Genomic DNA, 122,786 nt, shown 5'->3' on the forward strand with positions numbered 1-122,786 from the left:
TGAACAAATAGCCCTTTTTTTCGTGCAGCACTGGACTATACTCATTTGTATATCCAGCAAAGGAAATTGTTTGAAATGCACCACAGTTTGCCATTCTAAGAGTAATTAAGCTGCACTATAGGGCCAGATTTAGCCAGAACGGAGGTTGGGAGCCAAAGGTGTTAACACCTGAAGTGCTAAAACACAAAATATTGCAGAGGGCCAAAATCAGCAGACAAACCAATCTCAAATCTCTATCCAGCCCTTAAAAGAAAACAAAATAACCCAACTGATAATGTCCCATTCACACAAGAACTTTTCTGTGTCTAAATACTTTCTGGGTAAGATTCACGCAGTGAACCGAGCGCATCGGGACCTCCTGAGCTACACCAACCAACTAACCAGCTAGTGCCTCCATACTGTAGTGGTTAACATATTTCCCTAACAAGGGGAAAAAATTGGGTTCATCACCCGAGGAGACACAAATCCTTTGGGGCTGCATTACAAAGGGTACCTGGGTAAGCTAAAAGTAGCTTACTATTAAAATAAATATATATATATATATAAAAAGGTTTTACTACAATTAGCTGGATTGTTTTTAACAATAGTCCTTCTCTCTGTAAGTTCTTTGTTTCACATCCCCAAGATGCTTTAATGGACTTAGATCTGGTCAATATGGAGGACATTTGACTGTCATTTTCAAGAAAGCAGCTTTGTGATGTGACAAATGTGATGTGCTGAAATCATCATCATCAGGAGATGGATGAACTGTGGTCATAAAAGGATCGACATGGTCAGCTCAGGTAGGTTGTGGTGTACTAGGTGAATCTAAGCATGCCAGAAAATACCCTCAGATACCAATGCATGCAAGACAGGCTGAATCCAGGGCTTCATACTGTTTACACCAACTTTTCACCGTGCCAATGAAATGTCTCAGCAGAAATGAAGACTCAGAGGAGGCAACATTTTTCCAATCTTCTGATCGTCTTCTGAGAATGTGCAAACAGTAGCATCGGTTCCCTTTTCTTAGCTAGCAGAGTGGCACCCTGTTTCAGTGTATGTGACGTGTTGCACATTTAGACTCATCTCTAGGGTGTAGGTCACCAATTTTTCAAATACTAACCTTTCTTCTGATGCTCAGTCTGAACTTCAGCAGGTTGTCGAGATGCACGAGCTACTGCCATACGACTGGCTGATTACATGTTTGTGCAACCAAAGCAGCAGATGAGTGTTTGATTCAGATTCATGACATTTTACTGGAACTGGCTGGAATTCACCTAGAGAGAGCTCACGTGACAGCCCCTTGTGAACGATGAGTCGATGAAGCTAAATGACTGAAATAATAATTTATTTTTTAATTATTTAATTTTGCAAATATTAGTATTGGTTCAGTGCAGAGTCTTTAAAAAGCTGATTTTGGCCATGAAATGTGGGCATTCAGCGTGATTGCTGAGTGCTGATTGCTGATGTATGACAGGACATTCTCCGTTGACAACACACATTAGGAGTGTGAAGTCAAAACGGGTGAATGCTGTAAAATGTCATTAATACTTGCGGAACAATATTTTATATTTGTATAAAAATATTTTGCCACCAGAGAAACCCAATACTGTACTTACTAAACCTTTCTTCACAGTGCTCTGAGCTGTTTGATGTCAAACATCAGAAAAGTAATTTCCTACATATATATATAAAGATTTATGATTCCACTGTAATGTTTGTCTTTCCTTTCTCATGCACTGCTTGCAGTCATTACTACCAAAAATAATGGACGTGTAATTTTTCTTTCTGTTAATTTCTGGTTTGTGTTATCCGCCCCTAACCATCGTGATGTCAGTCTGATGTCTGAGTTTCTGCCTCAAAGTGACAGCAATGGCTGAGCAGCAGCGTATGGCCGCTTTGGTCGGAAAACAACATGATGTTTCAAAGCGGATGAATGAGTAATTACGACTATATTGTCAGTGCACTGATATCATATAATTTTTTGCGATGATTTAAATTGCGAACGATAACCACATCTGTTTGCAGTTAATGATGGCGAGGTTCTATCTCAGCTTCTATGTTGGAGAAAGAAAATAGAAACATGGAAAATGTGCGCGGCCAAAGATTTCTACTTTTTATGGCATCGCTCGTCTCATTTCTCTCGCTGGAGCTGAACGGTTCGCTCCCACTTTCTCCACCTCTGGTCACCCTCATCTCATCTTTTTGCTACCTCCTTTTCTCCACCACCAATTACTCCTCTGTGCTGTCTGAATGTGCAACAATCAGTGTTGGGACTAACGCGTTATTAAGTAACGCGTTACAGTAACTACGTTATTATTGTGGTAACGAGCACAGTAACTAGTTATTATGCCAAAACCGGGAACGCGTTACTCGTTACTGGGATTTAGATAGGCTCGTTATTCGTTACTTCGTGTGGTGGCTATCGCGGAGCTTCCACAGATTCAATAACATTAGCAAGTGGTGGAAGCCAGCAGGTGGACCAAGGAAAAGGGAGGCAAGAGGAGAGACCCGAAGCGGCCGCTGGTCCGAGAGTGTCAGGTGAACTGAACTTCAGGTAAGAAGTTATAACCTGCAGTCCATCTGGGTCAGATATGAACCAAGTTTAGGTGGAGTTTATTTTCGTTGTGCTGACTTTTTCGTACTGCGTGCTAGCTAGCATGACGGAGTTTCTATACAGCTGGGTGGTGCTATGTTACTGATGTTGAACTTTATTTTGTTCATAAGGTTAATTATTAGAGTTGCCAACCGTCCCGTAAAAAACGGAATCGTCTGGTATTCAGAGAAAATATTACGCGTTTCGTATTTAGGTGAAAAGAAACACAGTTTGTCCAGGACTTCAGCTACAATGAAAAAGACACAAAGCTGGAGTTATTCTGTGTTTACGCTGCACAGCTGCCTCTTCTTCTCTCATCCTCTCACCCTCCCTCTCCTGTTTCTACTTCAGTCATGAAACTGATCAATGATCAGCTGATCGGCTTTTCTCTCTTGTTTGTTTATCGCCCACTTTGCGCCAGAAAGAGGAAACCAGCGGATGTCGCGGTAAACAACAGCAGCATGGTTAAGCTTGATCAGCTGTTGTTAGAATTTATTTAATATTAATTTCTAGTATCAGCTGATGTTTGCTGGAGCCACAGCTGTAAAGCTGCTGGTCATGATATCGGTTTGGTTATGTGGTGAGAGGGAAACATGAAGATGAAACCAGGAGATGTCCTTACTGGATCATCAGAGCTGAACAATGATGGAGAAACAGGTTTACCTTTTAGTTAACATGAATGAGTTGAAGAGAAGTTATGAACTGTTTCTGAGAGACAAATAACACCAGGATCCTTTTTTTACTTAGCTGACAGCTGGTAACTGTGCAGGGGCGGGTCTAGCAAAGTGTTGCCAGGGGTCCATGTAGGGAATTAAAAGGGAAAGGGGGGCACAAGGAAAGACTTTCTTATTCTCATTTAAAATGTCTCACTTTTAAAAAAATAATTATCTGAGTCTTACAACAAACGATTGATAGATTGATACATATATACCATCAGAACAGTGTACATCACTGTCACAACAGTGTTTATTTTCATTCAAAGACTTTATGATTTTTCCTATAATGGCGGCCGGTCTCTAGTCAAAATGCCCGGGACGATTTTTTTGTCCCAGTCCAGCCCTGTAAGCAGCTCATCTGCAGTCTGGTGTTACCTACATCTTCCTATTCAGAAGGCAGAATTTCTGAGTACAATTGAAAGCACCACGACTGCAGTTTTTGTGTTGGATGTAAAAAGCGAGGATAGAATGGCTAGGATAGAATCAGGCGTGGGATTTCTCTCGTGGAAATGTGCACATTATTTTTTCCTTTCTATTGGTAGGTGGCACAGTGCACTTGTGGCAAGTAAGCAAGCTAGAAGACTGGCAATCTTGCTGGGTATCCAGTTACGGAAGCAACACATTAACAAGAGAATTCTGAGTTAAACCAAAGTTACTTTCCCTTGTAACTAGTTACTCTGAAAGTAACGAGTAACTTGAAGTAACTGAGTTACTTTTGATAGAAGTAACTAGTAATGTAACTAAGTTACTAATTTAAAGTAACTTACCCAACACTGGCAACAATCTCTCTCTTTATCGCTGTATATCTTCACCCCCTCTGCAAACTAATGTCCCTAAATCCCAAGCTGGTCAGCCTCTGTGTTCATCTTTTTTTGAGTGTGTGACATGCTCCTTATTGAACAGTGACCCATAAATCTCTGACCTCCTTGCAGCCTCTGAGTAAAGCACTCTGATATTAAATAATGAGACTCAGGGAGGTGATGTGGTCCTCTGTCAGGCCCCCCAGGGATGAGATGTGATATTGTTCCCATATCTGCCTCCAAAGTGGGAATTAACTATAGTCTGGATCCCAGCAGCACACAAGAAGAACACTGTCTCCAATTTGTTTGAGTAACCACTGTAGATAATAAAGCACGATGATCTTTTCTCATGCTGAGTCGTAATATTTGCTTAGACTGAACTACTCTGTGAGAAAACAGTGAGTCAGCATATTCTTAATCTATAGCGATAAGTTGGTTTTTTTCTTAATCTGTTGTGTGGCCTCTGATGAAAGCAAGAGAAATATACCTGAAGAAGAATATAATGTCCTAAAGAATTCGCTGGCTAACTTCTAGGGCTTCTGGTGTAGTCAGATCGTTATTAATGTATTTTTGTTTAGTTTAGTTTAGTTTTTAGACTTTTTCAAAATGCAGATAAATTAAATAAAAATGCAAAGTAAACAGTTTGCTTCAAGTAAATTAAATTAAATTAGATTTAAGACCCATAGGTTAAAAAAAAAACCTAAATGTTTGCCAGATGATAGCTGCTAATCCTTCTTTCTTTTTTTAAAAAACAAAACAAAAAACAAAATCTTGATTAATTGCAACTAAATCTGTTGAAATATTATTGGCCAACAGAACTCATTAAGCAAACGCCATAAAAAGGTCCAGGAAGCAAAAAAATCTTTACCTAGACTACTATTTAAATTCAGTTTTCAGATACTTTAACTTTCAGATACTGGGAACTTCAGTAGATGCTGCCATGTTTTTGGCGAAAAGCTAACAGCTTTTTGGGAACCGCCTTGTTCGTGCAAAAATACTATTTTATGTTTGTTAAACTGTGTTACTTTTGGCACTTTGTGTACATTCCACTGAAGAAGAGAGAACAAATTATTTGTTTTTATGACAAACTGCCTACAAGAAAGTCCCTAAAACTACAATTTAAAATAGTTTCTTTGCCAGCTTTTCTGTTATATGCAGACATGAGACTAAATGAATTCTTCATAGTTAAGAAGTAGTGTAACAACCAGATTACTCCCTTTACAATAGATACAAGATAAGGTCAGGATTAGACTGAAAATGAGAGAAATAAAAATATTTATATAACTGAAGAATTATAAGAAAGTAGAAGCATATATAAAGAAAGGTGAAATGAAAGGTGGATCAAAACTTTTGTACATTATTGTATTTTTAACTCTTATCTATTGAACTGAGGAGTGACAAACTGTCAGCTACAAAGAGAGCTTTTTATGAGAACAGGGCTCAAAGAGTCGACATACTTTTCACAAGCATTTATCGTCAGTTGAATTCGATTAGCTAACAAGCTAGCTAGCATCAGTGTTAATCATCTCCTCAGAACTTTCCTGCCTAATACTTTCATAACCAGTTATTAAAAACAACAAAAACAAACCTCCTTCAACACCCTTAAAGATTTAATAACAGTCCATGATTCATGATATCATGTTTAAATTTTATTGTTATTGTTTAGCTAGGATGCTATTTGAAAATGCTAGCGTGTTAGTCACAGAGCTTTGTTAGTAACTTGGTAAAGATACAGAAACTCAAGGATAAAAAGGGAAATGAAAAAAAAAAGAAAACACAAAAGTAGTCAAAAAATGTAAAATAAAAGCAATTTGATTATTTTACTGGTGACATAACAAAAATGCTTTATTTTATAGGCTAATCCCATTTACTTACCTTATTTGGTTATCACTAATAATTATTGATGAACTCAGCATAGGCTATGTTTTGCTTGTGTTATTGCCTTTTCTTTTTCTCTTTATCACTTCAGTGGTTTTTTTTAGGTTTTTTAAAAAAAAGTATTTTACACTTAAAATTCAAACAAACAATTCAGTGAATCAGTTAATGGATGGCTAAGTTAAAAGACACAAATAAAATAAATATTGTTAGTAAATATATTAATAATCAGTTTTTATTAGACCATGTGTTTCTATTTTTCCACTCTGCATTGTTCCCCAAGCTGCTGAAAGCTGATCACATCCCTAAAGACTTGCTCCATCTTCTCTGTTAGGGTGATAGGAAACTCCATCTGACCTAAGAGAGCTTAAGAGACACTGAGACAGTGTACAAGAGGTGACTTGACTCCCAAGACATCTGTTACTTTGAATGGCATCTAATTTACCTTTTGGTGCAGAGGGAAATATAAAGAAAGGGAGGTTTGTGGGAGGGAAGCATAGAAGTAAGCCTGGAAATGGGAGGTCTGTATGCATGTCTCTGTGTTAGAGTCCTATTCTGCTGCATACGTACCAAAACCCTGTGACCTTTTTCATTTGTATAAATGTAGATTATACCACTCTCTGTCTCTGACTAAAAAGTGTCCAATAAGAAATAATTAAATTTACTGCTGCATAGAAAGGTATAAATAAAAAAGAGGTTATCTCAGTGTGCCTCTGCAGTTTTCCCAACACTTAGTGGAAACACAGGAAATTGAGATTTAGGCATCAGAGGCTTGGATGACTTTTTCACTGTGCAGCAGTGTGTAGATCAACATGATCAGCGCTCGCTGAGATGTAAACTCAAGTGAGACTGTCTGAGCGCAGACTGAGCAAAGGATCTAGAAACAGCTGTTTAACAGCAGGTCGCTCAGGCAGGGTTACACACCATCATAGCAGGCTAAAGACTGACAGAGTAACTCTTTACACTGTACTTAGTTCCTATAGGAAAGAAGAAAAGCAAGCACAGGATGTGAATGGGTGGAGATGTTTTTTAGTGTAATTAAAATGATAAAAGTCTTTTATTTAGCCGTAATGGTCATTTTCATTTTCCTTTGTTATCAATTCGTTTTTTGTTGTTGTTGTTTTGTTTTTTTTGGTAAATTTCACTGTGCATTTTTCTTTTAATGGGAAAGAATTAACTTACTAATGTTATTTTTTTTATTTTCATATAAGTTAATAATACCACCCGAGGGATTAATAAAGTTTCATCTAATCTAATCTAATATTAAAAAATAATATATAATAATAATAATATAACCACAGTTCATGTTAAAACTAAATAATAGTTTATCCCCAGTATGACAACTAGCCTGTCTCTAAGAATTTGCCTGTTTCAGGATCTTGACATACCCTTTCAGGGTCAAAGGTGGCCCATAGATACCCTCTGTGGGATCAATTTCATTAGGTGTCAATGATCCTCTATATCTTGTAACAAGGTTGACAGTTGTTGGCTCTTCTTTCCACTTTTATTTCTAAACTTAGCTTCTTTAATGCATTAAAGCACCACATGTATAGCTTTTGTTATCTATCTTTTCTTTGATTAGTTTCTTTCCAAAATGAGTGAATTACAAAAAACATATCAGATGTGAAAAAAAAAATGAACATATGATGAAATCAATGTGAGAGTCCATTCATTAAACAAACTGTCACCAAGAGGCCATTCCTAAGAAATTTGCCAATGAGAGCATGTAACACAGGGACTTGGTTTTATTCCCAGTGATTAAAAAAACAGCGTATGTGTAAATGTATGTAGTCCATGTTTTTTGTCCGTCCCTTGATCTGCTAATTAGAGAGGAAGCATGGGTGCAGATTTTCTCTGCTTTGCTGCAGGAATGCAGCTTTTGCAGCCACAACTCAAACGTTTGCTCCTAATTTGAAGCTTGCTCGTCAAAGTAGGGAAGACCTCATATTGAACCAATCATGGTCTGTGTAATTTGGCATACATTTAGACAGTTATGATAAACAGATAACAGCAGGAGATGAGGTTTGAATGACACATTTTGATGTTTCTGGCTTTAATTTCAATTTGCTTATGAGATGACCAAGATCTTGTTAGCATGAATGTGAGCGAGTCTCAGTTTCTTAAACTTCCAGTGGAGTACCTCAGAGGTGTATTTTAAATTTTTGGATTAGTTTAAAAACACAATAAGAATTAGGTTTAAAGCCCTGGGTCTTCCTTAGCAAAATGAAAAAGTACATTACTATATCGAGTGTTAACGCTTGGTTTATTTGGCTTGTCCATGTGTAGTGTAGCGATCATCCATAATAAAGGCGTGTAAAAGGGTTCTCCCTGAGCTGTAATGACTAATTTAGTTCAATCATTCACAGTAAATTACTCCATTATTAGAATTGGTTAATAGATTAGTCACTTTCTACTCATCAGTCTCAGAATAACCTTCAGAGCACGGGCTTTAGTTGACCTTAAGTGACCCTGGCGGTGGAATGCATTTTGAACTTTGATCTCAAGGCGGGCCACAGTGCTGATCCTGACCTCCACAGCGAAGAGCACAGTGCAGAGGGGGACCAGAGACCAGTTGCTCAAATGACTTCAAGAGTGAGAGGAGACGTTGTTTTGGTCATTAAAAGGGAATGTGGACAGTAGACGGTGGATATGGCTGTTCTGTGTTGTGGGAACAGAACAAGCTTGTTTTGAGTTCGGTTATTGAAAACAAGCTTAGACATTTTAGCGCTTAATTGCGGAATGCAACGGTGGCACGCTTTGGTCAGCCTACTGAGGATCATGTTTAACCTGCACTGAGAGGTTTTCATAGGAAAAATACTGTCACTCGAGTTCAGCAGGGCTTAGTTGGGCTGTTTGTTGAGAGCAAACAGGAAGCCCAGAAAGACTGCTTGTGGGGTAGTAGAAGGCTTCCCACCAAAACATACAAGTCCTGTCTAGGATTGCAGATTACAGACATTATGTTATTCTTCTTTCTGACTTTTCCTTTTTTATTTTTTATGTTTAGTTAGACTTAGGATTGAATTCTTCTTTGGATATTAAAAAAATGCTGTTAAAAGGGTACCCACTCTGGCTGAACATCAGAATAACTATTTGGAAAGATAAACAATTTGTCACAGCACAATAGGTTTCAAAGAAATGGTATCAGTTCCTTCATCACCCAGAAACTGCCAGCATGCACTTGCTACATGAGGCTGGGGATTGTGGATCAGAACCCAGGACTTGACAATCCAAACATCTCATCCCGATACCTAATAGTAGAGAAAGTCCCGGTGGCTGGCTTGTGAAGGTCCCTACATGAGTATCTCTCCTCAGACCATCACTGACCCACCACCAAACCAGTCAAATTAAACAATGTTACATAATACTGTCCTCAGCTGCTCTAGACCATGTCACGTCTGTCACATGTGCTTAGGGTGAATCTGCTCTCATCTGTAAAAACCACATGGACGCCAGGGTGGGAATGCCAATTCTGGTATTCTTTGGCAAATTCCAGTCAGACTCCACGGTGCCAGGCAGAGCTCTCTAAAAGATGTTGGGCCCTCAGGCCACCCTCATGAAGTCTGTTACTGAATGTTTGGTCAGAGATGTTCACACCACTATCATGGTCATTCTGTAGGGCTCTGGCATTGCTCATCCTCCTCCTCCTTACACCAGTCCTGCTGATGGGCTAAGGCCTTCTACGGGTCTGTCCAGCTCTCCTAGAGTAACTAGAGAGCTGGAATCACCTCCATGCTCTTGAGAGTGTGTTGGGAGACACAGAAAACCTTCTGGTAATGATGCCTATTGATGTGCCAGCCTGGTGGAGTGGGACTACCTGTGCAGCCTCTGTAGAGTCCAGGTATCGCCTCATGCTACAGTAACACTGAGCCCAGCAGCAAAAATGTCAGTGGCTCCACCTGAAAAACCATTCCTGTTTTGGGGGCTGCTCCTCTAGTGCACCTGCTGTTAATTTCATTAACACCAAAGCAGCTGAAACTGATTAACATCCCCCTCTGCTACTTTACTAACCAGATCAATATCCTAAAAGCTTGACTGACTAGATGATATACTCTAAATGAAAAGTATTCCTTTACTTTTTTGTTTGGCATATCAAAATGTGTGGTACAATTTGTCCAGTTGAACTACAAATTAATTCTGAACCAGTCTGTGCGTCTACCCTGCGAGAGTCGGGGTTTCAATTAGCCTCTCTCATCCTTCGGCTGTTGCACGCTTCACCGAACCCATGTGGTGCCCAGTAAGCAGGCTGGCAGAGTGGCAGGCAGTCCTCAAGCAGCCTCCAATCCACCTGAATAAAAACACTTGACCTCCTCAATAAGGGTCACCAGTCACTTTTATTAAGGGTGCAAAGATCTGAAGGGGTGACATTTGCCCATCCATCCCGATATCCGGGTTTTGCCTAATCCATGTGTTATTGGATCCTATGCACAGTCAGTGGAGCCAGACGCTCAAATGGCCCATTGACGGGAGGGGCCATTGTGTCAGCGACAGTGAAATGTATAAGGAAAGAGCAGGGGGTTTTGTTTTTTTTATTTTGGATAAAGGTCTGTTCTGCAGACCTGAAGCTGAACCATCTAGTTTGCATATCAATACCTTCAGGCCTGAATAACTTCAGTCAGCTGATGAATGAGAGATTTGCTGCTATCTCAGGTCTCAGGGCTCTCTGCAGAGAGAGAGACATAAAGGAAACTTTTCAGCAGCGGAGAGCTCAACGACATAGCCCGGTGGTTCCCTTTACGCACTCCTCACCAGTGAATGGGATTGTGTGACTTGAAGATATTCTATAACTAGAGAGTATACACTGGGGAAAGTGAACACCACCCGCCTGTCAAACGTTAGCACGTTTTGGTTTAAAAAAATCTGCTGAGGTAACTGATCGCCTCATAACTCCTCTGAAAATGTTGCTGGCAGTGAAAGTGGCTGCAGAATTCTGAATGAAAAACCATGTGGTCTTGACCTGAAACTGCAACTTGCTCCACTTTCATCCCTGTTTTTTACTTCTTCTTTTTAATCTGTTATAAAAATCTAGCCGTTAAGCTGATAAAATCCAAACGCATGCAGTGAGTTCAAAAGAGAGCTTTGCTTAAAAAACAAGGTACTTAAAGCAACAGAAGCTGTAAAAATGGTAAAAATGTATCAAACCTGAAAGTTGCTCATGAAACTGTGCAGGGATCAGCGAGTGCACAGCGGTAGTTGACAATTCATTATGTGTACGCCAGCTTCAATTTCTGCTGCTAACACAAGTGTCATCCAAGCTTTTTCTATGTTAATGGTAATTGGATTGAACTGATACAACTGCTGATTCAAATCTAATGAAATAAGAATTTAAAATAATGCATAAATTCAAAAATAGATACATTTCTCAGGCTGCGCAGCTCTTGAAGGATTAAAGTCGTAATCAGGTCCAGCATCCTTGTGAGTACCCCCCCCCCCTCCCCCACCCGTGTATTTGTGTTTAGGTGCTTCATCGATTAAAGATGCAGGAAAGATCTATCATTTGATAAATAATATTATACAAATACGATAAGTATGATAGTGACCCATACCTGACCCCAAAGCTAAATCACAACGACGCTGGAACATGGCACCTATAAGCTCATATCTCCACCACCTATAAACTAAAGAGGCAGCTATTGATTGGTAGCATCTCCCCTCAGTGGAGGTCCCAGAGGCTGAGAATGTAATATTAATGGATCAGGAGGGTGTTGCTGTGTGTGTTTATAAGTGTGTGAGTGTGTGCATGCTTCTGCGCTCGTAGTTCAACCTGGGTGACTCCATTAACCAGCATGGCAATAGCGGTCAGCAGTTTATGGTGACCAGGATCACAGGTCAAGGGGGAGAGAAGAGGTCAAAGATTGCCATCCCTAAAAGGTCTCCAATCACCCTGGTGAATTGATTGCTTACACATCAGAAGAGCCACTGTCCTGTGTTAACTTCAAATTTAACCGCAGACGCCTGCAGCTACACGACCCCTACAAAAAAAAAAAAGCCACCCCAACTACAGGGAGTGCAGAATTATTAGGCAAATGAGTATTTTGTCCACATCATCCTCTTCATGCATGTTGTCCTACTCCAAGCTGTATAGGCTCGAAAGCCTACTACCAATTAAGCATATTAGGTGATGTGCATCTCTGTAATGAGAAGGGGTGTGGTCTAATGACATCAACACCCTATATCAGGTGTGCAGAATTATTAGGCAACTTCCTTTCCTTTGGCAAAATGGGTCAAAAGAAGGACTTGACAGGCTCAGAAAAGTCAAAAATAGTGAGATATCTTGCAGAGGGATGCAGCAGTCTCAAAATTGCAAAGCTTCTGAAGCGTGATCATCGAACAATCAAGCGTTTCATTCAAAATAGTCAACAGGGTCGCAAGAAGCGTGTGGAAAAACCAAGGCGCCAAATAACTGCCCATGAACTGAGAAAAGTCAAGCGTGCAGCTGCCAAGATGCCACTTGCCACCAGTTTGGCCATATTTCAGAGCTGCAACATCACTGGAGTGCCCAAAAGCACAAGGTGTGCAATACTCAGAGACATGGCCAAGGTAAGAAAGGCTGAAAGACGACCACCACTGAACAAGACACACAAGCTGAAACGTCAAGACTGGGCCAAGAAATATCTCAAGACTGGTTTTTCTAAGGTTTTATGGACTGATGAAATGAGAGTGAGTCTTGATGGGCCAGATGGATGGGCCCGTGGCTGGATTGGTAAAGGGCAGAGAGCTCCAGTCCGACTCAGACGCCAGCAAGGTGGAGGTGGAGTACTGGTTTGGGCTGGTATCATCAAAGATGAGCTTGTGGGGCCTTTTCGGGTTGAGGATGGAGTCAAGCTCAACTCCCAGTCCTACTGCCAGTTTCTGGAAGACACCTTCTTCAAGCAGTGGTACAGGAAGAAGTCTGCATCCTTCAAGAAAAACATGGTTTTCATGCAGGACAATGCTCCATCACACGCGTCCAAGTACTCCACAGCGTGGCTGGCAAGAAAGGGTATAAAAGAAGAAAAACTAATGACATGGCCACCTTGTTCACCTGATCTGAACCCCATTGAGAACCTGTGGTCCATCATCAAATGTGAGATTTACAAGGAGGGAAAACAGTACACTTCTCTGAACAGTGTCTGGGAGGCTGTGGTTGCTGCTGCACGCAATGTTGATGGTGAACAGATCAAAACACTGACAGAATCCATGGATGGCAGGCTTTTGAGTGTCCTTGCAAAGAAAGGTGGCTATATTGGTCGCTGATTTGTTTTTGTTTTGTTTTTGAATGTCAGAAATGTATATTTGTGAATGTGGAGATGTTATATTGGTTTCACTGGTAAAAATAAATAATTGAAATGGGTATATATTTGTTTTTTGTTAAGTTGCCAAATAATTATGCACAGTAATAGTCACCTGCACACACAGTTATCCCCCTAAAATAGCTAAAACTAAAAACTACTTCCAAAAACATTCAGCTTTGATATTAATGAGTTTTTTGGGTTGATTGAGAACATGGTTGTTGCTCAATAATAAAATTATTCCTCAAAAATACAACTTGCTTAATAATTCTGCACTCCCTGTATATCCAGCTCCAGCCACCAACTTTAGTCAGTTTTTGGCACACACTTAAAACAAGTGTGTGCCAAAAACTGACTGAACATGTGTCTACGTTCAAATGACTACAGCGCATTTAAAACTGCTGAGAGGCTTTCTGCAGTTTTACGCTGTTAGAGCCAGAGTCACTTTGAAGAAAGCATTTTCCATCATGGACAAACGTATAGTTTGACATCCTGGTGAATTATCTTAATGCTGAAAGTTAGATGGGAATATTGATGCCTCTCTCACATCTGTTCACTAAATATGACGCTAAAGTCAGCAGATGGGTAACATAGTTTAAACTCCAGGAACTGACTGACTAACACTCTGGGGGATACAGTCAATTTTTCGGGTCTTTTGTGGCCAGGATGTCCTGATAGTAGATAACAGATATTCAGTTCCAGACTTCCTGTTCCATGTGCCATTTATTCCTTTTGAACAAGGATAAATTCCCCAAAAGCTTATACAGAGCTTAGTCATCAGGTGATGGCTGGTTGTTGATGATTTGTGAGAGAAGGAGAGCCGAACGATTGAAAAAGAAGGTTTACAAGGTGGTGGTGAGACCTGCTATGAAGCACAGGGGGATTGGCTGAGCTGAAGGTGGCCGAGCTGAAAAGTTAATAAGATTTTAATTGGAAATGATCATTGGACAGGATTAGAATTCAATTTATCTAGGAGAGATAATTCAGGCTGAGCAGTAAGATGGTTTGAACATGTGCAGAGGAGGAAAACTGGCTATACTGGACAAAGGATGTTGAATATGGAGCTGCCGGGTAGGAGGAAAAGAAGAGGAGAACTACAGTAATGCAGAGGGTTGATGTGACAGAGTAGGATGGTAGAGATAGGGTTTGATGGAGGCAGATGATTTGCTGTGGCGACCCTTGAAGGGAGCAGTCGAAAGAAGGCGACGGTGATGACTCTGTGATTATCATATTTCATCATATGTGATCTCTTTTCTGATCTCCAAAACGATTGCTTATTTCTATCAAACCAAACCTTTTTCAAATGTGATTTGAGAAGCTTTTGCATAGTTGCACGCATATATCTGTTACTAAAGATGAGCACAGTTTAGACTGAAAACTGGCTTGATTAGTAGGCTTTTTCTAAATTTAACAAATTTAGCCTACCAGCACATTTAAACCGCACTAATTAGACATGACATTACCTTTTCACTCTAACCCTAACATTTTTATTATTAAGTAATGATAATGACGATAATGATCTAAAAAAAACTGCCAGTGCAGTAAAAGCATGCCTGGAAAGAAAAACGCTATCGTAGATTGGCCTCACCAGAGCTTGAACTTCAGCAATGTGGGATCATCTAGATGGAGAACAAAACAAAAGGCCGCCGACATCTAAAGAAAAGCTTTAAATGTCCTTCAAGAAGCCCGGAGAACGATTCCTAAACACTACTTTAAGAAACGACAAAAAAATATTGCCTAAGAGAGATCAAACTGTGTTGAAGAATAAAGATGATCATACTGTTTTTGCCTTGTATAATCTATTTTTGTTTGAATAGGCACAACAAAATGGATAGATGTCTGCCTGGATACTATATTCCCATTTATGTATTCATATATTTCAATAAACAGCTGCACCTATTTCCGTGGTGCAGCTCAAGACTTTTTGCATAGTACTTTACAGTAGCTGTGATGGATGTGGAACAGAGGCTAGCTGTGGTGTGAGATCATGACTGCTGAAGTGCCAATCTCATTTTAAAGCTGCTTTTTCTTTCAGGATGAAATATTAAACAAATAGTCTTTACAATTTCATATGATGTAAAGGAATGGGGTCATTCCTACATCATCTCTTGCAATAACACAACACCGATTAATTACGCGTTCTTTTCTAGTCATCACGAGTCTCGTACATCTTGTCCAGGAACCAGCAAATCATCTGCCCCGCAGATGTATGTTGTAGTCTTGGCAGCAGCAAACTCGGCATGTCTGGAATGAATACAAAGAGTTTGATCCGAATACTTCTCAGAAATAAATTGCAAAAAATGACCCAAATGCTTGTTTCAGAACAAAATATTTAGTCAGAATTTCCAGCAGAATTTCAAATACAAAAGTTTCAGAGAAAACATCTCAACAACACTGTGCCACCTTATAAATTAGACTTTTAGAAATACACAGTTACATGTAAGTACTGTACCATGTGACAGGGTAAGTGTTAATCAAACAAAGTGGAAAAACAGTCACTGGTTTACTGGCTGTAAATGTTCCTCTCCAGTCTTTAACAATGCACTCATTGCATTAATGACATAAATAACTGCAAATTTACAGCTTGTAGTTGACCATGGCTGGTTTCCCTCTCTAACCTTTTTTCATCAGAACCAGCTATATATCATCTTTGCTACATCTTGTATTTAAAAAAATGAAATGATAGTCCATAAAACAAACTTTAGACTTTTTGTAAGTGTATATAACCAGAGTTGAACTGTTATTTATGTTGATTTAGTGTAACTATTTCTGAATGATCAACTTGTGTCTCAAACCATTTGCATTTATTGTGATTGCACCATTGCGTATCAGTTACTGTCGTTTGGTTTCTCATGGCTTTGTTCACCCATCGAATCTCTTTTTCTTTTTGGTTTAACTTTGTGAACATCTCCCATTGTCAGTGTTTTGGATAGCAATGGCAGCTTAACTTGGGGTGTCAAGTGCTTGAAATCCTGATTTAAGTAAATAGGCATTATGCTTTAGTTTGCCTTCTGCTTGTCTGTATGAGCACAAAACAAGCCATTTGCACAAGACTTTGTCGAAAATGCTTGCTCAAGTGCTTCAAAGAATTGAAGTTTTCTAAACGTTGTTAGCATGGTTGTTATAAAGCCAGGTGAAGGCTCCTTTGTGCATTGGCATTCAGGTATCATACTTTAATAAATGAAAAACAAAAGGCAAGTTATACAGAGTAGAACCTTTGGCGACAAAGAACACACAGTATCCCTGCCTGTGTTTAACTGTTGGTGAATAGTGGTGGCAGTTTTTAAGAGCTTTGGTGAGTTGCCATTTGGTCCCAGCCAAAGTCGTGGCCAGTCATTTGGTAAAATTTAAGATTAAAAGGTCTGTAGAAGTCTCTGAGCCTGAGCAGGACTTCAGAGGGTATCTGTGGATGGGGCCTCCCCTTTGACTTCCCCAGGCAGCGAGGCCTGCTGCTCCCCTCAGGCTTCTTTAGGCAGGGGAAACCTTTGGTCTGGTTGAAGTAGAAGTGCTTATCTGTGACCACGCGCTTGAGCCCTAGGAAGTCCTGGACCCGACCCATTTCACCCGCCGGGTCTGTTACAAGGCGTTCGCCGCTGACAAACAGGAAGCGCGACATTGGAAAGTAGCGCAGCCAGTTCTCTAGGTGCTTGGCGTAGATGCCGATGCGTACAGCGCTCCAAGACGTGTCGATGAGGCCTGTGGTGGCGTTACGAAAAGCCAGGTTCTGAAAGGATGGAAGCCCGGGAGATTTGGACAGAGTCTGCGTGTAATCGGAAACAGCGCGCGTCACAGGGTCCCGAACCACCACGATAAGCCTGGTGTGGCGGCTCATGGAGAAGACGCGCCGAGGAGCTTCTTTGGTGATGAAGTAGCTCGGGGTTTTCTCCATGGTTATCTGGCCTTCCAGAGTACGAGGCATCAGGTTCCTGGATGAAAGAGAGAAAGAGAGAAAAAGCCATTTAACACAGTCGAAAAGCCCCCCCAAAAAACCCCACTACACTGTAGTTACTGAGAGCTCACATATTAAGAGTACATATTAGAGAAATGATACATTCCCTTAATATTTCCAGCACATTCCTTTGACGATGCCTCACTTGCCTTCGAGGCTTTTTGATTTCGGTTTGTAATTAGAGGGATAAATCGGTGATTAGAGAGAGATAAACATGGCATTAGCTGCTGGCACTGATGGAGTGACCATGTGAGTTTAGTCTGGGAGGGAGCTACTGAACGGCTACTGTAGGAAAACCGCGAGGCTATGCTAACCTCAGAAAAGTAATTTCCTCATCTCATCCGCGGCCTCCTTCTAAACAAGCTCATAACCGCTGCTCTTGCTCCTGTGTTCCTCGATGATGGGAGAATGTCCGGCTGGCCTGAAGTAATAGCCACACTGCTGTAATACCACTAGCATTTCTTACAGCACTGCTCTCACTGACACCTGGAAATCAAAAGTATAGCAGCTAACTGTTACCTAGCTAACTTTCATTATCTCGTACTGCTTGCTTTGAATTGCAAACACACTGCCAGCTGTCGGTCTACCGGCTGCTGTCGACTAAAACAGCTGCATGCTAACTACAAAAGCTTCCAGCAATCACGAGGAAGTTCCTCCAGAAATTTAGTTTAGATTACTACTTGAGTAAAATGTTATATTTGCAGTTTGGCCATCTTTGCTAATCAAAAACACTGCATTCACTCGCCAAGCGGGCATTTTTCAACAGCAGACACTTTGACCTGTCACATTAGGAAACCACAGGTGTTACTAATTACTGACGGTGCTCTGTTGTGGCTTTTCTCAGCAAGCCGAGACAGGACAGCAGAAAGAGTATCGCGCCGGTACCAGGGCCCCGAAACTGAAGCTGCTAAATGGAATTCAACTGTCATTAATCTTTTATTATTTACATGTGTGCCTTTTCTGCAATGGCTAAATGTTTTTTTTCCAGAAAATGGTCTATTGCTCACATTCGGGAATGTGGGAAGACTCTTAGAAAGAACATGGTCAGATAGTCAAGTTATTTGGACAAACACACACTTTAAGGGTTTAGATAATCTAGAAAAGCTCCAATATGACTCTGCTGTTGGTTTCATGCATATTTAGGCTTTATAGTCAAAGCCAGTCAAAATATGTAATATGAAATATTATTTGAAAGTAATTTGCACCGCTGTGAAATTTAAAACGTCGGCTCACAGTTTAACCCGAGGGTAGAAATGGCATGCGTTTGTTTTTCTCTGACTTGGAATGAAATGCAATGTGATGAAGAAGTTACTGTCAAGAGGCAACAAAATGAAAGTCACAGTAACTCTGCACCGTGCCCACTCTTTGACATTGAAGTACATTATGAAGTATGCTTCAGTTTGTCTCTTTTGCTCCCCATATTTCAGTCCACTCCTCTTTGCTCTCTATTTCCATTATCCCCGCCCGAGTGGACTGACCTCCTGCTCGCCATTGCTGCCACATCTTTATGACGTGACAGTTTATTTTAAAGAAGGATGCTTCAGCAGAACAAAAACTTATGATTAGACTTGCTTTGTGACTTATTTCGGCAGCGTCTAGGCACGGCAACACACTGTCCTCATGCACAGTGTCACGCTGATTTTTAGTTGTAATTTAGGCCCAATCAGCAATCACACAACATGTGTATGCCAATACAGCTGAACCATGCCAGAGCCCACCTCACCTCCAAGCAGGCAGTGGCACAGAAAACTCAACCACGCCTGAACGCAGTCAAAGAAAGTTGACTTTGCAAATGTAGATTGTGTAGAATGAGGTACGAATGAAAAAGTAACTTTAACCCCAGGCCAGTCAACTGATGAGGCTTGGGGCATTGGTGAAATAACCTTTACTATATCCTCTAACTTTAATGTCTAATATTTGTCTTTGCAGGAAGCTTAAAGTAACATTTTAACCCTCCATCACCAAGTATCTCATATTTGATGCATGAATTTCTGACTTTAAAAAAATCTAAATCAATTGCATAAGATGTTGCAAATATGATACAAATTAAAACTAATATATAGAAATTAATATTTGATTAATTTTTGCTTTAAGTTTTTTTAGAATGTTCAAAAAACACAAAAAATTTTTAAAATGTAAAATTTATGGCTAAATTTAATGTTTCAGGATTTACAGGGTTAAAACTGACATGATATGACCACCTTGTGGCCTAAAATAAAATAATTTGTGTTGGTGCAAATGGCTTTTTGGTTCATTACCTTTGCACCAATATGCCTAACAGACGCAAGTCTTTCACAAATTACTGGGAGCTGGATTTGGACAGATTCCTTTTATTTTATCGATCAATCCATGCTATCAAACTCAAGCAAAGTAATAACTAACAAAAATAAGATCCAAACGATAAACTGGGATTGTTATTTAATTTATGGACTATTTGGGCTGTGGTGGTGTAACTGCATTTCTACATTTCAATTATACTACTGCAGCAGTTATACTTGCGGACTGCATACAGCCCAAAGGTATCCTATAATAGGGCTCACCATGTCTTCTGGTCCAATCCTGTTATTGCCTTTGGCTCCCTGCTTGTTATTATCAGTACTTGGGGTATTCTGGGCACACTTTGGCTTTAAAAAAAAAAAAAGGGCTGCCCTCTTCCTCTTGATCTTTACCCCTACTTAGATGACTCAGACTGAGAGGACATACCTCAAAAAGTTCAACAAACCCTGACCGAAGCCTGTGTTTGACTGAGAGTCTCCATAACCTGCCAGAACAGATTGTATATAAATCGGGGGGAAATGGGAGGGAAAGGAAAACCTATTTGTCTCGTATCGTTTACTTCATTCAAATGCTACCGTAACACCAAAATGGAATCTAATAACCTCCGTTGTGAAAAATATTCTGCCAATTTTCCCTCTCCTAAAAAAAACAACAAAACGCACTGGTTTGCAAAGGAGATTCAAATCGCAGGCAGCAGTTTGTGTTATAGAAATCCAAGTGGAGAAGAATGCCAGTGTTGCAACTGTGAAAGATCCCTCAGCTAATTTCCATGCTTCCCCCCTTCCCTCCTCAGCAGGCATGTGGTGGTGGTTGGGTCGGAGTCTTCGTGGTTGGTCTGCAAGTGAGGGGCTTACTGGGGCTCTGGTGTGTGGTGATGGAGACTCCATTTCTCTCTCTCTCCCTCTTTCTCTGATCCAACACACACACTCGGCTCCAACTCCGGCATGTCCCCTGGCATGAAACTCTGAGGGTAACACCAAATACACAACTTATGGCATTCATAAGAAATGTCTGACTCGGATTATGGGGGCTGAGGCAAAACAAATTTGTGAAATGTACAACAAATACCTAAAGGAAAAAAAAACGATGCTGTTCCCATGAGTCCTCTCTCCATTAGGGCGTAGTGTAAGCTACAACCTATAGCTCAGACGTTTCTAAGCATGTCGGTCGCGAGTTTATTTCTGGTGACCACATGATATAAGTGGCAATATAGTTTTTATGGATCTGAGTCCCAGAAAAAAAGAAGCTGAAGACCTCGTTTGTATCCCAGGAAAGTTTAAGAGCTCTGCCTTTCAGAGGAAACTGCACTCTCACATACAGTATGGGCAAAAGTTGTTGAAGCTAGGTTAAGAAGATGCTGAGAGAGCACTACAGATGTGATGTTTGCTTTGAGAGTGTTGATGGGGAAGTATTGAGAAGCTCAGAGTGTTTTTGTAGAATACATGTATGTGAATGAGAGAGAGACAGGTGTAACAGTGACGATCCAATGAGTACAAGTAATGACGGAGGATAATTAAATAATTAAAAATAAAAATAAAAAAAATAATTAAATACTTGGACTCATCCACACAAAGCAATGGACAGAGCAAAAAGTAGGTGATTTGTGACAGAAGGATAGCAGCAGGAGCAACAGGGAAGGTTTACAACATGGTAGTGAGATAGTTTGGAGAAAGGAGCACTGAGAGAAAGACAGAAGTTGAAGAAGACCAGGATGGGACAGATTAGAAATAATTACTTCTGAGGAAATGACTGGAGGAGGAGGGATGGTGGATATACTGGGCAAAGGATGCTGAATGTGGAGCTGAAGAGCAGGAGGAAAAGAAGAAGAACTCTGTAGTGAAAGAGGAGAGGATGTTAGGGATAGAGTGAGATGGACGCAGATGACCCATAAAGGGAGCAGCCGAAAGAAGTGGAAGAAGACGATGCTGTTTTGGTAAATTTACTTCTCCTTATCCATCCTTGCCTACCTGTGTCACCCACTTTTTCCAATATGATTCCTGAAATCCCATCGGAAAAACATGTGCGATCGATTCAGCGAGTATTTCCAGCTGAGAAAAAAGAATAGTCGCATCCTTTAATTATCATATTTTCTGGCCCATTAATATTACTGTCACAGGAATCAGCCTGACACTGGAAAAACTGATATTAACACCATCGATACCCCCTCCCCCTCTTTTTTTAATTGTATTTTTCTGAGTTTCCAGCATGTTTGAACTATTTCGTGAGTGTGCTGCAGCACTAAATGGATGTTTCATTTCAGTCAGGCTAATGAACGCCACAGTAACCTGTTTGAGGCACAGAGGGGCTTCTATTGACGTCGTGTTTACATTTTTAGGCCACACAGTGATGGAACACAGGGTGGGGGGAGGAAAGGGACTGCCGGTAAGGGTGGATTACAGCTGAGAGAAGAAGAAGAGGAAGAAGAAGAAGAAGATCAGCGATTGTGAGTCTAAAAAAACAAAAGGCGAGAGCCACAGATGGAGAGAAGAAAAGCAGCAGCGAGAAAGCACAAAACAGGGGCATCTCATCTAATCTCCCATTATCTCATGAAGATGAGAAGAAAATCAAAATGTTTGTTCTTTTTATCTGGTGCCAGAGAGAGTTTAGGGCGACCTAGCAACCTGATGTTTGTTTTCATCACACCTCTCCCATCAGCATCTGGAGCAGGAATGCGGTTTGGTCCGATAGTATGCTGATGTGCGTTTATCTGTGCATACAAATGCATCCAGGCACACACACTGTCTCTTTCGCACACACACACTCTCTCTTTCGCACACACATTTAGCTTGTGGTCTGTGTGGGTGGGCTGAGGTTTATTAGAGACTGTTTAAATGGCTGCAAACTTGTGGGCTTTTATTTATCAACAGAAAATGAGCACACATCAGTTTAGTAGTTTGTGCTGCCCTCAAAGGCAAGAGAAAAGCAGGGGCTACTTGACAAACAGATTATCTGAAAAAGTATTTTTCAGCCACCCCGATTAATCAGAACAAAATGAATAATTTTGGATTTTGATGAATGGAGGATAAAGTTTTTCTACAGTTTGATCATTACGGAATATAAGGCGGGACTTCTCGTAGCTAACACTACAGAGTTTGATCTTCTTTTATAAAAGCAAAAGGAAAATATCCCATGTACTAAATTGTAGATTAAATTGATACATCTATTTTCTTTCTAATACCCAGCAAAGATTATGCACATTCATACCACTTTTTGCAACCTCAACGCCTTATTTGTTTTTAAAAAAGCGGTTTGGTAAGGTAAGGTACTGTGAATGCTTATTATCACTTTTCCAGTGGTAAGCACATTCCCCGGCCATTTCCATTTCTGTTTGTGCACAACCCATCTTGCTCTGTCTGCCTTCTCCTTACACACACATATATAAACACAGCGCACACATGTGCACACTGTAACCATCTGAACATGCCCTCCACAGGATGGACCCACATCTGGGAGCAATGAAGTTCTTAGTTTGTGTGCGCGTGTTGGATGTGTGTGCGCATGGCGGAGATGAGGGAAGTGTTTCTGGTTTAGGAAGTTTCCCTCTGGTCCCAGGGTTCGGAGCTCTGAAAGCTGTGATCCATACAGGTTCTGCCGGGCCTGAGGCCAGATCCCCGGACCCTCTTAATCCCCACCAGCCTGCGCTGCACGGAAATGGACTCTTCCACCCCGAAGGTCAGGGGCAGATGGTTGCGTTTCACGGAGCGAGACCACCGGGGATCACGGAGATCATGTAATGCAACATGTCATCACGAGCAGACTCTCTCGTATGTGTTGCGTTTTCTTCCTCTATCTCCGACATTTTTTCTCGCCTCACTTCCTTTCTTCCACTCCTGATCCCCCCCCTTTTTTTTTTAACAACTTCAAAGCTTCCCCTCGGCCTCTACTGTATCCTTCAAAGTGAGAATGTTATGAATGCATTTGACATGTGTGAAGGGATTTTAAAACACACTGACATCCTCAAACCACTACAGAGGGACGTCTGAAGACGGATACAGTTAGCCTGCGTGTGTTCAAAGATCCGTAAAAGCTGCTGCGTGGAGGGAGAGGGTTGTCATTACTGTCGGCAAATACAGGGCTGAGAAGTTTCTGTGGGCTGATTAGAAGTCAGCAGGGACTGTAAGCAACTCAATAAAAGGGGAGCTAAAGTAATGCTTCACTTTGTGTCTGTTGGAGTCGGGCCATTGCGTTAGTTGGATGATGTTTTTGGCTGCTTATCTTTATTTAAATGTACCCAGTGCCTTGTATAAATACAAGAAATCTTGCACATCTTCTCCTTTACTTCTTTGGCTGCCAAAAATAGATTTGATCAATAATAATAATAACAAAAGGAAACTGAATGTGGGATTCTTGTGTGTCTAAATGCAATTCAAGAGGCTTTTTTTAATTCAAAGACGACACCCTACAGGGTTTACGCAGCGTTCATTAAAAATGTAAGACCTTTAAAATATTCCAGGCAGTGATATTTAATTTTATATTACATTTTGTTAATACTTCCCAGCAGTATGTAAGAATTCCTAGCATTAAAAATTAATTGACGGGCTGACCGTAATCAGACAATGAGCTTCTAAGTTAAAATAGCTTTAGTATGAAGTATTGGTAAGAAGTGGTCAAAAAGCACTTACAATGCAAAAGTTACTGTCTCTGTTAGGACCTATAAGAATTTACGCCTGCTTACTGGACGCGTATTCAGTGTTTTTAATGCTTCTTGGACATCTGTGCTATGTTATAGGTTGGCACAAGAGTCTTACACAATATCTGTGTGACATAAATCCATCACAGATCATGTTACGCTCCCTTCAGTTGTGTACGTGTGTGTTTTTGCGTGTGTGTGGCAGACTATTACACGCTCTGAAGGTTGCTGTCTGGCTGACGCACCAGGGTGGCGATGAGTATTTTTACCGAGGAGGTTTGCATCACTGGGGTAGGTCGGTAGGAAAGAGCTGAAGAATGCGTCTAGCTGAGGGGAAAAATAGAGGCGTAACAGTTAATAGACACATCTCAAGGCCTGAGAGCGGTGAGTGAGCGAGCGAGCGAGGAGCAGTCAGAGTTTCCCCTGAAAAAAGATCTGAGCAGATAATGAAAGAGGAAGCTCGGCATGGTTTTGTTGTCAAACCTATGTGTGAATTTCAATAAAACCACTAAGCTGTAGCATTCGGTGGAAACCGACTGCACTGAATGAATGTGTTTTATATTGAACTTCTGCCTTTTTATAACACATTATATTTTTGGGGGAGTAGCTTAACATTTTGGAAAATACTACACTCGTAAATCTCTTAAAGAAGACAGAATGAAGATCAGGAAGAAAGGATGTGGTGATAAGATCTTACTGATAACAGAACAGCCCGTAATGACAGAAAGCACTAAATACGGAAACCCTCATGAATGTCTGGGCGTGTGAGTCTACTTTTTTGTGCCCGTACAAGTGAGTTTAAATAACTGTGTGTGTGTTTGCATGTGCATGGCACTTCCCCTGATTGCTCCCACCCTGCTTGACTTATCAAGTGGGAAAATCTACTGTTGTGCTCCTGCCGGGGCCCACAGCGGCCCGCTTGTGGGGCTTTATCTCCGAGCAGCTAGCCAGGGGGCCTTTAAGGGGCCCCGCCCTGCCTTTCCCCATCTCCCGAATGCAGGATGAATACGGCCAGATAGAGTGGGTGGAGAAAGCGAGGGACTCTTCCATTTCCTCCCTTCTCAAATGTAACCCCGGTGATGTCACAATGTCACGATCTCACCGACATCACAGGACGCTGCAGTTGTATAATTAGGCTGGCAGTAAGATGTCAACACTTGGGAATGCATGTGAGCATGAGAGAAGTTTCTTTGGATTAAGCAAATACTCAATGAACTGCCCTAACACCACTTACTCATATGAGAATGTTTGGTACTTTATCAAAGAATATCCAGAGGAAGAGGACACAAACACACGACTCAAGAGCAAGAGCGAACCAAATTGTGTAGAAACATGAGAAAAAAACAAAAGAAGAACGCTACAAGAGGGGAAAAAAAGAAACTGCTGGAAAATTTGAGTGTAATGAGAACCAGATGAGCGAGCAAGTGGGAGGCGGGAACAGGTGTGGTACATTAAACACAGGTGATACTAATGCAACTGAAGGTGGGACAAAAAAATCACAATATAGGGAAGTCAAAGACAGGAAGTAGAAATCACTAATGTACAAAAAAGACCACAAATTACAAAATAAAACAACAACCAAAAAAAAGCAGTTATAATTATGTTATTACTATGTTATCTATACTACGTATATATATTTATATTATTATTTGCTCTTGACTGATGTGCACTGTTTGGCCTATTGACTGAATGACAATAATTCAATCAAACAGTGCACGTCTGCAGTTCATGTATAAGCCTGTTTTGGACATAATAATGAATATGAGCATTTCTAGTCACTATGTTCACTATAAAAATAATGAAAAAATTTGATATAAATATATTAAAACCATACGGCAAAATGTATATCATTTTTACAGCTTGACAAATCTATAATAACAGTAATTATAATTTTATACCACAAATATGACCCATTATAGCAAACAGATAAATTGCTGTTTATTGCCTTTTGACTTGCTGTTAGTTTGCCCTCGGCCCAGTTAGTCCAGTTAAATATTAAACATGTGCAAAGAGGTACATGCTGTAATGTTTACCCTTCCCTTTGACCGTGCACTAGAACCAGGGAACACACGCTTCCACTAATTAAACAGCTCCTCTAAATGAGTACATACACATGTGGGACAAACACACCTCAGCAACGCTATAATTGACTCAATATGGACTTTTGCTTGCCTGGCAACTCCCCAGGTCCCGACCAATAAGATCACTCGATACTGTACGATCGTGGAAACCCACTTCCGAGCAGTTGCAGCCTTCATCCCTGTGGTTTCTCAGCTCATTGTTAGCACTGTCTTAAGCTGAAAAACGGAAATTACTGCTGGCAGAGACTGGGCTTTTACAACTGGAAACCATCCTTGCAGCGGTCTGCCATTAGTAGCATCTATCAGGCTCTTTGCAAGCTTTGGCTACATTTGTCCAGACATCAAACATTCAGGACACAGAAGGCTTTTGGATGAACATGAAGCAGGAGCTGGTGTTGGTTTCCAGATTTCCACCCATCACCGTGTCTTGTTTGATGTTTTGCTTGTCCTCAAATTCAGCTGTAGCTCTCTCTGCCAGAGTTTCAGGCATAATTAACCTAATTTCCTCTCAAAACCCACACAGACATCACTAACAATCAACCAGTTATTCTAAGTTGGTTAGTTCCAGTTTAGGGGAGTTTTCTAGGAAGGTTTTGTAGCAGACAAAGAAAAGTGTGTTTTTCTGTGGCTGCAGGTTCTCACGACCCACCCACCCCCAAGCCCGTCAGGCAGTCAGACATTAAACAGAGATGGACACCAATGAGAGGTCAGCAGCCACACACAAATACACAAACCGTCAATAATTACCTGCCTCTCCAGTGAGAGCATTTGTGGCAAATTTGGTGTGGATTTGTGGATTAATATTAACTATGAATGAAAAGCAGGAAACATCGTAGAGGAAGCAGAATTAAAAGGAGACTTAAATGTCTGAGCTTTTATAGATTGTGGAGCTGACTAAAAATCCCCAGAAGATGGCGAATGTATAAAAGAATATAAAGACATTTTAAATATTTTTCTGTTGTTTTTTACAACAAGCATTTTGAACATTTTGGAATTCAAACTGTTTTACTAACTATTACTATACATTAGGGTTGTTAAACGTAAACGTATAAAATAAAAAAATAATTTAAAAAAAATTATTAAAATAATGAAAATAAATTAAAATAAATACAAAAAAATATATAATTGAAAATATATAAAATTAAAAATATAATAACAAATATGAATATATAAACATTAAATTAAGTTGAAGACATAATTCACCAGTTTGCGGTTAGAAAAACATAATGTTAAATTGAAAAAAAAAAAGATTTATTAATCACGGTTAAATGAATATCAGTGTTGCATCATTAACATGGACGATGTACTGGAGTTAAAAATATTCATTTTAAAGGGATATAAAACAGTACTTATATCCCAGAACTGTACACAGCTTCAAATTTGCTTACCATAGTTCCTCAAATATGAGTAAATATGGCCAAGAGCTACAGATCAAAATGAGCCTATGACTAACTCTGGTATATTTAAAGTAATGTCCACCAATGTAAACTGGGGTTGTTAAAAAACAGTAGACAACATAATGGCCAGAGGTGTGGTCGACATGATCAAATAAAGGTCTCAAATAAGCAATAATAAGCTGTTTGTCTTGTATGTTTACCCTCCTTTTGTTCGTGCAGCGGTCATCAACGTTCACGTTAGATTAGCAAAGCTGTGACACCATGAGTGCAGTGGGTAGCTGCTGGCCTATGAGTGAGTGGAGCATATAAGTATAATAGGTGCTTATTTAAGTGAAATAAATAAAAATGTGTGCTGTATTGTTACTGTAACATGTATATTTTTAAAAAATGTAATGTAAAAACCTTTTAAAAGTAAAAGCCTACATCTAATTTATAAGTATATATATATATATGTGTGTGTGTGTGTGTGTGTGTATTCATATGCACAATATGAAGAGTGTTACCATTATTATATAGTTATTGACTCGTTAGTTTTGTTTCTCTCCTCACACCTCTTTCATTTCCTCTTTTTCATTTATGAGTAAGCTACGTCTGCAGATCTTGCACTATTTTTAAACCCCCCCCCCCCCCCCCCCCCAATCTTTCCTCATGCACGCTCATTTAATATAAAAAGACTAATAACAGTGTAAAGGGGGGAAAAATAAAGCAAGAGGTTTGGTGGAAATGAAGGCAAATGATGTGATGAAAAGAAGGTGAAGGAGGTAGAAATAGGATTATTATTTTGTCATCTGTGGCAGCTCATCAGTCATCCTGATCTCGCAGGTCTCCTGCTGCCTCGTCTGCTCTGTCTGTTTAACGAGGAGAGGCTGATTTCAATGAGTCTGCGACTGAAGAACAAGAGCGACGCCCCCTCTTCTTTGAGTCTTACTAAAAATGCCCATACTCAGCACAGCAGTTTGGAATTAAAACCCCAAACAGAAGAATTAAAAACCAGTCTGAGCGATGAACAACACAAACTTTCTCTTTCTGTAACTGTGATTGAAATGTGGTAAGTTTCATACTTTCCCCAGTGATCCTTTCATTGTTCATCTCTCACCAGTCATCTGTTTCTATTAAATTTGACTGGATGAAAATGGCGTGCTGGCGGGGGGAAAGGTCGAACAGTGACGAGCTGTCAAAAAACTGATGACAGGGCTACATCAGGCCTTTTTTTGACCAAGTAAAAATCCATACCTCCTCCAGAACAAGTCTAGTTTGATTGAGTCACATTTAATTACAGCGCTTAAGCTTTTCCAGCTGAATTTTGTACTCGTTCTGATAATAACATCTCTCTATATATAGGTAAATAATCTCATGTGTGTCAGTTCTGACAGACATGTTGGATGATGCTACTAATGTTAATGGTTTGAACCCACTTGTTTATTCTTGTAGTGATACAGCTTCAAACATCCAAAGCACTGAACCCTGTCTTCCAAGGAAAGCTGCCTTTCTTTCTTTGCATTTCCTATTTTTCTGAATTCTTTATTGAAAGTGTCTCTTTCCCTCCCAGTCCTTGTTTACTCTAAAAAAACACTCCGTAACACGCAGCTTCCAAGAATGTGAGTACTGAGAAATTCAACCAGAGAATCCCATGTGATTGGTAGAGTGCCCTAACAGGAAATACAACCTGGACATTACTGTCTAGGTGGCGCATCTAACCCTCAGCTGAATTATACAACACGCTCCCTTGGTTTTACGACAAGAAAACGAAATGAGTCGATAAGGAAAGAGAAAGAAAAGTAGTGACTGTGAGGAGGCATAAAGAGAACGAGGCTCTAAAAGGAGTGAGAGCGTGTCCAGTGGCTTTACATTACACAGTTTGAGTGACCTGAACAAGCCAATAAATCCACTCCATCAACACTCAGACTGTGGGGCATAAATGTCAGCCGCGGATGGGAGTACGAGCTTCTTGTCAACAAGATGGAATATTCAGAAGTTAATTCATTTCTGCTGCAACAGCGTGATAAAGGCAGAGAGGAGGAAATCGATAGGAAGAACGTATTTTAGGTGATCAATATGGGGAAATGACATTTATATCTGCGAGATATTTATAGCATCAAGAAATGGTGGGGAGAAGAAGAAGAAGAAGAAGAAAGTGGATGGAGATCAGGTATACAGCTGAAGCAGTGTGAATGGATCCAAGCTCACACACATGCTCACACTCACTCATTGCACACCATGGCTGTCTGAACCCCCATTCCCCACCACAAAGCCACAGAATCGTTTCCAGTAGATGGTACAGCCAAGGCTTTTCCACATATAAGCATTTTTTCTGAAACAATTTGCCAAATGCTTCCTTTAAGGATGTCCATGTGTTTTACTTGGTTACCAGCTGAAGACAGGGCCGTGGCTCTCTGAGCTCAAAGACACTTTGAAATGAAGAGCTCTGTCAGAGAATACTAAGTGATACTTTCCAGCACAATTTCAGATGATTTTGTTGGCTTCATATGCTACGGTTCTGTTTCAAATTGATATATTTGAATCACTAGGTACTTAGGCTGTAATTACACTTAATTAGTCATATTTTTTTATTACAAAAATAGATTAGATTTGGAATTATGGAAAAGGCAGAAAAGCAGGAAAATCAAAGGAAGGAGGGAAAAGAAAATATTAGAAGAGTGCGACAAATTTGGCATTTTTGAGACAGATAAATTGCAGATATTTGGCAATTTAAGTATTTGATATTCTGATATATCTGTTAATATTTCCTTTGAAACGTCAAATATAAAAAGATTTCCCAAAGTTTGGTATATGTAAATATTTATTTACTACTGCTATGCTCTGTCCAGCTCTGCTAAGAGCAGCTAGTTGTTGTTTAGGGCGTTCTAAACACAATAGCCATCAAGGAATTTGAAAAGTGCCCTCTGGTGGACAAACTGTACAACGTCAATGCTCAAAACATGGCTGAAGGGTGTTTCTCTAGTCGTTTCCTTACTTATTAAAATGTAATTTAACAGCTGTTATAAAACCAGTTGGCAAATTAGCAAATAGCTAATAATGGCTAATAAGATAAGCTCCAGATACTACAGTAAATGTACTTTTTATACAGACTATAATGTAGCATACAGGGAAAATGTGCTGATGTCAATAAATGGTTACATTATTAAAGTACCTATGCTGTAGATCAGGGGTGTCAAACTGAAATACACAGTGGGCCAAAATTCAAAACTGGAACAAAGTCGCAGGCTAACGTTAATATTTATTGTAATATATTTATTCCTCCAGATATAAGAATGAATCTTTTCTTATGGACTCAAACACGTTTTGCTGAAAAACTGAATATGGAACAAGCAAAACTTAATACTAAACAATATATACATTAGCTGTATAATACCAGTAGGCCAGCTCTAATAGTAATTTGGTATGGCTTCGCGGGCCAAATGTAATTAGTCTGCGGGCCAAATTTGGCCCGCGGGCCAGAGTTTGACACCTATGCTGTAGATAATATTTTCAGAAGGCTATTATGTCTACGATAAAGTTGTGTGTAGTTGCACAAAAAAACTAAAGAAGCTAAGTGATCTCAGTACTTCTGCATAACATAGTTTTTAATAGTTTTTACATTTGGGAAGATATATCCTTAAAATATAAAATAAAATCATTTGACAATACTTTTTTGCACTACTACCACCTGGACTGGCAGAAGGTTTAGCTTAGCTATTTATTTTGTTAGTTTGACTTAGGCTCACTTTTTCAACCATTAGCAAAAACCTTTAGATGCGTTAGTCATTCCATCTGTTTATCCAAAAACTTTAGATATTGTTTATTTACTTATTTCAGTTATTTACTTATTTCTAGTACCAATAAACTTGTATCAGATGTTATGTATTTTTTTTCTTGTATTTTATCATTTTAACGATTTATTTATTTTTTTTACCTGGATATAATAGTTACAATAATTTATCCATTAGTTATCTAGCCTTTTTGCTACTTAGCTAACCTGTATCCAACTTTGCGTGATGTTGTGTAAATAAATTAAAAATAATTTTTCAACCTAATATTAATTTTACTAATATTACTTTTAGCTACTTAGCTTAGCATTACCAATCATCCTTTATTCAGAGGCATTAATCCCACAAAGTTCTGATGCATTATGTAGCATTTATTATATGTGATTCTACTTATTTATTATTTCTACAATGTGTTTAAACCACAATCTTTTTCACCCACCCTCCCCCCCAATACTTGAGTAACTCTATGGTATAACATGTACTCCCTCCAGTTTTAAGTAATGTATGATCTAAGCCTTGTTTGGAGTCACTGGACTACTTCCACTTCCTTTGATCATCTATCTGTCTCACATAAAATAAAAAAGTAGATACATAAGTCAGTGATTGTCTGTAAGCCAGAGGACTACATAGCCCTTGGGCACAATAAGTGTCCCCTGTTGCACTCAGGTGTAGGATGACTGCAGTTCTCATCAAGGATGAGTGCTACGTGGCGAGGCGGTGGCTGGATGGGAGGGGTGTTGACTAATGCTCGATAAGGCCTTGTTTAACTGCAGCTAGGAGCCTAATTCATCTCAGCCCCTTCATATGTCCCTGAGCTGTCCACGTTAATGCCTGACCTGTCATTACACCGGTCCAATTCGCGCAGTGTTGACAAGAGCTGTCAGCGGATTAGGATGGAGCAAAAACACACATTTCATTATATCTTCAAAGGAGAAAAGAAAAGAGAGATAAAAAACAGAGATGTTTTACATCACATCTGTGTTAAAAAGAACAGGGGTAAGGTCACTTTCCTATCAACAGAAAGTATAAAGAACATGTAAAGGTCACTGATCTCTCCACATTTAATCCTGTTAGGTCTTGCTTTGTCATCACTGACACCGGCAAATGGCTTACAAATCGTGACATTTACATTTTCTTTTCTTTCTTTCTTTTTTTTTTTACATCTCTTACGCAGCAATGTGCATTTAAAAATAGGTTCTTAGCAAACAGACTGCAGCCAGTAACACTAAAGAAAGAAGATTTTTTAGAAGATAGTCAGCAAACACAGCATAGCTGTAACGGCAGCACTAATCCACCTGATTAGTCTAGTTTTGCACCTCACTTATCTCATGGCTTTGGTAACATGTGAGAGGGAAAAGATATTAAAAAACAAACAAAAAAGGTTTCACCTTCACCTTTAAATCAAAATGCAAGCTTGAGGTTTTCATCAAGGTTACTGTGTATCTTTATCACTTTAGCAATTAATTAATTGATTTAAAATAAATAGAAAAAACTGAACTGAAATCTGCATTTAATTATAATTTAGAGATTACGGAGGACGGGTGAATAAAACAATTAATTTCAAGCCCAACTTTTGGATTCCAGGAAAAATAAGATGATTAAATAATTGATTACTAAGTAAATATACATATTAACTGAAAATAACAGAAACAGTGTTCCACTGTTAATGAGCTAAAAATTCCAGTTTGTTTCTTTAACAGTTAATTTAGCATTTTTTGTATTACCCATCTATTGCTGACTCTATTCACAGTGATCCCCTGTCTGTGTTTGTGATTCTCAGACATACTTATTACTCTGTCAGCTCTGTCTTTATCTGTTCTCTGTTCGTAATCTAGATTTGTAAGATAGGATCACAGCTGGTATTTAAATTTACAGATACCACCTTTTGCCACCTAACCATTTAACGTGCTTTTTTAATTTATTTTTGGGTGTATGTGAATCTGCTGGACCAGCACCTGACAATTCAAAGACACACCTGTTGGCATGGAGAGCAAATCTGTTTAGATAAAACTGCAATAAAAGCGCAGCTCACTCACTTCTAGATTTTTATTGCACTCTGCCGATAAAAGTGTCCCTTACTCTGGTGTGCGCTGGAATTTTTATTGTCCAATTAAAGGTTTTATGGGATTGAACTAGTCCACTTCTGTGCTGTGCTTTAATCGTCCCAAAGTTCAGCATCACTGATGATAAACCTATCTTCACATCTTAAACTGAAACTGCCCCGAGAAGCATTTCCCACATACAAAACTTCCCCCATCGTTCATCTTTCTCTTTGTTATCATGCATGCACCGTGCATTTAGCAGGAAATCCCCAGCCTCTTCCGCATTCAGTACCACTGTTAAGTGGTAAAAACGCCAGCCTACACTTGTGCATGCATACTTTGATCTCTGATGTCACTCAGCAGTTATTGCACCCTTCCAGCGAACAGCTGATTACCTGTCGTGTATTGACAACACCTGCCACCCCTCCACATTCACCTCTACCCTTTCCACATCTCTTCATCAAACTGTCATTTACTCTGCCGATCCTCTGTAATGGCTCTCATCTTTCCTCCTCCGCACACTAACTCTTGATTTTTTCTGTCTTCTGCAAATTTGAGGTGATCTGTAACGTCCATCTATGTTGTTAAAAGACAGTAAAAAAGATAAATGTTAACATTTTTCTCTGGAGCGTGCTATCATTAAAAAAAAACTGCTTCATTGATTCAGTAGAAAGAGCAACTTGTACCGAAAGAAATATGTCCTTTGAAATCTGGGCCACCATCAGATCAACGACACCACCAGCATCCACAATAACCCTCTCTCTGTGTGATCAGGGGCTGATAGTGACGAAGGCTCTCAGGGGACCAGCATGGACACTTAGCCAGGCGGTGTGTCAGCTCAATAAACAGCAATTTATTGGCAGGGGACTGAATACGCTGCCATCCTTGCAAGCTATCAGCAGAGCATCTTATTGGTGCTGAGAGATATTAATGAAGAGAGAAAAGGTGAGGAAATAGGTTAGAAGAGCTCAGCTCTCCTCAGCTCTCCTCTTTCACTACAGCCTGGACTAAAAGAGACTTTATTTGCACTAATAAGGAGGGAGTGTGTTGAATTTGTTGTGTTATTGTTACATCATGTGCCAGGCAGTCCTATTTCAATATTTAGTGCAACAAGGAAGAGACACAAGAGACACAAACACATATTTTCAGTATGTGAGTCCCCCTTGGGATATATCACCTTTATTTCAAATGTGGCCTCAGCCTGAACACACACACACACACACACACACACACACACACACACACACACACACACACATATATATATATATATATATATATATATATATATAAAAAAAAACACCCAGCACGCCCCTGCGGGCGGTTTATCCTTCAAGCTCGGGTCCTCTACCAGAGGCCTGGGAGCTTGAGGGTCCTGCGCAGTATCTTAGCTGTTCCCAGGACTGCGCTCTTCTGGACAGAGATCTCCGATGTTATTCCCGGGATCTGCTGGAGCCACTCGCCTAGCTTGGGAGTCACCGCACCTAGTGCTCCGATTACCACGGGGACCACCGTTACCTTCACCCTCCACATCCTCTCGAGCTCTTCTCTGAGCCCTTGGTATTTCTCCAGCTTCTCGTGTTCCTTCTTCCTGATATTGCTGTCATTCGGAACCGCTACATCGATCACTACGGCCGTCTTCTTCTGTTTGTCTACCACCACTATGTCCGGTTGGTTAGCCACCACCATTTTGTCCGTCTGTATCTGGAAGTCCCACAGGATCTTAGCTCGGTCATTCTCCACCACCCTTGGGGGCATCTCCCATTTTGACCTCGGGACTTCCAGGTTATACTCGGCACAGATGTTCCTGTACACTATGCCGGCCACTTGGTTATGGCGTTCCATGTATGCCTTGCCTGCTAGCATCTTGCACCCTGCTGTTATGTGCTGGATTGTCTCTGGGGCATCTTTACACAGCCTGCACCTGGGGTCTTGCCTGGTGTGATAGACCCCAGCCTCTATGGATCTTGTACTCAGAGCTTGTTCTTGTGCTGCCATGATTAGTGCCTCTGTGCTGTCTTTCAGTCCAGCTTTGTCCAGCCACTGGTAGGATTTCTGGATATCAGCCACCTCCTCTATCTGCCGGTGGTACATACCGTGCAGGGGCCTGTCCTTCCATGATGGTTCCTCGTCTCCCTCCTCTTTCTTGGGTTTCTGCTGCCTGAGGTATTCACTGAGCACTCGGTCAGTTGGGGCCATCTTCCCAATGTATTCTTGGATGTTCCTTGTCTCATCCTGGACTGTGGTGCTGACACTCACCATATATATATATATATATATATATATATATATATATATATATATATATATATATATATATATAAATTTAAAATCCTCCCACTGAACCAGTTATTGATATTTATTTCTTTGCTGATTGAAGGCAAAACAGATTCCAAAGGAACAATTTTTCCCCCCTTCTTCTTCTTTTGATTTAACATCTGCCTAATCAGGCGTCTGCCACATCAAACTGCTCTGACAAGCTACATTAAAACCGCAGCTACTGAAGATAAAAGCCATATCTGGTTCAAGTTTCCATGACAGAGCAATCCAATATAATCCGGAGGGGAGCACTGATAGTACAGGCCCGTACAGAGGGGCTCGATTTTTAATTCCCGCACATGACCTGTTATGAATACACCACTGTCGTATTTAAATGTCTTTTATGAAGCTGAATATTTCATAAAATACATGTTTGCGTTTTTAAAATGCGAATTCGTGGGGGAAATGTGTCCGTGAACCAACATTATTAACGAAGGATAAATGGGGTATTCACATTTACGTAAAGAAAGAGAAAGCGTGTTTTTAAACTTATATTCCGGAAGTTTGAAGTCACCACAAACAGAAAGACTTCTTGAGTATTTTAAGGTCAGTATCCGTTTGCCCATTTTGCTGTTTGAGGACTGCTGGAACGAAACTCGTGATTTTTATGAAAGATTTCATAAGTCCTTCAATAAAAAAAAAAAAAAAAAAAAAAAAGGAAAACAAAATAAACACGCCTTTACCTGTACCATTCCAGTCCCTTCTCGTAGAAGCGATCGAAGAAGTGCGGCTCAGCGCCCACGGCTCGCACGTCTGGATGGATGCGCAAAAACTCCAGGAGAGCCCGAGTGCCACCTTTCTTCACCCCGATGATGATGGCCTGAGGGAATTTTTTGTTGCCAAAATTATTGGCTATAGAAATATTGTTGGACGGGGGATCACTGTTCGTCAAGTCCGACAGCTGTTCGCGGACAAACGAGACCGGAGACGCGTTATACGCGCCGAGCTGCTCCGTTTCTTGCCCATCTTTAAAGATAATTTTGGTTTGGAGATTACTTCGCTGGTCATACACGGGTCTTGGCAGGGATTCGCAGTAACCGTTGAGGCAGTAAAAGAGGTAAATGAAGAGAATAATCATGGTAAAGAAGACAGGCAGCTTGGAGTGCACCTTCAGGTGTCCAAAGTTGAACGCAGCTCTCCATTTACTACATCCCATGGGTCGCAATCCTGAGCACGGGGACACGACGCAGGAAACATGCCATATCAGGGGGGTTGGATACTAAAGTCAAAGTGACAGCAGCTTAAAAAGCGCCTGTTTTGTGCCACATGTCCAAGTGGCGCAAAACTTGTCCACCGCGCATCCAAAAGCTCCACATGTTCCTTATTATCCCTCTCGCCCCCCGTGACTGTCCCTGAATCCTGCCGTCATCAAAACAAAACAAACAAACAAAACAAAGTTTCTTTAACAACTGGAGCAAAAATCCACAAAATAAAAACGCAGATTCAGCAGGTTGAATCTGCCGCACAGCTCTCCGTGTCTTCTGTGCGCCCCTGCGGCTCCCTGGCAGCGGCTGTGTAGGAAACCCTCAGCGATCCTTTCCGTGTGACTGCCAAATCCACGCCCTGTTTATCAAGCGTACGCCCCCTTCCAATCCTCAGCTCGTGCCACGCTGAAAATACAGCGAAAAATAATTACGCGGGCACGGCGCGTCCCCTCTCCTCTCCGAAGTGACAGAGAGGAGAAAACGCTCATATCGCGTTATTTTGAAAGCAATTTTAGAGAAATATGGTAGTTAGTTTAATTGTATTTAATGCACCGGGAGAGGAGAAAACGTCTGGGAAATGATGAAGAGGGGATATTAGTTTTTTGAAAGCAATTTCCCTTCATTTCCCCTTTAAGTCACCACATCCACTGCTGAACTCTCCGCATACAGGAAAACCACGCACTGAGCTCCAGGTAACCGGTCGCTTTGAGCAGCTCTGTATGGCCAACTAGCGGCCACCTGCTGCCTGCTATAGTTGGGCTGCCGGACCACACACACCAGTCGTGCCAGCCATGACACACACACACACATTTAACCTTGTCACCCCTGGCTAACTGTAACAAACAGGTGTCATCAATTTCTCTGTTTCTTTTCTCCTTGTGAGTGGGTGTGTGTGTGTATATGTGAGACCATACTGGTAAACATGAGATAATTGAGACCACCACCAGTCTGTCCCTTTATTTACTTTCTCCTACAGACAAATGCTAGAAAAAACAAACAAACTTGGAAATATAAAAAAGTCACGTATAGCAGCTCTTCTTTTTATTTCTTTTTGTTGTTGTACATGTTGGTGCAGGTTTAGGATTAGGCATTCATCTCCCCGAGACGTCTACTCATTTGTTCTTGAATCTTGCCAAGAAAGCCCCAGGATGCAGATGATATTTTCAGGAGTGACACAGACAGATAAAAAGTCCACATCGCTTCTTCCCTTCCTCCCAGTGATATTCATGAGGTGTACCGCTACACTGAAAAAACACCCAAGAGTCCCGGCTTGACCTCTGTAACCTGAGGATGCTGGCTGACACTCATCACGGCTACAGCTGAAGTGGCTTCAAAACCTGCTAAACACACTAAAGGATATACTATGGTTACTATGTTTGTGTGTGTGTGTTTGTTTGTATGATCCCAAAGGTATTCCAGCATTAAGCAGTTAGAACGCTGATAACTTTATTGGCACACTTATGATGTCTGTGCCTTTTAAAGCAATGCATTGTACTGCTGGATATAACTAACAAGTTCTCATATGTTATTACAGCTGTTTCAAACAAATCATTCTCTGGGTTTGAACACTGAGCGCCGACGGATTGTCATTTATGCCAACTAATATAAACTGAAAAAAGGAGCAGGTTCGGAGAGGAATAATCCACATCTGCAGTTCTCTTATCGGCCTCTGTGGACCTTTGCTGACTCTGGGTCTGAGTCTGGCTGCCTCGAAGTCATCCTTATATGGACCAGATGTCAGGTATGTTGTGACGTTTGGGGCACATCTGGCCCCTAAAACATATGTCAGTGATCTAACGGAGCTCTAAGTGCCAAAAGTAGCTCAGATTAGGCTGAAAAGTGTCCACTATCTGGGGTAGAGGTTACAATCTGCCTGCTTCAGAGCACGTAAGGGCAATTCCAAGCACTTCTATGGCCTTTTTTCTACAAGTCAGTATGAAATCTATGAATAACTGCCCAACATGACATTACGTTAAATTAAAGGCTTGTAATCTGGAGAGTAATGAGAAACACGAGCGACACACCAGTGTTAAAATGAGATTTTTTAGTGTCCGGTGTACTCCAAAATCAAGGAATCGAGGATTGAAAGTGTTTATTTATGCACCGCAAACTGATGAGTATGCAGGAAGGATTTCACAGGGAAAGATTCATCACATAAGACTCAAACAGAGAGACTAAAACAACAACAAAAAAACAAGACACTCAACAGCAACACAGCTCCAGTTTTAAAAGTTTCATCTGCTGATTTGGCCTGAATTCTCTAAATCTCCAAATGCCAACCATCCAGTGTCAGAGAGAGTGCTCTGACACGGGATACTAAATCCCTTTACCTAAAATGGTGCAATCTAAATTGAAGAATATCGGCACCTTCGCCTTATATGTCGAAATATAAGTGAGGGTACATGGCAGCACGCTCTTGTGGATGATAAATCTGAAGGGGATGACAATATCTATCGACACAGGCATCCTCCAGTCCAGCAGTATGTCAATTTCTCAGTCTCTAAACAGAGAAGACATCATTTACTCTTCTCCGCTGCTGGAGCACTCCTCCGTATTGATCTGCCGTGATGTTGAAAAACAATCGGAGATGTGCCTTTCTCTCTCGTCAAAGTGATCGATACCGCTGGTTAGCCTTGTGTTGTTTAATGTTTAAGACCGAGTTTAGCTCTTTTCTCTTTTCTTAAACTGGTTGGCGACAGCTTGGCAAAGTGCGCGCACATTCAAAGGAAGTTAAAGTGAAAATCTTGAAATTACTAATGCTCTTTCAGCTTTCTTGTCCATTACGACAAGTTTGTTACTATATGTGAGTGTGCGTTTTATCTCTCTGTGTGTCCGTTTATCACATTAGGAGAGTGGAGAGGATGACACATAGCTAAATGTCCATCTTGGAATTAAATCAGTCTACTGTAAGGACTCCCGTCTGAAAATCAATATGTTGGCATATTCATATTAAAGTATTTAGTGCACTTAAATTCACTCACCGGCCGTTTTATTAGGCGGTGGGTTGGACCCGTCCCACCTTTTGTCTTCAGAACTGCACTAATTCTTCATGGCACAGATTCAACAATGTGCTGGGAACAGAGATTTCTGAGAGATCGTGGCCTGCTGTAGCCGTTCTGCTTTAAGGGCTGACATGCTGTGCGTTCAGAGATGCTCTTCTGCAGGTGTTATTTCAGTTATTGTTGCCTTCCTATCAGATTTTAAGGAGTCTTTTCATTTCCCTCTCCTCTCCAGCATAAACAAGGCTTTTTCACCCGGAGAACTGCCACTCACTGGATACTCAGATATTTCAGAGATTGATTGCAAACCATCTACAATATTTGGGCTCCAGTTCTCAATTTTGTTAAACACGAAACTTTCTTTCTTTCACTCTATAATCTGCAAATACAAATGGGAACACGGTATATAAGAGACTATACGATTCTAATGAGCTTCGGAGTCAATATTTACCTTTATTCTTCAACACAGTCTGAACTCTGAGGCAGCTTGTTGTAGCTTATTTCTGTAGTTTTTAGGAATAGTTCTTCAGTCTTCCTGAAGGACATTCAAAGCTCTTCTTTGGACGTTGGCTGTCAACAGGATCCCACACTGCTTCACTAATGTTGTGGTCTGGCTAATAGCTGCTAATTTTGGCTAATAGCTCTTTGTGAATCACATTTTTGTGCACAAACACTATTTCATGCCTGTCAAACTGTGTTATCTTTGGCATTTTTCATAGATTCAATTAAAGGAATGGGAACAACCTAGGTGCGGGTGTAACAGGCTGCTGGCAACAAAGTTCCTAAAGACACCATTTAAAACTGGTTCTTTGCCATTTTTCTGTTATGTGTAAACGCGAGACTGGGTCCTCCTTTGAGTTATGAGCCTTTTTTTATTCTCCGGTGATTCATAGGTCAGAGCTATGTTGCCAAACAAGCAAGCAAACTAACAAACATTCCTCTGAAAACAGTCAGGTACAACTAGTAGACTAAAGATGAGAGAAAGAATTTCATTTAAACAAAGTCTCCTCAGAAGCCAAATATAAAGAAATGAGGGGAGGCTTTAGACTATTGCTTCTTGAGAAAAACATGTAATTACTGCACAGATAAAATGTGGCAATAAAAATGTCATGTTGTTATTGTATTGCATTGTATTTGAAGGCCATCAGCACAATTACAGTACATGATATGCAGTATAAATAGGCCACTACGGGGCCTGTGTACTATAGCTGTGTAATCATGAATGACAGTGTACTGTATGGGAACTTTGCTCAGTTTACAGGGACACACCTGAACTAAGGTATTAACACTCTTTCACATAGGCCCTTGTCTGAGTGGCATCCTGTGGGTTGAATTCCTGCACACCTCTGTACAGTCTGAGGCAGTGGGAACACAGACAGCTGTACAAAGTCCCTCAAATGACCTGTGGCGGCTGCTTCAAAGACAGGATCTGTTTCACATCCCCCTGCTCCTGAGACTTAGGCGATCTTTCTTTATTATCAAATGAAACCAAATGACGTCTTGCCAAATATAAAACATCGTTTTTAGACAAACAATATGACCTGAAATGCATCTTAGATCTGAAACCACTGACGTCATATCAGCGATTTCACTGAGACATACACCAGACTTACCCCGATGTCGTGCTTTGTGATTCTTTTTAATGCTTCCAGTTTTGTGTTTCTCACAATAGAAAATCTGTTACTGTTTCCTCTCAGAGTGAATACACCATCATTACTTCTCAAGCTGTCCAGAAGGGCGTTGTAGTCATTGTCCCCCGGGAGAATACCGAGCATTGTACCTGTATTGTGCTGCCTCTCTGAAGAGACAATGGATGCGACCGGCAACTGAAGAGCTGTTAAGTCACCTGGATGGAATGTGTCTCGCTCTGAGCCTGGGACAAACACACACACAAAGAAATGTATCACCAAACCACACCAGACACCATCATTAAACAGGACTGTGGATTAAAGGATGAGTTTCATGCAGAGCTTCTTGGGTTTTTTTTTTAAGATAGTCTGACTGATTCAACCCAGAGTTCAGGGAACACTTTTGGAGTTTTTGTTTGACCTTAAAGGAATACTTCAGGAGTTTAGGGACCTTTAACACACACCTTCCTGATATTCCTCTGATTTTATATTTGGTTTGGCAGAATGTCAAAAAAAGCCTCATATATAGCATCTAAGAATATTTTTATTTTTTATAATATGCTGCACACTGTTGTCCATTTGACCTCAAGATGGCACTGGTGTGTCACTGTTACTTTTAATAAATGTAGACCAAATGATACAAATTCTCATTTTTAAACTTTTTTATTTATTACTTTTTATTGTTTTATTGATAATACGCAGCTCTACAAACTAGTAGGATACAGTGAGGGTGCCAGTGGCATCCTCCACCAACATCTGCCACCAAAGCTCATGCCAAAACCCCAGCCTATCTTGAAGTTTTAAAGAATTTCCTCCCTTGTCAATGCTCTGTGTCACAATCAGGTTCCATTAAACCCGTTAAATTTGCTTAGTTTTGCTGATGAGCAATGATTGGTGCAATGATTTTTTTAAGGTGTTCCTGTTGCAGGAAGACACTGGGAAAGCTCTATTCAAATAGGCTTATTGGTCAATCCCAGATATGAAAACCAGATAAGATTTTTAAATCCATAATTAATTCTGTTTTGAGCAGGAATAACAAGTTAATGTTTCAACTCATTGTAGGATGGTTTCCTCTCTCTTGTGGTCACGTTTATAGAATTATTACCAACATAGGACAGTTTTTCCAGGGGTGCAATGGAGGAAACCACCAGCAATTTTTTTTTTTTTTTTGGGGGGGGGGGGGGGGGGGGGTGTCCAGTACCCCGTGGCCCCCCCTTGGTGGCGCCTCTGGCTTTAGCCAGTGAGCTCCTACAAAGACAGAGGTGAATTTTTATGTATTTATTTATTATCTATGACTACTCAACAAAGAATCCAAAGTGCCTGAATTGAGGGCAAGTCAGACACCAATAGAGATAGATTGATACATAGATATTCACAGGTGAAAATGCTTTACTAGATTTTACTAGAAAACAAGTGGTTAATAATAATTAAGATTCATTCTCTATAAAATATGCACAGTTTCAATAGTTTCACAGTAATTTATAGAGAGAGTGCATTTTGAGCACCAGAGACTTTTTGTTCCACTCACACAATCGGCCCTGCTGATTTTTTGGGTGTTTAGTTGTCCTAATATACGTCACTGTATCCCCTATTGTTACTCTTCAATGTTTTGAGAGATAGAAAAATAGACCAATCTGGACACACTCTTTACCCAGTCAACAAAACATTTAAGGGGGGAAAAAGCTACACCAGGCAAAAACTTTGAATGACAGCGTCTCCCATTCAGCAAAGAAAACACTGCAGGAATTTGTACTCTATACAATAGCTGTCACCAGGAAAACTTCAGACACAAACAAAGCACAGGCATCAGCCAATGGGAGAGTCCATAGAGTCTTCACATCTACGCACACAGAGAGCCAGTGGCAAGGCCATATTCTCAGCCATAACTGCAGGGCAGAGCTCTGCGGCGAGCTGAGTAAGTATAGGGCACAGCAGCACTGTACATTATCACATGGGTGTGGCTATGAGCTTGCTACTTGAAAAATGTTTTCAATAGAGAAGGCACGTCAAGTGCCAGGCATGCCTGCACACGATTGTTGCCTCACTATGCAACCTGGGGAAATCAGAGGGCAGTTATGAAAACTGTTTACCAGTTTAAAGCTTTGCAGAGAGAAAAGCGAGAGCAGGAATTACACTCACCAAATGACCGGCTGTCTTCTCATATTTAGACTTTTACAACACTACATTGCAAGCAACCGATCATTATCTAAAATAAAAAACAAAAGAAAGCTGTTTTGGGGGGGGGGGGGGGGGGGGGGGAGCGCTCTTTTGTTTATTTCTCGTCTAATTGCTTCTCGATTTTTTTCTGATTTCATAAAGCAGAAAAAAGAAAAGGCCTCCAAATTTGAGAGAAAAACCGGAGGGGAACAAATGAATTTCAGATGTTTCCCTCTCAGTGGAAACATTCTTCTTTAACACTAAGGCAAATATTTTGATTCTCGTTCAGTCATTATGAATGCACTCCCTGTGTAATAGGATTGGGGAAATGCCATAATGATGTGTTGAGCTGTGCTGACAGCATGTTGACCAGTGACACACCGCCAGCATTTTGGACCTCCCCCTCCAGCCAGTGGAGTAACAACACAGGATGAGATAAGGCTTCAGGTGCTCCACGCAGGGCTGAGATTCAGACACAACAATGCAGACAGGATCGGCTCATCTACTGCTGACGTCTTCTAACATTTTTGTTGCTTAAAGAATGAGAGGGGAACGAGCCCCCCCCCCGCCCCTCAAAAAAGGCACATTAACCATATATATAGCTATTTGAAATGATTTTTCTGTTATAAAAGAAAATCAGTAGCTAGTCTCCTAATTCGTTTAATGATGTATATTTGAATCGTCAAGTTCCTTAACAATGACCACAAAAAAGTCTGTTTTTTATATTGTGAAAGTAATTTCAAATTATTTAGTATTTAAATGACTTTCATGTTTGACTATAATTTAAAAAAGGCACAGGTCATCTTTACACATAAGTAATTTTGCATAATGAAACCTTCCCACATACCAATGCATTACAAAAACCTACATAAAAAAATTAAGATTTATGGTACAATGAACTGTTATTAAAAATAAGGAATTTTTTTTTTTATCCATATTTTTTAACCATTTACTTTTTACCATTTGCCATTTACAAATACAAAATTTAGAAAATTAACAGGATGTTTCCTGTTTTTTCACAGTTTTCTTTTACAGTGTATACTTTACAGAGTGGCATCCATTTTTTTCCCCATTTCTCTACAGCTGTGATTGCCACACATTTCAACAGCAGAATTAAACTGTAATTATCTCGTGACCTTGAGAGACTTTCCAGATGTTTTAAGTCATTAAGGGTCACTTTAAAAAAAAAACTGCCATATACAGACAAGTTCTCACGCTGCACATCTACATGGCAGTCATGCCTGTATAAGCAAATGATAAAAGAGAGTGGCCCAAAGAAAAGCTTTTGAGTCCCCGTGATTCTGATCTCAGCTACACACCTGGAAGGTTTCGTGATACTATCTTGTGCCCTTGTTACACCATCATGTTGAAATCGGTCCATAGATTAACAGACATATAAACACCTGCCAAAACATTCAACACCACTTTCATGATAGTTTCCTGATAGTTCGTGCTACACCGGGTTTCTTTAAACCTGAGAAGTGAAAATATTAGTCTCTTGCACATTAACGTGATTGTTTAACTAGAGATGGTCATATTATAGGATCACGCGAACTGTGAAGCCGATCAACATGTTGGTGTTTTGCCTCATGAATAACCCCCACCACTTAATCAGTAGTCACTGGCTGGACAGCATCCATCTTTGAACGTGCACTTCATTTGGATCTCAGCTACAATCCTGTAAAATTTCATGACTGCATTTGGCACAGTTTTGTTGTTATAGCACTGACAGACCTGTCCTCAGTTAGTCATATAAACACCTAACAAAGTATCGTGTTTGTCTCCCTTCCCACTGCAGCACGTTTTGCTGTAATGATAAATTTTGCGATAATGACACAGACACCAAAGCAAATAGCCTGAAAGGCTGAAAGCGAAACCAGTCGCCGCTAAAATGTATATATTTTAACTTACTTTGAATTATCAACACAATACAACATCAAACATAAATAAAGTGCAAGATTTGCATATGTCTTCACATACATACACTCCTAAATCAGTCCTGAATTCCATGTCTTGGTTACAAACAGCATCAAACTGCCATTTTAAAAAATATACATATAAATTATTATTGCATTCTATTTATATATTCAAGAACTATTTTATTATTAATAACCGCACGTAAAAAAAACCCAAAATAACAAAATAAATAACCGGCGCTGTGCAGCCCCGCGCTGTGCAGCCCCACGCTGCGCGAGCTAACTTGCTAACCGTGCTAACTCGCTAATGGAGATTCACCGCGTTAATGTGGTTATGGCATTAACATCATTTTAATGAGATTAACGCTAGCAGCACTACAAAAAACTAAACAAGTAAATAAAGCCATTAAAAAAGTTTTTCCTAGTGGCAGCTTATAACGTGTCAAATTTCTATCAGCGCTGCTTGCTAGCAGTGATAGCTACGCTAACGCTGTCTGCGGCCTGTAGCCTCTTATTTATCAACAAGACATGAAAGTGGACTCAAATCCGTCATCTCCGTTAGACAAGAGTGCAAACATGTAATTTTATATGTGTACTTTTATGTGCACGCGCTTACTTTTCAGCTAAAGTTCACCAGGTTAGCCAACTTCTGGCTGTTTACTTTCATATGAATTAGAAAAGCAGTATTGATCTTTACCTCTACAGCACTTTTGAGCAAGAAAAAAACACGTTGGACAAACAAACAAACAAAAAAAAGCCCAACTTCATGAAACAGCCCACAATCAAACCCTGGAATGAAGTTACAGGAGACCTCGGGGACTTGATGGCAACAGAGCAATCGCCCTATCTGGGCTACAGTTCACAGCAGCAATTGTCTTCTCCGATACGTTATCTGACAGATGTAACTCAAAGTAATAAGACCACCCCATGATACGAGCAGATTAAAGCTTCACAGCGGCATCTGTGCTCGCAGGTTATGCGAGTGCATTTCATATGTGTGTGTGTTGGTGAGTCCTTGCACGAGGGCCTCCTTCTGCCCACCTTCTTCTTTCCTCCGCATCAAACATTTAGCCCAAAATGTCAGACTGCACGCTACAGCTACCGTGCAATTTACTGCGCTGTGTGATCTCCAAAACCATACCATTCCTTGATCTACAATCATGATGTCATTCACAGAATTTGGGGGAAAAAAAGTGGTTTATAATCATTCTGGTCACTTCTTCTCTCTGCTGTGAAATTCCACAGAGATTTATCAGAAGCTGGAAACGAATATAAATTCAGACACGTGCCATGCTGTTAGATCATTTGGGGCTATTACAGTTACATGGTGTTTGCGTGAATGCCTGTGTTTTGAATACAGGAGCTTTATAGAGTGGCATTGATTTCACTATGTGGTTGTTTAAGCAGGAGAAATCGATGGAGCAAAGGAAAACTCAGAAAACTTGTAAGATCTTGAGCAGTTTCACCACAGAATTATACCTCTATAAACCTAGGCCGTACTGTCATATGCTGTGGGAGTGTCTGGTTGGGCGTGGTCCAGGTTCCTGTCATTTGTCCCTGGGAGTGGAGTTGGCCAGCTCATCACCTGTTGTCAATCTCCGGGGCTCCACCTAGAGGGTTTTTAAGCCAGCACGGCCTGCCACTCCTCGCCAGTTCGTCCTGCTACCATCTGTGGTAAACTCGGCCTCCTCTGAGCTCTGACTCTGTATATCTGGACCTTGGGTTAATATGTTTTTGTTTCCTGTATTCTTCAGATTCTCCACCCATCGCACTCACCAGTAGTGCTGTTTTTGGTCTCCATCCTGTCCTCCCATCTGCTCGGAACCCGAGGATTATATACTCCACTTCTCCTCAGCCTGCCCTTCAGTCTGTATTCTCCATCTCTTCGAAATCTGGACCGGACTCTCCACTCTTGACCCTCTTTGGAATACACCCCTGGCAGCCTTTTCCCCGTTAAATGACTAGGGTCGCCAAGTAAGCCCAAGACTATTCACTGGCACTCCGTACCTTTGTCCCTTACTCGTTTGTTTCCCATTCAGTAACATTTCTCCCCTGTGTTTACAGAAGTTCCCGTTAGAAGTCTCCCCGTGCTCTACGCCGGTTTCTCCGCCCACGGATTTCCTTTAGTTTTCTGCGTATGGTTTTTGTTAAACCCAGTTCCGTTCACGTTTTGTTCTTTTCAATAAATTATACACAGTTCTAAGCAAATTGAGTCTGCTCTTGAGTCCACCGCATTCTCGTCCGTGACACGTACCCACAGAGGGAAAGACAGAGCCTAAACAAACATGACCCCCCAACCACTAACACCGCACACACAAACAACAGAGTGTATGGCAGCACCAGTTCTGCAGCGATGGCCAGGAGAAAAGCCCCTGATTACATTTCTTTGGAGCGTGTGCCGCTGCGGTTCAGGAAGCTCGGCTGCTTTGAAGCCAGTCACTCGGTTTTTCTCTTATCTGCTCTTGGACTTAAGATAATGCAGTTAGACAGCAGTAAAAGACGATGTTTACAAACAGCGAGCGGTGCTGACAGGAGGAATCCACGGCGACGCAGAAGTGAGGCTCAGAAAGCAAACCAGATGGTGATTACTGGGCAGATGGTGCTTGAAACCTGGATGCACTTCTACCTGCTGCGGCCAGACATCCCATGAAGCACTTCTGCTTAAACTTTGTATCACATCATATTCAGTTCTTTCCTTCCCCCTGCTATATTTCTGGTAAAGGGTCAGTTCACTAAATTATACTAAATTAAGTGACATTTTCGTACTGAGGTTAGAAGTATATTCCTACTCACATAAAGCAGATTTGGATTTATTTACACTGGTTTTGAGTTATGTTTCTGGGATTTGTAAAGTCTAAGACAGATTTTTGGCCTGATGATGACACAGAGGGATGGATAGTTTTTCCTTTTTCCAATATGGATACTTTCCATTTTTCCTCTTTACTGTATGTTTGACCTTTAACCAATACACAGGGGGAGAATGAAACTTAACGTCTGATGCTTAAAATGTTGGAAAATGGTATATTAAAAGCAGAAATGATGAGATAAAACACAGAAAGATGCGTAATTAAAAAAATACTTTTAATAATTTGACTCTTTAAAAGTGATGGCACTATTTTAAACACAAAGAGTTGTGGTCAGAGGTTTGAATACTTAGGTCATGGGCATAAATCTCATGGTAATTTGGGGCTTTTAATGATTATTTAACCTTAATCCTTTAACCATTTGCTTAATGACTTAAAAAAAAACAAGAATTTGGTGCACAAGTTTGAACTTATCTATCTTTTCTAACACACACAAGGTCAATATATATGTACACACCCACTAATAGTTAGTTAAATGTTCCTTAGCACCTTGACCAAATGCATTTTGTGTGTCCTGTTGGAACACCCAACTGTGTCCAAATTTCAATGGTTTAGCTGTTGCATCAAGGTGAAAATGAAGAATTTGGAAGTAGACGTCCCTCTTAAGTTTTCTATCCACCGCTGGCAGCAAAACAGCCCCAGAGCACGATGCTACCACCACCATGCTTGACTGCGGGTGCAGTGTGTTATGGTTTTAAAGCCTGGCCTTTACTCCTCCAAACACACTTCTTGGCCAAATACCTAAATCTTTGTCTCGTCTGACCGTACAATCTTTCTCCAGAAGGCATTTGGCTTGCCCATGTGGGCAGCTGTAACAATGGTGGAAAGTTAAAATACAGAAAGCCACATGAAGAAGTAAACTTCAAAATAAAGCAAGGTCAAGGAAAACACACAAAGCAAACAAGAACTAAAGATTACAAAAACACACTGGGATCATCAGAAAGGCCACAACAATGAAGGCTTTAACTGTCAGTGTGCTTTAACTGCTCCTGAGATTCTCATTAAGAGCTCAAAATTCAGTTGCAACAATCGGGCAGGTAATAAGGACTGGGCTTCTTTTTCACTTGTTTTTTGTCTTCATACTTTCTGCCACTTGTGGGTTCAAGTAAGTGCAGCACCATGAAAATGGCACACCTTCATCCCAGTTTGAACGATTGCTGCCCTCTCTGTGATGGCAGGGTTTTCGTGCTGTCCCCGAGTGTGACCATTAAGGCGTAATTATGCCTTTAGATGTGGCTGAGTGACACTTTGCACAAAAGTGGTTTGAATGAACCGTGCATATAAACCGGCCTCAGCTTTAGTTCGCTGTACCGAGTAACCATTTGATAAAAAATACATTTGGTACACATCTGAAACAGTGTCTCCTTTTTAATAGAAATAATGAAGAATGTTGTAGTACATATTTATGAGCCCCATACCAGGACATTAACTTTATACAGATGCATAGCAGACCTTTTACAGAATCAAAGCCACTGTTAAACATCTGGCAAGAAAAGCACGCCAGTATAGCCCCTTGTTGCATTTTTAACTCAAATCCCATCTGGAGCTGAAAGTTGTCGATACCTCGCTGTCTGTGCTGACTTATTGAGCAGCAGCTCAATGCTCTGATCTCGCAGCATGATGTATGGGTGTGTACGTATGGGGTCCGCTGGGACCCGAGAGATGCCGCTGACACTGGGGACACACAGCAGGCCGAGGGAGCTGGGCGCTAAAGTCGACAGGCGTCAGGGCATCAAGATGGATGGTGGAGATTTGTCCAGAGGATGGAACGTAATTCAGCCCAGATGCTGAGTGACTTTTGTTCCACTGCCTGGCTGGGTAGCTGCCTGTGGGTCGATCCTGTTTGCAGCATGATTTAACTTCTGACTGCACGATCTTCACCCAGCAGGAACGGGTCATAGAGCGTGCTTTGTCTCTTTTTACTCAGATGGTTTTACATCTTCAGACAAATTTATAGCCTAGGCCTGCTTTTCCGAACTTCAATGCTGCCCATGCCAGAACACTGTAAATAAACAGCAAGTGGTTAGTGATCTGACAAGTTGGAGCTGCTTTCTATCTCCAGTATGTTTTACCTTGATTTACATCATTAAATGGCTATCAGGGGAGCCACGGAGAACACCATCAGGTTGTGCGTTTGAAGTGAAATGTTGCATAAATGCACCAGAGCCAATTAGAGGCTCTACCAATTTTACACAAGTAGGTTGGTTTACTCATCATTATGAGTACTATTCAGACTGCGAAAACACTTTGTAAAGTCAAATGACCATCGGGATGAGGTTATAACAGATTTGGCATGACGCTTTGAAATGTCTTTGATGATGCTCCAAACTTTAGGTGTGGCGCCTGAAGCACAAGGGTATTTACTTTCAGACATAGCATGTCCATGAAGGTAGTGAGTTGCACTAACAAAAACACAAAAAAACACAAAAAAAAGAAGGAAGAAAAGAAAAAAGTGTGCATCTCAGTCTCAAAGTCTTTGTGACTCAGATGGCAATATAGAAGTGACACTGCATTGTTGGAGTAACCCTTCAAGGCATCTATTTTTGTAGAAAAAAGCAAAATATTTTTTCTTCAAACTTTCTTTAGTACACAAGAAGGGGGTAAAAAATAGTTTATAACTATACAAACAAGTGCAGAAAGGCGAAAGAGACACGAAGAAGACCTGTAAAAAAACCTAAACACAGCCTTTCTGCTTCCTTAGGAATTAAGAGGATAAGGAGCAGCCAAGTGCTGCTAATGAAATGCATTTGATTGAGTGATCATTAGCAAATGAGAGCACCTCTATAAAAGCAGACATTTTGGCAGTTTGTTGGTCTCGAGCTTCCAGCTGCGTGTTAACACAACGTCAGGGAGGAATAACAGTGAGTGAGCAACCGTTATAAGACCACCGCCAAAAGAATCTGAAAGTCTGCCATTCTTCAGTGAGAAAGAAATAGGCATTCAAGACAGCTGTGAATCTTCCCAGGAGCAAACATCCCAGCTAATTCATTTGAAAAAGAAAAGAATCAAAGTGCTGCAATGGTCCAGCGAAACTCCAGACCTCAACCTGACTGAATTATTGTGGTGGGACCTTCAGAGAGCTGTGCACAAATGAATGCCAGCAAGCCTCAATTAAGTGATGTGATGTTTGTTTTTTGTTCCATTTTTTAGCATGTAAACAGTGCACAGTATGGCAAAATTCTGTATATATGCAGGATAAAAATGAGCATAAAAAGAAAAGTCTAAAGACTATACTTCACAATGATGTGAGAGACTGATAAACTAAGAAAATGTTATTGCTGGTAAAGGTGGTTCTACAAGCTACTGAATTCACAGGACTGCATAGAGCGCTCTGAAGACTTTCTACCTACAGACTGCAAAAGCAACCGAAAAAACAAAAAACAGCATCGACAGACCAAAAAAAGATAAACATATAATAGATATTATTTAAAAAGTATGAAACAAATACAGAATCGTGACATTTTTGCTAGCATGCACGTGTTTGAGATTTAAAGCTTCATATATAATATATCAAAAATTATAATGAGTTATTTTTGTTGGCATCTCAAATAGATTCATAGTGTGGGAGTCCAATATGGCTGCACCATTTAGCACATATATACCACATATTAGCAAACTGATAGAAATGCTATCTCTCATTGGGGGTTTTCCCATCTACTGAGCAAGTTGTTACCACCAAAACTCGTACTTTGACTTCTGGTACATTCAAAGTAAGGCGTTAAGGCAAAGTCTCTGACCATGCAATATATCATGACATGGACATAATTACAAGAATAAAATATTACAATAAAACACAACACTAAACTGCACCATCAAGTCATTCCTGCTCACATACTCCATTTTAAAATGCCTTCCTAATAGGAAGGATAAACATACCGCGATGCAGGTACAGGTAATTGTTTGTCGTCTAACAGTCGCCCCTATGGAGGAGGCATTTCTGCTGAATATATAACGGTTAAATCTAACTCTTTATCTAGATCGAGACAATAGAGTTTCACCGTCCCATAGCAAAACTGATATGTGGGTATGCATGTGCGTCTCGGCGTTTGTGTGTGTTTTGGCTCAGCAAGTGGCTCTAATATGCCCTAATAACCATGATGTCATCCACCTGTTTTTTGGCTCAGGGGCAGCGATGACTGATGGGACAATTTTGAATAATCATCTTATCTGATCTGGAGCCCGTGGGCTAGAAACCCAAAGAAAATAGTACCTATGAATGTGAAAAGTCGTCTATTCGGAAATACCCTTGGGATTTACTGCTTTGGGAAAAATTGGAGAACAAAGGTTTTTTCCATTAGGTTTCTCCAAAGTGCTGTGCAGAATGTCTGAAAAGTGTTTGTTTTGTAGACCAGAACATTTTCTTTTATAAAATACACTAATTTGGATTCATTTACCCTTTCAATTAAGCTGTGGTAGGAGAGCCCTCCATAAACTCCCCGTTTGTAATGAAAGATTCATCTGTACGGCCGGGGAAGAAAAGGTGTAGTTCTTTGAATACCCTTTCTTTTTTTTACAACACTGCACAGGTAACATATATTTGAGCTTCTTCACACCAGTACAGAAATGTTTTTTCTCACTGGATCAAACATTAGCTCGATCTTAAAATGTTTCAGGGCAGCCAGGTTAATGCGGCGCCTTTGCAACAACAGCGTGATGTCTGCCCTTCGGAGAGAGTCGCCATTAACCCGCAGACGTCCTACGTCCACACACCTCATTGAGAAAGCACTCTGTTTCTGTTTTGCGTCTTTCATTTCATCAGTGGTGAAACCCAAATGCAGCTTGATGCGTATGAGTCATGCTAAAGTTAATGATAGCTATGAGAAGATCAATTATTGCTGAATTATCTATCAAGTAGCTGTGCACAACATGCCAAGTGGAAGCCTTTTATGACGTGCAAAGATGTTCAGACCAGAAAGGTAGTTATCATATTTGTGGTTTAGAGGTGTGCAACTTTGTTTGGTTTCCTGCGAGATATAACTTCAGATCACTGACAGTAGTGTTATGAACATTTACAGATGACAACTTTTAATAGAAAAATCCTTGTAAAACATGTAAGCACAGGCCTTTGTGAAGCAACTCTTTTTCTTGAGGGCAAAATTAGATGATATAGTGCCATTAGAAAACAGACATGTTTAGTCATATTGCAGAAAACGCCAACATAAATTAAAAGAAATATATATGATGACGTTTTTTTTTTCCATAAACAACAAGAGGTGAAACTGTTTCTTTCTGTTTAGATTTTCATGGCCAATTACCAAATGTAGCATTGCGTCTAATATTAAAATGGTTATTATGTCTCAAATCAGACCCTTCTGTTGCCGCACTTTTATTTAGTACACTTTATATTTTGACCAGTGTAGTGTATCTCAAAAAATGGAAAGTTTGGCACTCAGTGGAAATGACAATTGCAGCATTTGACTGCAACACATTTTGTAAACATCTGAGATTTTTAAAGCCTCTGACCAAGAAACTAAACTGAAACAAGTGAAGATGGCAATTAAACACAAAGTAACAAAAAAAATGGCAGATGTAACATCAATGCCTGATAAAAACCTATGGATGTTATCAAGATAGCTAGCATTGGCATTGCAATTTAATAAGTATGTATGTCTGTTTGAATCTTCTTAATGTGTTGGCCAAAATTTCTGGACGAAACTTGCACAAACATAACCACACATACAGCAATTAATAACATCTCTATATCAAGTAATTGTATAATAAGTAATTGGCGTGAAACAGTAATTTCACGTCAACATCAATCCAAGGCTTACAGGCTATATGTAGCTTGCAAAGATGATGAATCACTGTCACATGTATCTTTCTGTTGTGAATTTTTATAAACAACCAAAGTTTTTCTCATCTGAATATATACAGCAGCATATACATGAGTGAAACGAAAAAAGTGCTGCAGGCTAGTCCTCTTAATTGTTGTGAATAAGAGTAAGAAGTATGTAGTGTTCCACTATTAACTGAATTGTGTGTGAAGTCCTATTTTAAAGCCTTGAGATGAGCGTTTCTGGCTTCGCTATTTTGGCATTTTGAACTGCATGTGGTTAGCGAGGAGCAAATTTATCTGTGAAACAACATGCTCAGTAGCTAACAACGTTGTTAGCTAACAACGTTAGCCTGGATACTCCTCTTGGGGGGCTCCTTTCTGACACCTAGCATTAGTACTGACACCAGCATTAGTAATCCAATGGGATGCGGACGCAGTTTAAGAACATAAAAGATTTTGAGCAATAGCTGCTGACCGTAGTGACCCCCAGGAAACATTAGCATGCTATCACTGTTATTCCATGTTAGCATCATGGATAGCAGAACAGATGGGTACCTTCCAGATTTGATTACGAAAAAGGCGCTTTATTCTTTTCAACAGCCAGCAAGGGTAGACTCCTCAAGCACAAGTTGTTAGTCAGCAAGGGTGTAGCAAGCTTCTTTCAAAGATCGTCACATAGGCTTCCAAAACACTGAAATGCTAACACATAACAGGACTTCACTAACCATAAATGGATGATGTCTATGGTGGTTGATGCCACCTAGTGTTTAAAGATGACAATGAATAAGGAAAGAAAAAGATGATGCCCAGACCAAACTGGAAAGAGTTAGTCCCTTAAGATTTTTATGGAAAACTATTGTGGGAAATACGAGCAAATTTCTGCATAATATGAAAGACTCGTTGAGGTACAAAGAGTGCATAAGAAAGAAGTCAATCATGACAGGAATGAACCACATGTCACAGCCTCGTGGAATATAACAGCAAAGATGATCCATGGGGCTCCTTTCTCTGTAATTACAGACTTCATCTCGGCTATCTGATGTCGTAATCACAGTCCCCTAGATGTATCTGCTTTTACCTTATCCTACAGGGCTGTACAGTATACCAGAGGCAGAGCATGACAACCACTGCCAAGAGTTATGGGTTTAACTCCTAGCGGGACCACCTCTGCTCAAAATGCTGTGCAGTGCGGCATCTTGGGTAAAAACATCCACCAAATAAGCTAAGTTAGATAAGATAAGATAAGATAAGATAAGATAGAACTTTATTAATCCCTCGGGTGGGTTCCTCTGGGAAATTCGATTTCCAAAAAAGCACAGCACCGACAGAAGTTACAGAGTTATACACACACACATATATATAAATACAGAGACAATATAAATAAAATATACGAAGGGGATAAATAGAATAAATAGGAATAAAAATAAAAATACAAGTGAATTGCACATTTCAAGTATTGAGTCTATTGCACCGTTGACTATTTACAAAAGTATTGCACAAAAGGTATTGCACAGTGAGGTGCAGAGGCACTACAGCTTAGTTGTTCCCCCCTCCTTTGTCCTCCTGTTTCCCCTCCCTCTCCCCTCCAGAGAGGAGTTAAACAGTCTGATGGCGTGTGGGACAAAGGAGTTTTTAAGTCTGTTAGTTCTTGTCTTTGGGAGAAGCAACCTGTCACTGAACAGACTCTTCTGGTTGTTAATGGCCGTGTGCAGAGGATGCCTGGCATTGTCCATAATGTCCATCAGTTTCTTTAATGTCCTTTTCTCTGCCACTGTCACCAGAGTGTCCAGCTTCATGCCGACCACAGAGCTAGCCCTCCTGATCAGTTTCTCCAGCCTGGATGAGTCCTTCTTTGCTGTGCTGCTCCCCCAGCACACCACAGCATAGAAAAGTACTCCAGCAACCACCGACTGGTAAAACATCCTCAGGAGCTTCCTGCAGATGTTAAAAGACCTCAGCCTCCTGAGGAAGTACAGTCGGCTTTGGGCTTTTTTATACAGGTACTCTGTGTTGCATGACCAGTCCAGTTTATTGTCCACCCACAGCCCGAGGTACTTGTACTTGTTGACCACCTCCACCTCCTCCCCCTCTATCTGAACCGGCAGTGGACCTGCTCTAGACCTCCCGAAGTCCACAACCAGTTCCTTAGTCTTTGAGGTGTTGAGTTGCAGGTGGTTTGTGTGACTCCATGCGACAAAGTTCCTCACCAGACTTCTGTACTCCTCTTCCTGATCATCCCAGATACACCCCATGATGGCTGTGTCGTCTGCAAACTTCTGAATGTGGCATAATTCAGAGTTGTAGCAGAAGTCAGAGGTGTACAGGGTGAAGAGAAGAGGGGACAGCACAGTTCCCTGTGGTGCTCCTGTGCTGCTGACCACAGTGTCAGACGTGATGTCCTTCAGCCTGACGTACTGTGGTCTGTCGGTGAGGTAGTCGGAGATCCAAGCCACCAGGCAGGGGTCCACCTCCATCCTGTTCAGTTTTTCTTGAAGCATACAGGGCCGGATGGTATTAAAGGCACTGGAAAAGTCAAGAAACAGGATCCTGACCGTGCCTTTTCCCCCATCCAGGTGTGAGTGGGCTCTGTGTAGGAGGTACAGGATGGCATCCTCCACTCCGACACCCGCCTTGTATGCAAACTGTAGTGGGTCCTGGGCATGTTGTACCTGTGGTCGGAGGAGGTTGAAAGAATAAGCTGAGTGTCTGCCTGCCAAGACAACACAAGAGGAAATTCACTCAGCCGTAACAACCTCGGTGCAAGGTCAGGCTTCTCTGCCACTCTGAGGCCTGAATGCATTTGAATACCTTTGGCAGCGCGAACACGTGAAGTCGGATGGAATGTTTGCAGCTGAATATTCAAGCTGCGGACAGTGAGAGTTCATCGACATCTCCCAATGTTATGATGACCTCTCGTAATTGCACACTACAAGAAGTGATGTTTGGAAAGAAAATAGGCTTTAAACTTAACTTGTCTGTGGTGAGACCAATAAAATGGAGTTCAGTGTGTGTGTTCTGTGTGTGTTTTGGCATGTACAGCTCCATGTTTTTGCACATAGGAAAAAAAAGAAAGCGAGTCGATGCATGTGACAGCAATTAGGTGGGAAAAAAATAATACATCTCTTTGAGGTAATACACGTCTGTGACATGGACGAGAGAGGGTGGCGACTGACACGTTTGTCGAGCTTTGTGTGCACGAGGGTGTATGTTTACTTCCTTTGTAATGATAGCCCTCAATCTCTCACCAGGCGGCCGAGCTACTCCTCTAAACCTCAGGGTCTTTGCCAACCCCCGGAACCCAGAGAATATGGCCTGCAGCTGGGCCTCAGAGAGCGCCTAAGCCCCTGCTGAAGGAATTAATGCCAGAGAACTCCCACAAACACACACACAGATTTCTGCCTGTGCATCAATCACACGCATAGGCAGTATACCAAAGCATACAGTACACCGTTTGCATCATATAGGGGCAAATGTAGGGAATCCTCACTTGTGGAAAACAGTGAATGTCATGTGAAAGGACAATATCGCCATCTAGAGCTCAATCTAAAGAATGACAGCTCTACCACTTTGAAGGTAAATTTAAATAAGCAAGTTCATCCCTAATGTAGCTATGTTAAGTGCTGCAAATGCATCTTTAAAGACAAAGACGGACTCTATCAAATATAATTTATTGTTTGGTTTTTCCTTCGCATAAGCAACAAAACACTGGAAACTGGAAGAACAAATCAGCTGAGTCATGATTTGTTTGCTACTGCATGAATTTCAAGTAACACAACAGCAGGCAGACTATCTGGACTTTGGTGCATAGTCGATATTTTTAAATAGACAGCAGTCTTTGGAAGTGAAACTGCTTTCAAGTGTGTCTACTCACATCAACGTGTTTCAGCTGAGGAGAGTAAATGACTAAATGCACATTAAATATGAGGTGTTCAAAATATTTGAACCATCTTGTAAAGGAATATTTGCAGAGATGCGGTCCGAGCTCGGCGTCACAGGCCCGGTCAAAGATTCTTCAGTGGACAGGACGTCCCTCCGGGGCCTTTCTCCCATCCACGTCACCCACCGACCCAACCTGTTCGCCGGATTCGAGCCGAGCAGCAGGTACAGCAGCTGGACACGAAACACTTCACTCGCTCTTTACTGCTTGTCCTTACCTTGGACAGAGAAGAGAAACACACTTGCTGTTGTTTGATTGCATGTGAGGCTAAATCTGAAAAATGCTGATTCACTCTTACAGGAAGCTACCAGTCAAATCTCAAACATCGAGCACTTTGTGGAGCAACATCAGGACACACGAGTTATTAGACGAGAGAACCGGAACAGCATTTGCTACCTCAGTTCATTTCAGATTCAATAATATTGTACTTTAAATCCACTATATTCTTCTAATAGCTATATTGTCAAGTAAGTGTACAGTTGATTCTTTTTCCTAATGCTTATCGAGCCTGAATCACCAGTGGTGAGTGGTTTTTGCAAGAAAGGATTGTTTCATATGTGAGAGAATCAACTGACCTCATTGTGGACAATGCTTATTATTTTCTGCTTTTAAGAGAAACAGCTACCAATTAAAACTTTTAACAGGGAGTATTCATTTCACAGCTTAACAAAGCAATATTGCTAAGAAGCAGGTTTTATAATATAGGTGAAGTGACCTTTTCTGCCTGCATGCATGGATTTTCCAAGGTTAACTTGTTATAAAACAGCAGTAAACACAGTTCTCTACCTTTTCTGGGGACAAACTTGAGCGAGTGGCTGAATATTCAAAAACGCGATATTCCCTCCTCTGGACCGTCATTTACAAACTCGTGGCCTAGTCCATTGCCACACTTGCCGCACAGGACCTGTGTACACACAACACCAGAGTGCACAAACCTCCCGTTGGAACCAACAGGTGACTGTAATTATGATTTTTGTTGCTGCAATGCACACTTTGTTTGGTTGTGACTCGGACCTTGTAGGCGGTGAGGGTCTCCATCATCTTGGTTACACTGTCCTCCCTGATGGTCTCTGTGAAAGCCGGCCAGGGAGACGAGTGAGCAAACTTGGACCGACTGGAGAAGAGCGGATGGTTACATTTGGAGCACACATACACTCCTGCAGGGGGACATGCAAAAAAAGCTTTGGTGCCTTTATTTATTTCCAACCTGCAAAAAGACATTCAATATAATCTAAAGATGTTTAAGTAGTTAGAGAGAACTGGGTTTATTTTGTTTTCTGAATAGCTGAGATCGTGCTGTTTTTTTTGTACTTTTTTTGGGCTAAAATCCTTCCAGCATTGCTCCATATTCTACAGTTTGTTTGCTCATTAACAAAAACTAAAATCTGTGTGCTACAAAAATTCCTCCAAGTGCCATGACAACATCTGAAGAAATCGTTTGAACATACCACCCTTTAATAGCTGTAGCTAAATACTTGATTGGATTCTAAAGCTGTATCACTGCTTTGTTTTTACTATTACAGCAGCTTTATTCTATTGTGATCCTGGTAAAATCCAGCTACATTTATTTTATAAATGTACCCAGATTTTGCCACAGTACATCCTGTATCCTGCCACTGCGATGCTGCACAGGATTTACTTAATTTTACAGTCACATGATGCCTCAAAGTTCATTTTCATCCTTACTTATATACTACAGTCCAGGGGAGGTTACATCACATCACCGTTTACCGAATAACGGGACCGCCTGCTGCTCACCTGGTTTAAAATGATCCTTGTAGATCTCACCGCCGAAAAACTGACAGAAGGACATGATATTTGGTCTAAATAGATTAGCTGAAGGGAAAATTCTCTCTTCTAAGCTTGCTCGGTGTTTCTTCCTCCGTTTGGGAGCGATTACGGAACGTCTCCGGTTTCCCCTCCTCTCGTGTGACGTGATCCTGGCTTAGGATTTAACGGGAGCTCCGCCCACTGCCGTTATTACCACGGCCACTAGATGTCAGTGTCTGACAGCAGACGCACAGGTGGAGGTCGTGTTACTCCGAGTCTGATGTCGGACTGAAACAGATGTGTTATCTCTAATTTATGTGTTTGATGGGCTGAGCAAACATTAACCAACATAACGTACCGGAAATGAAGCATCATATTTTCAATTGGAACCACGTGATACTTTTAAAAAATTCAATTACAGCCTTATTCATGGATGTAGTGAAGGAGGACATGCAGAGGGTTATGGAGGCAGATGAAGAAGAACTAAGAAGATTGATTTAATTATAACTTTCCACCACAGCCAGACTCGTTTTAACTTTACAAGGAGATTGATTGTTATTCTGAAATATGTAAATCTGAAAATCACAGTTCAGTGCAAAAAGTATCAAGCAACCCTTCATTTTTTTTTTTTTTAGTTTGCTGGGAAACTGGGGAATAATTGCAGTCATCTTATTGGAACTTGTGCAAACATGGAAATATATAAGGCAAAAACAGATTGTTGACAAGTTTCCACTGAGACCATTTCTGACGAGGCTTCAAAAACTCATTGAAGAAAAAAAAATTGAAGTAAAGTGCAGTTAAATTAACTAGGTTGGGGCAACATATTCATTATGAGTAGGCCCTGTGCCTTGCTACAGGGTCTTTGCTGGATTTCTCCTACTTCATAAGGACATTACTTATAACTACTGTTTATCTGCCATAGTTTTTTTTTCCTCTGAAAGGCTACTAATGACAAAGTCTAAACATACAATTTAAAATGAATTCTTTGCTAAGTTCTGTATTATGTGTAGACACAACACTGGTTCATCCATGGAGTCAGAAAAAAAAAAGGGTGAAACGTGAACATGAATGTGGAAATGACTCCGTGTGACCAGATCATCACATGAATTTAACCCTCTGCTTGCAAGCAGCTGCACCGCAGCTGGAACAACTTTATTCATTACAGACACAGCGATGTGTGACACACCGATGCTCCCTGTGATGCAAACATTAAAACTAATCAATCAAACAGACACATAACAAACTATTTAAATTTACTTTACTTTGATCTTGTCATCTCAAACAATTCATGTCAGCTCCAAGTGAAAAGAGTGTAACGCTATAATTTATAAATGTCATCCAAATAAATATCAAATTCTTGATGGGACCTAGCACTTAAGTGATATCCACGTGTCCATGTGTCCTTCATTCATACTTGCAGTAGCGTTTGAGTGCCTCTGGCAGCTCGAGCCAGTCAATGGCCATCCTGTGAACAATGTGCTTCTGGATGGCCTTCCTACACAGTGTCTGCAAGGATGAGACTGGAGTGACAGAAAAGAGAAGAGGAAAATGACAAAAAATACAAAGTGTTTTAGCAGATTAAAGGCAATGGAGAAAATAAGAGATGAATAAAAAGCACTAAAGAATTTCTAAACATGCAAACTGCCCAGCTGTCCCTGAGCCTGAGCAACTGAAATTATTAAACAGTCATTAATATTTGATGGATGGTCAAATTACCATAGTGAAGCCCAACATGACAAAAAGGTGACGACCCTTTGGATGCAGAGAACAATCACGACAAGACACAACATGAACACAAAGAGATGCAAAAAGTCCAAAAGAGGCTAAAAACAGCCATAATCTGACTAAGAGAAGATAAAAATTATAAGCAGACACAAACACAACAACACAGAGACTCAAAATGACAAAAACTTGACACAACAGACTGCAAAGAGATGCCAGACAACTACAAAGAGATTAAATAACTACAGAGAAATGCAAAGTGACTGTGAAGATGACCACAAAGATGTTAATAAAGGAGCGTGTACACAATGACTCCTTTGTAGCTGTGTTGTATCTTTTTTTAGTGCTAATCAATGTCTGTGCCTTGCATCCTATTATCTCAAAATCATTCCTACACTCACATCCATACTCCACCTGGACAATCCGAACACACTTGGTAGCAGCAAATACATCCACCACAGCATAGAGAGGCCCCGCAGTAGAGATTCTCTTTGCAGAAGCTCCCATGTCCTCCCCATTAATGACTATGTGCATGTCAGCCAGGCCTTCTCCTCTAGGCACATACAGTACTCCTATCCTGCTGCGTCTGGCTGTGGGAGGCAGGGCGTTGGTTTTATACAAGTCGTCTAAAATGTGACTGTAGTGCCCGGGCCGGCTCCGACCAACCAGCTTATCTCTGGGAATTCGAACATTCTCGATGTACAAGTGGGTGTCGGTGAAGAAAGTCTTTGGTTTTCTGTTCCTGGCCGTTCGTTCATCTGCCTGATCTCCAGCCCCGTCTTCGTCCTCCCCTCGCCCAAGCCTCCGTCCCCCGACCAGTTCTCCCTGCCTGGGCTCTAGGACCTCAGCCTCCTCGACGATCTTGTTATGGTTGCGCGTGATAGCAAATATCCAGCTGTCCCCTAAATCTGTCAAGTTTGGAATGGAGTATTCAGGTACCACCTCTAAGCTCCTGGGGTCCCTGGCAGTCAGACCGATCCGGAGGTGGCCACACCATCCCAGCTCCTTATCTTCAATCTCTATTAGAAAAATCTCTCCAGGCTTCAGGGGGCATTTGCTAAAACAAACTCCGTTGGCAAAGCTCTCTACTCTTGTGGCCTGGGTTCCCGAGTGGTCCAGTCGAACATTGGTACCATGGATGGGGTGGAATTGCATGAACTGGTCAGAAACGGGCTCCATTTCCAGCTTTGGTTGCAGCACTTCAAGCAGCCACTCTGGATCAGGAAATGATCAAAGAACAAAAACCCCAGATGAACAGAGGGGTTAAAAAAATGAACAAAAGAAATGAACTTGCAGTGGTTTTAGAGTACACGTGGTCATTGTAGAGTCAAAACAACCTGCATGGACGTGGGACAGGAGCCCTCTCTGCTGATCTGCAGGCCACTTACGGAAGCTTCTGGTAGAGGGGCTATTTTTGAACAGCTGCACATGTCAACAGATGGCAAGATATGTGTGTGAGTGTGTGTTGAGGAGGGGGTGGCCAACACTCGCACGGCCACAGTCACTCACACGGCAGACACGGAGAAAGACAGGGACTGAGCAGGGGTTAGCTGGGGCGATGAAGCCCCCGGGGCCTGAGCGCTCATTTTTGATTTCACAAACCCACGTACTGAAGAAATACCAGCGTAATTATCCTAATACCATATGCCAGGCAGATATGTTAAAATACTGGCCTTTCATGGCTGCACTCTAAAAATAGCTCATGCAAACAGACTGGGATTTCATTCTTATGTAAAGCAGCAATTAAAGTAACATACCGAGGTAGACAGAGCCGTGGAGAATATGAAGAAGAATTACTTTTTTTTTTTTAAAGGAGGAATGTGATGAGCGGTTTTTTACTTATTATGTATAAATAAAAGAATATAATGTGAAGCTATCTGGTTCTTTAACCAGGTCATATTAGAGCAGTTATGCAACTGTGAAAAAAAAAGAAATAAGATGTTAGAAATGAGCATTTAAACTAATGAGAATAAAATACGTCACTTGGGTTACCGTGGCGGCGAGCTCATCGTGGCCTGTGCAACCAAATGTTATGAAAAGCACGTTTATATATTCTTGTGTTGCTCGGCAGAGATATATGCTATGAGATACGACTTTTCTTTACTTTTTCCTGTGAATACTGCCTACATGAACTATTTCCATTATGCAGCTGCTGTGGTGGAGATTGCATAACTCCACCACAGCGATTGTCTTTTTAAGGGACTCAGTTCTTTATCTGAGATTCAATATCTGAAGGTTAATATGATAATGTGATGAAAAGAAGCTCTGCACCAGAAAGCTTAAAAGAGTGTTCTTCCAGGAAATAGCATTAAACAGAAAAATTTAACAAAATTTTAAATAAATAGGGGAAAACCTTAAAGTATGTTTAATACCTTAAAGCTATGCTTTACCATACTGCATGATTAGATTTACTTTGAGGCAAGCTTCCACCTGGTCTGTGTTTGAAAATGTCACAAAATCTGCACACTTCGTAAATACACTTATTATGAAGCTTTTTATTTTTGACCCAATGCACTTCATAGTGTTCTACTTTGGGGGGTCTAACATCTACAGTACAGTAATTATATGCTGTGCCAGCTGCCAAGTTGGTGACCCGCTTTCAGTCCTGTGCCTCCTGCTGGAGACGCTGATCTAGCATGCTGCTTTCACTCTGTGTTTGAAAGCTCAAGTGGCCATTAGAGAGTCTTTAGAAAATGACACTGCTAAAGAGAACTAATGCTCAAGCTTCACAGTGCAATAAAAAAACACCAATTTATGGTCTGACAGAAAGTCTGAGGAGTAGTTACTTCTTTTGTTCACATGCAAATGCCAATGGAGCTGCACAGCACTGTGGTGTGATCACAGGTCCTAATAAAGGATATCAGGACATCGTGCCAGTTTGGTCAGAAATATGCACAAGTAGACCACTGGAGGTTACTCTGTAAGGCTCTGGCAGTGCTCCTCCTCTTCTTCCTCGCACAAAGAAGCCAATCCCAGTCCTGCAGCTGGGTTGAAGCCCTTCTAACAGCCTTCACCTCACCTTTGTGTAATCACCCATCTCCTGGAATCTCCTCCACGCTCTCGAGACTGTGCTGAGAGCTACAGCAAACGTTCTTGCAATGAAATGCATAGATGTGCCATCCTGGAGGAGCTGGACAACCTCTGCAAACTGAATGTGCTGCAGCAATGACAAGCGCACCAGAAAAATGACAGTGACTAAGGACATATATTTAATTCAAGGAATCTTTTAAGTTCTCACAGGAGCAAAAACAAACCCTTTCAGGACTATTTAAGGACCCTCTGGTTCCATGACTCCACTCACTGCTCATATGTTAACACCAACAAGTTAAACAAAACGTGTAACGCCATAATACCAACAGAGCAGAGTTAAAGTAAAACAGAACCATGAAAATGACCAAACTGTACACAGGCTGTAGCTCTTCACTGAGTCTCCTCCTCCAGGCAGTGATGGATGGGGGTTACTGTCTCTTACCCCAGCTGCAGCCTGCAGGCCAGTCTGCCCCATTCCTCACGTTGTCATTTCTAGGGCTCATATTGTGTTTTATGTAGGCCAAACTGCACAGAAGAAGGGAGCCGTATTTATTCTTTCCTTTTTAGCATCGCATAAAAGTCTTCTCTGGCATTTCACTCAAGCTAAACATACTCTTTTTAAAAATCGCACATTCCAGTATCAGTGTGTTCTGCTGATTATGGTACTTTTGATCGATAAGACGAGTAACGGAATTTAATGCAGTAGGCTGTGTAACGGTATTCAACCCTCAGGGTGTACTTCAGCTGTCACCCTGTGGTGTGTAGGATACAATTAGACGATTACTAGACACACACTGTGCCAGCGTGCGTGTGTGCGTGGGTGAGTTTGTGCGAGTGTCTGTTAGGACCGCAGAACTCTGTGGTTAATCTGGATTACCATGCCGCGCGGCCACGCTTTTCATAATCAGGCTGTTGAGCTGTGATTCTCAGCAGCGCGTGACACATCTGGAAACGGGCGGAGGGAAGGTGTGCGCGCGTGCGAAGACGGGAGAAAGAGAATTGGGGGGGGGCAGGCAGACGAACAGAAGAGCGACACTTTCGCATTTCGCAGTCCTCTCGCGCACAAATGGAGAGGAACCCGGAGGAAGACAAAACTAACGAACCGGTTTAACTATTTTCCGCACACATACAATTTCCCGGGGTAAGTAAACGCCCCCTAAACACATTTTTATCTTCCTTTTATTTTATTTTATTTTATTTTCCAAACATCATAAGCGGAGGAGACGTGTCTGCTCTTTTAGCTAATTGTGCGCACTCGCCATCGTCTCTTTAACTTCCACCTCTCCCGCCGTGATTTCCTTTCACGCTCGTCTTGTGCATGCAGGGAGGGATGCAAAAGTGAAGATTTTACTGCTACACGGTCTGTATGCGCTGTTCCAAAGCTGCACTCTGTGCTTTAATAGTTTATATGAGACAACTGTTCTTGGATTTGGCTGTAAAGTCAGCCAATAATATTTTATATTTTCTTTCATACCTATCACATATGTTGGTGCAAAAAGGATTGTTCTTATTATTGATTGAATGATTGATGTATCGTTTATTACATTTATTGTTTGAACGTCGTGGGAGGAGCCCTGAGTGTCATTTTCAAACTCATAACTTTATTATTAGTGAGGTTGAAGTTGCTTTTAAACTGCTGCAAGAAGTCAGTTGTTACTTGTAATATTTAATCTAACAGGGACTGACATTCTTCGACTTTTCATGTGAAAAGAAAAAAAATCTCAGGGTATCTTTATATTGTTTGTGGTCTCCACCGGCCTCCATCTCAGGTTCATGTAAGAGCAGAATCTCCCATAAGTCCTCAGTCTGGATATGATTCCTGCAATTTTTTATTTGTCAATCATCTGGCTTTCACTTTAAGCCCAGGAAGATGACTCATAGCTAAGGGACTCTAAAGTATTGCACTGGTACTAATAACTACAATCAACATTGGGTCAGCTGAGATGAGCTAGCTTGGAAACACACTCCAGCAAATGTTGGTCTAGCCCATAATCCGGCTCTGTGATTTGTCAGATTTCACAGTAAAGCCCTGCATTAATGTTAATCTGAGATTGTTACTGTTTGTGTCTGATTGGCGCGCCACACAAACACACAAACCTCTACACTCACATACAGAGAAAGTGAGTGAAAGACACCCTGTCATTTGAATGCTTGGATTGCATGTTAAGATCTGTTATGGCCTAATTGTTTGACAAGTGAGCTTGTGGTTGAGCTTTTCATGTTGCCGGTTAAGAAACTGAAATGAGTTTCTGGAATCACAAATACAAATGAAAGGCTTTAGGAGTAGTAATGTTGAGACACCAAATTATTACTTTTTTCTTGCCCTTGTTTCACACAGTTTTCAATGCCCAACGGGGCTGCCACTGTCAGGGTTTCTGGGTTGTTGACCAGTATTTTCAGTTCATGTTCACTGTTTATCCTCTGTACGTTCCACTTCCTGTTTTGTGTTACGTTACTCTGTGTGCATTATGTTCTAGTTCTCTGTCAGTGCGCCCCAGGGTGGCTGTGGCTACAATGTAGCTTACCATCACCAGTGTGTGAATGTGTGTGTGAATGGGTGGATGACTGGTTGTGTAAAGCGCTTTGGGGTCCTTAGGGACTAGTAAAGCGCTATATAAATACAGGCCATTTACCATCACCTATCAGTCATTGTTCAGCCGGTGTATTTAAGTCCTCAGTTCTCTCCTGGTCGGCGTCGCGTCATTAATGTTGTCACTGCTGTCTATGCCCCATGTTTGCCTTCCAAGTTCAGATCAGTCAGCCGTTCATTCAGTTATTCAGTCAGTCAGCCATCTCCTGTTTTCGTCATTCGTCCCTCACAATAAACACCCTGCATCTTCACCGTGAGTCCTGCGTTTGAGTCCTTTTCTCCACATCCACTCAGCAACCCCTGACAGCCGCAGATGAATACTCCAAATGCACAGTTAACTAAGTGGACAAAAAGGACAAAGTCAGGGGAATCCCCAGAGATCACACAAACACATCATATAGGGATCTTGATATTTGTGTAAATGTTTCTGAAACATTAGACTTTGTGTCTAATTTTCTTCTCAAAAACACATCAGGGATCAAGTTCTGAGCCACACTTGTTATTTATCAGTTGGTCTGCATTTTGGTACAGAAGGAATAACCTCAGAAACTGTTTTTTTGCAAGTTAGCATGTAAACATACAGTAAGATAGTAGTGTAAGTTAAACAAACATGTAGTTAGTTGTACATGTGGATCATAAGCCATATAAAACATGGACATAGGTACTGTGATGTCGCCCATTGGTTTCTGAAGCCCTGTTTTAAAGTCGCAGTCATGCCCAGCACACTGGTGACAGTGAGCACGCATGCAGATGGGTCAAGGATTTCTTAACAAATGGACCACAGAGTTGGGAGTTCCCCACTCTGACACTCTTCCGGGGCTGTGTGCTAAGCCCACTTTGCTACTCCCTGTACACCTACTACTGCACATCCACCCCAGCACCAACTTAGTCATCAAGACTGGACATGGTACCAATGTCATTGGATTAATATATAATGATAACAATTCTGCCAACAGGAATGAACTCTGCAAACTATCAGAGTGGGGCTTCATCAATAACCTGGCATTCAATACCTCCAAAGCAAAAGAACTGATCACTAGCTTCAGGTGACAGAAATAGGAACCTATACAGAACTATTTCTGTATAGACAATCATTCTGTACAATACAATAATTATAGTTCTGTTCTGGTCTGTTTACAACTGTTTATTAATACTTACAATTGTATATCTACAATCTGTATAGTCTCATATTTTTAACCATATTTATATCCTGTTCATAGCCTGTACATAGCTTGTACACTGACTGCAGCCTATAGATACTTATAGTTATAGCATATTCATAACATAGCTTCACACCACGTACATTGTAACATACCTATAATAGATCCATATCTTGTAATATACCTATATTATTACTAAAGCGCTTTCTGGATGGATGCAAACTGCATTTCGTTGCCTTGTACTTATGACATGTGCAATGACAATAAAGTTGAATTCTATTCTGTTCTATTCTAGGAACCTGTTCCATTAAACATAGGTGGAGAAACTGTTTGGAGACTATTCAACTTTAATTTTTTTAGCACACATGTTCCAGAACCTCACATGAATTATAAACACAACCAGTCTGGTGAAGAAGGCGCAGAAGTGGCACTAATTGAGACACTGAGGAAAGCTAATCTGTCAAAACAGTTGTTAGCATCAGCGCAGCAGGCATACAAACAAAAAGGCTTTTGAGAGAGTTAATAAATCTATGATCATAATATCTATGAAGTGCCTTGAGGCGACTTTTGTTGTGATTTGGCATTATATAAATAAAATTGAATTGAATTGAAATTGAATAAATCAGCACAGATGGCCATCAACACTCAGCTATTTTCAGTTGAGCATATGTACATTAGGTCAAAGACATCATCAACGATGCTTCTCATTTTCTTACATGGTTGCCCTCTGGAAGGCATTACACATCCTCCCTCTAGACTGAAGAAAAGCTTTTATCCAAACGCCCAAATATATCTTTTATACAAATGTCATAAAAAGACATTTGGCTCATTTTGGCTCTAAATTTTGTTATACGGGGCTCTAGAGTGCAACCAATTTGGTCGCAAATGTGACCAAATTTTTCAATGGTGCGACTAAAAAACAATCTTAGGTCGCACCGGTGCGACCAACTGTTCGAGTAACAAAAAAAAAGTCTCTGCAATTCTGAAAGTCTCTGTGTGGTCAACAGCAGACACACATTATGCCCCTATCGTGGTCTAAACCAATCAGAGATAGTCAGGGGCGGGACCTCTCTGATTGGCCGTGGTCCAGTTGAAAGTGCAGGTGGATTTAGAGAGGTGAGCTTGAATAAAGCGATATCGATTCATTAAATCCTGAATCGACTTTTAAATATAAATGTATTTTGCCAGGAACCCCAGAATCTCAGGTTAAAGCTCACAAAACTATTTCAACAACCACCAAACAGTAAATGAGAGCAGGTACACGGATTCCGCACAAAGACACACAGAGCGGACCCGACGCATCAAAATCAGCTTTCTCTTTCTCAGCTTTCTCACCTGACGGCACGTAGACTGACACGCCGTTGGGGCTGAAAGCCGACAGCTCACTGATTCTGATGCGTCGGGTCTGCGCTGTCTTTACGCCTTTTTTGCGCTAGATTCTGAGCTGCAGGTTTTGTGTCTCTCCAACCGAAATTCACTGCCTGAAAAGAAACTATTGATTCTATTGAAAAGAACGATTGATAACTTTTTTGTTAAGTTAAGGCCTGATCTGTCTGAAATTCATAGGCAGTGCTCTGACACAGAGCCATCAATCTTTGAATGCTGAAAAAGCACAGTGTATCCAGAAAACACATTATATGTCGTGGTAAATGCGCTGCCCAAGTGTCCCCTCTCCCCACGGCCTTTCAGCAGCAGGTAGCAGCAAACAGGTCGTCAGGAGAGGCCGATGTGATGATTAAATTTAACATTGTCTAAAATATTGCCAAAGAGTGCCAAAGCACTTTAAGCACAAGCACAAGATTGTTAGTTAATCATTTACACCTAACATTTGTGCTGGTGCGCCTAAGAAAAAAAGTTAGGTGCACCAGTGCAACCGTGGCAAAAAGTTAGTCTAGAGCCCAGTTATATATCAATACAGTGACAAATTGGAGCATGTAACTTCTTCCAAAATGAGTTACTGAAAAAAATGACTGACCAACTGAATGTCTTTAGAGGTCAAGACAGAAAGTTGTTTTCTATAAATAGCCCTGGAAGTCTTTTTGCAACCACAGCTAGGGCTGTGCGATATGACCAAAATCTCATATCCCGATATAAAACATCTATCGTCCCGATAACGATATAAATCACAAAAAATTTTATATTTTCTGTAAATTCTGTGAATCTCGGGTAATTGAAGTGTTTCCAGCTGGGCGTCGTGTACCTGGAGTCGAGTGTTTTAACCGATGTATGAAACTATACATCTTTAGACATAAGTTGTAACGGCCGCTGTTTTCTTTGAGTATTTATTACACGGCGTGCTGCGGGGAAAAGCCTGTTCTAACGTTTGAGTCTTAAGGTTTATTTTTTAGCACCTGGCGGCTCTTTTTTTGCTTCTCATCCATCAACACGCTGCATCCTCTTTCAAGTGATTCCGTTTATTTTGAAAAGTCTCAACAGGATCTTGAGCTTTATTGTGAAAGGTTTATGTGGAAAATAAACAAGCGGACATGCGATGGTTTTACTGTCGTTGTTGCTAACGACAACCCATTAAAAACAGGCGCTTGTCCGCCCGTAGTGTGGTTATATTAAATATAAGAGAAAGAGAGAACTTTAAGAAATTAATATAGCCGCTACAGTGACCATCAAAACAATGAAAAAATATTGCCGTAAACAGTTTATTTTGCGACACCATGAAACAAACGATAGCGCAAAATGAAATGACGTTTTTATATCGTCATCCGATATATATCGTTATATCGAACAGCCTTAACCACAGCTATCGCCATCTGGGGTCCTTCATTTAGAATCCTTTTTTTACGACACTGGCTTCATTTTTCTGACTTGAAAGCTATATCAATTTTTAACCTGTCCATGCTTGTGCTGAAAGCTGAGAGAAATTTAACTTCTGAAGCACCAGCACTGACATCAGCCAGTCAAGTCACATTCATTTCATTCACTAACTGTCATGCTCCAGCATGGCAGTCAGCGAATGAAATCACGTTATGCAAACGTCCTTAGAGAACGGCGTGGACATTGTGTAAGATGTACTTCAAAATGTAGGAAACTGATCACTCTGTGAATAAGCAGCCTGTTGTATATGCACCAAGTTAGCAATAGCCAGCTCGCTAATGGGCTAATGCTCGGCTAATGCTACCTTCCAAGCGAAGCTTGGTTATCTTGGCTTGTAATGATTGGTTCTAGTTCTTATGAGGTTCCCACCAGCAGACATGTCCCCCCAAGTGACAGGAACAACTATAGACAATCACTGAAGCAACACTTCCACATGAATCCTGTGTAATTAAGGTGTTTAACAGCAATTTCTGTACAGTTTTATTTTCTCTCTGTCTTATTTGAGACATATAGAAGACCTGCACATGTTTTAGCTTAAAGCCCTCTCCACTGTGGATTTTGTGTTATGCTATTTGACCAATACAATAATCTTATATGCGTTTATGCATAAAGCCGACTTATAGCTGCCGTGATTGTTATAAAAACATCTGGATTAGAACTACAGCAGCATCTGGAGTCCACAGCAGTTTCCTAACTCACATGATGATAAGACAACAGTCAGCTTGGACAAAACATTATTAGCTTAACAGTTGTTTAATGTGTGAGTGCATTTAGCACCTTGCAGCTTCTGGTCCCTCTTTCCATCCCGTTAAAGGTTGTGAGGAAGGAGTAAAGCCGCCTCAACACATCTGTGTGTGTTAGTTTATCTCCCCTCCGTCCATTTTGGGCAAGAGCAGATTAGTCAGAATCCACCAGCTGCTGGGGAAGTGGGTGAAACTGTGCCACACAGTGCCCTAATACAGTTACGTAAATCTGAACAGTAAGAGGTAGGGTTCAACTTGCAGGGCACTTGACCTCAAGAGACTGCAAATAAAAGGGCTCCCACTGGGCCTTTATGCTGGTTTCCAACTTGTGTTTTGGGACACAGAACTGCTTTTTTCATTCACTAAATCAGAGCTGATCTAATGCGTCTCTCCAATGTTGGTTTTTACTTGTATCATTTTACAAGTTTGTTGGTGGTGGCCGTGTTATGTGAAAAAGCGCAATGCTGTTGCGACACACAAAGGCCATATGCGGGGATGGAGGTGGGGGGTGAACGACAGAAAACATCCCCCCTCACTATTCATCTCAGGGTTGCATAAGTAACTTTCAAAGCAGCTTGAGAAGACATCACAGGGAGCGTTGTGGCTCAGTTTCAGTGGCTGACAGTAGGCTCTTTGGAGGGTGACGCTGGAGAGAGATTACATTCTGAATACTGCTTCACAGAATGAGTGGAGCTTTTTTATGTTTGTTTCTGCTTTAAAGGGATCTTACCATATTTAAATTACCCCTTTTTTTACTATCATGCACAGATTTTTCTGTTTCCATAAATGCATTCATATCAGGGCCAAAAAGCATATAGATCCAAGCCTGAGTTGCCCTAGTTTGTGCAACATTTGGGGAAGAAAGTCTGTCTTGTCTATTTTTGCATGCTTCTAAAAAACCTTCAGTATGTGGAGCGACAGCTATGGGAGACATGCTTACTTGGCTGTGATTCAGGCTCACTGGTCTTCAGATTAATGTAGGTTTCCACAGCTCTTCAGAGCTCAACTAAGCGGCATTCACACATTAATGCGCAGTTGGCATCAGTAAGCAGTTTCTTTGGAAATTACGCACTAGCACAGAAAAGATGCCCTTCCTCATTCTCTACAGCTCAGACCCTGACTGCTTTCATTTGTTCTGCCCTTGAGGCTTAGTGATGTAGCTGACCGTGTCTTTTTTTATTCTTTTTCAGTGACACATAAGTGCCTCGGCCTGGAAATGTAAAGTCAAGAAATGGCAGAAGGTGGTAAAAATGGAGAGAGAGGAAGCGAGGACAAAGGTGGAGCAGGTGGCAGATCTCCCGAGGAACCCCACGGTCTCTCCTCAGTGGGTGCCACCTCCCTCGGGACAAAGAGGCATCTCCCCCGAGGGATTGTGATCCAGCTAACAGGGACTGAAGGAGAGTGGGACAGCCTGGATGAGAGTGAGTTCATCTTCTCCCTTGAGCATGATGAGGACTACCCTGCTATATCGCTCTCAAAGGAGAAACATTTTTCTGTCGAGGATGACAGAGGGGTGAAGTCCGAAGAGTTCCATGTCCCTCTGTCTCCCTCAACGCCAGGTTCCCTGGGGAACTGTTCTGGTTCTCTGGGCCCAAGCTTCCTCTTGCCTGGCCCGCCCTCACCCACCCACCGACCCTTAGCGAGCCTGGTCAAGTCTCTGTCCACAGAGCTGGATCTGAAAGAGAGCTCCACCCTCAAACCCAGACCTTTTCTCAGCCTCGTCAAGTCAATCTCCACAGAGCTTTCCCGCTCAGAGCCCGAGGTGTCGCAGTCCAAATCAGACTCCCGACTTAACCTCCACCTGTGGAAGCAGCTGACACAACCGAAAACCCGCAGCAATGGGGACTCTCGGACTGCTCCCCCATCTCCTAGTTCGCTTTCCCCAAGCGGAGACAGCCTGAAAGGTGGTTTCTTCAAAATGGAACTGGAGGACACCAAGAGGAAGCTCACTGAGGTTGTGCACGAACCTTTGAGCAGCATGTTCAGTAAGATCAGGAGGGAAGAAAGCTCAGGCAGCCCCAAACACCAGTGTAAGAACCAGGGAACTCACCAGATCAGCTCCAGAGGTTTGGGGCGGGAAAGTAGCACAGACACTGTTCTGTCCGAGTCTCCTGTGAGAAGCGCCAGGAAAACAGATGCTGATGTTTTTTCTGTCTTTGAGTGGCCTTCTGTAAGACATCTCGGGAGAACTCAGCACTGCCCCTGCCCGGTGCATCACCACGTGCAGCAACACAGGGATGAGGAGCTGGAAATATGTACAGATGGTGATATGATGCAAGTGTTTGCCATCGAAACTCATAAGCAGGCGAGGAGGTTGCCTGGTTCTCAGGCTCTAACAGCACCCACGACCTCTCCCGTTCCACAGCCCCCTCACCCTCTGCCACGAATGAGTTTATTTTGTGTGGCAGTGCTTTCATACGGCTACTTTATCCTACCTCTCAGTCCATACTTCTCTGGCCTGGCTCTGGGATTAGCACTGGGCTTCTTGCTAGGGCTTTGGCTCATTCGGATGGGTTCCTCCAGGTCTAGCAACTCAGTCCATACCTATAGACCGCCACAGACGCTGTTGGGAGAAGGGATTCTGACAGGTGGCATTGTAAGCACTGAGCCTGACACACTCAAGGTAAATGGATGAGTCATCAACGATGAAAATGTCACTTTTATTTTCAGACACCTCTGTTCAGCTCCAGTACTCACACATTTTTAGTTTGTCATAAAAATGCCTGGGAATCAAGTGCGTTATGGCACTTGAAGGTGCCATAACGCACTTGAAGGTGCCATAATGCTCAACAGATACAGAATTGAATTTCTTTGTTTTCCTCATTCTCCAACTCACAGGGAACGGGGTTAAAAATGAGACTAGACCCGACAGCCAGTTGAAGTGTTAGAAAAAGGCTGGCAAAAGGGAGAACTAAGTAGTCCTGGATGAAAATTTTGAGGATTTATTTTACATTTTTGTTCATCAATCAGTGATCTTTACATATACCCCACATTGCACCTGTTTATAGTCTTTATACTATGAGCTCAACTGGCTCTATTTTGATTCAGAGGCTGTTAAGCTGAACAATTTTCCACCAAATGTTTGAAAACTGGCAAAAGCAAATGTATATATACTGTACATTGGCTTTTCCATTTTCTGCACTTATTAGCAAGAAAGTTCTTGGATTGAAGCTCTTAGTCATCTGCGGCCTTTCTGTCTGTCCCACCTTCCCTGGTATGGGTTATTTTTCAGGCTCAGATATGCATGTTACATCGACTGGAGATTTTAACTCTCTGAATTATAAGTTACTGTAGGTAATAACTCTAGTTCTGACTCTCAACTTAACCTAACTCTGTTTTTGAGATAGTCAAACGTTTTTTTTAAAAGGGAAGTAGTTTTTAATTTGTGTCAGGATGGTCATTTTCTTTGTTTGTTCCTTAACTGTCAAGACACAGATTTTTTTTAAAAGCAACCCAAAAACTATTCTAATTACATAGGTAGAGTTAAGGTTAGGGTTCGGTACTGCTGCTGAAAACTTTGATCTCAGAGGTTTAAATTGGCCATAGGCGTGAATGTGAGAGTTTGTGGGGCTACGTCTACACTAGCCCGGATAAATTTGAAAACGGCGTATACGTCTAAAAACGCTCTGCGTCCACACTATTGTTTTCATTCATTTTCACAGAGTTGTGTGTCCACATTGAAACGGCCGAAAACGCTTACGTTCCAGTACTGCACATGCGTGAAATGCCAGACGATTCGACCTGCGTCATTTCTGTCTGCCATTTATTTACTTTTTGGCTCTTTGAAACTTTGCGGCAAAATGTCGAGGAAAAGTTTTTTAAATGGACTCACAATGAGGTGGAGTTGTTGCTGCGAGTAACCAAAGTACAAAGTTGCAAAAGTGAGTGAGAATTAAAGAATTTGAAGAAAAGCTATGTGGAGCATGTTCAGACTGATATTAATCTTTAATAGGGCTGTCAAAATTGAGAGCAAACAAAACAACTGCTGTCTAATGCCCTCCGCTATCTTAGTTTAATTGGTCACATGACTGCATCACATGACTAAAATGTCTAATTTACGAAAAGACTCCGAGTTCGCTGTCCACACTGCGACGCAAAAACTGAGTTTTCAAATGGATCCGCTTTGGAGAGTGTTTTCAAAATACTCTGTTTTCCTTGACCAAAAACGCCGTCTCAGGCCAAAACGGAGAGAAAAAGATGCGGTTTAAAACGAAAATGTATTAGTGTGGACGTGGGTCTCTGTGTGTCAACACTGTGATGGAGTGGCAATCTCTCTTGGGTGTAAAGTCATTTCTATCCAGCTTTGACAGGTTTTGTCTGCCTGTGACCTTGAATTTGATAAGTGTTCAAAAGAATGAATTGAACAAATACTGTTGTATAAATATTATGTGGAGATGGGATCAAGAGTTACTGCAAAATAGGGCATTAATAGTCTCAGAACAAATTCTGATTTTTGACCCCCCTGTGCACAGAGAGCTGAAACAGGTTCATATTGTAGTGCACAAAGTTTTTTCATGTTGGCATGTTCCTACTCTGTAAACAAACTTCAGTTTTGTCTAAAATGTTCACATGAAGCAGATGGATGGAAACATGTACCTTAGTATGGTCACAGTGGGATTATGGCTATTTCAAAATGTTTACCTCTTATACGAATGAAAATTTACTAATTTCTGAATTCACTTTAAAAAGCTTGTTAAAAAATTCCTCCAAGTAAACTTCAGCACCCAGAGTATGCCAAGTAGTTGTTATTAGTCTTCACTGCTGCTCACTTGGTCCAAAATAACAATGTCATGCTGGCGAGTCGCTTCAGCAGGTCTGACTGTTTTGTTCTCAGATTAAAGCTTCTGAATGTGGCGTGCTACTACCGTACACGAGGATCCTGGAACACAATTAAAACCGTCAATAATGAAAAGTGCTGGAGCCGCAGTGATAATTGCTGTTCTGCTCCTGGCTTAGCTTGACACGGGGCAACCAGGGAGGACTACACCACCCAGACACTGTCAGCTCCAGAGGCAATTAGTGGGAAATACAGACTGGAATAAGCTGTAATTTGTCAGGATGGAGACTAGGGATGGAGAAGAGTGGAAAACAATGTTTGCTGTCTCGCTATTGAGCTACTTCCCTTTTTTGGCCATTAGCAGTTGGGTATCGGTTTGAAAGCAATTAAAACGTGAAAGCTGGGGAGGTTTGTGAGGCAGTCTCAGAGGTCATAGGGTGACTCTGCTTTAAATTATTAAATTACTGTGTGTAATGTACCAGTTAGTTGACTGGAACTTTAAAGTGGAGTGCACAAACAGTTAATGAGGTACTTTTGTTTGTTGCCTTAAATTAAATCTGGAAGTCTGCACTTCAATCGCACATTGAGTATTTGTAAAGGTGAAATAAGATAAAGCATATCTTTAAAAATCAAGAGAGTTGAATATAATTTGCCTAGTTTGGTCCCGAGACATCAGCTCTCACTGAAACCTTCACTGACAAATAAAGCGTTTAAAATGCACCTTTACTTTTCGCTCTCCACATCACATCTCAGTCTGATTACAAAGATCAGGATTTTCACGACTGGAACAATTCGAGATGAAGTGTTTACTTCTCACTTGAATGTGCATAAAAACCCCTAGTGTTGATTTTAAATCACCTCTTACTTTCTTTCTTTTCAGGGCTGGATGAATGAGATATTTGATTACGACCCAGAAACCAGCCATCTAGGTCTGACTCACTCTGTGTTTGCCACCCTGGAGGGATCGTGTCTCCGTCTGGAAACGCCACGATCGAACATCAGCCGCAGGGCCACGTATGACGAGAGATTCCACGAGCCCACCTTTGTCAAGTCACGCTGCTATCAGCTGGCAAATAGCAAAGTATGAGAACTCGCTAAGTAATAGTGTTAAATGAAAGGTTTTACTGTATCTGAGGCCCCACTGGCTGAAATGAAATATTTGATTTTGAAATTAACTCTCAAGATTAAAATAAACTGTTTACGTTCCCCGTTTAACAGTTTTGCTTCAACGCCATTGAACTCTGCTTGCTTTTCCCAAAGGTATTCCTGCTGCCATCTGTGTTGGCGCAGAAGAGGATGTGGAACCCAAAGTATCCCATCTGCATCCAGCTAACCAGGGGGGCAAAATCTCAGGAGGATGAGGGGGGAAGGCGGGAGGAGAGGCGAGGATCGGAGTCCGGAGCCGAATCAGCCAGTCCAAAACCAAGATCCTCCAAATATGACCATGAGCTTCCCACCGTTCTTTACCTCTTCGGCCGTACGGGAAGAGAGAAAGAAGAGTGGTTCCATCATTTCCTGTTTGCATCCATGGACACAGAAAGGGAAAAGGAGAGAAACAGACAGAGCAAATATGTCTCCTGCACAAAGGGTATGACACATTGTTAATGCATTAGGAATCTGTAATATATGAGTGGAATATGGATTACGTGCTCTGGCAATCCATTTCAAGCGAACATGCAATAAAAAACAGAGACCAGCCTTGTTTTGGGGAAACTTGAAACGGTTTTACTACAAATATTCTTAAATCAAATCTGTTATTTCATCATGCTTCTGTTACACTTCCCTCTTCCACTGGCAGCTTTATTCATCCGAAATCCGCGGCACTAAAAGTATCTGTCATGCTGCGCTCTTGGGAAAGGCTGGTTTTTTAATCTAAACGGTCATTTTAGTAAATTCAAATAGAGTAATAGTTGAAATAATTATGCATGATTATTCCTGTGTCTGAGGAGCTGAGAATACTATTAGCGCTGTCTCTCCTGTACTGTTCTAGTAAAAACCTGAAGCTAGGAGATGACTAGCATAGCTTAGCATAAATGCACTGTCATACAGGGGCAACACTGCCCCTAGCTTTGTCGTAGTGGTCTCACCTACTATATACTCGGGAATCACAGAATACAAGAACATATCGGAAAAGTGTTCATCAATACTCCCACACCACAGGATGATTCAGGGTTCAAACCACAGACTGTATATCAAAGATGGACAGACACTATTTTTTGTGAACTCCAGTTTTGAAAGCGCAACTTGAGTAGTTTGGCTATTTTTTTGGTTTAGGGGGGAAGGGTGGACCCGACTAAGAAATTGTTGATACTACACCCAAAATGATGTTTTATTCTAAATGAGAACATTATTGATATACTGACTTCAAACTAGTGATTGAAGTCATGGATAAAGCAGTAGCGCTGCTGTCTTATATGTACAGTCGCCCCCTTTTGGTCATTAAAAAGATTGTAGCTATGAGGTATTTCCACTTTAGCTTCACTTTCACATCCTGAAAACTATGTCTGTCCGTTACATACTGTAGATATGATTAGAAACTAATGGTCAGCCAGGTTCCAGTGGAGTTTACATGGTCAACAGATTGTTCCTCAAAAACTGAAGATATATGCTTGCAAAGAATTTTCTTTCAGATACCATCATCTACAAGTCTGTCCATCAAAAACAGACTTCCAGCTGCCCTGTTCATGTGGAAAATATATTAGAGGATTAATGAGGAACTGCAACATAAGCGATGATATGATCACTATAAAAAAAAGCTTTCAGAAATTAAAACCCATAGTACAATATTTCTCACTCAAGATTTCCAAGGTGGATGTTGTGAAACTAGCCAAAGTAGCTTGCAAGTTATCCCTTGCTGAAAATGAGACAACTTGCAAGTTGCAAATAGCCCTTCTCCGCTAGTACCTAATCAGCTCGACATAACTTGGTTCTGGTCATTTTCCATTATAATCCAGAACCAGAACTTAATGTGCATGGGGTTGTTATAGCAACACGGCCGAGAGTATCACACGTATGTATAGTTGCATATATATGTACATATATTTAGTTTGTGATATTACTCTGCTCTTTTTTTGAAGTTTGTGTCCCAGTGACAGGTCGGCCACGCATTGACTGGGTAGAATTAGCCATTTAAATCCGTGTCTGTGTTGTTTATGTTTTTTGAATACAGTTTTCAAGAAATAAATCACTTTATTTTATATTTTATATAGAGAGAAGATTTATGATTGGGCATGAGATTTTCTGGTTTTAAAGTGGGTCGCTTTGCTCTGAAAAATTATCAGAGTTACTTTTTGTCAGAACTATGATTAAATGATCCTGTGTTCTCCCAGGTGACCAAACACAGCGCACCAGTGTACAGGTTAATGTCCCGAGCAGCAGAGGCTCCAGCAGAGTGGGCAGCAGTGACGAGGACGCCCCATCCACACCCCCATTCCCCATTATCTCCGGAGCGCCCTCCAGTAGCACCAGGGGCCTTTCTGTGCTCGACTACCCCAGTTATATGGCCCGTCTCCTGGTTACAGAGGAGCTGACCCCACTCTGTAGTCCTGGAGCCAGCAGCACAGATGTAAGCTTTACCATTACAAACTATGCAGCCTTTAATTTGATCTAAACTTGTGTTTTCCTTGTCTTTATTTTTTTAAGTGTACCTGTGATCTAGCAGAGTACCCAGGGAAAAGCCAAACTGCCTGGGCTAACGCTCTACTCGGTCGGATCTTCTGGGATTTCCTGCGAGAGAAGCGCTGGGCCGACGCCGTCTCCCACAAGATTCAGAAGAAACTCAGCAAAATTAGAGTGAGAGCAGTAGTGAAAGCTGCCGAGTCAGAAAGGTTAACCATAATTACACCACAGTTTTGCCCCCCTGTGATTTTAAATCATGCAATATTCTCTACAGCTGCCTTACTTTATGAATGAACTGACTCTGACTGAGCTGGATATGGGCAGCTCAATGCCGCAAATCACCGCTACCTCCAGACCAGAGGTTAACCCCAGAGGTGAGTGCAGAGAGGAGATTAAACACCGCAAAACATAAGGGCAACGCAAAATGCAAAGAGATTTACACAAATACACAAACACAGCAAGCGATGACCTCAGCATCAGATCAGACACGGTTATCCTGTCGTAATCTTGTGGGGCAGGGCAACCATTACTCTGCAATTTGGGGCATATTTGCGTGTGTGTGTGTGTTTTGAAATCAGGCCGTTTGGCTGCTCCTAACGATGAGGGAAATTTAAGCTTATCAGCATGAATGTAGCTGTGTGACATCATGACTTTCCCCTTTTTCGATTTCTCCGCCTCCTTCGCCGTTACGCAACCGTGTGTCAACAGCTTTTGCTGTTTTCTGTCCTCCCCCACTTTTTCCCCCCACTCACCTCCTAAAGAGAATTAATAGTCTCTCGTAATTTACTATGAATTTAATTCCAAGCCTCGATAATCTCAATGAAAGCTGTTTAATCTGCCTACTAAGCAGCGTGTGTCCAGATTAGGCTGTCTCTAGCAGCATTTGTCTTAATTTTGGAGGTCTAGTTTTGACCTGTTTGGGGTGCCCTCTGCAGGCCTGTGGGTGGAGCTTCAGCTGGTTTACACTGGTAACCTGCAGATGACCCTGCAGACCAAGTTCAACCTGTCCAAGCTGGGTAAAGATGGCGGTCAGGAGACAGTGCACTGTATGACGGAAACCGGTAGCCCACGGTCAGTGCTGCACACATGTCCATTCGCACAGTGACACGTGACGCATCCCTGTAATCTTATAGAGTTACCTATCTATAGATATATTCTTACATATCACACACTTTCTTAAACAAGATGCTGTTTAAAATGTAATAGCCAGTGATGTCTGTGGATAATCTCCTTAATTAGCTACCTTACTGACTTTGTTTTCATATTCCAGTAACCCCCACAGAGCAGTGTATTAATTGCATCCTCATCTCTAATGCACTAATCACCGCGGGGGTGAAATTCACAAAGACAGATACATCCTGACTTACCTACTGAGCTGCCTCCTATTTTTAAATTCTGTCATGTATTATTATTTTAAAAAAAGCTAATAGTGTTTTTATCATCTGTAATGCATATTTCATCATGTTGCCTTGCCCAAGTAGCACGAGCAATGTAAAAAATAACAGTAAACATGGGTTTTTCATTCTAATCCTTTCTATTGCACGCACGCACACACCTACACATCTCTCTCCCTTGATCCCTTCTGCTTTCTGATCTACAGAGCCGCACATTATAATGATTAGACCTTCTTGTCATAAACCCACAGGGATTAAAGTCCAGGCAAAGCTTCACATTAGCCGTCTTTGTGCTGCATCTAAAGCTAAAAGTCAAGATAGCAAAGCTGCAGATATGTTCACTAATAGCAGATGCAAAATTGGCTCCTGCACATGTACGTCCCCAGTTCTGGAAAAGTTGGAACGCTGTGTGAAGTGTACATAGAAACAGAATGATTCGCAAATCTCAGAAAGCGACATTTTAATCAGAATAGAACAGGATATTTTAAGAAACATATTTGCTCTTTTTTCATTTGTTGGCATGAACACACCTCACAAACAGGGGTGGGGGCAACGAAACGAAGTGGTACTAAAAAGAAATAGCTGGAGGAACATTTTGCAACAAATTAGAGTAACTGGCAACAGGTCAGTAACACGATTAGATAGAAAACGAACATCTTAAAGATGCACAGATCCTCAAAAGTAAAGATAGGCAGAGGTTCGCCAGTCTGGAAAAAAATGTGTGTACAAATTATCAAAACAATGTTCCTCAACACAAAATTGCAAGGACTGACTATCGCATCCTGTACAGTACATAATATCATGAAAGGATTCAGTTTGCATGTATTGGATGCTGTGATCTTTGTCCCTCAGGCAGCATTGCATTAAAAACAGTCACGATTCACTTCATGGGATCAGAAACACTCCCAGAAATCACTGTTTGTGAACACAGTTCACCATATCAACCACAAATGTAGGTTAAAGCTCTGTCGTGCAGTAAATATGTCATATATGAACATGATCCAGAAACATTGCTATATAGTCTGGACCAAAGTCATTTTAACACTTACATCACCACGGACTGCCATTTGGCTTTTTCTACCTTTAAAACCCGGAGAGCAGCCAAATGGCTTTTAGCTAAGCTTTAGCTTCAGCCAAGTGGAAGCTAAATTGGCTAGTCATTCATATGTATATTAGGTTGTTAGCTGGGAATTCTGGAGGGAGGGGAGTGGGGGTGTGTGGATGAGGGGGTGGGGGAGCTGCTAAAAGCTGTGAACTTCCTTTTGTGTTTCATCTTGATGCATTCTCAATCATCCAGGGAAATAAATCTCCAAAAGTCACCAACTTGGAGTGTTTCAGTTTGCCGTCTTAGGGAGAAATCAACACACATGGGTGTAGGTCCTTTGTTGCTGAGATTTATTGATAAAAACAGTACAAAAAACCAACCATTTGTACACATATTTACAAATAATAATAAAAAGTGAGTGAGTACATTTCAACATTATACCAGTGGTCTGATTGATGCCACAATGGAGCAAATCGAGCAAAGACTGATAAGTTCGCTGCAATTTCCAGTGTGTGGGGATCATTGGTCACCAACTGCATCACGTGCTACAACCCTGGTCTACATATCACCGTTGATGAACAGCTTTTCCCATCAAAGACTCGGTGCTGTTTCCTGCAGTATATTGCAAGTAAACCTGACAAGTTTGGGATCAAGTTTTGGGTGGCCTGCGACCTAAAATCCAAGTACATTTGCAATGTCTTCCCATATCTTGGCAAGGACCCCAATCGTCCCACTGGGGAGAGACTTTCTGAAAATGTAGTAATGAGGCTGATGGAACCATTCCTAGACAAGGGCAGAAATGTTACCACGGACAATTTTTTCACATCGCTTTCACTTGCGCAAAAACTTCTTAGACTGAAAACCACCATCCTCGGCACAGTCAACAAGATTCGCAGGGAAATTCCTCAATCCACTAGTGGATTGGCTAGTCATTCATATGTAAATGTGGTGGAGCTTGCAAGAGAGTTGGCTCACTCTCATGTAGCTGAGAAGAAGGCAAGAAAAGAACAGTTGCTTCACACCTAGTCCTGGAAAAAGAGCCATGTGTCAGGTCAAACACAAATGCAAGAAGAATCATGCCACTGTGCGATGTGTTCACTGCTACAGATACACATGTGGTAAATGCAGACTACAGATACCATGGCAGTGCCAGGATTGTGAGTGATTGCTGAAAATGTTGAAATGTACTCACTCACTTTTTATTATTATTTGTAAATATGTGTACAAATGGTTGGTTTTTTGTACTGTTTTTATCAATAAATCTCAGCAACAAAGGACCTACACCCATGTGTGTTGATTTCTCCCTAAGATGGCAAACTGAAACACTCCAAGTTGGTGACTTTTGGAGATTTATTTCCCTGGATGATTGAGAATGCATCAAGATGAAACACAAAAGGAAGTTCACAGCTTTTAGCAGCTCGCCCACCCCCTCATCCACACACCCCCACTCCCCTCCCTCCAGAATTCCCAGCTAACAACCTAATTTACATATGAATGACTAGCCAATTTAGCTTCCACTTGGCTGAAGCTAAAGCCTAGCTAAAAGCCTACCAGCCATTTGGCTGGTGGTGGGTTTTAAAGGTAGAAAGGTAGAAGCCTGGGACTCCTAGTTTAATTGGATCGAGGCAAACTGAAAAACTGTTCTGTGGTCAGATTAATCAACATTTTAAATTATTTTAATAACAATAATGGATTGCATTTATATATCGCTTTCTAGGCACCCAAAGCGTTTTACAATTCCACTATTCATTCACTCACACACTGGTGCAGGCAAACCACAGTTGTAGTCACAGCTGCCCTGGACACAACGACCAGGACAGAGAGAGCTGGGGGATCGAACCTTCCGGGTACAGATGAGCTTCCCAACCCCCTGAACTATGGTCACCCTATGTTTTGTTGGGAAACATGGATGTCACATAGTCTGGACTAAAGAGGAGAGGGAGGATCCAGCTTGATATCCGTGCTCTGTTCAAAAGCCTGCATCCTTGCATATTTCATATTTCTGCAAGACAAATGCTAAACCGCATATTGCATGGCTTCATGGTAGAATAAAAACCTCCTCATTTCCCAGATGTTTATGGGCTGTTGTTAAAAAAAAAGAAAGCGGTGATGCTACATAGTGGTAAACATGGTCTTTTTTCTCATTTTTTGAGATGTTTTACTGCCATCAAATTCAAAATGAGCCAATAAAATGCGATGTTTTCTCAGTTCAAAAAGTTTGTTCTCTGTTTTGCTTTGATTAAATTCAGGTCTATGAGATCACATCATTTAATTCTATCGTCCCATTGTCCCAAGCATTTAATTCTAAATCTAATGTCTCAATGTTTTAACACTTGAGATTGTATCCATGGTGATATAAGTGAGTGTTTCAAGCACTGAATTGCCTCAGAAATGTTTTTTGAATACTTGTATTATGCCTGTGTCAGTACCTAACTTGCCTGCCTGTTTATCCTCCCAGCTGCAGGCCGATCCTCAGTGTGTTGGCCGACAGTGATGAGGAGTCCTCCAGCGCTGGTTCATCTGACGAGGAGGAGCCGCTTCTCTCTGAGCCTCAGGGTCCGGTGGGGGAGAAGGGATGCCCACCAGCTACAGAAGGGTAAATTTTGAATGATTCATGTCATCCATTCATGGAAAATATATCCTACTTTTGCATCATGCTTAGTAAGAGCTAAAAAAAAAGTTGCAGCAATGACATTATATTACTTTTGTGGAATGATCAGCAATAACGGCTTCTAAAAGGAACGTTTCAGTAAGAAGTGTGAAAGAAAGTGTTACTTCCACCCTGCTATCTTGCAAATGCTCTTTTTTTAAACCGTGCTGACATCACACCCCAGATGGCTGCTGCTCTCATTTACATTTCGAGGCTCTCGTCTCCTCAAAATTCTGACTCGTAGGATCACACAAACGCTGTCGTTTCGTCTCCTCTAATCCTCTCTAACAGGACAGGGGGTGGCAAGACTGGAAGGAAGATTTTGAGATTTGTGGACAAAATCGCCAAATCCAAGTACTTCCAGAAGGCGACAGAAAACGAGTTCATTAAGAAGAAGTTCGAGGAGATGTCCAACACGCCCCTGCTGCTCACTGTCGAGGTTCAAGAATTGTCAGGGACTCTGGTTGTCAACATCCCGCCGCCCCCTACAGACAGGATATGGTACGAAAAGACACGGCGCTGCCTTAGAGCTGGAACGAGGCACAAGCAGCCCTTCAGTGTTGATCCAGATTATTTCTTTCTGCATATAAACATGTAGACTAATTCAGAAGCCCTTCAAAACCATGTTGGATCAAAGTGTTCAGGCCCAGTAAGAAGATCAGTCGCTATAGCTTATTCAATAACCACATTAAAGATTAAAGAGGATTGAGCAATTCAGATAAACATGTATGTGCTGATAGGGCTTTGGAGGCTTTGGACCATTATGAGTGCAAGTGTTTAAATAGCAAAAAACATACAATTGCGTATGCATGTGTTGTAATTAATAGTTTGAAAACAGTTTAAAGCATCCAAATATTAACAATGAATCAAGCGAACATGAAACGGCATCAAAGGCGTAATTACACTCACTGGTCACTTCATTTATTATACCTTGATCTTCACACCAGCTCACCAAAATTGGACAACAGAAAACTGGAAAACACAGCCAGGTGTGATGTGTCCTGATTTCTGCTGCAACATTTAGACGGTAGAGTGAAAACTTTGTGTAAACAGCATCATAGCATGGATCCATCCTGCCTTATATCAACAGTTCAGGTGCTGCTGCTGGTGTAATACTGAGGCAGAGATTATTTGGCACACTTTGGGCTCCTTAGTATCAAGTGAGCATTGTTTAAATGACAAAACATTGTTGCTGTTCATGTCCATCGCTTTGTGACCACAGTGTAGTCGTCTTCTGGCGATTGCGTCCATGTCACAAAGCAACTTTGGCAAATCTGCATTAACTATGTGATGCTATCGTGTCAAAATGGATACAAATCTCAGAGAAACATTTCCAACACCTTGCTGAATCTGTGTGTCATGAAGAAGCAAGGCAGTTTAAGGTGTAATAAAATGACCAGTGACTGTTAACCCTTTTTTGATATAAAAAAAAATAAAGCTAATGGAAGTGCCACCAATCGCTACTTGGGTTTGTCTTTAAAAAAAAAATGGTGACACCTTCTAGAGTAAGATTTTCTATATTTTGCATCTTTAAAAATTGACAGAATGAAGAGGTGACAAACAAGTTGAGCTTAAGATTGATAAGCTTTAGATTGGAACTAATGCAAAAGTTAAGAAAAACATAAAATACGGAGAAAAAAATATGGAGAACATGAACAAAACATCTGATTTTACTTCAGGACGTCCTGATTAATTGATTTTCTTAAGATATAACACAGTATAAGTTTACATATATTCAAGGAAAAAAACACTGTGAGATTTAAAAGACGTGGTTATGCTGCATGCCATAAGTGCACTTAACAAATTCTCAAAAACAAATCAGCTGTGTGATCTGTTTCTGACTCTCTGTGGAGTGACTCACTTTTCACTGCTTGCCAAAGGAACATTTATTTATTCGCCCGATAAATCTGTTCGAGCACTGAGGCTGTTTTGAAGCGCTCCAACAACGTGAGATCGAAATAGACCTGAAACATTCTCATACTTGTTATCATCTTGATGCATTTGAATATTTGAATGTCATCCGCAGGTACAGTTTCTGTGTACCACCAAAGCTGGATCTGCATGTCCGTCCTAAACTGGGGGAAAGGGAGGTGACTTTCTGCCATGTGACTGAGTGGATTGAAAGGAAACTGCAGGACGAGTTCCAGGTAGTCAAAAATCATTCGAATTCTGTGCTGCCATCAAATGTTTCTGATGCGTTTTCCTAGCTCACTCCTGCTTTTCTTCTTCAGAAAGTTTTAGTACTGCCAAACATGGATGACATCTACTTACCGCTGATGCAGTCCGGCGTGGACAGCACTCAAGCCTCAGAGTCCCAACAATCCCAAAGCTCCTCCACAGAATCCATAGAAAGGATCCCACCTGAGATCGCCGGGGCAGAATCAGACTAGTGCCACAGTGATAATAAAATAATGGAAAGCCGACCCTGTGAAGTGGATACATAACATGAAGCTAGTAGCTCTTAGGCAGACTCACTAACCTTAGTGTTTATGTCTGAACCAGGAGTTTCTATAAATTGCGTTTCACACTGTACGTGTTAAGATAACCGACCATGACTTAGAGATCTGCTTGTATCATCTAAAGGAGAATAACTGTCACAATGAATGCTATGGAGCAACTTGCAACTGTTTACATGTGAATGATCCATAGAAGATATATTTATTTATTTATTTAATTATCTGATGTTTACAATGTCCCTTTGGATAATAAGATGATGGTCATTATTAAATAAAGTTGGAAAATACTGAAAGCATCTCATCTTACTACAATACACAAAACGTGTGTGTGTGTGTGTGTAATGAACCATAGGAACATCAACAGTCCCTAGCATTAGGGGTGGTTAGTTATAAATAATAGAAATGTGTTAATTTATAACCAACCATTTTTTGTTGAATTCAGTCGTTTGCTGCTTAAAGGAAGCTGACATTTTTTCTAGTGATATATGATTTAACAGACGGTCCTTCTCCTGTACAGCGAAACGTCGCTCTGCACTGAAAAAAAGGGATTGGCCAACTCTTGGATTTACGTAAGCATCTTGCGTGTATTTAACATAAGTGCCTCATGCTTTAAAGTTAAGTGTAACTATATAGTGTAGAAACTACATGATATGCAGAGAGGCTAGATTAAATTGTTCATATCATGTTCGAGTGAAGTAAGTCAATAATTTACTGCGACACCGCACGGGATTTCAGTCTCGCACGCTTTGGATCGTGGTTTCAGGAAGGCATCCATCTCAGTCAAATCGAGCAACCGCCTCTAAGTAAATTGGGTGGTTGTTGCATTAAAAAAGTCTAACTTGTAATTTAAACACAATAATTTCATGTTTCTATGAATGTAATTAAATCATGAAGAATCTGTACGAAATTCAACAACTTAATTTGTTCTTGTTGAGATGACATGATACAATCTAGTAAGAGTGGTTAGTTGCTGAACTCATGAAATTCACAAGATCGCACGAGATGTCAAACTGCAGGAAAATCACTGGAGTTATAAGAGGCAGACAACTACACACACACGACATGTATGCTATTGCTATTTATTGTGGTTTAACCTGTCAAGGGCAAAAATGTACAAAAGAATTCTGCATCAAGCCTTGAAATCATAGCTTTTGTTAAGTCTGGATTGGTGGCATGGTAGTTAGTGCTGTTGCTTCACATTAAGAAGGTCCTGGGTTCAAATCCACAATCTGGCTAGTTTGCACTGGGTTCTCTCTGGGTATTCTGGTTTCTTCCCACAGTTAAAAGTCAAGCAGTTGTTAGAGTTAGGTTAATTGGTGATTCTAAATTATCCGTGAATGTAAGTGCAAATGGTGGTTTGTGATAGACTTGTGAGTTGTCCTGCCTTGTAACCTATCACTTCAGGGTTATTTCCCTGCACCAGAATAAGGTTAGGAGGATGGTAGCTATTGTAGATCCATTCAATTGTTATGGTAACCAGACTCTAGACTTTGAACATTATGTAGTATTTAAGTGACCAAGTAGTGCTGGGGTAAAAGTTATTGAATAGTGTTGAAATAAAATGACAAAATTGTGAAGGTGTTTCGAAAAAATGCGTCTCAACTGTTCCGATACTCCTGACACATATGGGATCACTACAGGTTTTCGCTTGGGCAGTGGTTGTCCTTCTCTCCTGGATCGGCTGGAGCTTTCTTTAGGTGCCTTTCCATGCATCAAGACATGTGGATAATACAAGTAAGGTCAGGCATCTACCTACTGACTTATTTCTATTTATCCATCTGAGGCGACACGAGCGCTCACAATTGATTCTGTCTGTCTGTCCTGGTCGTTGTGTCCTTGGGCAAGACATTTTACCCTACCGCCTACTGGTGTTGGCCAGAGGGGCCGATGGCGCGATATGGCAGCCGCGCTTCTGTCAGTCTGCCCCAGGGCAGCTGTGGCTACAACCGTAGCTTGCCTCCACCAGTGTGTGAATGCGAGAGTGAATGAATAGTGGCATTGTAAAGCGCTTTGGGTGCCTTGAAAAGCGCTATATAAATCCAATCCATTATTATTATTATTATTAGACAATCCCCACACTCTTATTTTGAAAGTACTAACCAGCACTTAGTACTTTCAGGTTTCCTGACCAGGTGTGTTAGCTGGCTCGGTTGCTACCGTAGCAGTCTTTGACGACAGCTTTGACAATGCATTTCTCTTAAAATCTGCTCTCATGCATGAAATGGAGAAAAAGTGGGCGTTGCATCCGTATGCTTGTTATGCTCTTCTGATCATTATTATGTCTGTGAGTCTGAATATTTTTTGAAGTCTTTTGTGACACAAAAACCATCTCCAGCATGTCTAACATGTGTCCATTCTCTGGTGACTCACTTCTCTATATCAAATAAGTACGAAACGTCATCCTTGCACAGTTTCTGTAACCATCATCTCAGACTGAGGCTTCCACAAAATTTACTTAAAAACCAAACAAACTTTAAATGTTCCTAAAAGCTTTCCGTGTTTGGAACAATTAGCAGAGGAAGAGCTTGACGTACCCAGGAGGTAAACTGGACCTGAGATCTCCCAGTTCGTTCTCCTTCCACAGTTATCTTCTGTTGTCCCCTTTTGTGGACAACAGAAGATTGAAAATGTTGCCTGATCTGATGGGTCTCAATCTCTGTAACATTCAGATTTTAGCTTCAGAATTTGTCTTAAAAAACACAAAAGCATGGATCCATCCTGCCTTGTATCAGGAAACGCTGATAAACTCTGAGCAAATGAAACCACAACTATAAAAGATTATTTTCCCTAAAAAAAAAAAAAAAAAAAAAAAAATCAGAAGTTTTAACACCTACAGCAAGTTTGATAAAAAGAAATACAAGATTTTAAAGATCTTATTTTTCTTAAATTTAAGATCAGAGTTTGTAATAAGCTGCAGGAACCCTGCTCAGTGTGAGGGAAGGAAAGCCAAGTGTCCTCCGATAAACCTCCATCTGGGTCACTGAAAACAGTTAATCTGACTCTGACTGTAAACATGTTTCCATTCATCCCTCGAGTCTTTACTCTGAAATACAGGAAATGACATCATGGCTCAAGCTGTCATTAAACCATTTCTTTATTTAACATTTTCATTTTTTATTTAACCGTTGCAAAGTTTCATAACACAGACAGCCTGAACAAAGAACACCTACAGAACACATGGATCAAAATGCATTCAATAAAAACTTGATTACATAACAAGCTTTCTTCTTCCAACAAAAAAAAAAAAAAGCTAACCACTCGATAAGAGCACTAAAGTAGAAGAGTTTAGAAAGCTTAAGATGTAACTGCAGGAACATTTATATTTACAGCAGCCTCATCAGTTCTTTACGTGAGGTTCCAGCTGAACTCTGTGGAGCCTGATCTCAACAGTTTTAAGTCTGACCCTGACACCAGATTCACCGTGATCACGCTGATGTTTGCACAGAACAGATAGTGAAGTGAACGTTTTTGCACATTTGTAGCAGTGAAACAGTTTATCTGCAGTGTGGGATCGTTTGTGTTCGGAGTATGAACTGAGATTCCTGAAAGTCTTGTCACACCGGTCACAGCTGTGTGAGTGTGACCGTGTGTGCACTTGTATGGTTTCTCTCCTGTGTGGACTCGTTTGTGTTTTAAGCTCACCTGCAGTGGTGAACGATGACCCACACTGATCACAGAGGTGCTTTTTAACCCCACTGTGAATGACTTCATGGTGTTTTAACTCATGTGATCTGGGGAAGCTTCTCCTACATTCTTTGCAGTATTTCAGTTTGTCTCCAGTGTGTCTACGTTGATGTATTTTTAGGCTCTTTGCATGACTGAAAGATTTTCCACAAAGGTCACAACAAAAGTTTTCCCACCACCACAGCGATGACAGGGTTGAGAACTGGACCCATCTGCACCACTCTGCTTCTAAACAAAGACACAAAGACAGTGGAAGTCAGTCCTTCAACATTTGTATCGTGAACGTCGCCTGAAATAAAGAGCATCTCTGCCAACGTCCAATTACTTTTTACTCCAATTACTTTCTCAGTTCACAGGGATACGATAACTACAATACTACCACCATAATACTACAGTAATACTTATTTAATGTTACACCATGCTAATATTTTCAGGGTACCAACACAGTGCTAAACTACTAATGTAACACTCCAATAATATTAATTTAATACTGCATTAGAAACACTGCAACTGTGCAGTTACGGTACTCAGCTGATTGGGACACAAGAAAAAACACTACTACCCCCATGACACTGCAATGATAATATTAAATGAGTATTTTAACACTGATGTCTAAAAGTACTTGAGCTACAAGGAAGCAGTGATACTACAGCTAAAGTACTACAACGCCAATATGTAACGATACAACTTTGTTAACATAAGAGAAGATTACTGAATGGTTTGGTTTTGTACTTATTTTGTGTTTTATTGTATTCCACGTACACCTGACAGAGGAATGAGCCGCTGTAAACCAAAGGTCATTTATGCTGAAATAACAACAAAACCATGATATACCACGAAACTCCCTGAGGATTACATTACAGCAATTTTAGTTTTTCATGACTGTGTAAGCAAAAACCATAAATGAAATTAAAATCTGAATAATCACTCAGAGCTGCTTTTCCGTCCAGTAGAATTTCCAACATGTTAACACAACTTAATGAGCTGAGTTTTCCCAAACAGTCAGGCTAAAATTATAAGATAAAAATAAACATACATACGTCACAGTAACTGCACTTGTAGAGTCTCTTTCTGGTGTGGATCTGTTGGTGTCGTCTCAGGTAACGTGGAGCTTTAAAAGTCCTCTCACACAGGTCACATTTATAAGGTTTCTCCTCAGCATGGGTAAACATGTGGCTTTGTAACTGTACATCTGTTATAAACTGTTTGCCACACTGATCACACCAGTACACAACATGTCTGGTGTGAATGCGTAGGTGTCTATTTCGGCTGTCTCGCCAAGTTTTTCCACAAATGTCACAGCTATATGTCTTAGTTCCAGAGTTGCCTCTGTAAGCTGCAACTGCGATCAAAAGCTCTGTCACACTGATCACAGCTGTACGCTTTCACTCCACTGTGGACGAGTTGGTGTTTTCTTAGGCAACTATCCCAGGGAAAAGACTTTCCACACAAGTCACAGCTGAACGGTCTCTCTCCAGTGTGGATGACTTGATGCATTGTTAGTGAAGCTTTGCGAGAAAAATCCTTCCCACACTCGTCACAGCTGTAGTTTTTCTCTCTCTTTCTTCTGTGAGGTTTGTCGGCCTCCTGAGAGCGCTGACTTCTCGGTCCATGTTGGTCCTGCAGCGACAGAGATACAAACACAGGAAATGAGTGAAATGCAGTCGCTGAACAAACTGAACCTTCAAAGTCCCTCCATTAACACTAATTTTAAACCTGAAGGTGGAGTGTGGCACCAAACACCTAAAGGTCTCTTATCACCACCTACTGGTAACAGTAACACATTACATCCAACCTGGTGTTAAAAATAATGAATGACTGTTCAAACACACTAAAATCATGCCCATCCACCCTGCTTTACACAAATATTAATGCTAGCATGCTAACACACTCAGAATAGTAATACATGTTTACCAGGTCTATACTTTCTTATATTTCTTTCCCCTGTTTCATATAATTTAAATCCAGTGTAATAGTTGCAAGCTTGGTTCAGTGAAGAGTCTGTTTGTAAACTAAGGTTGTTGTTTTTTAACATTTACTCCCTACATTAAAAATAATAATCTGTACTTTATACTCCTTACATTTCCAAACAGATGTGTTACTTTTGGTTTAAGGCCTTTGAGAGGAGTTAGTTCATCACAGCTTAAACAGTAACACATGAACGGCAATCCAGATGGTGTGTTAATCACCAGAGTGTGACACATGAAAATGAAAGAAAGAAAACTGTGGGCCATAGTCAGGGGTCAAAGTGGGCCAGTGTTTTTTATTTTGGCACAACGCTGGAATGACTGCAGCGCTCATACGTTGCTGTCACAGTACTTCAGCATCTAACCACACACAAGATGAGCGAGCATACGTGGAGTAATAGTTTTTAAGTGGCAGCTAATTTCAAATGCAGCATTTTTATCAGCTCAACAAAAATTTGAAACGCACCAAATGTTTGCATGCAGTTTGTCTAACAGTGTGTTGCTAGCTAAAGGTCCAGCTGCTGTATTTCACAGGGAGAAAAGGTAGCTTCAAACAAAAGGACCAGTCAAAACAAATCGAGGACCTTATTCCTAAACGAGGGGCTACCTCTGTAGCATGGACGTAAAAGAGTATGGAGAGAGTTTACAGATTTTATTGATATCAGTGATGGCCAAATGAAGCTTTCTGAAACACTGAAGCTTGTATTATAAGCAATGTAAGCCCAACAAGGGACAATGGTTGGAAATTAGCAACAGCTATAAACTCATGTGCAGTACATCAGTTTTATGTTTCATACTTGGACTGTGTTAAACTGCACTGTTCCTTTTAAATAAAGAATTATTATTATTATTATTATTATTGTCGCGCTGACCTAGTAGGTGTGGCTGTTACTCTTCTCTTCCTCCTCCTGCCCACTACCTGCTCTGTGCTGCTGCTTGCGCGTGGCCGCTGATTAGACTTTGTGCAATCTACAGCTAAGCGCGGCCTGGTGCGCGCCGCTCCGCCAGGTGAGCTGAATTAGAGCAATCAAGGGCGGGCGTGCCTAGTAGACCTTAAAATGCATGCAGCAGTCATTTGACCTGGGTGCGACATACTGAGAGGACAGCAAACGAAGCACAATCCACTTTCCACTGTGAGGAAGGCTTTGAGCTAGACGGGCTATCGGTAAGCTCTTGGACTCATATTTGCTGCTTATATGTTGGGGAACTATGGAAGCTCAATTGTGGAAATGTATTTATGCTTTGGGAAATAGTTACTGCATTTAAGTTTAAAAAAAATTATATTGATATTAAAATGAATGTTTAAGTTTGAATAAATTGTTTATGTAGGTAGTGTTTCCCACATTTATGTTAATTAATACTAAAAATAGTTACCCCCAAATCCTTGGTTAAATCTTAAAACTCGTGTAAATATGTTTGGTTTAATTTAAGGAAAATAATTCTTTGTAAAAGAAAATCCTTGGTTAAAGTCTCTATTTAAAATATTTGCAAACTCTAAAATGTATACTTTAAAAATGTAATTGTTATAAAAGTGTAAAAAATGCAAGGTAGACACATTTTGTGTACTTTGTGTACTTAAGAACCACAGTTTATTTCATCTTCATTTTTTTGTAATTACTCAGCTCTGTGATTTAAAAACCAATGAATGTAAAACTAACTTAAACTGGGTTAAATGATAGTTTAGACAAAAGTATTTAGCTTTAGCTATGTTAAGTGGCTTTACTGAAGTGTATATATTTTTGTTATTTCATTTGTCTTCTGTATAATGCATTTAATTTATCTGAATGATTAATGAAATGTTCTTTCTTTTTTGTGTTGAAAGGTTTTTCACTTATCTACATATCTATCCATCTACCTATCAGCTATCTAACTAGCTGGTCAAAATGAATTGAGCAAAATTCAAAGTCTGGTCTTTTTCAAGTGTGGGCACCTCAGAGACAGAACACTTGACAATTATTCCATCCATCCATTTTCATCCGCTTTGTCCGGGGCCGGGTCGCGGGGGCAGCAGCCTAAGCAAAGAGGCCCAGACCTTGACCTCTAACTTGACAATTATTGTTATTGAAAAAGGGTTCATTACTCAAAGCCTTTCAACACAGTCGTATGTGGGTGTATGTGTACATATATGTATTAATTGAAATCCATTTGGTGAAACGGTAGCATTTTTTCCTCACCTTCTGTGTTGAGCTCATCGTTTTCTCTGTAGTAGCTGAGCTGAGTGCAAATGGCTGAAAATGTTCCTCTGCTGCTCCGTCAGACTTCTCTCCTCCTGCTGATCAGCTGGGACACAAAACAGATTTTTGTTAGGCTCCACACTGCACTGAACAGTCAAAGTGTCTCATATGTTCTTCTGACCTACTGCTGCACACTCTGGTTCAACTGCTGTACTGTGGAGGACATAGGAAACTGTAGTGGGTGGTGAGGGTGCCAGAGCGGGCAATTGGCACTTCACTAACCAACCCCCCCCCCCCCCCGAGACATTTATACTGGCAGACTTCAGCGGAAAGCCAGTATCATCAAGGACCCCTCACACCCTGGACACTCACGTTTCCCCCTCCCTCTGGTCCACCAGGTCAAAGATAATCAGACTCAATAGGAGCTGCTACCCACAGGCTGTCAAGCATGCCCTACCTCCACCCTGAATGAAGGTTAGCTGTGCTGTTAACACTCATGGACACTTGCACTGTACTTATAAACTGTACTCATTACAGTATCAAATCAAAATTTATTTATAAGCACATTTAAAAACAACACGGGTTGAGCCAAAGTGCTGCACATAGTAGAGATAAAATGGTAAACATGCATAGTAATTATTATAACAGACTAGTCTGTCGTGATGCGGATGCTGCACCGGTCCATCATGGTGAAGAGGGAGCTGAGTGTAAAAGCAAAGCTCTCAATTTATCGGTCGATCTACGTCCCTACCCTCCCCTATGGCCACGAGCTGTGGGTAGTGACCGAAAGAACGAGATCGCGGATACAAGCGGCGGAAATGAGCTTCCTCCGAAAGGTGGCTGGCCTCTCCCTTAAAGATAGGGCGAGAAGCTCAGCCCCGGATAAGCTGGAGGAGGTGGCTGGGGAGAGGGAGGTCTGGGCATCTCTGCATAGGCTGCTGCCCCCGCGACCCGGACCTGGGTAAAGTGGAAGAAGATGGATGGATGGACTAGTCTAGAGAGTGCAAATGTGTTTTCAAGCAGGTTTTAAAAATGTCGATTGTTGGCGAAGACCTAATGTGAAGGGGCAGAGTGTTCCAGAGTTTGGGTGCAGCGATCACAAAAGCTCGGTCACCTCTGTTTTCCCGTCTAGTTCTGGGGATAGTCAGAAGAAACTAATCTGCAGATCTAAGGGCTCTAGTTGGATTATTTTTTTTGTCAATAGAGCTGGGCGATATAACGATATGTATCGCGATATAACTTTTACTCGATAGAGAAATTAAGCTATTGCGATAGACCTCGCTGCTCTTGTCCTCTGGGGAGAAAAAAAAAAAAAAGGTCAGCCAATCCAAATTAAGTAGCGCAGAGCCGAACCAATCACAGCCGCAGCGTCACGTCGCGTGACTTGTTACGTACAGCACAAGTGCCAAGTCGCACGTGTTGTTGTTTTTTTTTTTTTTTTTTTTTTTTTTTTTTTTTTTTTTTTTTTTTTTTGGAAGCAGCCAGCGGGTAATGGAGCAAATGAGTGTGCCGACTAGAAAAATCAACCGAGCGTGACCGAAGAGAAAACAGATGATGGTTCCAATGCCGGAGAGATTGTCGAACGGAAGAGCCATAGAAGTTCCGTAGTGTGAAGGTATTTCGGCTATTTCAAGTCTGACAAAAAAACAGAGTAGCGTGCACTGTAAATGTGCCGAAAGCAAGTCTGGAAATACAATAAACTGGTGCATGCGTCACACTGTGCGCCACGTTATTGTTTCGGTGAAATGAACTTCTACAATACTGTTAATTGTACTCTCTGCAGTGTTTAAATGCTTACATATACACACAGTTACTGTCCCTCCACACATACGACTCGGTTCTGCTTCTATGCCCCAGCTTTGTTTACTTTTTCCCACCGAGGCTTCTAGACTTCTGATTGGCCAACATTTCTGCACGGTTAGGAATCTAGCGCCACCTGCTGCTTTGGCATGTTCATAGCAGCGTTTTCCTTCATTTCTGCCTTTATGTGTGGACGGGATTATTATTATTATTATTATTATTATTTTTTTTTTTTTTTTTTAAACGAAAACGGAAAAGCTCCTTTTTCAAAAATACCAGTGTACGTGTGGACGTAGCCTCAGTCTCTGACTGGAAGCGCTAATTCGTCATTCGGCTTTTGTCAGACTAAAGTAACTGTTAAAACTGTTTGAAAAGCTAAGCTATACAACAAGGAGAGATTGAGAATTTCCTTTTAGTTCTCAGTTTATTTGATATTGACAAAAGTTAGTCAGTTTTGTCTGTTCTTCTGTAAAACAAACTAAGATTTATTTTTAGAATTAATATTTTGTTTCTAAGTGGAATTGACAATTTAGTCTGTTTCGTTTGTTCTATTTTGAAACTTAAACGCTTTAGCGGCTGCCTTTTGTGTAGTTTGCAATATTTGCCTTTATTTATCTGAAAAAGTCTCATGTTCCTTAAGTACATCTACCCTGTTGAACTTATTATGGGAAATAAATATTTAAATAAAAACAAGCTGCTGATTATTTCACATTTTACTTGTGAGCAACGGCACATTTAAATCTTACAAATATAGTTATTTGGCTTATATTTTTTTTTTTTTTTTTTTTTTCTTTTCATTTCAGGCGATAACGATATATCGTGATATGAACAAATCTCATATCGCCCAGCTCTTTGTCAAACAGTCTGCAGGCTCAAGCACACAATGAATTCAAACAGAAGTAAAAAAAAAAAAAAAACTGGACACTGAAAAATGTAACAAAGTGATGTGGGAGGGGACAAAGGGAAGCATCAATGAAAGAGCAGAGATTGCAAAATAAATCAGGAAAGGACTTCAGGCTTACTGAGACTAAGGCCTCTGTTACAAATCGGTCTCATACAAAAACATGTTTTACAGGTACAGTATGGTAAGCGCTCTTAGTAATTCATAAGCCAGCTCTACCTGAACCCCTTCAATATTTAAAAGTTTGTGGGGGTTTTTTTTTTTTGTTTTTTATTGCAGTCAAAGCACATACTGAATGTAAACTGAGCTTGGAGACCTTTTGTTAGTAACAAATGAGGCCAAAAGAAAAGTAGAGACGAGTTTATCCACTGATCCACATCACTTTACCCGGATGTTTTCTTTCAAGCTGGATGATGACTCCTCTCTCCCTCACTCCAGTTCCAGCTTCGCAGACCAGTTGCCCTCTGAGGTCACAGTGATCATCGGAGGCAGGAGACGGGAAATTCAGATCGGTTTCTTCCTTCTTTTATCTCCATGTTTAGAAAAACATTCCTAAAATACCCAAGCAAATAAATATTATTAAAGATTTACACACTTTCTGTAGGTAGGATTTCATTTTCAGCCAGCACCCCTGTTAAATTTGACTGGCGTCTGTCTCATTTATATCCAAGAAGCAACACTTTGAAGCACTCAGATCATGTTTTCTTTGATCACTTGTAGCTCAATGGAGAAACATTTTTGCATTTATGATCAGGTTCCCCAGTTTGATATTATACCATTCACGGCAGAGGTGTGGACTCGAGTCACATGACTTGGACTCGAGTCGGACTCGAGTCATAAATTTTATGACTTTAGACTTGACTTGAAAAAAAATGTTCTAAGACTTGTGACTTGACTTGGACTTTTACACCAATGACCTGGGACTTGAATTGGACTTGAACCGGTTTACTTGAAAAGACTTGATATTTCACCCCAAATATATATAAAATTTAACATACATATTATATAGAGATTGAAAATGTGACGTCATTCAGGGGTAAAACCGCAAAGGATTCTGGGAACTTGTGGCAAGAGGTACTAGCGCACGCAGGCTTTCAATTGAAATCAGTTACACAGCGATAAAAAGAAACATAAAAATGTCAAGAAGCTGTTGTATTATTAACTGCAATAGCCGGTCGCATGACAGCCACGGGAAGCCGACGGGTAAAGAGATCGGTTGTTATCGGATTACGTCGTTGAAGAGAAATTGTTCGAGCCATGTTTCCGAAGTAACAAAGACGCGAGGGATGGCCTGGATTGCAGCCATTCAAAGACCAAATATAACGTCCCAGAACACTCCAGCTCACAGGTTAGTCTGCTCCAAGCATTTTCACAAAGGTCAGTCTTCTGTTGTAGTTAATGCGTCATTTTTCATAACATAATTGGTGATATAGGTTACAAGCAAGTCTGGTGCTGAACAGAAATTGTCGCGCTATGCTCCTTTGTTTATTGTGCATAAATAGTGAATTGTCCTGACACAATATTGCGTTTCGCTTCTGTTATTATGGTACATTGACAAAAACATATACCGTATTTCCCGGACTACAAAGCGCACCTGAATATTAGCCGCACAAGCTAAAATCAGGGGAAAATCCTGTTTTGTACATACATTAGCCGCACCTGACCAAAAGCCGCAGGTGTTTCAATATTGACTTATCATATGTAAGAGAATATGCACAAAGCGAATTGTCAGGAAAGAGATGGCTGTTTGGAGACACACCCCTTTTATTAATATTTTGAAAAACAAGTTATGAGTACATATTTGCATAACCTTTTAGGTATATGTACAAGTAGCAGTAATTACAAGTAGGAAACGTGCTGTGCTGTGGGGCACCACAGGGGACTGTCCTCTCCCCCTTCCTCTTCACCCTCTACACCACAGACTTCAGCCACTGCACAGAGACCTGCCATCTTCAGAAGTTTTCTGATGACTCTGCGGTGGTTGGATGCATCAGCAGGGATGATGAGACAGAGTACCGGGCTGTGGTCGACTCCTTTGTCACGTGGTGTGAGCAGAATCATCTGCAGCTCAACGTGGCAAAGACCAAGGAACTGATCGTGGACTTCAGGAAGACCAGGAAACACTTGACCCCTGTTTCAATTCAGGGGGTCAGTGTTGACATTGTGGAGGACTATAAATACCTTGGAGTACACATTGACAATAAACTGGACTGGGCTAAAAACACCACAGCACTTTACAGGAAGGGCCAGAGTCGTCTCTATTTTTTGAGGCGACTGAGGTCCTTCAACATCTGCCAGAAAATGCTGAGGATTTTCTATGAGTCTGTTGTGGCCAGTGCGATCCTCTATGCTGTTGCATGCTGGGGGAGCAGGCTGAGGGTCGCAGATGCCAACAGACTTAATAAACTGATCCGTAAGGCCAGCAATGTTGTGGGGATGGAGCTGGACTCCCTCAAGGTGGTGTCGGAGAGGCGGATGCTGTCCAAGATAAAGACAATGTTGGATAACACCTCCCACCCACTCCATGACATGCTGGTCAGTCACAGGAGCACGTTCAGTGAGAGACTGAGATTACCGAAAAGCACCACTGAACGACACAGGAAATCATTCCTGCCTGTGGCCATCTCCCTGTACAACGCATCCACTTAACACACTGTTTGCTGCTACAACTACACATGTTTCTTTTCCAAATATTTATTTATGAGTGACTTATGTATGTATGTATGTATGTATATATATATATATATGTATATATTGTACTATTCTTAGTTAGTGTATTGTCTGTCTTGTCTTAATGTTGGTTTAAAATGGAGCACTGTAACAAAAAATAATTTCCCCCAGGGATCAATAAAGTATTCTGATTCTGAAATGAGTAACAAATGTAGTACATAACAATAACCTACAGCACACCAGAAAAATAGATTCAGACTACCTTTTAGGCTCAGGTGCAGTGACACGGCTTTAACAAGAAGAAAAGTCAGTCATTCACCACCATCTTCCTGCCCACTAAAACCACCAAAGTCCTCTTCTCCAGTGTTGGATACGAACAGGCTCAGGGTGGCTTCATCATCCACTCTCAGCTTCTTTCCTTCGTTGTCACTTTCAAAACCAAAGAAATCCTCGTTGTCAGTGTCAGAGTCGAACACCCTCAGAAGGGCCGTGGCGGTGTCCTCCTCTCCATCATGCAGCATTCAGCCCTTCGAAATCCGTTGGTGATCATTGATGTTTTCACACTTTTCCACGCTGTCAGATTCCACCGGTGGAGTTGAGCATAACTTGCTTTTCGCAAGTTTATCGCCGCACATCATCCACGACTCCCGCTGAACGTGTAGCGCTACTTTGAAGTTTGTTTTTCGCGCTACTTGTACGGCACTATGTTGTCTGGCGGATGGACACGTGACCAACACACCACTCTTGAACCCCGATACTGTGTGTCTGATCACATGCCCTTCCGCCAGGCAACGTAGTGCCGTACAACAGCGGAACAAACAAAACAAATCGTCTTACGATATGACAAAAATCATGGATAATCCATAGAAAAGCTGCACCTGACTAAAAGCCGCAGGGTTCAAAGCTTGTGGAAAAAGTAGCGGCTTATAGCCCGACAATTACGGTACTTTTATTCACAGGATAAAACAGGTTTTTTTTTTTTTTTTGTATCACTAATTGCCCAGTACGATTACAGCATACAATATTATTGTCACTGCTACATTTCTGTAACGCGTACCAGAAATTATTTCCACTACTAATTAATTACCCTTGAGCTCAAAGGTCCTATTAATAAACTGTTAACGAATGTGTATTTATGAAGACGATTTGTGAGACTGGAAAACTTATGATAGGTACGATGGTCTTTACTTTCTGACCTGAAGTTACTAAACTTCATGAGTGTATGCACTCACTCCAAGAACCGTATGATTATAAATATGCATATAAATATGCTACGATGAGATAGCTGACTTCATCTAACTAGCAAATGTTGTCCAGGCTACGTTGTTGATGCAGTTTTTTTAATATGTATGATATTTTTGTCATGCGATTTTAAAGCTGGTCCTACAACCGCATCCAAGAATAACATGCAGCTTATCTCAGAACTGTCGGTGAAAATTATTCTTGGAGCTAGGTTTAATTGAGCTGCATTTTAAAGAGGTGCAATTTCACAATTTGTGTATATTTTCTAAGTTCACTATTTTGTCATGTGTTGAGAAAAACACAGATTTAAAAATTACATGGTCTAATATTTACATTTAGCATATAACTGCAACATGCTTTTTTCGTGGTTGGTGTGTTTTTTTTTTTTTTTTTTTTTTATAAAAAGACTCGAAAGGACTTGAAATTCAAAATTTCCGACTTGTGACTTTACTTGGACTTTTACACCAGTGACTTGAGACTCGACTCTGACTTGCCTGACATTACTTGAGAATAAAGACTTGAGACTTGAGAATAAAGACTTGAGACTTGCAAAACAATGACTTGGTCCCACCTCTGGTTCACGGTAATACCGGTATAATGTTAGGCAACGATAGGAAAATGAAATATTGTGATAGAATATGAGTAAAACGCGCATGCGCAGTGCCTTTGTTTTCATACGCACATGGCCGATTGTTGAGTGAAACAGATGAACCAGGATTGGTTTGTAAAAATGGTGCAACTTCAGTGATGTGGAACTGGTTTGGTGTTTGTCCGTCAGATACACGACAAAGCGCTTTTTTTTTTTTTTTTTTTTTTTTTTTTTTTTTGCAGAACATGCAAGCAGCTGTCGTTATTGTTGGATTTGTCGGATTAAGATGCTCTTAAATCTGGGAGTAATCTGGGTCCTAAACTCCGTAAACTTCAGGTCAAACGAACACTGCAGCATCACTGAGAGTTAAACTGTCTAAATTCTTTCATCTTTAATAAAATGATCAGCATTGCTGCTTTACCAGGTGTAACTGTGAAGTTTAACTTCCAGGCATCCATGAAAACAAAATTTATTACATTTAACGGAGTTAGAAGTTAGCAGGAAGCTAGCGGAAGTTAGCTCGCTAGTTTTGCTAGTTACCTAAGCATGATATTGCATGTTCTGACTGAGAGATTTCTGAAAAAATTAAAACGTACAGCTCTGCTATCACTTCCAACATAAATGAAGACAGGAAACTAAACAGCAGTGACGTTTGTAGGGTTACTAAAGTTGGGCTAGCTGGTATATAATGATGTGCTACGTGATCGCTAGCGACTCAGCTATGTTAGCATAACATAAACAGTGAAGCTGGAGGACGAACACTAACACTTTTCCACTTATAAAAGTTAACGTTAAGGTTCCTGATAGTTAGAGACAAATGCAATCGCATGGCAGGATGCTGTAAATGGACCAAACTTCAGTCAGGAGAACAACTGAGATAATCCATCCACAATACAAGGTTAGTCATTACTGCAACAACATGGGAATAGCGCAGCTGCCAGAGAATTCAACATTAATGCATCAATGCTACAGAAGTGGAGGAAGCAAGAAGAATGAGTTTAATAAAGTTTGATTTATCTCAAATCAAATCACTTTTATTGTCGCATCACATGTGCAGGTACATTGGTACAGTACTTGTGAGTGAAATTCTTGTGTGCGAGCTTCACAAGCAACAGAGTTGTGCAAAATACAAGAATGGCTACATCTGAAACTAATAAATATATGTACAATATATAATAGTATATGCATTTCTGGATGTGTATATTAAATATTTTTCTGTGTGTGTGTGTGTGTGTACACATATTTTACAAATTAGAGTAAACAATAAATATATAAAAATATACAGAGTTGAGACATGTGCAAAACAGTGGCATTACTGTACAGTATGGAGTGCATAATGTTAAAGTTCCAGTAGTGAAGCTGAGGTGTCTATGACGTGTTCAGCAGTCTGATGGCCTGGTGGAAGAAGCTGTCTCTCAGTCTGCTGGTACGGGACCGGATGCTGCAGAACCTCCTTCCTGATGGAAGCAGTCTGAACAGTTTATGGCTGGGGTGACTGGAGTCCTTGATGATCCTCCCCGCTTTCCTCAGGCACCGCTTCCTGTAGATGTCTTGGAGGGAGGGAAGCTCACCTCCAATTATCCGTTCAGAGCACCGCACTACTCGCTGGAGAGCTTTGCAGTTGTAGGCGGTGCTGTTGCCATACCAGGTGGTGATGCATCCAGTGAGGATGCTCTCAATGGCACAGTGATAGAAGGTCCTGAGGATGCGGGGGCTCATGCCGAATCTTTTCAGTCTCCTGAGAAAGAAGAGGCGCTGCTGCGCCTTCTTCACTGTTTTGTTTGTGTGTACTGACCACGTAAGATCCTCAGCCAGATGTACACCAAGGAATCGGAAGCTGCTCACTCTCTCCACAGCAGCGCCGTTGATGGTGATGGGGGTGTGTACTTCTCTGCACCTCCGGAAGTCCACAATCAACTCCTTTGTCTTTGCGACGTTGAGGGTGAGATGGTTGTCTTGACACCAGTGGGTCAGGGCGCTGACCTCCTCCCTGTAGGCCGTCTCATCACCATTGGTGATAAGACCCACCGCTGTAGTGTCGTCCGCAAACTTCACAATGATGTTGGAGTTGTTAGTGGCTGTGCAGTCGTAGGTGTCGAGTGAGTACAGGAGAGGGCTCAGTACACACCCCTGTGGAGCACCAGTGTTCAGTGTGATGGGGGATGAGGTGATGCTGCCCAGTCTGACCACTTGGCGTCTGTCAGACAGGAAGCTAAGGATCCAGCTGCAGAGGGAGCTGCTCAGTCCTAGATCCTGCAGTTTCCTGTCCAGCTTCGAGGGAACGATGGTATTGAATGCTGAGCTGTAATCTACAAACAGCATTCTCACATACGTGTCTCTCTTCTCCAGGTGTGACAGGGCAGTATGTAGTGTCAGGGCTATGGCATCATCAGTTATTATCTGACTGCTTTGTTTCGCTTAATGTGCCTTATAATCCCGTGCACCTTATGGTCCGAAAAATGCGTACTGCACACTGCAGTTTAATGTTGCAAAGCACCTCTTTTTAACTTCAGTGGATATTATACATGGTTATGCTCAGGATATGTCAGCCCATTTCTACTGGAAATGCCTTTTGGTTAAACTTTCAGCAAGGAATTTGCATTTGCACTGTTACATTTTTTTGTGAGGGAGCTGCTGGTGAAGATCTCTGTTAAAAACCCAAAGGACAGCATTACATTTTTTAATATTAAAAGTAACTCTGGACTTCTGTGGAGTGTGCAGCTGATCTCATTACTGTCTAAAAATGGAGAACAAAACCTAAGAAGTGCTGAATTATTCAAACAATGCAGAGTATTAGAGTAACAGGTGTGTAGCATGCTAACTAGCTAGCAGCAAGCCTCTAACACAGTGTGTATGCTAGCAGCTAATCTAGCAAACAAATTAACAGTGATTTTAGGTGTTGTAGAAGATAAGATGATAAGCTGTGTGTCTTTTTTTTTTTTTTTTTATAATGACGTGGTTGTATTAACCTTAACTGACCGAGTAGTCAGTCGAGGTAAACCCATTAACAGATAAACTGGATCAGTCTGCCTACCTAAAAAGTGTACCGGTGTTGTGCCAAAAAGTGATTTCCGGCATTTGCCAAAAAACTGATTGCTCGTATTTAAACTGCTATAAGTAACTTGTTGGGCTATAATATGTGAAACATATGTCAAATGCATCCCTCATGGATGACACAAAGTCCTATTGAGCCACAAACAACATTCGTGTAACAAGGTAGAAGCCGCAATCAGTTTTTGGCAGCGACTTTCATAGAACCTTTATTTATGCAGTTAAAAAAAATCTCATTAAGATTAAAAATTTATTTTGTAAGAGTAAGTTGGCCAAGAGGACAGCAGAAATGGCAGCAAATATCACAATAGTTCTGTAAAAATATTTTAAGTGGGGATAAAGGACTGGATTGGTTATAATGTAAGTACAATAACACAGAGTTATAAAGATACTTGGAAAAACAAAATTTTTTTTAATTCTATATATAACCCCTTTGTAAATTCTGTTCACTGAAGTGTATTTACCAACATGCGTAAAGATATTACACATGAAAAATACACAGAAACACTGGAAATCAGTTTTTGGCAGGCAATCACTTTCTGGCACAACACCGGAGCCTGAAGTCAAGGCTCCAAAAGTGCAACGTGCAGCTCCCACAAGCGGGATATTTTGGCTTCATTTTTGCACAATGGGAAGAAGTGCTGTTATGTCTTTCATCTATTATACACTCATTGCTCCACACAAGCACATTAACATTACTGAAACTCGCTGGCACTCTATAAATAGTGGGGGTCTGACCTGCAAGCTCTGGTATATCCACCAAAAAAGAAAGGATGTAAAGTAGTGACTGCCGTGTAGCTGCAAATGGTCTGCTGAAAAGAGGCAAAAAAGCTGAGATGTCTGCTCAAAACATACTGTTGCTGGGAGGTTTTGAACCAGGACCGCTAACGCCTTCTCTACTCTCTGAGCTAAACGTGGGCTACCGCCAGCTCTATGAACAAAACTTACATTTGTAGAGTACAATGAGAAGTTAAAACCGCCATTTCTTCCTGTTAAAAACCTTGTGTAACTCGAAAACTATCAACTAAAGAAAACTAACTAATGGCAATGAGGAATATAGGTATGTTTTGATGTCTAAATTGTGTGGATGGAGGGGAAATTGAGTGAGTTAGGAGCCTTTGTTAGGACATGAAGAACAGATTGAAAAGTTAAGGAGGGATTTGAAGAAAAGGGTAAAAAGGCAGAATGAGTCTGGAGCTCTACAGACTACAGATTAGGCTGGCTGAAGGTGTACTGAGAAGAGTACAGAGCGTAAGCAGATGGGAAGCATGGGATTCAAACCATTGCCGCTGGGGTTCAAACTTAGTGATGGGTCGGTCTCGAACGAAATGGCTCTTAGAGCCGGTACTTTGACGTGAACGAGGCGAGCCGGCTCCTTATGGCAAGCAGTTTTGTTTTTTTTTTCTTTTTTTTTTTCTTTCTCTCACCCTCTCTCTCGCACTTTTTTTCCGCTTCACTCAGCACGCGAGCCTTGTGCTTTACGCTGGGAAGAGGGGGGGTAGTTACACTCGCAGTAGCACAGGAACAGAGTAGGAGGGAGAGACAGAAAGAGAGCCAGGGACAACAACGTCACATTAGAAAGCTATAGTAATCATCCACAACTATTTTCAGTTGCAGATAATAAAGGATTCAGAAAGTTTATTCATGCAGGTCCATATGACAGAGAATATGCATCTTCTTTTTGTTTTCATATTATAATTTATATTTAATTGTGTTTTGGTTTGCAGTGTTTTGTGTTGTTTCACTTTAAATTTGTAAAAGGAAAAAGCTGAAAATTTAAATAGTTAAAAGATGAAATGTGAATAGTTGATTTTTGTATTGTATGATTTATTTATTACATTTTATGTGGAGTGAATAAATAAAAGTATATTTACGGTGGCCCCTAGAGACAAAGCACATACAAACTTCAAATCACGTACAAACTTCAAATCACGTACAAACTTCAAATCACGTACAAACCCTGAAGCACGTACTAACTCCAAAGCACGTACTAACTCCGAAGCACGTACTAACTCCAAAACACGTACAAACTCCGAAGCACATAAAAACTCAAAACACGTACAAAAGACAACAGAAGTGCTCCAGGATGCTAGGGGCAGTGTTGAACTTTTGTTACCTAGTGGCTACACAAGCCAGCAAGTACCAGCGACTGGATTTGGTGTGTGGTAATAACAGGTAAATGAACTTTGCTTTTTAATTATTTGACTATATAATCTATATATGAATGCTTGTGTATAAATACACAAACAATACACATATGCTTTCAATTGTGTAATTTAAGTGATCTAGGTAGCTCTGCTTTGGAAGTTCAGTTCATGCTAAAAATGTGTTTTGGAGTTTGTACGTGCTTTTTGGAGTTTGTACGTGTTTTGTCTCTAGGCGCCACCGCATATATTTATATATAAACATATATAAATATATGATTTTTTTTTTTTTTTTTTTTTTTTTTTTTTTTACATTAGTAATTCCTTTTGTGCATAATTTTATATTATCGTTAATAATAAATTAAATAAAGCAACAAAACAACCCAAAGAGCCGGTTCAGAGCTGAAAGAGCCGGCTCTTTTTAGTGAGCCGAACCGAAAGAGCTGGTTCTCTAAAAAGAGCCGGAAATCCCATCACTATTGCATGTGTGTTTTCAAACTGCTCCTCAGATGGGCAGGATATCAGTACTGGACTGTCCAACCTGCCAGCTTCAAGAAAGGACAGAGACAAGAACAGAGCAGCATTCAGGGACCACCACACATGAGCCTGTTCCTGCAACATTCAGCATCTGATCCTTGTTCGTCTGTGTGCTTCTGTGTTTGGTAAGTATAGTTACCTAACTACACAAATTATAACGCAGTCCCTCTAAACACATGCTGCCATCCATTTCTAACTACCTGGTTACTTCCTGTCAGTTATTTTACAAACCATGTGGTCACCTGACCTAAGTCTGCTTCTTCTTGTTCCCTTTAATGTTAAAGTGTCAAATGTCAAACAGCTGGAAAGGAAACTACACGAGTGCACTGGGATGTTTCCCCAACTCGTGCCAGACGCTGTTCCTGCCTGTGAAGGTAACATCACCAGAGACAGCCCGCCTACCTCAGGACCTCGCCAAGTCACGTATTAATCACGGTGATTATGAAGATGACAGCAAGCGGAAGACTGTAAAAATCCACCACCAGAATGTTTAGATGCTTTCTAATTATTGATGAATATTGTGTTTGTGTGGTTTGGGTTTTGTTTTTTTGGCCTCATTTGTTACTAACAAAGGTCTCCAAGCTCAGTTTACATTCTGTATGTGTTTTCATCTTTAGCAGCCACACTCTGACTGCAATTAAAAAAACACAAACTTAGAAATATTGAAGGGGTTCAGGTAGAGCCGGCTTATGAATTACTATGAGCACTTACCATACTGTACCTGTACAACATGTTTTTGTATGAGACAGATTTGTAGCAGAGGCCTTAGTCTCAGTAAGCCTGAAGTCCTTTCCTGAATAATTTTGCAATCTCTGCTCTTTCATTGACGATAATTCAGTGCTGCTTCCCTTTGTCCCCTCCCACATCACCTTGTTACATTTTTCAGTGTCCAGTTTTTTTTTTTTGGTTTTTTTTTTTACTTCTGTTTGAATTCATTGTGTGCTTGAGCCTGCAGACTGTTTGATGGGCTCCTTGTCTTGTAACCGCTGCCTGTTTTTGACTAAAGATTTGGACTTTTGACTTTAATACAGCCTCTGCATGTCCTCCCTTTGTGTCCTCTGTGAATGTGTTCCACGTGTCACAGATGTTTTCATTTTAATAACACAGCTTTCCCACAGTGGGTTGCAGCAGCATTTATTCGCAGCACATTCGAGAAAGTTGATTCAGATGACTACAGTGATATTAAAGATTTATGAATTATTATCTTTCACCAGGTCAATTTTTAAACTTCAGCATTTCAAAGCAGGAGCTTTGAAGAATCATATTGGCATTAGGACTGTGACAATATGAGATTTTTACAAAGTCTCCTTTTTCTAATTGGGTTCAAAAACTGGAAGAAACGTATGCAATCAATAATACTGTTAGAACTTTGAGTGTTTTTTTGCATATGAATTATACTCAAATAGTTTGCTTCTGTACTGTTATGGTCACAAACTCTAAGCCACTGACAATCTAATATACATTATTGGCTCTGAGTTATTCACAGCACGGCTCATTAGACAGACCCCGGGTCTCTGTGTGAAACTGCTGTAAGGTGCAAGAGAGTTGTCCCGTTTCAGTTCATTGAAAGCACGAGGCAGGTTGTTGGAATTTGATCCAGTTTAATTAATAGGTTGTGCAATCGTCTCTGTAAGAGAACAGAGTTGAATTTTTGTCATATTAAACTGTGAGTATCGGCACCACGTAGCATCACCTGTGAAGACAATAGAGGGCAGCATTTGTTCATCATTTAGCATCATTTAAAACATGAAACTTAATAGACTGTACAGTGTAAAAATGTCTCAGTGGCCATTATAGATGAGAGAGACAACCACAATGCATCTAGGGTTGCCAACCGTCCCTTAAAAAACGGAATCGTCCCGTATTTCGAAACAAAAGTACACGTCCCGTATTGAGCTAATAAGGGACGCACTTTGTCCCGTAATACAGTGAGAATCAAAAGTAGTCTATAAATGTTAATGGAATTAACGCTTTGTTTGAAAACACAATTCCCAGCCCCTCTCCTGCTTTGTGACCAATGAGCTGACAGCACACTTATGACAATTCGAGTATGACAATTCAGATTACCGCTCATCTCATTGGTCGAGGAAAGGTCGCTTGCGGAGAAAATACCGGAAGACAACAGATGACCACAACAAGAAGCATGGCCAACAGGGGAACAAACGCCGACACTGCGGTGCAAGTCTCGGACGACAGTACACCTAAAGCTGGGCAAACACTGTGTGATTTTTTTCAGTCACGTTATTCAGCTCCTGCTCAAACTGCACGATTGACTCGCAGGGGTTAGAAGTTGGTAGGTCACGATGCAGGTCTCACACTATACCGCCCGATGCTCTGATGCGACCTGAGTGCTCACACTGTGCCTCCATAAAATGAAGGTTATAACAGAAAATCTGTCGCTCGCTCTCTCTGTCTTTCACTCACACAGACACGCACACCACCATCAACTTTGCTAAATTGCTAATGAAAAACATGATCAGGCAGCTGTGAATGAGCAGCAGTGTAAATCCAACTATTTTCACGGTTGTTGTGGTCGTGATCATTTTGTGAGGCCACATCGAAAAGGCTCGGATGAGCTTTCCAAAGTTCTACAAGTTGTGCCTCCATCGCTTGTGTCCAGATCACACGCCGCACAGCCGTGCTGCTCCGTCTTTTTCACCGACGTTTACCTGTTTGCGCGTGAGCAGTGTGAGCGCCTGTGGTGACACCCTCACGAGCGATTGATGATCGGGAGCTGCTCGAGGTGTTAATCGCTTCTCGTTACCCCACGTATACTACACGACGCACGATGAAGGCCAAAATCGGTCTGATCACCAAATCGGTCGCACGACTCATAAATCGTCTCAAAATGGGCCAAAAATCGCACAGTGTAAGCCCAGCATTAGAGCAGCAATGTTTGTTCGCCCAGAGAAAGAAAAAAAGGCTGCGAAAGATAAGATAAGATAAGATAACCTTTATTAGTCCCACACGTGGGAAATTTGTTTTGTCACAGCAGGAAGTGGACAGTGCAAAAGTTATGACGCAAAAATTAGAATACAATAAGAATAAATACAGGGAGGAATGGGAAAAGGAAACCACTGGGCTGGGAAAATGCACGATAACGCCTATAAAGCGCACTGCACTGTGTGCCGGCGCACTTTTTCCATAGGCATGCTTCTAGTGGTGGGCACATGAAGAACATGAGGGGCGTGACAACTCGGGGAACCCTTAACCATTTTTTTGTCCACCAGGCCACGGCAGAAGCAGATATGGTATGTAAACACTGGTTTATTTTTTAAACCCTCTGGTTAAGGTTAATATGGGCATGTGCAGTGAATATCAGCGCTATGTGGCCAGAAGTGTGATAATATAATTTATTTTGTGTAATAAACAACTGCAAGGATAGATGATTACAACAAATTGATGACTAATACATAAAAGTAATACATAGATTAATAATGATGATGAGTTATGATGCGTAATCATGGGAACAAGCGGGTTTACAAACAGGAGCAGCTGATTAGCATTAGAAAAGCTGAAATAATACCTCAACTGAAGCCAATTGTACTAAATGCACTAAATGTGCACAGTTACAAGAATATTTTTGTTGTATTGCTTTCTATTAATTTATATAATTTTAAGTTAAGCAGGACAGAGTTCTTTTAAAGAAAGATTTACTTATATTCTCAAAAGTTAAGCATGACAGGCTTCTGTTTAAGAAAGAGACCTGTTTTACTGTGTTAATGTTGTCATTTTGAGCTAAAAATAAATGGCTAAATGATCATTTGTTTCCCATATGGTCATATCACAAAGAATATGCATCTGCTTAAATCAAATTCAAGTCAAATGGTTAAAAAAATAATTTCACACACAAAAAAAAGAGCTACCACACTGGGAAGGGTGAAGACAACTGGGTTGCCCGGCCCTGGCCACGAGGTGTCCCTTATTTATTTTTCAGGGAGTTGGCAACCCTAAATGCATCTATTGTGTATACTTGCAAGAGATTATTGTATTAAAAGAACTTGAAAAACTGGAACTGAGCCAGTTGTGTAACATGAGTGTGACACAGTGTGTCTATGTTTGTACAGATATGCTGTACTGTACTTTATAATACTGCACTGTTGTTTTCTCAGAATAAAACAGATTACATTTCATTTTCCAGTCACCATCAAATCCTGACAGCAAACACTACCCATCGGTCATAGCTCTACAAACCAGTAAGTTTGCAGAGCTACTATTAGAAGAACGACTAGCAGGAAGAATCTTTGTGAATGAAATTACCTTTAAGAAACATTACAAACCACATGAGTTAATAAATGAGACAATAAATGATCGACTGTTGTTGTTCGTTTTTTGTACAGGGTCCTTGCAGCTTTCTGCATGAGTGTTTTACAACATGGATATAGGGAGAGTCCTCGGGCATGTCTGTTAGCTGCTAACTCATACATCTGCTCCATCAGAGACACTGAAAGAAAGTAGTTGAAAATGATTGGATAGTTATTGATAAATTGGCACATTTTATTCATGAGGTTTGATAGGATACTTTTCATTACAGCACTTATAATCGACTTGTTTACTGTCAGTTATGCGTTGTGCTCCTTTCATACTTGCGGTTTCATGTGGGTTGGGCATCCCATCACTGTTACATAAAATAGGAAACAGCATAACCAGTTTAACTAGATTTGTTATATAAATCTGCTATTCTGGTAAGTAAAAACATTTCCTTAAAAAATTCCCTCAAACAATGATCTAGTTTGGTGTGGCGCTGAGTCGTATGCCCAATAGGAGGACAATGCTCCTGATTATGATGCCCAGACAAGTAACAGTGACACACTGCAGTGACCTAACAAGAAGATGAGACAGACTGCAGCACAAATGAAAACATCTGAACCTATCACAGACTGAGTCAGAATCGTGGCATACTTTTTGACTCATTATATAATGATATGTTTCTCATATGACGTGTCAGTTGAAATACCGGCCATTGTTTTCTCAAGAATGTCAGATAGAGATGCTTAGATAAACTGCTGTGAGTAAACTACCTGTAAATACAAGGTTAGCATTTTGTTTCTCTGACATGCGAATAGAATTTAAAGGTGGTTTCTGCTGGCGTTTGTTGTCAGTTACTCCAAACCCAGAAGATTAAAAACTAAAAAAGCTACTCCCAAGTCTGACAGTAACACTAAACATTCTTGAGTTTCTGGGTAAACTCTGTTAAAACCTCCCAATTCTTTTGATCTTTGGGCTGAAGGAAGGACAATACTCGGTGTATAAATGCTCAATCAACAATCTTTTATTCCATACAATTCAACACTTTATGCGCATAAACCATCCGGAGGGGAGATGAGCGCGGGTGGGTGTCCGCCTGATCTCGAAGTGTCTGAGCATTCCTCACATTCTTATAGCTTCAGCCCCTCCACTTTGTCATAAAACTCACTTAAGTCACTTAACCTCATCTTGTATCCAAACTCAGAGCTTTGACTTTGACGTGCCAGAACAAGAGATCATTTTATCAATTCCCTGATAACAAAGAGCTTGTATGAAAAAGCATGAAGTCAGGAACACTGATGAAAATGCTCTGTAGCAGATGCTCAATGCAGAAAAGACAAATATCTAAATGAAGAAATGCATATGAATAACAAAAAAGCATCCACAAAAACAATGCATGAAATGAAAGAATCACAGTGAGAAAGCAATGTGATAAATCTGAGAGACTGTGTGTGCAGCTGCTGAATTATTCGCAGCACGGCTCATTAGACAGACCCCGGGTCTCTGTGTGAAACTGCTATAAGGTGCAAATTCATTTCTGCAGTGAATAAAATTATTATTCTGCAGTGAAATTATATAAAATTGTATAAAAGACAACTCTAATGTCCTTTGTTGAGTTGTCCTGTTTCAGTTCTCCATTGAAAGCACGAGGCAGGTTGTTGGAATTTGATCCAGTTTAATTAATAGGTTGTGTAATCGTCTCTGTAAGAGAACAGAGTTGAATTTTTGTCATATTAAACTGTGAGTATCGGCACCACATCTGTGAAGACAATAGAGGGCAGCATTTGTTCATCATCTAACAGCGAGCACAGAAGCCAGGCACTTTTTTTACCATGTCTTATCATCTCACGATTAAAAGATAAGCTCTGATTTTGTTATCTTAATACAGGTCAATTAAAAGTATTACAGATTGTTTAATGGTGTACAATTGTGTATCAACACAAAAGCAAACAAAAAAAACCCCCATTTGATTGAATAATATGTTAACGAATTATTATAATTTAGCTGAAGCTCACATGGTTTTTGAGTTTGTTTTCATTTATCTAACAAAGCATGGCTTTGTTTGTTTCTTTGTATTTCTATTTTAAGTTTTAGTTTGACTAATAGAGAAACAAAGTTCTGTTCTTGGTTTCACTTTTGTTTCTGTTTCAGTCTTTCACCCAAAAATCCAAGAAACAAAAAGAAAAAACAAACAAAACCTAATCAATCAATAAATCTTCCTAAAATTATGACTTTAACTAAATATATATATAAATGTAAAATGAAATGTACTTGACTGATATAAATTGAGTTTATCCAAAGCACATTGTAATTAATGATAATTTAACTGAGTAATAAATTGATTTAATGAATTTAAGTTGCATTTTACTCTGAATTATTGCTTCATGTTTATTGAGGCTTAAAAACCTTTTGTTTTGTTTAGGGTGGAGACTGTGTGTGCTCATGTGTTCTTTAATGTTTAATGTTTAATGTTCATGTGTTCATGCCTTGTGTTTAGTGTCTTGTTTAGTCTCTGTGTTTGTCTTTGGGTCTTTTTGTGTCTCCCGATTGTCTCTCCTCCTGTTTTGTTTTAAAAGTGTTGTTCTCTGCGTTGAGTTTTACTTCCCCGTCTCTTTGGTTGAGTGCCTTCAGCTGTGTTTCTCACCTGTTCCTACTTCCCTCAGTACATTTTCTGTACATGGTCTCAGTCTCCTCTCGACCTTTGTTGAGTTGTCCCGTTTAGGTGTGCGCTCCCTTGCTCTGTAGTCTAATGAGTTCTTCGACTTGTCTGCCTTTTGAAATCCTTTTGAATTGTTTTGGATGATGTGCTTTGGTGAGCAATCAGCATTAAAGCTGCATTGTTGACTTTACATCTTGCTTTCTCAATCCTGCGTTTGGGTCCACAATCCTGCCACACATCAGTTTTGTGACACACACAGACAAATCATCTTCAAAGTTCTGATCTTTTATAACATCTTCATTCTGGACCTTCTGCCACAGATGAGCAAGTCTTAGACTACAGTAATTAATTCTGTATTTGTCACTCAGGAAATGTAGACATGCTTTTCTAATTACTGTGCGTTCACATTGAATAAGCTGTCCTAACATGGTCATCTGAAGTAAAGTAGACTCAGTCAAAGACAACAATTTTGCATGTTCCTTTAACACATGAAACTTAATAGACTGTACAGTGTAAAAATGTCTCAGTGGCCATTATAGATGAGAGACAACCACAATGCATGTATTGTGTATACTAGCAAGAGATTATTGTATTAAAAGAACTTGAAAAACTGGAACCGAGCCAGTTGTTTGACATGAGTGTGACACAGTGTGTCTATGTTTGTACAGATATGCTGTACTGTACTTTATTATACTGCACTGTACTCGCATTTTTAAATTATTATTGAGTTTAATTGTTTTTAATCGTATAAACTGTGTGAACTTGTTGTTGTTGTTTTCTCAGAATAAAACAGATTACATTTCATTTTACAGTCACCATCAAATCCTGACAGCAAACACTACCCATCGGTCATAGCTCTACAAACCAGTAAGTTTGCAGAGCTACTATTAGAAGAACGACTAGCAGGAAGAATCTTTGTGCATAAAATTACCTTTAAGAAACATTACAAACCACATGAGTTAATAAATGAGACAATAAATGATCGACTGTTGTTGTTCGTTTTTTGTACAGGGTCCTTGCAGCTTTCTGCATGAGTGTTTTACAACATGGATATAGGGAGAGTCCTCGGGCATGTCTGTTAGCTGCTAACTCATACATCTGCTCCATCAGAGACACTGAAAGAAAAGTAGGTAAAAGGTTATTGCTGAACTGGCTCATTTTATTTATGAGGTTTGACAGGATACTTTTCATTACAGCACTTATAATCAACTTGTTTACTGTCAATTATGTGTTGTGCAAAGATGGGCAGTAACGTGTTACTTGTAATGCGTTACTGTAATCCGATTACTTTTTTCAAGTAACGAGTAAAGTAAGGGATTACCAGAGGTGGGACCAAGTCATTGTTTTGCAAGTCTCAAGTAAGTCTCAAGTCTTTATCCTCAAGTCTCAAGTCAAGTCTCAAGTAATGTCAGGCAAGTCAGAGTCGAGTCTCAAGTCACTGGTGTAAAAGTCCGAGTCAAGTCACAAGTCTGAAATTTTGAATTTCAAGTCCTTTCGAGTCTTTAAAAAAAAAAAAAACGAAAAAATAATGTTGCAGTTATATGCTAAATGTAAATATTAGACCATGTAATTTTAAAATCTGTGTTTTTCTCAACACATGACAAAATAGTGAACTTAGAAAATATACACAAATTGTGAAATTGCACCTCTTTAAAATGCAGCTCAATTAAACCTAGCTCCAAGAATAATTTTCACCGACAGTTCTGAGATAAGCTGCATGTTATTCTTGGATGCGGTTGTAGGACCAGCTTTAAAATCGCATGACAAAAATATCATACACATTAAAAAAAACTGTATCACCAACATAGCCTGGACAACATTTGCTAGTTAGATGAAGTCAGCTATCTCATCGTAGCATATTTATATGCATATTTATAATCATACGGTTCTTGGAGTGAGTGCATACACTCATGAAGTTTAGTAACTTCAGGTCACTGCAACAAGCCCAGGTACAGTTTACCGACGGATGGGTGCAGGACCTTGAAATGCACCGTGTAGAACGAAAGACCATCGTACGTATCATAAGTTTACCAGTCTCACAAATTGTCGTCATAAATACACATTCCTTAACCGTTTATTAATAGGACCTTTGAGCTCAAGGGTAATTAATTAGTAGTGGAAATAATTTCTGGTAGCATCACAGAAATGTAGCAGTGACAATAATACTGTATGCTGTAATCGTACTGGGCAATTAGTGATACAAAAAACCTGTTTTATCCTGTGAATAAAAGTATATGTTTTTGTCAATGTACCATAATAACAGAAGCGAAACGCAATATTGTGTCAGGACAATTCACTATTTATGCACAATAAATAAAGGAGCATAGCGCGACAATTTCTGTTCAGCGCCAGACTTGCTTGTAACCTATATCACCAATTATGTTATGAAAATGACGTATTAACTACTAAAAAACACTGACCTTTGTGTAAATGCTTGGAGCAGACTAACCTGTGAGCTGGAGTGTTCTGGGACGTTATATTTGATCTTTGAATGGCTGCAATCCAGGCCATCCGTCGCGTCTTTGTTACTTCGGAAACATGGCTCGAACAATTTCTCTTCCACGACGTAATCCGATAACAACCGATCTCTTTACCCGTCGGCTTCCCGTGGCTGTCATGCGACCGGCTATTGCAGTTAATAATACAACAGCTTCTTGACATTTTTGTGTTTCTTTTTATCGCTGTATAACTGATTTTAATTGAAAGCCTGCGTGCGCTAGTACCGCTTGCCACGAGTTCCCAGAATCCTTTGCGGTTCTACCCGTGAATGACGTCACATTTTCAATCTCTATATAATATGCATGTTAAATTTTATATTTGGGGTAAAATATCAAGTCTTTTCAAGTAAACCGGTTCAAGTCCAATTCAAGTCCCAAGTCATTGGTGTAAAAGTCCAAGTCAAGTCACAAGTCTTAGAACAGTTTTTCAAGTCAAGTCTAAAGTCATAAAATTAATGACTCGAGTCTGACTCGAGTCCACACCTCTGGGGATTACTATTGCAAAAACAGTAATTAGATTACCGTTACTTTCCTGTAGGAATGCTGCGTTACTGCGTTACTAAAACCGTGTTTTTTTTGCGAGAATGTCTCATGACAGTGACGTAAGCAAGTGCTACGTTTGTGACAACAGCTGTGTGCAGATCAACAATGGATAATTTATCGAGTGCAGGAGAGAGTATGAGCGTGCAGCGTTTAAAGCGTGGAAGTACTGACCTTACTTTAAGTTTGATTCCATAAAAAGTGACAAAAACATTAGCGTCCGCTGTTCATTGCGTGGGAAGAAAACTTCTTTTTACAGCAAAAAAACCCCTAAACTTCCGAGCAAGCACCGAGTGCGCTGCGACGTAATGGGAAACTCAGAGAAACTGCCATATCCTTCCACTGACCGCTGCGGCACACCTGACCCAGGGCAAACCTCCACCTACCCCACTCCTGGTTTACAGGTGAAAATAGAGCAACAGGACCACTAGTCTTTGACTTTATTAATTACTTTTGAAAATAAGTAATCAGTAAAGTAACGGGATTACTTTTTTGGGGAAGTAATCAGTAATTAGTTACTGATTACTTTTTTCAAGTAACTTGACCAAAACTGGTGTTGTGTTCCTTTCATACTTGCGGTTTCATGTGGGTTGGGCATCCCATCACTGTTACATAAAATAAGAAACAGCATAACCAGTTTAACTATATTTGTTATATAAATCTGCTATTCTGGTAAGTAAAAACATTTCCTTAAAAAATTCCCTCAAACAATGATCTAGTTTGGTGTGGCGCTGAGTAGCGTATGCTCAATAGGAGGACAATGCTCCTGATTATGATGCCCAGACAAGTAACAGCGACACACTGCAGTGACCTAACAAGAAGATGAGACAGACTGCAGCACAAATGAAAACATCTGAACCTATCACAGACTGAGTCAGAATTAATGCATCTTACACAAGTGTTATAATAATATAACATAACCCTGGCAACAGTGGGAAGTAGGAACTCGTTTTCTCAGGAACTAACCTGGTAGAATTGGGTCCAGGGAGGAGACATCATCTGCCACAGCAGACAAGCAGGCGAAGGACGAACAACAAAGGTGGCAAGAAAGAAACTATAGGAGGCAGATAACGTATGACATACAATAATGGCACGCAAATACACGAGGCATAAAAAGGGGTGTGTGTGAGAAATGCTCAGCCGTCAGAACAAATCTTTTCACCTAAGCAAAATGAATTTTCTTAATAAACTTCAAGTATTTATTAAAAAAAATATTAAAGTAAAGCTAATCAAATTTTAATTTAGTCATCATAATAGAAGGTTTAAATTACACCTGACTCTCTTGGTGCTCGTAGCTGAGATTATGTTGCACCTTGCACACGCAAGATTTATGATGAGGAAGAAGAGGGAATGTTATTTCCCATCCTGGGGAACAAAGAAAAAAACATATAAATCTTTCTGCACTTAGGTGACTCCAAGAACAACAAGATCCATGTAGCTGTAAGGAAGGAAACCCGATCAACTTAATAAGTTCTCATGGTGAAATTTCAGTGTAAAATAAAACCTGTAAAATACATATTTGCACCATTCTGCGGTTTCATGCGAGGCATACCGTATACTAGAGATTGAAACGCTTGAAGTTAATGATTACCCCTTAACAGTCACCACATCAAAAGCCAACAATACAGCTCAGAAATCAAAGACTCTTTCCGAGATGTTTGGATCTGGCTTGTGAAATGAAAACGTTGCGTCGGTCACGTTTGACCAGAATTAGAAAATATATTAAAACTTCACCCTTCTGTCTGTGTCTGTTGTTCACCTCTTTATTTGAGTTGTTTCCTCTGTCTGGTCTGTTGTACGATTTTTTGTTGCAAGGGGTTGATTAGGCAGTAGACTCTGATCCTTGGCCACCAGTCTAATTTTACACTGCGTGTCTGGAGGAAAGAGACAACACTGCACTACCTTCCCTGCAAACGTCATATTATTTCTACAGATTAAAGCCAATGCACATGTCAGATTTGTGCATATCAGAAAAGTCACAAAATCTGTGAAAGCATCCCTGCAAGGATTGGATCACATTTATATATGCATCAAAATATCCATTTGAAAACCTGCACAGACGCAGTACGTGCACCAGATAATGTATTACTAAATGTAGTTCTGAGTCATAAAGCACATTGAAATTATAGTATTTAATGTAGGCTAGCATGTTATGAGGACACAATAAAAAGAAGGGATTGTATTTTTAAAATGCAATGTGAGCTTATGATATCCTCTAACCAGCAAACTTACTTAATTTACTTTGCAAAGTGTCAATGAAAAAACTAATCTACCATAATTAAGTGCTAGAAGTGTGTCTTTTAACAACAGTCCTGAGAATTGATTAAAGCAGCTCAACACGGATAATCGTCGTGGCATACTTTTTGACTCATTATATAATCCCGTTCTGTTTCTCATATGACGTGTCAGTTGAAATACCGGCCATTGTTTTCTCAAGAATGTCAGATAGAGATGCTTAGATAAACTGCTGTGAGTAAACTACCTGTAAATACAAGGTTAGCATTTTGTTTCTCTGACATGTGAATAGAATTTAAAGGTGGTTTCTGCTAGCGTTTGTTGTCAGTTACTCCAAACCCAGAAGATTAAAAACATCCCGTCGGAGCTACTCCCAAGTGTGACAGTAACACTAAACATTCTTGAGTTTCTGGGTAAACTCCGAGCCTTGAGACTCATCCTCGTAACATTTTACTGGTCATGGTTCGAAGAGCGTGAAACTGGGATGGTCTTCAATTATCAGTGCTGATAAACTGTGATGATGTCCTGTAAATTACCTCTGCAAAGCTGCAGTAATGCTAGCATCAAAACTGCAATAGGAAGACAGGCCTGTAGCTGATCGTTGTTGTGATCAGTTAAGTTGTTTCAAATACTTATGTTTATATAATTGAATGAAGTCAATAAGTAATAGTGCCCCCAACTGCTGCCTAAGCAAAAACCTGTAGTGTTCCCGTACGTGTCAGGAGTATCAGAACAGCTGAGACGCATTTTTTCTGATGACCACGTCTCGGTGGCTTTTAAACGCTCGGCCAAAAATTAGTCCACCACGAGGATAGGGTCCTCCGACACAAACAGAGTAATATAGTGTATGTTGTTAAGTTCCAGGAGGATTGCCTGATTGATGATGTATACCAAACAACCTCTGGCTAAGCGGACAACACACAAGAGCTACTTCGTCAGGCCAGTCTATTTACACCTACAGGCCAGTGGACCCTCCTTCAGTGATGAGGATGTACACATCCTGGATGGGGAGGAGCGGGGTGTGAGCGCGGAGTCAAGGAGGCCATTTACGTGAAAAGAGAAAGACCATCTCTGAATCGAGGAGGGGGCCTAAGGGTACATCTTTAGCCATGTTACAATGCTGTGATTGCAGCCGTTCCCCAACTCTCTGTGAATGGGACTCATGGCCATTGATCAGTGGTTGTTGATCAATGGTCATTGTTAGGTATTTTAGTACCATGGGAGCATTTACTGGATATTGTTTTATAGTGACATTATGCAGGAAAACTCTGTCATTCAATAAGGCCCCTTTGTTTTAGTTATTTTTCTCTTTGACCCAAGAATTGATGTGTGAGAATCACAGGCTGGTACAAGGTTGAAATACCACAGAGATCACTCCCTCAGCTACATTAGTTTCTTAATCTTTTAGACGCCTGTTGAAGGCCAAATGGTTTGTTTCAGATTTCACTAATGTAAGAACTCTTTGTTTTGTGCCTTGAAAATATGTCGCTGAGATAATCACAATTGTAGCTGAACTGATAAACTACACAAAGGATGCTTCTTCACCCATGGGCAGGAAGACGCTGCCTTATCTTGGTCTGTACTGGTTTAAACTGATAATCTGCTGTCTCATGAATTTTACCCTCTATATAAACTGTTATACTTGTGAATAAAGTTGAGTCAATTTGGGAAGACAATCTGAAGCAGTCTCTGTTTTCTTGTTCTCCCAAGCTCCTAGAAGTTTTATTTGTAATGAGTACAGATCAAGTTTTACAGGTGTAACAGGTCCGACAGGTGACTACTAAGTTGAGGTTTTCCATCTGTAACGCCCCCATAAGAGCTTTCTTTATACTATCTGTCAACATTGCCATTAAATCTGAAGTGATCACATTGCCAGACGGTGTGA

The 122,786-nt window shown here is 40.7% G+C and overlaps 4 protein-coding genes and 1 long non-coding RNA gene across 7 annotated transcripts; 1 reads left to right on the top strand and 4 right to left on the bottom strand.

Annotated features, from left to right (window-relative positions):
• Window positions 1-15,557: 15,557 nt before the first annotated feature.
• Window positions 15,558-37,557, bottom strand: LOC146663264 (heparan sulfate glucosamine 3-O-sulfotransferase 6). The gene is made up of 2 exons (XM_085415931.1): window positions 36,380-37,557; window positions 15,558-17,160 (listed from the first exon to the last, which is right to left on the bottom strand). The coding sequence occupies exons 1-2, from the start codon at window positions 36,850-36,852 to the stop codon at window positions 16,518-16,520; spliced, it is 1,116 nt and encodes a 371-aa protein (XP_085272057.1). The 5' UTR covers window positions 36,853-37,557; the 3' UTR covers window positions 15,558-16,517.
• Window positions 37,558-57,893: 20,336 nt separating this feature from the next.
• msrb1b (methionine sulfoxide reductase B1b) lies at window positions 57,894-60,091 on the bottom strand. Its single transcript, XM_085415250.1, has 4 exons — window positions 59,937-60,091; window positions 59,193-59,335; window positions 58,965-59,082; window positions 57,894-58,395 (listed from the first exon to the last, which is right to left on the bottom strand). The coding sequence occupies exons 1-4, from the start codon at window positions 59,989-59,991 to the stop codon at window positions 58,379-58,381; spliced, it is 333 nt and encodes a 110-aa protein (XP_085271376.1). The 5' UTR covers window positions 59,992-60,091; the 3' UTR covers window positions 57,894-58,378.
• Window positions 60,092-60,987: 896 nt separating this feature from the next.
• Window positions 60,988-63,100, bottom strand: neurl2 (neuralized E3 ubiquitin protein ligase 2). Of its 2 annotated transcripts, none has more exons than XM_085415251.1 (3): window positions 63,008-63,100; window positions 62,085-62,884; window positions 60,988-61,468 (listed from the first exon to the last, which is right to left on the bottom strand). In XM_085415251.1, exons 2-3 carry the CDS (start codon window positions 62,847-62,849, stop codon window positions 61,316-61,318), a joined length of 918 nt encoding a protein of 305 aa, XP_085271377.1. In that variant the 5' UTR covers window positions 62,850-62,884; window positions 63,008-63,100; the 3' UTR covers window positions 60,988-61,315. The 2 variants fall into 2 exon arrangements, with proteins under 2 accessions (XP_085271377.1, XP_085271378.1); XM_085415252.1 differs by having other exon boundaries at window positions 60,989-61,468; window positions 62,072-62,884.
• A 2,417-nt stretch (window positions 63,101-65,517) lies between these two features.
• Window positions 65,518-88,146, top strand: tex2l (testis expressed 2, like). Its single transcript, XM_085415253.1, has 12 exons — window positions 65,518-65,841; window positions 73,213-74,645; window positions 77,680-77,880; window positions 78,060-78,387; window positions 80,129-80,364; window positions 80,442-80,591; window positions 80,692-80,791; window positions 81,353-81,488; window positions 85,315-85,452; window positions 85,798-86,007; window positions 87,533-87,653; window positions 87,738-88,146. Exons 2-12 carry the CDS (start codon window positions 73,254-73,256, stop codon window positions 87,894-87,896), a joined length of 3,171 nt encoding a protein of 1,056 aa, XP_085271379.1. The 5' UTR covers window positions 65,518-65,841; window positions 73,213-73,253; the 3' UTR covers window positions 87,897-88,146.
• A 2,922-nt stretch (window positions 88,147-91,068) lies between these two features.
• Window positions 91,069-101,691, bottom strand: LOC146663268 (uncharacterized). Of its 2 annotated transcripts, none has more exons than XR_014912907.1 (5): window positions 101,421-101,691; window positions 98,876-99,040; window positions 95,788-95,893; window positions 92,687-93,266; window positions 91,069-91,874 (listed from the first exon to the last, which is right to left on the bottom strand). It is a non-coding gene; the product is annotated as an uncharacterized LOC146663268 (long non-coding RNA). The 2 variants fall into 2 exon arrangements; XR_014912908.1 differs by having other exon boundaries at window positions 92,683-93,266.
• Between the last annotated feature and the right edge of the window lie 21,095 nt (window positions 101,692-122,786).

This window comes from Rhamphochromis longiceps, linkage group LG8, assembly GCF_057381845.1.
Source record: "Rhamphochromis longiceps isolate RC_006_pf linkage group LG8, R_longiceps_female_GT1.1, whole genome shotgun sequence".
In the NCBI taxonomy this organism is placed as follows: domain Eukaryota; kingdom Metazoa; phylum Chordata; class Actinopteri; order Cichliformes; family Cichlidae; genus Rhamphochromis; species Rhamphochromis longiceps.

Bases quoted from the DNA above. Each gene is read 5' to 3' on its own strand.
- LOC146663264 (XM_085415931.1), bottom strand. From the start codon at position 36,852: ATGGGATGTAGTAAATGGAGAGCTGCGTTCAACTTTGGACACCTGAAG. The intron at 17,161-36,379 runs GTAAAGGCGTGT...TCTTTCATCCAG, and splicing joins AAGGGACTGGAATGGTACAG to GAACCTGATGCCTCGTACTC.
- tex2l (XM_085415253.1), top strand. From the start codon at position 73,254: ATGGCAGAAGGTGGTAAAAATGGAGAGAGAGGAAGCGAGGACAAAGGT. The intron at 77,881-78,059 runs GTATGAGAACTC...CTTTTCCCAAAG, and splicing joins ATCAGCTGGCAAATAGCAAA to GTATTCCTGCTGCCATCTGT. The intron at 80,592-80,691 runs GTGAGAGCAGTA...TATTCTCTACAG, and splicing joins AGAAACTCAGCAAAATTAGA to CTGCCTTACTTTATGAATGA.
- neurl2 (XM_085415251.1), bottom strand. From the start codon at position 62,849: ATGGAGCCCGTTTCTGACCAGTTCATGCAATTCCACCCCATCCATGGT. The intron at 61,469-62,084 runs GTGGAGTATGGA...CTGTCACTCCAG, and splicing joins AGTGTGTTCGGATTGTCCAG to TCTCATCCTTGCAGACACTG.